General features: G+C 42.3%; 3 protein-coding genes across 3 annotated transcripts; all 3 read right to left on the bottom strand.

The window, feature by feature from the left end:
* Window positions 1-19,106: 19,106 nt before the first annotated feature.
* LOC117047357 (mast cell carboxypeptidase A-like) lies at window positions 19,107-37,511 on the bottom strand. Its single transcript, XM_033150410.1, has 12 exons — window positions 37,012-37,511; window positions 33,294-33,479; window positions 32,918-32,993; window positions 28,645-28,769; window positions 26,823-26,919; window positions 26,092-26,193; window positions 25,393-25,494; window positions 24,265-24,375; window positions 22,315-22,405; window positions 21,675-21,877; window positions 20,919-21,003; window positions 19,107-19,363 (listed from the first exon to the last, which is right to left on the bottom strand). The coding sequence occupies exons 2-12, from the start codon at window positions 33,362-33,364 to the stop codon at window positions 19,176-19,178; spliced, it is 1,251 nt and encodes a 416-aa protein (XP_033006301.1). The 5' UTR covers window positions 33,365-33,479; window positions 37,012-37,511; the 3' UTR covers window positions 19,107-19,175.
* A 3,271-nt stretch (window positions 37,512-40,782) lies between these two features.
* Window positions 40,783-55,123, bottom strand: LOC117047356 (mast cell carboxypeptidase A-like). The gene is made up of 11 exons (XM_033150409.1): window positions 55,050-55,123; window positions 54,287-54,362; window positions 53,290-53,414; window positions 51,464-51,566; window positions 50,682-50,783; window positions 49,761-49,862; window positions 48,701-48,811; window positions 47,444-47,534; window positions 46,014-46,216; window positions 43,981-44,065; window positions 40,783-42,610 (listed from the first exon to the last, which is right to left on the bottom strand). Exons 1-11 carry the CDS (start codon window positions 55,121-55,123, stop codon window positions 42,423-42,425), a joined length of 1,260 nt encoding a protein of 419 aa, XP_033006300.1. The 3' UTR covers window positions 40,783-42,422.
* Window positions 55,124-57,818: 2,695 nt separating this feature from the next.
* Window positions 57,819-85,175, bottom strand: LOC117047355 (carboxypeptidase B-like). Its single transcript, XM_033150406.1, has 11 exons — window positions 85,037-85,175; window positions 84,868-84,943; window positions 77,564-77,688; window positions 75,726-75,825; window positions 74,770-74,871; window positions 73,423-73,524; window positions 70,505-70,615; window positions 70,317-70,407; window positions 68,855-69,057; window positions 59,975-60,059; window positions 57,819-58,049 (listed from the first exon to the last, which is right to left on the bottom strand). Exons 1-11 carry the CDS (start codon window positions 85,117-85,119, stop codon window positions 57,862-57,864), a joined length of 1,266 nt encoding a protein of 421 aa, XP_033006297.1. The 5' UTR covers window positions 85,120-85,175; the 3' UTR covers window positions 57,819-57,861.
* Between the last annotated feature and the right edge of the window lie 30,645 nt (window positions 85,176-115,820).

Genomic DNA, 115,820 nt, shown 5'->3' with positions numbered 1-115,820 from the left:
ACCATCTGCAGTGATCATGGAACCCAAGAAAGTGAAATCTCTCACTGCCTCCATTTCTTCCCCTTCTATTTGCCAGGAGGTGATGGGACCAGTGGCCATGATCTTAGTTTTTTTTATGTTGAGCTTCAGACCATATTTTGCGCTCTCTTCTTTCACCCTCATTAAAAGGTTCTTCAATTCTTCCTCACTTTCTGCCATCAAGGTAGTATCATCAGCATATCTGAGGTTGTTGATATTTTTTTCCGGCAATCTTAATTCCGGTTGGGGATTCATCCAGTCCAGCCTTTCGCATGATGTATTCTGCATATAAGTTAAATAAGCAGGGAGACAATATACAGCCTTGTCGTACTCCTTTCCCAATTTTGAACCAATCAGTTGTTCCATATCCAGTTCTAACTGTAGCTTCTTGTCCCACATAGAGATTTCTCAGGAGGCAAATGAGGTGATCCGGCACTCCCATTTCTTTAAGAACTTGCCATAGTTTGCTGTGGTCGACACAGTCAAATGCTTTTGCATAATCAATGAAGCAGAAGTAGATGTTTTTCTGGAACTCTCTGGCTTTCTCCATAATCCAGCGCATGTTTGCAATTTGGTCTCTGGTTCCTCTGCCCCTTCGAAATCCAGCTTGCACTTCTGGGAGTTCTCGGTCCACATACTGCTTAAGCCTGCCACACAATAGTAGAGGATTATTGGACCAACGACTTCCCATTCAGGACAATGGCTTCTGTTATTACATTGCTGATTAGATATGGGAAATCAGCCACATATTCAGGGATTTGGCCTCAATTTCCCCCCTCATTACTATGGGCTGGTAGCCCAGACTGGACCTACTGGCTATTCTGGCCTGTGTGAAATGCACCAATTCTCCCAGTGTTGTGTGGAACAAAAGCAAGGAAGTTTCAGATCTCTGCTCAGCCATGAAGCTCACTGAGTATCATTCAGCCTACCCCACCACATAAGGTTGTTATGATGATAAAAGGGCAGAAAGAATAATGCATGCCACCTCGGCGGCTGCCCCCACTTTGGAACTCCCTCCCCAGAGAAGCTGGACTGGCAGCAGACACCTTCTGCTAGAGGGTGAAGACTGTTTTGTTCCAACAGGCTTTTGGAACTGTTTTCTCATGGAGAAGGCTTTTAATCCTGCCCTGGTGTTTTTAACTCTCTGTATTTTAATAGATTTGTGTTTTTTTGTTTTGTTTTAATTCTGTTTAATTCTGTTATTCTGTTAAATTGCTTTTTAATTGTCTTTTGTATGCTTTCTGTATTTTATCCTTGTTTTAATTTGTGTAAAAGCCACTTTGAGTCCTGGTCTGGGGAAAAGGTGGGACATAAATAAACGTACTGTAAAGACAATATTACTACTACTACTACTACTACTAAAATAATAAATCAATACCATTGCCACTTTTTAATGAAAACAGCCTCCTCTCAGTTTGTCATGGCCAGAGGTGGTGATGGGGAAGCAACTATTGCATGAGAAGCAGAACTCCCTTGGGTGCATAGAATTAGTTGCATGGACCTTTGGATTATGGCCAATGCTCATTGGCTCCAAGGATTCATCGTTCCAGTGCATAGGCTAATGCATTGATCTCATCCGATGTAAAGAGCCTGACAAGGACACACCCAGAATTTGAAATCGAGAATTTGAATTCCATTAAGATGAGTTTAATGGAATGTACGTTCTCCTTGCTGGTCTGCCAGAAGAACTCAGGCAGTGTGTGGGAAACTATCTTGTTTTGTATGCGATATTAATGGAGTTTCCAGAGGATTAATCTGTGTTGCAGCAAATACAACAATAGGTCTTGTGGCACTTTAAACACCCAACACATTTGTATGGCATAAGCTGCTGTGGATAATATTCTGATGCATAGAGTTTTTATAGTCCAGGGGTAGAGCATTTGCTTTGCATGCAGAAGGTCAATCCTAAATTCAATCCCTGGCATCTTCATGTAGGACTGAGAGAGACCCCTGTCTGAAATCCTGGAGAGCTACTGCCACTCAGGGTAGGTAATACTAAGACAGATGGACCAATAGTCTGAGTATAAGGCAGCTTCTGTGTAGGTGTAAGCACATGGAACTGTTAGCAATGAGGGCAGATGAAAATGAAGTGCCAAAAGCACAGTCAGCGACAATTGAATTTGTTCTAACTGTTTCTAATATCAAATTATAAATTGCTGCAATCCACCTTGGGTCTGATGGTGAAGGGTGGGGCATTAAACTGAAGTAACAACAGCAGCAACCTGAATGTATGTAGAATCTGCATGGCAACCCTTCACAAAAGCAGAGATTGCCGCCAACACGATCAGTTTAGGAATACTGAATTGATAAACATCTGTGGTGGTGGGGCAGGAAACTACTTTCTGTGTTCAGGCTCAAACGGATAGAATTGAACTTGCTGATTAGTTGTAATCCATCAGTTTCAAATCGGAGTCTCCCTATGAAATTCCTTTGTTCCAGGTGGCTTTGTACGAGAGAGACGGAAATGAAGCAACTGAGTAGATTGAAATGGGAGAAGGTTCTCAAAAGCAGAGGGAAAGCGACCCAATACTATAGTTTCTGTGGGTTCATCTAGTATGCTGAGTCACGCAATGAGAAGTATATATGAAGTGATCCCTCCTGGAGACAGCCTACAGGATAGCTCAGCCAGAAGAGCATGAGAGACTCTTAATCTCAGGGCTGTGGGTTCAAGCCCCATATTGGGCCAAAACATTCCTGCATTGCAGGGGGTTGGACTAGATGACCCTTGGGGATCCAACCATATGATTCTAGGATACAATGAACACATTTTTCTCTGGGTCACACAGTAAATGTAGCTCAGCTCATTTCCCTTTTTGATTCCTTAAAAGATATGTGGGCTGATCCTTCACTCTGTCTGCTGCTTCTGTTACTTATGAAAAGAGATAATTGAATACATGCTTAAGTTGAGTTCTGCACAGAATAGGCTTGTGTGAGGGCAGCTGTTAATCATAGTCCATGACTGGGAAGCAGAGGAATCTTTGTTGTCACCACTGCAGCCCTGGCGTAGTAGCATAAATGAGAGCCTGTTACACAACCTGGTTTTATATTCTGTCTGACATAAACCTTCCCAGTGTTCTGAGTTTATGATCTAAAAGTAAACACAACACTGAAAAACATATGGGAGGTGGAGGTGGCCGCAGAGGGAAGATATAGGGAAGGAAAGGTTTCTTTCCTAAATCAGATTGGTGACTTGAATTGGAATTCTACAGCTTCTGCAATTTCTGTTTTTGGACTCTATTGGAAGCAACTTCCTAGCATATTAATTTTTACAGCTTTCAGACAGCAATGCTAAATATTTTCAGTATTGTGTCTTCCTCACTGTAAATAACCCTTTCCATTATTGTCCATATTTTTTTCTTTATAATTTTAAAAGGCTTGAATTCCCACCTCGCCTCTGTCTCAAACACTAGTTCTTTCAGCATACAAATGCTCATGATCCATATCTAGATCCCTTTGGGAATTATGCAAAGACTTTCAAAAAGTGTGAATTAAGTTAAGAAACACACAATTGTTTCTGAAATGCCCCCCCCCCTAAGAATCATCATCATGGGCCAGATATACTGCCAAGGATTTGCAAACAGCATTTAGAGTGTTGTTGTTGTTTTTACTTTGCACAAAGACATGAGAATTATTACAACTTTTCATAGTGCCCACTTTGCTGCATTTTACAGCTGCTCACATTTAAACTTGCAGCATTTGAGGTCCCCAAATATGGGCTGACAACTCATGCGATGAAGAGCTTGTCAGCTAAGCAGGTTTGAGCCTGTTTTGAGTCTGGTCATTGCCTTGGTGGATAGCCATCTGGAAGTTACATGTCTGCTGCCCTGGGTTCCATGGTGGAAAAGAGGCAGGTACTTAATGGAAGGAAGGAAACTAATTCAGCACTTCAGATTTTTCACTTCTTATTTCACAGCTAAGCTATACAAAATGCTGGACAGCACTGCAGTTCTCTTCCCCTACACCCTGCCCCAACGCCATTTTGCCAATAAAAATTGTAGCCCTTGTTGCTGTTTGCCCCATTAAAGAAAACATTGTAGCTGGTGTGATGCCAGTTCTAAGATCTGCAGTGATGTACATATACAAGGTCTGCATGTGATTCTTTCCCTACATTAACCACTAGCTTCTTTCATGCTACAACAACATCTTTGAGGATACTTGAGGAGCCCTATCCAGGCACTGAGCAGATGCAAATCTGCTTAGTTTCATCAAGGCTGTTGCATCAAACACCTCCATACCATAAAATAAAAAATTTCTTCCAGTAGCACCTTAGAGACCAACTAAGTTTGTTCTTGGTATGAGCTTTCGTGTGCATGCACACTTCTTCAGATACTTCTTCAGATGGTGTGGGATAACTATTGATAAAAGTTATTGCTTTGCAAACCAAGTGGAATGAAGACCCAATAAATAGCTATCTTTAGCCATCTCACCCCTTGCCTTTCCCTGTAAGACCAATTGCAGTCGTTAACAGTCGTCAACAGGTTTTCCACACCTATCAGCTGATCACCCATTCCCACCACCCTTCTGAGTAATGCCCCTCCCCACTCCCTCACTATATTTAAGGGTCTGGTGTCTTCCGTTTCAGTGTATCTGAAGAGGTGTGCATGCACACGAAAGCTCATACCAAGAACAAACTCAGTTGGTCTCTAAGGTGCTACTGGAAGGAATTTTTTATTTTATTTTGTTTTGACTATGGCAGACCAACACGGCTACCTACCTGTAACCTCCATACCATGTTAGCTCACCTGCAAGTAGTTGGGTTCTTTTCAGGAAAAGGTAGGTCTTAATTTAAATCACAGCTTAGGCATAAGGCCTGGTTTTGATGCATGAACGCTGTGGATATTAATTTCAGCAGAAAGTGCCTGTGTTTTAAATCTTCAGTTCTGATTCCCCACCCCCCACCCCCAACACGAAAGCAGCATTCAGAGGTCACTCCTCTGCTCACACAAATGCAACACAGAAAACTGAAAATTATAGTGGCAGATTCCTCCCTGCTGCAAGCTAATATCGTGAAAGATAGGAACCTCCATCTTAGTAATAACAGGTAATATTATTATCAAGGAGTCGGGAGGCCAGATGCAAGAGGCAGCTGGGCTCCTGCACCTTTAAAAATTGTGTAGAGGGGGGAATTTTAACAGCTGCAGATTGTATGACAAGCCACACCTGCTCAAATACATGCTACACAACTATTAAAGGTGCTGGAGTTTTGCATTTGGCCACCCTATAAGAGAACAGGAGGTGACATGATAGAGACATCAGTTGCATGCTCAAATCCTATTAGCTCCGTTGAGGCTTTTCAAGTTTTTATATTGTTTCAAAAGTCAGAGATGGCCGAGTTTGACAGTGGGTTACAGAAATGATACCTCTGTCATGAGTCACAACAGCTTCAATTCCCTTTAACGTGGTTGCCTGTCTTCAGGCTTAAGCACATATAATCTTTCTAAGTGAGCAAATCCCCTGTATTGATGATGTTTGCAAAGGTTTCCATAGAACCTTGGACCAGCCTTGCTTGCAAGGTAGACAAACAAAGCCAATGTGATACTATATCTTGAAGTCGTGGGCTTTCTTAGGAAATCCTGGACTTTAATGCTTTTGTTGTGCTGTGTGTGTGTGTGTGTGTGTGTGTGTGTGGTGTTTCTATACTGTCTAATGACTGGATAATGTCTATATATCTAGTGTAGTTTGAAAAGCAAGATAGCAAACACTTAAAGATAATGTTAAAATTGCTTCATGAAATGTTAATGAATGTAATAGACCTGTTAAGAGAGCATAGATTCCAGCCTATATTGTATTAAGCACTTAATGCCGATATGGCTTATATTCAGGAAGGCCATTTGGGTAGGTAGAACTACCCCAGAGCATTGCTTACGGGACCATCGGGGAGGGGAGCTTTTTGCTCTTTGAAGAGAAAACAGGGAGGAGAGACTCATTCAGCAATGCAAATAACTGTTCTGAAGAAGAAGGTCTCTTTATTTTGGTGCAAGCTATTGCACAGCTTTGCTGAAATGTACTAATATTTATCACACTAGTATTCTACCCTTTCTCCAAAATAACTAAGAATGGTACTGTACACACAAGATTATCCCAATTCTATCCTCACAACAAGTTTATGAAGAAGGTCAGCCTCAGGGCTCATCATGGCTAAGATAGGATTTGAAGCAAAGGCTTCCCAGTCAATCATGGGTAGGGAATCTTAGGTCCAGGAGCCAGATGTGCAGTGGCGGACTTTGGGTGGTTCAGTGCCCCCCTCCTGCCTCTCACCTTCCATTGTTCATCATTGTTGTGGCACCCTATCAGCTCAGCGCCCAGAGCAGCCACTCTCCAAATCTGCCTCTGAGATGTGGCCCTCAAAATTTCTCTGTCTGGCCCTCAGGACTGTCTGAAAGCCACAGCCTTCTCTGGGGAGCTACACTTGTTACTGATCCTGATTCACACCCACCTTGAGTGTTTTGCCTGGGCGGCATGTCTCCTGAAACTCTGATAATGCCTTTAGCTTGCCTGGATGGGGAATAGAGCAGTGTGTGGAGAACATATCCTATTGTACAAAGGTAAAATTTACATTTGTGGCTCAACTCACTTTTGCCACTGGGCTCGACCAGTACTGGCATGTGGTCCCAGAAAATTGCCAAGGAGGGAATGTGGCCCTTGGGGCTAAAAATCCCTCACATACCCTGAACCCTGCACATATTCAAAGTAGTGCAGCTGTACCTTGGATCTCAAATGCCTTGGCTCCTGAACAAATTGGCTCTCGAATGATTGAAATCCGGAAGTGAGTGTTCGGTTTTCAAATGATTTTCGGAAGCTGAACATCTGGCACGGCTTCTGATTGGCTGCAGGAGCTTCCTGTAGCCAATCAGAAGCTGTGCTTTGGTTTCCAAAAATTTTGGAAATCAAACGGACTTCCGGAACAGATTCTGTTTGACTTCCAAGTTACAACAGTATTCAGGACAAATGTAAACTGGCCTTACGTTGAAACTCAGCTGTGATACCCCCTCCCCCATTCAAGCTTGTTTCAAGATCTGTGGAATGTATAGCTGTCTTGAGCCACACTCACTGCCGGGAAGAGGCACCCTCTCTCCCAGCTGAATTCTATCAGGTTGAGCCAAGAATTTGGAAAGCAGCCCTCTTGGTATCACCCTTAATGTCAAAACACTCACATATGCCTGATTCTTTCCCTAAATCAGCCAATTGCTACACCTCATTCTGTTGAATTGGACAAAGGGTAATGATTGTTGTTAAGAGAGCAAGAACCTAAATGGTACCACTGGTGTTCACTGACAATTTATTATGCTACATTGTAACTTGTTGGCAACCCGCCCCCCGTGCTAAGGATTGAGGGGTCTTGACGACAGCGAAGGCTCACTCATGAGGCAAAGCGAGGTGAGTGCTTCAGGCAGAAAAATCCACAGGGGAAGCAGATCCTGATGTAGATCTTTACGCACCCTCTTCTCCCTGGTGGGGAGCAGGGTGCCATTTTGTGGTTCACCTCAGATACCACAGCCTGTTAGATGTCCTTAGTTCGCACTGAAATCAATGGGATTTAAATTAAGATGTTACTAACATGTCCCATTGATTTCAGTGGAAACTAAATCCAACTAACTTAGTCTAAATCCAGCCCTGTATATTTTGTATTTATTTGCGCCGTCCAGGCATTTCCCTCTCCTCACCAGTAACACTGTGCAATACTCTTAGCCTCATTCTACCTTTGAATCCCATGCCAGCTCTGCCCCCATGTTGTCTACATATTAGGGAAATGTCTGAACCGGGGAAGCCTAGTGAAGACACATGGGTTGTCCCCATGAGCTGTAACGATGCATGATCAGCGTTGTGGCTCTGAACTTCCCAACGCATGTGAGGATCATGCTTGAGTGAAGAGAGGCCACATGCTTGCAGTCTGATGCCCCAAAACTCTGTTCAGAAATTGTGGAGATCTGGGTATGACCACGAAGAACGACCCCATCCTCACCATGTGTGCCTAGGACTGTGTGAAAAACACCGTAACTGAAAGTAGCCTAAATACAATTCTCAATTTGCCTGACAGCAATTCCAGCTTTGTCTTGTCATCAAATCCTGAAACCAGATGGAAGTCGTTCTGTCACTTTCTATGTGTGCCCAGAAGTATCAAGACTTGCTGATGTTCCAAATATACCCCCACATGCATAGAATTTCCATCAGCTGAAAAAGGCCAGCAGTCCTGACACACAAGGAGGATTCATGCGTAGAAAATGTGAAAACGATGCATATAAATCATTCATGTGGGGTGCAAATTCTTCATGCAGCATAAGGGAGAAGGCATCTGCTATTGGCTGAAGGGTGGAGCAATGAGGCAAGCCATGTTCTTCCCAAGAGGTTAACTCAGTGCCTCTCTGTCCTTTTAGAAAAAACATATAAAAATAAGTAGATATTTTTTACTTGAATAATGTTTTTCTTGGAGGGATTAAAGATGTCATTGATGCAGCATTTACAGTGTGTATACTTGCAGAGTTTATAGAAAGCAATTCTTGGGTTGTGACAGTTTGCTGGTGCCAATTTTTATTTTTATGAAGATATTTATATTTCCTTTGTGACTTGCTGTTTATAGCCGAACAGGGAATTATACGCAAGGCGAATTTGGGTTTTGTGGGTGAAAATGTATTCATGACCTCACTGATCTTCACAAATATGTCTTCTTACACAGATACGTCTTCTTATATGCTAGACAGAATGAATAGAGCTTGTGCTAGAGTAACAGCCTACATTTGGGTAGTGGGCGCACGTGAATGTACAGTTTCAAAGTGGATAACATGTTGTTTTCAGGCACAGTAAATGAATTGCGTACTTTCTCATTAAATATACCCCAACCTGGAGGCGTCTCCTGCTTTTCTACTTTTGTCCAGGAGAAACCCTGCTGCAGTTCCGCATTAAAAACCCTGCCCGGCAGTAACATAGAACCCCTCTTATAAATCTGAGATAATGACACACCTCTGTGCATAGCTGTCAACTTTTCCCTTTTCTTGTGAGGAATCCTATTCAGAATAAGGGAATTTCCCTTTAAAAAAAAGGAAAAAATTGACAGCTATGCCTCTGTGGAGCCTGAATCACTACTTGGAGAGAACAGGCATGTTGCTGGATTTACACTGGTTGTGGGTATGCCAGAGATGTTGAAAATAATTTTTAGTGCTTTGGCTGCTCACACTGGACTTGTGTCTGTGTGTGTGTGTGTGTGTGTGTGTGTGTGTGAGAATTGTGGGTGTTTTATAAAAATGTTAATGTTTTGTGTGAATTTTCTCTATTGTATAATGTATTTCTATTTATGTTTTTGTAAATGTAAGTAACTTGGAGATAGTTATTCTTACTCTTATTCACTATTTATTAAAATTATATACTGCACTTCATTAAAAGATCTCAGGGCGGTTCACATTTGAGGTTCATAGCTGAGGTAAAGGTAAAGGTAAAGGGACCCCTGACCATTAGGTCCAGTCGTGTCCGACTCTGGGGTTGCGGCGCTCATCTCGCGTTACTGGCCGAGGGAGCCGGCGTACAGCTTCCGGGTCATGTGGCCAGCATGACTAAGCCACTTCTGGCAAACCAGAGCAGTGCACGGAAACGCCGTTTACCTTCCCGTTGGAGCGGTCCCTATTTATCTACTTGCACTTTGACGTGCTTTCGAACTGCTAGGTGGGCAGGAGCAGGGACCGAGCAACGGGAGCTCACCCCGCCGTGGGGATTCGAACTGCCGACCTTCTGATCAGCAAGTCCTAGGCTCTGTGGTTTAACCCACAGCACCACCCGCGTCCCTCATAGCTGAGGTAACAAGCGACTAATAAGTCAAACAACAACAACTTTGTTAGCTTTCCTTTTACCGTCACTGTGACCAATTTGTGTCCAGTTCATTATCCTCTTCTCAGGTCTGATCAGTCAAAGTAATCTACAGTTCATGGAAGGATGGTTTGACAAAATGAACCCGCAAATGATGCATTAGATATTTGTCCTTATGTTCACCAAGGTGAGCATGTTCACATTGGTTGGGATTGAGAGGTTACATGCAAACTTGTGCTGAGGGGCATTTATCCTCTTGACTGCTAGTATACATGCAGCACTATGTCTTGTGGGGTTAGCTTTGCTGCAGGAAAAAACAACTGGGTTACACAAAGCCATTGCCTGCTTGCCACCTTAAGCCCCCCCCCCCCTCAGGGGCGTAGCAAGGTAAATTGGTACCCGGGGACAGAAATTTTTTTGTCACACCCCCTCCGGCATGGGAAGGTCAGGTGATACCTGGTGTGGAAAATTTCTTGTCAACCCCCTCATTGATTCCCCTCCACGGCAAAAATGGTTTTACCTAATTTCATATTTTCTTACAAAGGAATAATAACAAGTAATAATAATAAAAAACTTTTATTTATATCCCACCCTCCCCGGCCGAAGTCGGGCTCATGGTGGCTAACATCAGATACATAACATTGGTATAAAATCAAACAATATTTAAATTACCTCCTAAAAACATTTCAAAATCCAATTAAAGTCTAATTAGATGGCTTTCCACAGGGTTAGGGTTGGGAACAGTAAGTGTTCTCTGAACTGACATTTCATCCTTCATGACATAGGAAAACAGCCAAGTGAACAGCTATTTTGGTGGAGGAGGGTCAAGATATTAACCGATATGCATGAAATTTCATATATAGCTATATAATCCCTAGTATAGTAAGAGAAGACCTTCGGAGCAGGCATTTTCAAAAAAATTTTTTTTTTAATTGTTGCTTCCTAATTTGTCACCCCCTCCATTATTGAACCCGGGGCGTCCTGCCGTTCTGCCCCCTTGCTACGCCCCCTGTCCCCCCGCATACATAAGAATTCCAAGTGAAAGGAATACTTTGAAGTGGCAGGGGCTTTGCAGCAAGGAGAATAGATGGCCATGCTGGTATTTGAAAAATATTTACAGTTTGAACACTGTGAAATTGCAATTTCCCCACAACCCATAACACAATCTCAGTCCTGCAATGACTATCTAACAGGTGCACATTTATCTTCCATAGACATAAATAACCCAGTTTCCAAGGTTCTGTCTAGCACCAACAAGAAATGGGAAGTGGAATAAGGCCATGCAAACAGAAGAGGAAGAGTCTGCTGCTGAGAAGAGTAGACCTGGCTCCCATTTAGTTCTTTGTGACAGTTATTGTGCTGCAACCACAGATACTGTATAAATTATACGGGGGGGGGGGAAATATATTTGTCATCTCAAATAATGATGGGTGTTTTGCTGGGTGTGCAATGCAGGCATCATCTGGTGAGATGCTCAGTTTAGTCTCCGTGGCAGAACTGGCATCAGCACCTGGTATCTTTGGGCAGTTGCCAGCCAGCGCCCACAGCTGGGGCCTGCCTTGCCCCCCCCGTTAAATATTCCTTCTGTCCCTGCATTCTGAGTTAGCCAGCAAGATCATACTTTCAATTTCTCAGAGACCCTCTCTACTGCTATGGGGAATTGTGAGGAATTAAAACAGCGGCAGCTGCAGCCACTTGGAACTGCTCAGAATGCTGCCACTGCAACCAGATTTCCAGGGCATGCAGAAAAAGGAGGGGGCCTGCCGGAAGACGCTTTTGCCCAGGACCTCTGCAAAAGGGAAGCCAGCCCTAATCTGTATAATGGGGACAAAAACATCCCACCTTATGGAGGCACTTTGAGCACAAACTCAATAAACACCGCAAGGGGCAGTTGTTGTTTTGAAAGTGCTATCCAAATGCTAAGCAAGCTGTCCATTTACTCTGCGGGCAGCTTTCGAAACTGAAGGATCCAGATCTAACTAGCAGCACACAATTTGTTTCTGCAAACTATCTGACATGTTTGCAGGGCGCGCCAGGCCCAGTACTCTGAGCGGGCAGCAGGGAAAACCAACAACAGCCACAGAGGTTTTCCAATAACTTGTTTGCATATCCTAAATCATGGTTCCAGCCCCTTCGACAATGTGCCTCTGTAGTTCTACGTGTGGTTTGAAGGAGCTGGCAGTTGAGAGCTTGTTCCTTGGAAGGGTAGCAGGTTCTACAACAGCGCTTCAAACCTCAGCTCGGTCTTCCTCTCGCCATTGGTTAATTACCTCCACCCACATCTCCCAGTCAGCTCTGCAGCAGTGTGTTAGGCTTCTCTCTGAGAGGCCTCTGTCTTGGATCATGGCAGCCCCTGGACAGTCCTTGAATCCCCATGCCTTTCCCATTTCTAAATAAAACTATGTGTGTCTGCACACTGTTGCTCTTGTGGAATGGATTCAAGCATATATGGGAAAATTGGTTTTGCACAATTCAAGTGGATTAAATTGCCCTGTCACCCCAGTTCAACAAATCCCCTTTACAAAACAACAATGGAAGTTTTGTGATTAGCAAAGCGACAGGGTGATGCATTGAAAAGTATGGGATGGTCAAATGACGAATCGGAAGATGTATAAACAGGCAACAATCAAGTCAGAACAAATGTTCCTTGTCTCATAACCACCTCTCAAACAAATCAGAATGGATGCTCAAAAAAGACCTGACATTGTCAAACCTTCACGTAAGCTTTGTATAAGCAAATCAGGAAAAAAGATGCTGAACGACATGGGTTGTCTGAAGGAGCCCTGCCTGCATCATTTGAAGAGGTGCAGTTTAAGCATTTTTATCCATACAGTTTGCTTTTCCACAAGCCTTCTTCCATGATTTCTGAATCATGAGCCTTCAGCACAGTCATTCCTTTTGTCATATCCTGGAGCCAAATTACTTTTGTGTAATCCGAGTCTTCAGTACAGAACGTGCCACATACTGAAATTAATTAATACAGTGGTGATATCTGGTTTTCAACATTGTGATATATCACCGGCTAAACCTTGCGATATAATGATATATCACAATCTCTGAAATAAGGATGGAGGATTTGGCTGGCTTCATAGTTTCCCCCACATTGTGATTTTTGCATAGCACACACACACCATGGTTCACAATATATTGCCGGGTCAAAAATTATGAAACCAATATCATGATATGCACTTGAAACCAGTTTTGGACAACATATATCAATCGCCCAGTCCTAACATTCATCATGATTCACGATATATTGCCAGGTCAAAAACTATATAACCGATATCATGATACACACTTCATTGATATATTGTCCAGCCCTAGAATACAGTACATACTGTTACATGTTTCCATTAAGATTTCTGTGAGAAGTGGCAAAGCTCTGATGCAATACCTGTGTTAATAGGTATTGGCAAAAGAGTGTTAATAGCCTAGAAATGTGTTTCCATAGGAACTTAGATGATCCAAAAATGAATAAAGGAGGACCAGAGGAGATATATGGGCTCAGACCCAACCATGATGTCTACCTTATTCCTATATTGCACATTTCTTGCTGAGCTACACTACGGGTTGGTTCAGCTGAGCTTTTTAATAACTCTCTCCTTCCCACCACTTCCTGACTACAAGCTCAGATTAGATTTCATCCACTTCACCCAGCAACTCATAGTGGATGAATAGAGGTCATTCTCAAAAGGAACTGAGGATTGCTTCAGGACTGTTTGGGACAAAAGTGCTCTTATTCCAGTTAAAGCTGCCCATGGGTGTGTTTGCGCTTTTTTGGAAAGTCATCCATGCAGAGCAGCCATGAGTGAGAGAAACAGCAATCCTGGCAGCACACGAATCTTCATATCCTACGGCTCCAAACCTGAGTGTCTAGGTTTCGTCCATCTCATTTGTAGCAACATTATGAGGATCAATAAATCCTTTTGACAAATGGACTTTGGTCTTGGGTTTCTGGAAGCTTATGATTAAAGGAGCAGGCTTCTTTTAAGATTTTCCACACTGTTACGAGCAGTGGAAGTTGAGTCTGTTTCATTTCATTTCCATGTGGAGAGAAATGGGATTTATTCCCAAATGGAAGCTTTCAGCGTTGAGGCGCCAAACAGTTTTGCACAAAAGTGTCTATCCTTCCCTGAAGACTCAGGGCAGGTAACAGTTTATTAAACCACACCTTGAAAGAGTAAAAATTTAACAGGTGTGCAGTGTTTACTTGGAAGTAAACCTCTTATGGTTTACACCCAGGTAAGTGGGATGGGAGGCAGTCTAAAATTTAACAAAGATTAAGCTGTTTTCTAATACCAGTTTAGCCCTCACCATGAGAAGCCACTGCTATTTTTCTAGAAAAAGAGGTGCCAGAACTCACCATGACTGCCTCCCTTGTTCACTTATAATTGCAACGCACCCACCTGAGAGGTCCCGGAAGTGAGTTCTGGTGAGTTCCAGCTGAAAAAGGCCCTGTGAGAAGCCATATGTTTTTACCTGAAAAGTCTCCAAAGAGATTTCAATAGCTGAGCAGCAGCCACCAAGAATACCTTGGTAGGTGACTTTAGGTTTGTAATTAGGTGCAGAGACAGCAAAATGTGGGCTATTGTGAACTGCATGGTTGCATTGCAGGTCAAAATCTAGCAAATGGAAGTTTCGCAAATGCTTTATTTCTTATGGGAAAAGCTTCACCACAGGTGTGTGTGTGTGTGTGTGTGTGTGTGTAGCTGCAACTTCAAATGGCAATCTCATCTAGCCAACCTGAACACACTGTGGGGGGGAAAAGATAACCACAGAAAAGAAGGACCCAGATTCTACGGCCCAGTTCCAGACCCGGAAATTGATTCCGGGGCTTAAGCTCATACACATCTTAGATACTGAAACTATTCTTCCAGCTTTGTAAGTGATCTTCCTGAATAAAACAAGAAAAGGGATACTCTGCATTCCCCCTGACATTGGCAGAAGCTTCTGGGAAGCATCTATGGCTCAAAATTTAAATCCAGGCTGAAGGATCATGTGTACCTGGAAGATGCTGAAGTATGAGAATGTGTGAATGCTCCTGTAGTTGTGGCCACCACCCCTTGAACAATATCGCACACACCTTAGATAAACCCCAAATTAATATGGATGCATTATTTTGAATAATATACACTTCCATCGATCTCCACAAAGTTGCTGAAAATTATGGCAATGCTGTGCAAAGTTGTTTTGCTTTTAAGTATCTGCGAGCTTTCAGGAGTCTTGTCTCCTGGTAGCCACAATTCTGGAGTCATGCAATTGTTGGAGAAAGCTGTTCAGTCATTCTGGAGACAGACCATCAGGCTATATGCTAAGTGGCATCCATTCCTTGCATCTACTGATGGGAACTGGACTTAGTCCAGTAGTTTATACAATATAGTTTGGAACAGATAGTTTTGTCGGAAGTCTGAAGAGGAATTGCCATCCTTTAGAGAAGGAATGGCCAACCTCTGTATTCTCAGAAGCTACTCAATAATCTCCTTAGGGAGTGGTTTGTGGAAGTGTGTTTTGCCACATAAATTGATCCCTCCAAATTGCTGTCACACAACAGAAAGTGATCCAGAGACATGGTGTGCTTCAAGATGATTTGTTTTTTTAGCATTCATCCTGATTTGTTTTTAGGGGAGGCTAGACAGCATTGTGTACAAGCAAGTGTTATCCTAGACTAGTTTCCTGTGCATTTCACCATCACTTAATGCAAAAAGTCAGATCTTTTGGGTTGCTCTGCATGACCTCCCAACTCAGTATATTAGCACAGTGCCAATTTGCTGGGGTGGGATTGCATCGCACCTGACAGTGTGGAAGCGCCCATACTCTCAGAAATAGTTAAAGCAAGGATGGGGAATCTGTAGCCCTAGATGCTGTTGGACTTCCATCTACTCTAGCCAGTGGGGTTAAGGGTCCAGAATTATGGTAGCTGGAATCCAGCAACACATAGAGGGCCATAGATCCCTCATCCTTGGGTAAGAGCTTTATAAAATATGGCAAAATAAAGATTTACCAGGGGATATTCATGTTCGTTTGTTGCTGCAAAAATTAGAGATTTGTGACACCTTAATTTTTTTATTATGGTATGGCTTTTGTGGACTAGAGCTCATTTCATCATATGCATGGTTATCCAAAGTTGCAATATCACGTGTTTGTATGGTAGTGGGGGCAAGATTAAAAGCAGTGAGGTCACAGGGGAATAAAATAGAGATAGATAGATAGATAGATAGATATAGATGATAGATAAATAAATAATCCTGACTGTGATAATTATGTTAAAGGTTAAATGCATGTAAAAAAAATTTTTTTTAAGTGGCATTCACATTCCAAAAGTAGTATCACAAACACCCAGGCATTGAGAGTCTATATGCAGTGTGATAAAAGGATCTTATCGTGATTGAGGTCGCAGATGATAGAACTGAACTTTATACCTTATTACTGAGTCATTTCAAGCTGGAGTCTCTCTTTGAAGTTCCCTTGTTCAAGAACGGCCACCTTAAGATCAGCAGCAGTCTTCAGAGGCTGAAATGTTATCCCATTGATTTAGAAGATTAGAAGAAGAAGTTTGGATTTGATATCCCACTTTATCACTACCCTAAGGAGTCTCAAAGTGGCTAACAATCTCCTTTCCCTTCCTCCCCCACAACAAACACTCTGTGGGGTGAGTGGGGCTGAGATACTTCAGAGAAGTGTGACTAGCCCAAAGTCACCCAGCAGCTGCATGTGGAGGAGTGGGGACGCGAACCCGGTTCACCAGATTACGAGTCTACCACTCTTAACCACTACACCACATTGGTGGTGTGTTTAATCTTTTGTGTGGAGACTGACCTGTTTGTCCTATGTATAATGTGGAAGGGCATAGCTGGTGGATGATAAAACATCTTGCAGATAGTGGAAGATGAGCTGGTGAAGGAATCCTTGGTGTTGGGGCTGACATTACTAGTTCCTCTAATAGTGTTGCCTAGTAGATATGGGGACAGAGTTGGCATCTGGGTTTGTTGCAGAAAGAGTCTGCCTTTGTGCCACTATTAGGTGACCAGCTGTTGCTACCAAGTAGGTGTCTGTAAGCAAAGACAGGCCTACCACTCAAAGCCTATGAGAGGGAAGTAGCATACCATTGTCCAGGATGGGCTGTGGATTATTGATAATATAACGGAGTGCTTTTTCTCTTCTAGGTCTACTCTGTAGTGTTGTAAATAACTCCTGGGTACCAGTCTCACCTTGTTGATCTGCTTTATCACTTCATTGGATGGTAATGGTTTTTGTTGTCTAGTCATTTAGTCATGTCCGACTCTTCGTGACCCCATGGACCAGAGCACGCCAGGCACTCCTGTCTTCCACTGCCTCCTGCAGTTTGGTCAGACTCATGTTCGTAGCTTAGAGAACACTGTCCAACCATCTAGTCCTCTGATGTCCCCTTCTCCTTGTGCCCTCAATCTTTCCCAACATCAGGGTCTTTTCCAGGGAGTCTTCTCTCCTCACGAGGTGGCCAAAGTGTTGCAGCCTCAACTTCAGGATCTGTCCTTCCAGTGAGCACTCAGGGCTGATTTCCTTAAGAATGCATAGGTTTGATCTTGCAGTCCATGGGACTCTCGAGTCTCCTCCAGCACCATGGGAATGGTATTATAGTCTAAGAAATGCCTGGTGTAAATTCTTAAGTTGCAAGTATCTGTTGAACATATCAGAATAGACTCTGCACCACACCCTGCCTGCCTTACTTCTAGTATCAGACATGGGCCCAGAGAAAACTTTTTTTTTACAACAGTGGAGTTTATTGAGGTTTGATTTGAAAGTCTTTCCTCTGTCTTTTTCAGAAAAAGAAAGGATCTCTCTCTCTCTCTCTCTCTCTCTCTCTCTCTCTCTCTCTGAATTTGATGCAGCTCACATTTAAAGACAAACATACCTAATCCACACTTTCTGAAAAGGCCATTCTGCATATCCTGATGCTTAGCCATAGACAGCTTGCCATGAGATTAATGCTCCCCCCCCCCCCGATATTTTTTTTCCTAGTCAGAGCATCACTCTGATGTGTTAATGCCCTCTGCTGGTTTAATGTGAAATGCTAGCATTCTGACTGAGTACTTTGATAAATCAAGACTTTGTCTTCTATGGGATTGAGATCCTCAGAGGGTGGAAGGATATTTAAGAGGCAGCTCTAGTTCTTTGAGGAAGGGTTAAATGGTTTGGAGAAGAGAAGAGTTAAATTACTGATGGACTGAATGTTTGGAAATACAAGTTTGTTTGTTTTTTTTTTAAAAAAAATTATACTATTCATTTTTTAAAAAAATGTGAATTAACAAAAACAGGATTTCAATAGACCTCTAATATAATTTCATGCAATGAAAATGGATAAATCCTAAACTCTTATTTATCTTTACAAGATTCTATGATACAATAGTTTGGTGAGATTCCAATCTAAGGAATCTTAACTTGCAACACCCGCAAAGCTATTGAGCTTTTTAACCCAAATTGTTAAAATAGTGATGTTAAAGCTGCTGTTTCCGAAAACCAGGACATGTCGGGAATTTTCCTGATGTATGGCAAGTCTAACTCAATGGGTCTGAGATTACCTGCATGCCATTTGAGACACTAAGTGAGCAAACCCATAGTCAGGAAACATATACATCAGGGATCCCAGTTTTCATTTCATGCATGGATCCCTAAGGTTAGGATCCCATGTTTATGGTGGGGTTGCATATCTATCTATCTATCTATCTATCTATCTATCTATCTATCTATCTATCTATCTACTATTGCAGATTGCCATGGAATCCATTTTTGATGAAGAGTAATATATACATACTGTATTTTGATGAAAGCAAATAAGTAGGTACATTGGTTCAACGAGCGCAGTATTGCCTTCACTGGCTGGCAGCAGCTGTCCAGGATTTCAGGCAGAGAGTCTCTCCTGCCTGGAGATATCAAGGAATGAACCGGGGACCTTCTGCATGCAAAACAATTGCTTTACTATCAAGTGATGGCTGTTCCGCAAGCAAACATTTGTATTTATAGAGGAATACTTGAATCTTTCTGATGTGACTCTGAAGGTGGATGACACTACACATTTTCACTGTCTCAGGAACATGATGCACATGAGGACATTTCCGCTGCCCTCCTTTGCCAGCCAAATTGTTCCCTAAATTTGTAGGAGTGGAAGGCCGATTGTGGGATTTACTAGTGGGTTTCTAAGAAGCTGCTGCTATGCTTGAACCTGGAAGAGGCCTAGTTACTGGTAGATAGTTTGCTGTCCCCAGCCCAGGGACCCCTGGTCTCCTATTCAATGCTAATAATGACACCCTGAATCCTTTGTCTGTAAACGTGCTGATTTATTACTTTCCAAAGCTCTGCAATACGCCATAAAGCAGTAGTCCTCATTACATTGTCCGGCTGAGGATATGACTGGCCATCAACTTGACTGCCAGCATAATCTCTTGGCAAGTTGGCTTGATCTCAGATTCAGGAAGGAAGAACCCATATTTGCCCTTATCACGAAGCTCAAAGGTGAAGGAATATTTGATACCCTGATTGTAAGCCCAGTCATCAGAACAACCAGAGGAAGGATCTGCAAAACAGGACAACAAAATTAATTGCCGCTAGTCTGCTACAGAGAACACGGCAAGAAAAAATAAATAGAGGAAAATGTTATTGCTGCTTGTTTATTATTTCATCTTGTTTCTTAGGACTTCTCAATGGCATTCAAAATAGGTTTAGAGGATGACCTCTGGTGAGCGCAGAATCAAATTAAGCCTTGACCAAAGGTCCATTCACACATGCATGCTCAACACTTGATGACTGCAACACATAAAGCCTTTATATTGCACATTTTTGCATGCTATTTTCACAAGTATTGCAATTTTATTCACACTTTGCCTTAACAGACACTTCTTTTTTGGGGGTCAACATTACTTGGTTGAAGAACTGTCTTGCAAAATCTGGAAAAGTGCAAATTGTGAAGGATAGTGAATTCGGTAGTTTCACATTAAAATGCAAATGGAATTGATTTTCTATTCCACCTCTACTTCATAACCCAACATGTCAGTCAGGGGTAGAGCTTAGAATACTCCATTTATACGCATCCTTTCTTCACACAGTCTAAAAGGGCCTCTAGGCCTCCCCTCCTTGGCTGCCTGGGATCAGGGCAACTTATTTATTTGTGAGGAGCAAAATTTCAGTATAACAGAATCATCCCTCAGCTGGTTTAGCCAGGATCTTATTAGGAACAGAGAAGCCCAGAACTGAATTGATAGGTGGAAGCCTTTTCTACACTGATGTTGTTAGGAGAACACAACCTTGTGTGGTGGTGGGGCTCCTATGGTGCATGACAGGAAGGAATTCTGTAGGTGGCACTTTTTCCAGCACTACATCTGCATGCCACAGTTTCTATTTTTCTTTCACATGTGTAGTGAAGGAAGCCCTTGCAGTCCTAAACACAACGATTCCAAATGCTTGTGTATGCAATCAAATGCCAACAGTGCCCTTCAGCTCTCTATATTGGACAAAAAGGCCAAACCCTATGCCAAAGGATAAATGGACATAAATCTGATATCAGGAATCACAAGACAGAGAAACCAGTAGGAGAACACTTCAATATCCCAGGACATTCTATACAAGATCTCAAAGTAGCTGTCTTAATACAAAGGAATTTCAGAAATAGACTAGAAAGAGAAGTGGCTGAATTGCAACTAATCACCAAACCACGGAGAAACCTGGTCTGAACAAAGACATTGGATTCTTATCACATTATACATGACAAAGCTATCTTTAGCCATCTCACCCCTTGCCTTTCCCTGTAAGACCAATTTCAGCCATTAAGAGTCGTCAACAGGTTTTCCACACCTATCAGCCAATCACCCATTCCCACCACCCTTCCGAGTAATAGCCCTCCTCACCCTCTCACTATATATAAGGGTCTGGTGACTTCTGTTTCAGTGTATCTGAAGAAGTGTGCATGCACATGAAAGCTCATACCAAGAACAAACTTAGTTGGTCTCTACGGTGCTACTGGAAGGATTTTTTGATTTTTTGGATTTTATATTTTGTTTTGATTCCAAATGTGTTATGTTTACAGAGAGATGCAGTGACATCTTCATGAGTGCATTTCAAATACCGGTACTTACAGATTGTCAGCGCTGATGTCCCATACTTGTATTTTTTACCATACAGGCTGGCTATAACTTGGGAAGCGTTCTTTGCGAGTTCATTCTGGTTTAAAACAAAACAAAACAAAACAAAACAAGCCATTTGTGGTGGTGGAATATTCTGACAAAAATGGAAATGGGGGCAGAAATTGATGTTTTCTTACTTTTCCCATATGAACCCATAAAACTGCAAAGTGAATGTGGTTTACAGTATGTCTTCAAATCTGATGGAAGCCGGTTTGATGGAATGCACATCAAACAGCAGCATTTCTCAAGGAACTACAGAATATATAGGAAATGCGGGGCTAATGTCATGTTCACACAGCTTCAAACACCAGCTGTGGGAGCACACTAGACTCAGAGTTAATGGTAATTCTATCAAGATGGAACATGGGAGGATCAACCATTGTGTGTTCTCTCCCCCCAACAGCCTTAGGTTCAATCCAAAAGATACAGTATACCTAACTGAACCATATTCAAAAGTTTCCTCCTTCCCCCCACCCCCAACTTGCTTCGGTTACAATCTAAATAAATAGTTGCGGAGAACTCAGAAGCTTGAACATTATTTTGTTACATATTTGGTTGGCCTAATGCAGGTATTGTTCTAATATGGACCCCCCCCCCACCCCCCAGCCTGGTGTCTTTTAGATATTTTTGAACTATAATTCCCATCAACTCAGTCATACTAAGGCTGTCCAAAACTTCTGGAGAGTGCCAGGTTAGAGAAGATATTACCAGTTCTTCATGGTTGGGTGCCTTGTTGAAAGTATAGCCATAAGGGAACAATATCATCTGAGAGTAGGAATGAATCGACAGATAGGCTTTGATTGAAGAAAGATGGCTGCGGATGAATGCTGCAACTGCTTTCGTTTCTGGTTCTGACTCTGCTGACGGTCCACAAAAATTTTCAGTACATGGATCTTTGGAAGCATCCACAGCTGTTGGTGACAAGAACACTTACTTTCAATTAGCTACAGAAGGTCAATATAGGTTTTCCTGAAAATGTTTGAATTGAAAATTTTCCTCCAGTCCAAAATGGATGAAGAATTGATGTAGCATGTTCATTTGATTTAACAAAACTAATTTAACAAAGCTAAGAAGGATGTCATGTTAATTTATATTTGCTGTACAAAATATGCCCCCCTGCCAATGCCAAGATGTCTTAGAAACCAAAATATTAAATTGAGAGGGGAGGAAGTAATGTCCACACATAGTGTGGCTTCAGAGTTATATTAAATTGTGCCTGTCATAGTGTCTTAAAACAAGTTTTCTTAATAAAATCTGCAATGGTTGCAAAAAAGAAAAAGAAAATTCAAAGCTTTAGTTGCAAGTGTGTGTGTGTGTGTGTGTGTGTTAAAAAAGAAAGAATACTTACTACCCCATGCAGCATCAAAGTTTCTGTTGAGGTCAACACCAATGCATTTATTGCTGGTTACATTAGAGCGATTCTTTCTCCAACAGCGATCCTGGCCAACAAAACAATTTAGGGACTTCAGACTGATATATGGATCCCCCCCAACCCATTAACAAATGATCAACAGATTAAATTGATTTTGAGCACAAAGCCCCCATACGAAGGCTTTCATATTTAAAACTAGGAAGACAGTGCAATCAAAAATAACGCAATAAATGAATTTGTGTTTGACATTATGATCCTCTCATTGTACATTCCGTCTCTCAGGCTTCTCGTGTGAACATGTGCTGCTCCAATTGTTATGAATTCCCTACAAAGAAGGCATTTTAGTGTAGGTAAACCACAGCATGAAGGAGAGGTGTACATCATTTCATGTGACAATCACACATCATCAAGCAAATAAGATGCATATGCTAGGAAGAAGCAACTTCAGAGTCTGGTTGGTACTGTTGTGATATTATTACAAGCCGAGCTGCAAGAAGCCTCAGCAGCGAGGTCACATGACTATGAGTCATGTTTTCATCCTGTGGGAAAGCCACTGGTCATACCAGCTTTTCCACACATGTGATGTTTTTACTGTACTGTTGTACTTTTTACTTTCAGTTCTGGCTCAAGAGATGCTGGACGTATTTTGCACAGCTCTGACTCTCTGAGCTGGCATGCAGAGACATACTCTGCAATTTATCTACAATAAAGTAGTTTTAGCCTTAATGGCTTTTGTGTGTTGTTCTTGAAGCTGGGAACAATCACATATTACTAATGTGCCCCTGGACTCCTGTAGACAGGAGTGCACAGAGGCTTCGTCCCACCCTGGGGGTCAGTCTCACAACTTGCTCCCCCGGGATGTTTCATAACAGGTACATGGTAAATGGAGTCAACTGAGGTACATGCAGAGAAACAGACCCAGGTTTGGCTGATCTCTGTATGGAATTCATAATATCTGAAGCAGAGTGGAGGAAAGAGTCAGGAGAGTTCCCTGTTTAACCCTTAGTACTTCTATGTTCTGGTTCCTTCTTCATTAATGTCTGTCTGGCTTCCTGATTTGCTCAAAATCTGCTAACTGGTAGCCACCTGGAGCTCATGAGCAGTAAACTGACCTTGAAAAGGAGCTACAGATCTTTGTGCCCTGAGGGGGCCCATCTGCACTATACAGAATTACGAGAACTATAGTTTGGGAGCTGGGACAACCTCCCCAGGTGGTATAACAATCCTGTTTCTTACCAGAGCTCTGTTGGAATTGCAACTAAGTGAGGGAAATCAGAGTCTCCTGACAACTCTCAGCCCCCTTAACAAACTACAGTTCCTTTGATTCAAGGTGGTGTGATATTGCTTTGAGTGTCTAGTGCACATGGGGTCAGAATTAGGACAGTCACTCTTGAGCAGGTATGGACTTCATTATATCTTGTTTGCCCTCCTCAAACTGTCTTCACTGTACCAACCCATAAAGGTAAAGGTAAAGGGATCCCTGACCATTAGGTCCAGTCGTGTCTGACTCTGGGGTTGTGGTGCTCATCTCACATTACTGGCTGAGGGAGCCGGCGTACAGCTTCCGGGTCATGTGGCCAGCATGACAAAGCCGCTTCTGGCGAATCAGAGAAGCGCACGGAAATGCCATTTACCTTCCCGCCGGAGCGGTACCTATTCATCTACTTGCACTTTGACGTGCTTTTGAACTGCTAGGTGGGCAGGAGCTGGGACCGAGCAACGGGAGCTCACCCCGTCACAGGGATTTGAACCGCCAACCTTCTGATCAGCAAGCCCTAGGCTCTGTGGGTTAACCCACAGCGCCACCAGCGTCCCGTACCAACCCATAAGAGCACACAAATATCCCCGTTTCATTGTACATCAATCCAGAGTGAAGATTTAAGTTGCTAAAAGTAGCTTTTGCAAGCAGGAAGATGTGTACAGTACCGAAGTCCAACTCCAGATATAGCCATCTATGTTGAGTACTGGAAGGATGTAGAATTTCATGTTGTCCAGCAGATTTGTCATAGTCTTGTCCTTTCCGTAAGTCCTGATGGCCTGGTGATACATTCAAAGGCTTAGAAGTCAGTTTGACTCAATGCAATTCTATGTGTACTTACTCAGGAGTAAGTCTCACTCTCCACAGTGGGCCTAAGTCCCAGATAAGTGTGCATAGGATTGTCATTGCAGCTCTTCGTACTGCATTACAACAGATTCTCTGCAGAATCTTATCTACATCCTAATCATCGCGGATCACTTTTCTAGAACAACCCCAAAAGCAAAGTGTTAACTTCATATCTACGATTGTTTCCAGATCACTTGTTTATTGAGCATTCATCCTGATTTGTTTGCACAAAGGTCTGGAAAGAATATGCAATATTTGCTATTTATTGGGTCTTCATTCCACTTGGTTTGCAAAGCAATAACTTTTAGCAATAGTTATCCCACACTTTGCAATGCAGTCTTCCCATCACTATACTTACTATAAAAAGTCTGATTTTGCAGGGGTTGGGGGTTTGTTGCCAAATCCACTTTAATTGCACAGCCTAAACTTGCTGATACAGTGGTACCTTAGTTTACAAACAGCGTGGTTTGCATACGTTTTGGATTACAAACATGTCAAACCCGGAAATATGTGTCCCGGTTTGCAAACTTTTTTTGGATTACAACCCCCCCTCTTTTTTGGATTATGAACATTTTTTTTTTGAGGCCCTATTGGTGAAAGCGTGCCTTGGGTTACAACCTGTTTTGGTTTACAAATGGACCTCTGGAACGGATTATGGTTGTAAACCAAGGTACCACTGTATGTGATTGAATCTCACCTGCAAAATAGTGACAGTCTGGAAGTGGCCTATGCCATGTTTTGTTAAACCAGACTGGAGCACATTCACAATTTGTTTGCTGGCAGAAAGGAGCCTTTGATTTCCCCCCCCCACCTGTGTCTCCCGCTGTGACATTGATAAGGCTGGAACTGATTATCGCTGTTGGGAGGTGTTGCATACTAAAGGAAACTTTCTGAGGTTCAGCCGCTAAGACATTGCAGGTACCGGTAAATAGGACTGATTGTTAACTAACCTCTTTCACAAACCACTGGCAAAATGCAGGTGAAATCCACTCTCTTGCATGAATTCCACAGTCCATGAAGATGGCCTTTTTGCTGCCGTTTTGTTTCCCAACCTGCTTTTGAAACAGTTCCCATGGTTAGGAGCAATTTGTAAGCTGCTGGTACATATATACAGTATGTATGTATGTATGTATGTATGTATGTATGTATGTATGTTTCTTTGTGTGTGTGTGTGTGTGTGTGTGTGTGTGTGTGTGTGTTTAACTACACAGATGTGTCAGTTCCTTTCCAAGAACCTTTCAGAAATGGATTTTCGCTTTTAAACAATGCTGCAACTGTGTAGCAAACCTTTATAGCTTCCAGGGATACAATCTTACGAACACTTCCTCTTCCTCAAAAAATAAGCCCAGCTGAGCCCTGTAAAACCTACGATGGGGAGACTTGCATAGGATTTGGATGCAAGTCTTTTAGTTTTTCTCATTGAAGTAATAGGATATCCTGGAGGAAGGCTGGGGAACCTTTGTCCCTCCAGATGTTGTTGGACTACAAGTCCCATCAGCCTTGACTATTCACCATGCTGGCTGGGGTGGGGGGTGGGGCGGCGGATAGGACATGTAGTCCAGAAACACTTGGAGGGCTGAAGATTCCCCACCCCTGCTCCTGAGTATCTTTCCCATTCTTTGAATATTGGTCTGGAAAGAGCTTCATACCTGAAGGATGTACATGGGCCGATTTTCAAAAGTTTTTCCAATCTGAAGGCGGGAAATCAACTTTGGCTTCTTTTCTGCAATTCTGGCAGTCCAAGCAGAAATCTGAATAAAATAAAATAAAAATTGTTCAGCTAGCAGCAGATTAAATGATAGTGATGCACAGATGATTCCTTTTTAATTGGAACTGAAGTTTGTGACACCAGATGACTAAAATATGGACGGACAGTAGCAGTGGTCTCATACTTTCCAGCACAGGGGTGTCTGAACCCCAGGTCCTTTATGAGTTACTTGTTCATCAATGCTCTGTTAATTTTTAGTTGTTGTTTTATATTTTGTATTTGATATACAGTGTGTTTTTAATTGCTGTTTTTATGTAACCTGCCTTGAGATCACATGATGAATAGCAGGCTATACTTGGAATAATGATGATGATGCTAATACCCAAGTGCAACACAAAGTAAGACCAGGGGTGCAGCTAAATACAGAAAAAAACACTATAAATAAGTCAGAAATTAAATCATTGTAACAAAATAAAAAAAAACCCGCTATGTAAAATTGCAAAGAATTGTTTTTGCTCTCCAGCACCATCTGGTGTTGCATGTTTATAATGCATTCAAAGTGCTGCGTTTTTTGTTTTTTATTTATTTATTTATTTATTTTACTAATGTAGTTGTGTCCCCAGTCCTTGCTACAGAATACTTCCCTTTGAGGTCATCAAATGCATCCTGTACCTTGTGCCATTCATTATATTTCGTGTAACTGTAGCTGTCGAGAGAATTCCTTTCAAGTTGCTTGTCAATCTCTTCTTGTAGGTTTTGAAATAAAATCCTGCATGATGCAAAACACCACAAGCAAAATCATGTACTGTCATGCACAGGATCAATTCAATATGTAAGTTTTATACATTGGTCATGACTCCCATTCCATTGAGAGTGTTGTGTGACAAACTTTCTACATTGGCTTCAATGTCATTTTAGTCACAACTGACTTTATCTGGAGCAGTTCTGTTAAAGCACATGGTTCATCCAATATGATTCAGAGAACACATGGTATATCTCAGTGATGTCCAACTGGTAGATGATCTACTGGTAGATTGCGCTGTGCCTGTGTTAGATCGCGGTAGATTGCTGGACCCTCACCCTCCCTACGAAGCCCCACAACTTTGAACTTTGATTTCCTAAAAAAATGCTCAACAACTTTGGCAGATCACTGCCAGTTTTTTTTTAATAGTGGGAGTAGATCTCAGTCTCTTGAAAGTTGGACATGCCTGGTTTATCTGATACAAGCAGCAGTGAAGCTTTTCTAACAGCAGAACAAAACTAAGAACATCTGCTGTCTTGGGGCTATGATTCATTAACTAATTAAGGAAGAAGAAGAAGAAAAATAATAATGTGTTGCCTCACCTGTAGGTCAAATTCTACTCAGAAATGAGAACTCCAAGGGCATATTAGGACAACTGCATACTTATACTTTTCGTCTAGCGAGGCATTCGTCTAGTGGGGCACCACTGTATACCATATTTTTCGCTCCATACGGCGCACTGGACCATAGGGCACACCTCGTTTTTAGAGGAGGAAACAAGAAAAAAAAATATTTTTCTGGTTTTCCTCCTCTAAAAGTCTTGTTTTTTTGAGGATCAGCTAAAAGTTTTGCAGATTTTTTTGCAAAGGAAAAAGCCCTGGCTTTTTTGAGGATCAGCTAAAAGTTTTGCAGCTTTTTTTGCAAAGGGAAAAGCCCTGGTTTTTTTGAAGATCAGCTAAAAGTTTTGCAGCTTTTTTTTGCAAAGGGAAAAACCCTGTTTTTTTGAGGATCAGCTAAAAGTTTTGCAGTTTTTTGCAATGGGGAAAGCAAAGAGGAAAAGCTCTGTTTTTATGGGGTTCAACTCACATTTCTGCAGCTTCTAAAGGAAAGGAAGCCTTTTCTACAGTTTCCAGACAGATAATCTAATCAGCCAGTCACATGTAGCTGGGGAAACAAACAACCTCCCTCTGCAGCACATTCAACAAAGGAGGGCGGGGCTGAAAGGGAGCCGGGGACTCTTATCTCTCTCCTGATCTCTTGCTGATCAGCTGCTGAGCGGGGTCCTTTCAACACCCCCTTTTCTCTTTGTAAAATAAAAAGCATGATCCTCTTTTGGCCCCTGGGCAATTCAGCTCCAGGGACCACCATTCGCTCCATAAGACACACAGATATTTTCCCTTACTTTTTAGGAGGAAAAAAGTGCGTCTTATGGAGCGAAAAATACGGTAACTTAAATGTCACTTTAATTGACAAAAAAACCCTGGGAATTGTGACTTGGTGAAGATTCCCCAGTACCTTGGGTGTCAGGGATCCCCTGAGAATGACCATTAAACCAGTTTAAGTGTGCAGTGTGGATATGTACACAGATAATCCTGCCATTATCTTTGCATTGATAAGACTACTATTGACTTCCATAGATATTTGTGCCATAGATACTCCATTGGCTCTTAAGAACATAAGAGCTTGCTAGATTCTACACAGTTTTCCAAGTGGCTAGCAACCAGATATGACAAATATTTAAGTATCACCTACTCATAATGTAGGCCGTTTTGCTCCAGGAGAGTCTTGGCAGTATCGGACTGTTCAGCACGGACAAGGAAATTCACTTCCATTTGGTTGACTATATGTGATGCCGAGTCTGGATACCAAAAGTCGATCTGCACAGGAAGAAATGTCAAGGAGTCAAGACGGAAGTCAACATGGATGTAGTTTTTGAAGAAATCTATAGCTTTACAAAGTAAAATGCCCCAGCATCTTAAAACTGGCCATATTAAGCTTGTTTGATGGACCTGAAAGATCAGTAATCTTTTATTTGCAGCCAAATCATAGAATAACTTTAAATTTTCTAATTTGGATTACTGTTATTGTTGCAGGAATACCTTCTTTTCCTGGGTCCATCCATTACCACATTACCAAAGGGTTTGGACCAGGGGTTGGCAAACTTACCTGGCTTTGGGCCGGTTCCTCCGGCACCGATTGTGTGACGGGCCAGAGGGCGGGGGAGTGCATAACCATACACACGCACGCTCGCTTTTCCAGTGCACTTCTGGCACGGCGCAGCACCGGAAATAGCTTGTGCACATGCGCAAGCGTCATTTCCGGTGCACTTCTGGAGCGGCGCGGTGCCGGAAATAGCTTGTGCGCATGCGCATGGGCATCCACAGACCTGGAAGTGCACCGGAAATGACACTTGCACATGTGCACAAGCTATTTCTGGTGCCGCGCCAGAAGTGCACCGGAAATGATGCTTGCGCATGTGCATAAACTATTTCTGGTGCCGCACCGACCTGGAGATGGGCAGCCACGCCACGCCGCAACAGTAATAGAGTGCGGTGGTGGTGGGCAGCGGGGGTCGGATAATTGGCTCGCATTGGCCATACCCGGCCCGTGGGCCTTAGTTTGAGGACCCCTGGTTTGGACAGTGATTCCCTCTGAAGCTGGAGTTTAATGGTTTCTCCTATCTGCTGCAGAGGAGAAGTGCCATTATGTTCCCAAAGGAAAGTACTATCCTACAAAGGAACAGTGTCTGGAAAAAGCACAGGCTGCAGCTAAAAGATTTGTTTTGCATTTACAAGGAAGACACATCAAAATAGATTTATATGCCAACCTGTGTTTTCTTGGAATGAAAAACTAGTATTGAAAACTTGTGTGCTAGGGCTGAGCCATGCCTCAAAATAATCCCTTGGTAGGGAAGGGATGGAGGGAAATGTCACCTAGTGATGAGGTTAGACTAGGGTAGTGATGTTAAATTCTCGAGAATGATCTCGATTAATGAGGTGTGTACATTTAAAGCAGCTGTGTAGATGACATAGCATTTATAGTTTGTGGAGAATATTCTCCAGAGAATTTTCTAGCAGAGAATATTCTCTGAGAATATTCTCACCTCACATCACTAGACTAGGGTAACTAAAGAAGTGTGTATCTGAAGAAGTGTGCATGCACACGAAAGCTCATACCAAGAACAAACTCAGTTGGTCTCTAAGGTGCTACTGGAAAGAATTTTCTATTTTGTTTCGACTATGGCAGACCAACACGGCTACCCACCTGTAACTAGACTAGGGTAATTATGTTTTGGGTGTTTTTCCGTTCTTATTTGGTTCACAACTAGCAAAGCATGTTTAAAGGCCTTCACTTGCAAGGGAACAAAAAACATTGAAATCATACAACGTTTTTGAAGAAAGTCCTATTAAAATGTCAAAGCTTTTAAGACATGTTTACATTTGTCTAGCAAAGCACTTTGGCCAGAGGTAAGGCGAGTGCAGCAAATTGGCCTAAAGTCAACAAACAGCTATTTTACCACTATATGTGTCGAATGGCTTTGCAAGTGTGGGCCATTTCTCCCCTGTGGTCTCCACGGAGATATGCTGGGCTCTGAATCTCTTTTGAGAAATTTTTGTATGAAAAGATAATGCCTTCAAAATGGCGTGTTATGGCCTTTGCGGTAAATGAATGCCTTTTTTGAGATTGACAACATTCTTCTTTACCCTTTCAAGAGGAATGAAGAGAAGAGAACCAGATCCCTAGCCACTTGTTTTCAGTGTCTGCACCGGGGGTCAGCAACCTTTTTCAGCCGTGGGCCGGTTCACCATCCCTCAGACCTTGTGGGGGGCCGGAATATATTTTGAAATAAAAAATGAACGAATTCCTATGCCCCACAAATAACCCAAAGATGCATTTTAAATAAAAGCACACATTCTACTCATGCAAAAACACGCTGATTCCTGGACCGTCTGCAGGCCGGATTGAGAAGGCGATTGGGCCGCATCTGGCCCACGGACCTTAGGTTGCTTATCCCTGGTCTGCACCAAATGTGCATGTGTGTATTTGAGCAGGGCCAGGTGTGAGGTTCCACTACTCTGCTGTTTTCCACATACTTGGCTGATGGCAGTTCCCTATGCATGTAGAAGTGTAAGCTTTGTTCACATGTCTGAGGGCTGTAGCTTTTGCAGGATTCCTGAAAGTTTGATCAGGATCCTAGGATCATGCAGGTGTATATGGGGAGAGCTCTATGTACAGTAGGGATGAATCTGTCAGTTTGGGGCTCTCTCGATTTCTAATTTTTCAATCTTAAATTCATTTTGCCACATTTTTGCATCACTTTGCATTTAAAAAAACAAACAAAAACAAATCATCACCGTTTGGGCATTTCTTCTAATATACAGTTTTTTTGTATACAATTCTTGCCTAATATAATCCATTTTGCATGTTATTTTCACCAATAGATGCATATATACGCACACTTTCTTTAATATATTTAGTACACAGTTTTTGTTGGTGAACAGCACTGCAAAACTGGGAGACATGGAAATTTCAAAGGATACCCAGGTTTCGGTTCTGCATATTGTTTTGTTCACGTTAAAATGCAAACTGAACTGAATTGCTCCCCAATCCCTAATGCACAGGCCTTTTGAGGAATTTCATGCTATGCCATGTGAGTGTTTGGCGGCCTCTCTTGTCTTCTTCACAAGACACACCCAGCCAGACGTCTCCCTGGTGCAACCCCAGAGACTTTACCACACCGCAACAAAAATCTGGAAAAGTTGCAAAGAAGAGCAACCAAAATGATCAAGGGGGTTGGAGCAATTCTCCTATCAAGAAAGACTACAAGGTTTGGGGCTTGCAAAAAGGTGAGCAAGGAGGGGTGTGTAAAATTAAGTGTATAGGGAGAATAGCTTCTCCCTCTCTCATAATACTAGAATCTGGAGTCATCTAATGAAGCTGGATGGTAGGTGTTATGTATTGAAGTTCTCACCCTAGGCCACTAGGGGTGTGTGTATATAGTTCATTCTGCTGCAGTTTTCACTCAGGTCCGCATATGCAAAAGAAGGATTGTAAAGTGACGTTCAGGGATTGGTTAACTGCGGAAAGTTGTTACTGTTGCTTTGTAGCTGAGTTCTATATAAGCAGGTTGCTGAGCCCTTCAAGCTCAATTCTGTTCCAGCCTGAGAATAAACAAGAGCTGCTTGGAAATCACTGTATCGTCTGCTGTGTCCACCCACAACTTAACAGTAGGAGATTTTCGACCAACAACAGGAAGTACCAAACTGTTGGAGTAACCTGCTCCAACAATTCCAGAAGGTGGTGAGGTTTTGGAGAGATGGTAGGAGGTTCAGGGCTGAAGAAGCGAAAGGCAGTTAAAGCAGCAAGGGCGGCCGAAGCAGCAGAAGGTGGCCGAAAATAAAAGGACTGCAGTCTGAAGCTTGCAGTGCACTCAATGGTAGCGAGTGAGCTCTCCCTTCCTCTCATGGAGGCAGGGGCTATTTATTAACAATTTGTGCAATAACGTAAGCATAACAACAACCAATAACCTTTAAGCATAACAAGCCCTTCCGGGCGGGAAACAGCTCAAGGGACCGTTATTCAGAGGGCTTCCTGGCGCGCTTTTCCTGGAGCGGAGGGAACTTAACTCCAGCTCCGTGATCCCAGCCGGATCTTCTTTCTCTCCTCCGTGCGCGGCAGCACAAGATCGGGAAGATAGCGGCTGCACGCGGGAGGTGTCGGAGCATATTCCCACACCAAACAGTGCATAGCTAAGCCACAGACTTTGCTTCTTCAGCAATTGGAATAGATTTGGGGAGCGCATGGGGCACATGCAGGAAGAGCAGAGGAGGAAGGAAATCCCATTGCACAAGTGGAAATCAGTGAACTGAAAAGGATGCATTATTTGAATTCCACTCGAGGTTGATTTCCCTTTTCTTAACAACAACAACAACAACAACAACGTCTTGCTCATTCTTACAGGATATTCAACAACCCAACACTAAACACAAAGGGGGCGGGGATCCAAGCTGTAAAAATATCTTACCTGTATTTTGCTTGCCAAGGATTTCAAGAAGCTCACTTGCTTTTCATTCTGAGGCTTCACACGGAACACCTTTGCACTGCAGGATATACAAGTCAAGGAGTGAGGAGCATGTCAGGATTAATTGAAAGAACTTCTGCTTTCGTCCAGGCATGTAGAATGTTGACATGTCCTTTAATCTGGTTTTAGATTCTGATTGATTTTATTTCTTGAAAGTGTCAAATAGATGTTTTAAAGTTTTTTTTTTAAATGATGTCATTATTTTATTTTGCATTTTTGTAAACCACTTTCAGGTTGTTGTTGGGTTTTTTTTTTTTTTTGCTTTTTGCAATCAAGCCGTTTATAAATTGAATGATATAAATAAATAAATGATAAATACCTGTCAAAACGCCGAGGACAAGTGATAGCAAAAGCAGTGGCAATCAAGCCCAAAGCCAACAGGGACTTCATGTTTCCTTTCCTCTGCAGCAATCAATGCCTGTCATATTTATTCCTCTGCTTGGTGAGATCAGCTGACTTCCTCAGGGGGCATTCATGGGATGATAAGAGGTTTCTGTTGTTATGCCTATGTTTGTAATTAATGCAAGCACAACTCCTGTTAGTGCCTTCAAATTCATTGTTGGAGTGACCCTCCCAGAAACCGCTGTGGTGAACATGAGATGCTACATCCAACTGTGATGTTTCTGTACATAATTTGAATGGGGGGAAAAACCTAATGTGGAATTCAGGGGTATACAGTGATACCTCAGGTTACATACGCTTCAGGTTACATACGCTTCAGGTTACATACTCCGCTAACCCAGAAATAACGCTTCAGGTTAAGAACTTTGCTTCAGGATAAGAACAGAAATTGTGCTCTGGTGGTGCAGTGGCAGTGGGAGGTCCCATTAGCTAAAGTGGTGCTTCAGGTTAAGAACAGTTTCAGCTTAAGAACAGACCTCCAGAACGAATTAAGTTCTTAACCTGAGGCACCACTGTAGTTTAATTCAATTGGCCTCGATATGGGTTTATGATACTTAGGAGAAGCCCTACTGACATTTGAGAGTCTTCTCACTCAGTCCACTAAGGAATGCCTATAGGCCTACTTACATCAACCTGGGCCTATTTCAGGCCTATCTCCTGGATGGCAACCAGAAAGAGGGTTTTATTCAGTGGTAGCTGGTGTCCATTGACACTGGAAGGATGGAAGGCTGGGAGACCAACAGTAGGTGGAGTCATAGCCAATGACAGACAGAGCCAAATAATGCTGAGTTCTAAGGGAAAGATTGAGATGAAAGAGAGGAAGCTGACAGGCAGCACTAGCTAGTACAGTGGTACCTTGGTTCTCAAACGCCTTGGTACTCAAACAACTTGGAACCCAAACACGGCAAACCCGGAAGTAAGCGTTCCAGTTTGCGAACTTTTTTCGGAAGCCGAACGTGCTCTGTTTTGAGTGTTGAGCTTCTGATTTGAGTGTTACACTGAGGTCTGTCTGTCTTTGCTGTTTATTTTGCGTTTTTGTTTATTTGGCTCTTTTTGTTTTGTTTTTGTGACTGTGTGGAACCCAGTTCAGCTACTGACTGATTGATTGTGCGACTGCAGTACATTGTTTATTGCTTTCATTTTATGCCTCAGTGGTCTTGTTAGATAGTGAAATTCATGCTAAATTGCTGTTTTAGGGGTTGTTTTCAAAAGTCTGGAACGGATTAATCCATTTTGCATTACTTTCTATAGGAAAGCGAACCTTGGTTTTGGAACGCTTTGGTTTTGGAACGGACTTCCGAAACAGATTAAGTTTGAGAACCAAGGTATCACACTAGTGTGCACAGCCCCCTTATCTGCCCTTTGGCCCTGATCTGAGGAGCCACTTCTCAGATCAACCTTCCCTGGGTCAACCTAGGTTCCACCAACCCAGCCCTGGATTATTTTGGGAGCACACCTAATGTTTAATTACAGGGTTGTTGTTTTTTTTTTTTTAAAAAAAATCAAACAAATGGCGGGGAGGGCAGGAGGATATCACATCTCCTTCCTCTTCAATGAAGAGCAGACAGGTGGTCAAATTCTGCAAGGTGCAGCTTTGCTGCACTTCCAGCTCTGAGCATTGGAGGGGATGGACAGAAAAGCATGCTTGTCTTTCCTGAGGACATATCCCAAGCCTGGTTTTATGCTTAAAACTTTGTCAAATGCATGTGAGAAGCCATCCTTTGCTTGCCCACACCCCCGGTGCCAAGAGAAGCCCAGTCTTCATGAATCCCTATTTCATTGCCTCTTTCCTGCTTCCCATGATAACCCCTGGGCCCCCATTCACTTTGGATTTTAATGGTACCTTCCTCGAGAATGCAATATTTTTAGGACACAAGAAAAGCAAGCAATTCTTCTTTGCTGTTTTGCCTTTTGCTCATTGGGAGGCAGCCTCCAGGCATGTCTTGACCCTATGGTGAGCTTTTCATTTTAGGTACATTCAAGATTAGGTTTTATCTTTAGTCTCATTTCCTTTCTTTTCCACATAATCAAATATCTCCCTATCTGTTCCTTCATTTTTTTTGCTGTTGTTATCAGCCCGCTTACCAATATATTTTCTAACCGACACTTTCTCCGAACGGTTTGTGGTTACTGCAGAAACTACCCTTCTTTCATCTATTACAACTTTCCCCTTCAAAGGGCTCCACCAAGTTCATGTGGTCCCTTGTCCTACTTTAAAGAGGGGTGTCTTCTATTTGAAAGGCTGCCTGGTCCAAGTCTGGTTAACACTTGGATAGCATGCTGAGCAGGCAAACAGGGCACCCTCTTACAACCTTCCTCACTATTTCTATATAAATGATAATATTTATTTCTAAATGTGTGTCTATACATATGCATTAGCAAACTTATGGTTTTTTTTTTTAGGGCTGCCATACATGTGGGAATCACTCAGCAAAATGGGGTCTGGGTGGATTTTCACTGAATTGGCAAAGTGTCCGGGAAAACCCAGAGATATGGCATATAGGAATATTCGGGAAAAATCAAAGGAAAGCCAGAAAGTAGCAACCCTGGATTGTTTTTTAAAAAATGCTCTTTTGATTATGCATTTTCTATTTTTGGGGGGTGAAGGTGCACCCATCTGTTGTTCTAAATGAATTTAAATGAATTGTGTTTTTTTTAAAAGTAAGAACTGCCCCTAAATGGCCTGAATAATAATTTAATAATAATAATTTATTATTTGTACCCCGCCCATCTGGCTGGGTCTCCCCAGCCATGACTGAATGCAGTCATGTAACAGCAATGAGGTGGCTCAGGAAGGATCTAATAGATTCCAGGCCAGCTCAGGGCTTTCCTTTGGGGGCACTTTCAGTTGGGGGAAAGGGAAGCTCTGCACTTGCAGAATGGCACAGGTGTGTGTGTGTGTTTTAAAAAATGACATTGACTTAAAAAATAATACAAAACATTTTTTAAGACCTTCCCTGGCTACTGGTGAGCTCTTTTAAAGATTCATTCAAAGATTTATTTTATTAACCAACTCTATTGACCGCTCCATGACATAAAGCCATTGGAAATGGTATTCACAGTAAAAACGGAACAAAAGGCAGCAACACAAGCTCCAAGAACAACAAAATAAAATGAAGAATGCTCTAAAACAACAAAGCCATCTATACAAACTCTAAAAGCAGTAAAACCATGTCCTCAAATATAAACGGAACTTCCACAGATGTCTTGAATTACACCTCAGGGAAAGCCTTCCTAAACCAAAATGGCTTCAATAGGTGCCTAAACATCACCAGGTGCCTAAACACCATCAGGCTAGGCACGTGTCTGATTTCGGATAGTAATTGAGAGCTGAATCTGCAATTCTAAAAGTCTGGTTTCTAGGGCAGGCTGAGTGAACCTCAGGATCAAAAGCTACTCTCAGCAGTGCCCCATCTGAAGAGCACAGCTGCTTGGCAGTGATATTGCGGGCAAGGCAATCCCTTAGATACCTTGGTCTCAAGTTGTTTAGGGCCTTGAAGTGTGCCTGGTAGCCATATTGGATTAGTGGATCAAGAGGTTTTAACAATCACTTAATCTAACCAATCAAACAACTAAGGATTTGTAGCCATACTCTCAGTATCCAACGCCCACCTAAAATAGGCATGTTTACTTACATTTACCACAGTTTTGCTATGATGATGTGATAAAGATGATGTCTGGCTGCATCCTATGAGAATGAGGATGGTGATGAGTACAGGTTCAAATCCCTTGCATATATTTTCTGTCTTTCTCTTTTCTCTTCCTACTTCTGTTGCTTTCCTTCAGTCATTAGGCATAGGCTCAACCCTATCAGTTAAACATCCTGCAAAGAGGGAACCTTTTTGTGGATCTGAGCAGATGCCCTGTGGCTCTCTTATCTCACGTTTCTCCTCTTTAGGTATCTTCACAAAGAATGTAGTTGAAACCAATCTCCCAGGAAGTCAAGATAAGAATGAGAGGAACTGTGCAGCCCAAGAACCCTCATGCTTTGTTCTGAGTTGTCTCCATCCCAGCCTGAGATATGTTAAATCCCATCAGGAAATTAATTCCGTTTGGATTTTTAATGTGAAAGTTTTTGGTCTGTGCAGGAAGAATGTAAAAAGGCAATTTCTCTTTAAATTGGTACACATATACTTGGGTGTCATAGCAACCAAGGAATGCCTAAGCAACATTCTAAGTGATCATCCATTGCTAATCCTCAAGAAGCTCCAACAGCTAGCGGAATATAGATGGACAGTAATTTATCAAGTGAGCAAAACCATTTTGTAGGCTTGTGGTCTGTATCACCAGCCAAATTGGTGAGGAAAATCCCACCGCACTTCCACAGTAAATCAGAAACCTGGGGAAGTATTTGCCAGGAAGTTACAAAATGACCACCTTATCAAGTGGCTATGTAGTTGCCAATATCATTTGGCAAATAGTCACTTGCATCTATTCAGCTCTCCCCCTGGCTGCCATTGGATTCAGCTACATTAGTAAAGAAAAAGCACTTTATATGTGTTATAACACTATGACATATCTATCTATCTATACACACACACATACCTGAAGGATCTTCTCCACCCCCATCGTTCAATGAGGTCCAGCTCTGAAGGCATCCTGGTGGTTCCCTCACTGCGAGAAGTGAGGTTACAGGGAACCAGGGTGAGGGCCTTCTTGGTAGTGGTGCCTGCCCTGTGGAATGCCCTCCCAACAGATGTCAAGGAAATAAACAACTATCTGACTTTTAGAAGACATCTGAAGGCAGCCCTGTTTAGGAAAGTTTTTAATGTTTGATGTTTTATCGTGTTTTTAATATTCTGTTGGGAGCCACCCAGAGTGGCTGGGGAAACCCAGCCAGATGGACGGGGTACAAATAATAAATTGTTGTTGTTGTTGTTTGTTATGATGATGATGACACCAGATGGCACTGTGGAGTCCCGTCTTTCGCCAACGTGATTTCCCATTATGAAGTTTACAACACGTTTTTCTGAAACGCTTTTTCGATGTGTCTAGATCCAGCCATTCTTTGTACAAATTGTACAGTATCTGCAAGAGGTTACCAGAAACACAGACTTTTTGAGGACTTTCAGACATTTTAAATTTCATGGAGAGCAGAAGCGGCCATAGTGGTGAAAATTAGATCCATATGCTTGAATTAACTGGGGACGCAATACATATCTACACAGATATACAACCTGAGTATAGGGGCTCACAGCATTAACACTCCAACAGATCTTGCTTCCTCATTAGTGTTCCAGGTTCCCCACCTATTGTTTTCTAAGGATGATGTCGCATCCAGTCAGGTGAAGTGGGAAAAGGCCCACCCATTTGTCTCTATGTAGCTCATGTAATCTCAAGTACATGACAGTGTTTCACTGGCCAACCAATATCACCACCTTAACAAAGGAAGTGGTTGGGCAGGTTTCCTCTCATATATTCTAACGTCAAACACAGAGGACCACAGGTTTGGGCAGACTGACCTCACCAAAATCATGGCTTGGGACACACCCATGCAACAGCTCCCTTCACTGCTGGTTCAGTATAAAAGCCATACGTCACCAGAAGCTATAACACCCCAGGCTGTGTTTTGAACCTCCAGGTACCCAGCAGCAACTCTCTGGAGCCTTATGTTCCATACTGCCAGCATTCTGGTATCCTTCTGAAGGTCAGACAGACTAGGTCTTAGAGATCAAGGCTGCACTTTTTAGCCTTTGTTTTCACACTGTAATTTGACTGTACAAGCCAATCAGCACACCCTAAGCCCTATAAAATCCTCAAGGACAAACTAGTTTATTAGTCCAAGCAATTTTTGTGTGTGCTAAGAGTTGCCTTGCTCTGCTGCTGATTACCAGCCCAACTTTGACTATCTTTTTGTACTTTGCTCTTCTGATTCTTACCTACCCTTGACCATCTGCTTCTGGTTCTTTCACCTTTGGTGCTTGTGACAGAAACAGACTTTACTCCAGCTGTGGCATGTCCCAGCGCAGAATCAGTCCTCATAGAAATTGGCTAACACTGGGTTAGACCATTGGTCTATTTAGGCCATTAGACTGACTGTGACTGGTAGTGACAGGGCCAACCCACCCATGAGGCAAGATGAGGCAACCGCCTCAGCCAGCAGGATCCAGAGGGGCAGCAGATCTGGCCTCCAATGATTGCATTGCCAGCTGCCGCCGCTATAGTAACAGTGATGGTTGTGGCACACTCCTTGAGATCTGCCATCTCCTTGGCAGCCCTCTCCAATGCCACCTCTACAGTGGCCTCTCAGGGAAGAGGAGGTTGCTGCTGGTTTCCTCCCACCCCCAGGGAGGAAATGGCAGGGGCTGCCTTCTGGAGTCACCTGGGATCTGCCCACCATGGTGGCCTTTGATTCCCACTTCAGCGGTCTGGTAAGGTTGTTTTGATTCCCCCTCCCCTTGTTCTGGATGTTGATCTCCACTCCACCCTTGTTCCCAGTGTAGATCTTTATCCCCCCCCCCATTGTGCCTTCTTCCCTGGTTGAGGGAGCACCATTTTGTGGATCACCTCAGGTGCCAAAAAGTATTGGTCGGCCCTGGGAGTAGATCTCCAGGATTTCAGATATGATTCTTTCTTAACCCAATCTGGAGATCCCTGGGAGTGAACCTAGGACAGGGGTCAGCAACCTTTTTCAGCCGTGGACCGGTCCACTGTCCCTCAGACCATGTGGTGGGCTGGACTATATTTTTTGGGGGGGTGGGGGGTGGGGGGAAATGAACGAATTCCTATGCCCCACAAATAACCCAGAGCTGCATTTTAAATAAAAGGACACATTCTACTCATGTAAAAACACACTGATTCCCAGACTGTCCGTGGGCTGGATTGAGAAGGCGATTGGGCCACATCTGGCCCATGGGCCTTAGGTTGCCTACCCCTGACCTACATTTTCCATGCAAAACATGAGGTCTACTGCCCTTCCCTATGTAGTGTAACCAGATGTGCTGGAAAACATATAATGTGCTGAAGGGAGGATTTGAGAAGCAGATTATATCATCAGTAAATCGCTGTGAGATGACAAGCAGAACCTGCCAACATTCCCTCTCAATGATAAGTGTTTTTTATTTGCTACTGCTTTGTGTGAATTTAATGTACTCCATTGCAATCTCTTCACAATAATTCTGTTATAGTAGGGCACTATTTATTTCCCCCATTTAACTGATGGGGAGGGGATGAAGTTCAAGAGATAGTAATATAGTCATATAGTAAGTTCATAACTGAGCTTCAATTTGAACCAAGTTCATGCTTGACTATACAGGTAGCAATAATTTTGTCCCAGTCCATACAATAGCTTTCAGATGTCTTTCTGAAGCAGTTATAGCTGCTAATTAATATTAAGGATGAGCAAAACATACCAGTTTGATTTAGGTGCATTCTGTTCAAAACATTTCAGAATAAACATTTGGAATGATGCAAAGGTTTTATTAAGAAATATGCTGGTTAGTAAGCAATATAAAATAGCAGAGTTCCTTTCAAAAACTATCTATTTATGTGATGTTCTGAGAGATAGATGGGAAAGGCATAACCATAACCAGGAAAAGAAAAATACAATATGTGTCCAATTATTTTTTTCCTGCTAACTATTTGAAGTGGGTTAAAATAGGATTGCAAATGTCTTCAGTACGGTAGAGAGCACCCCCCCCTACTTCCACCAATATGGATCTAATTCATTGTTTTACTCGACTGATAAATTTATATTGACATAAACCATGTTACAGTTCAGTTGATGCTGCAGTATCCTTCAAGTTGTAGATCTACTTTCTTACAATGCTTCTGAAACTCAGTTGGCAGCAGCGAATTAAATGGGCCTGAATACTAAAAGCTGATCTTAGAGCACCTCAGAGACTTCTAGGGCAGGATCACAAGGCCAAACGGACATACACCAAGCTGCGTTTGGGCCATATCCTCACAATGTGATCCCATGCAGCTTCATATCATATCAAATCGGTGAGGCCAATCGCTTTGGTCTTCCCCACACTGGTGGGAAGGAAGGTGGGAAAGATCTGATCAGTTCTGTTTACACAGTTGTGATATTCACCCACATCCATTGCAGCCACATGAAATAACACGACACAGAAATAGCTCCATTGTGGTTCTCTCCCTCACACCAGATGAATACCCAGGAATGAAGTAAAAAAAGGGCATGGGAAGTGAAATTGGAGGACAGGCACCCAGAGCTCCCAGAGTCAAAGTTCTGCTGTTTTATTTTGCAGGGACAGCTACGAGGCTGTGAATTGAAAGGCTAGGCTAACCATATTATAGCCAAACCCTGAAATGCAGCAGAGACAGAAAGCAGAGGGAAGCCGGTACATTGCAGCCAACAATGCAGGTTCTATATTCAGATGTTGATGATGGCAAATGCAAAACCCAGCTGTAGTCTAAATTGTGTGAGAATGGTCTCAGGAGCTTTTTACACAGCACAGTTGTATGCCCTACATTGGTAACTGAATTGTGATCCCTCTGAGCCTAGAATGCATTTCTTGTTTCAAAAATGGCTCCTTATTTCTGTTTTACATTAATGACATTACGTATGCATACAAATAATGCATAAGGGATCCTAAAAAGTGCTCAGTGGGCATGGTGGGGAGCTGTCACTATCCCAAACGGATCATGCAAATCAACCTGGTTTCAGGAGATACTCAGCAGATGTCTGATTGATGCTTGCATAAAATAATAATAATATTCCAGTAGAACCCATCCCTAAAATATCTGATTCAAATGACTGAAATGGAACGATTGGGTTGGATTCAAACTTAGAGGAGTCCTACTGATTTAAGCTTCTTTGATTTCAGTGGCTTTCCACTAACCATGACTAGGTCTGCCTCCAACCCAATTGACACTCTGCAATAAAGAGGAGAGACCACAAGCCTGATGAAGTATTGGTGGCATAGAAAGGCAAGAGAAGATGGTGTATCTTTACAAAAGCATTCACAGAATAATAAGCAATAGAGAAGAATCTGTAGGGACTATTTCTAAGAGGGAGAAAAGGGGAGGGGACTGATAGGCAAGGAGGAGCCAATTCCATTCATAAGTAAACATGAAGACAGCTTCATGGAGCAGAGGTGAGAATATAATTGGCGATGTGTTTGACTGCCAGCATCGTCTCCTTACAGGTTGGTCTTATCTGCGATTCAGGGAGGATAAAGCCATGTTGCCCACGGTCACGAAGCTCAAAAGTGAATGCATTCTTAATACCCTCATCGTAAGCCCAGTCAGAAGAGGAACCTGAACAAGGATCTGAAAAACAGGGAGACCAGAAGGCAGTATTAAAGACAACCCTGGCATGAAGGATGCAATAAAATAGGAAGGCTTCTTCTGACAGCAATAGCAGACCATGTAGTGAGGCAGAGATGCAGAGAGCCCTCTTGAAACCAGCATTGCTGCAGATTACCTGGATAGGGAGAGACCAGGGCTTTGCAGGCAGAATGCAGGGACCCTGGGCAGCCCTGACCTTGCAGCTGCCCTGCCCTGAGGAATAGACTTTCAGCTTCTTATTCAGTCCCCCAAATTTCTGTATTTTTAAAATAAAATGCTCACGAAAATTTGCCAAAGATCACAAGACAACCTGGCTGGTAGCCAGATTCTGTGCCCAGATTTGTAGGCACAGATCATCCTCTAGAATAAAATAGCTTACTAGGGAAAAGCTGAAGTCCCTTTTTGGGTAGCCAATTTTTATGGTAGCCCAAATCTCAGTCGTCTGGCTGTATGTATATATTTCAATTTTAACTCATGAGCTATTGCTGCAATCTATTCTAATTGTATATTTTATCTTTATGAATGCTGTCACTATTGTGTTATGCAAGCTGGTCTTTGGCCGTAATAAATTATTACTTACTTAGCCAGTATTTTAGTGTGCATTTCTCCTAAAAAATATAATTTTGTATGCTTTGGATCGCGCTACGTAACATGGGTGTTCTTAACACGAATGCCCCCCCCCAAAGAAAAAACCCAGAAGTAGCGCGATTTGAGCGCTTCTGCGCATGCGCGAAGTGTGCAGAAGCGTTCTGCGCATCCGGGGATTGTGCGCACTCTGGAAATGCTTCTGGGTTGCGGGTGTTCTTAACTTGAATGTCTGCAACCCAGGGTGTGTGTAACCTGGGGTATGACTGTATCTATATACAATTAATGTACAAATTCCCCACTATCCATGGTTTCCTACACATTAGTTGGGTTGAGAACCACATTGCAAAATTCAGAGAAATGTGAATTTTGAAGGGGGGGCTGTGTTTCATTTCACGTGTTGTTTTAAAAATAAGTAGGTTCATCTTTAAATGCACACAGAAGTGAATATCTCCCTCATTCCTACCCCCCCACCATTCAGATAAACTGCAGTGATGTCAGTGCAACAATGCTCTATCCAATGACCCAATAGGGTCTGATAGGCTGGGCTAGAAGGCAGATTATCAGCATGCTGTCCCCCATCTGTTGAGATGACCCTTTGTGAAGCTGAGTAGCATAGGAAGGCTACATAGTGGTCAGGCAAAACCGAACCATACGCTACATTGTTGTTTTTTGTTTTTGTTTCAAAATATTTGCTTTAATTAATTTAGTTTGCAAAAGTTATTGTTGTGTGTACACATCCATAGAAAATAGAAGCAAATACTTACAAATTGTAGAGGCAGTTGGTCCATAGGTATAGTTTGTACCATAGAGACTAGATAAAGCATCTACTGCTTCCTTAGCTACCTTGTTCTGTATTTAAAAGAGGGGGGGGGGAAATTAGATTCTTCATTGAAAAATTATTGGGATAGCCTAGAGTAGTAAACAAGGAGGTGTTGCACATGAGCCTAGACCCAAGGCAGCTGATTAGGATTCCGGTCATTATAGAAAGATGGACAGACTGAGGTTTGCTACTTTCACAAGGAGTTTAGGCTTTATTCCTCTGAATGAGAACAGCTTGCTTTGTTTTGTGCTTTTGAGACTTGTTTATATTCAGTTGCTCCCCTTCTCGCGGGCACTGGCTAATAGGACATTTCTGAATATTTACAGGTAAACAACTGTGTATGCCTCTCCCCAGTCTCCTCCAGCCTGACACCTTCCATTTACTGCAACACGTAAAGTCATCTCGTATTGAGGACCAGAGTTGTACAAGACGGTTATTCCTGGCATTCTGTTTGGTACTACTTTGCAGTGTGTGGTTCTGATCATCGTTGGGCTGCCTGCCTGCCTCCAGTTATATAAGGAAGCCATTTCTCAATCTGTGCTTTTCATAGCTTCTCACCCACACATTCCTAATGTTCGCATCTGGTTCTACTAGACAGGAGAACCACACAAAATTGTCACTACAAGGAAAGTATCCCAATTTAAATGTAAGATGCGAGATGACTGCCAAAGTACAGACAACTTTAAAAGTTAAAGTTGTATCAGTATGCACTTTGCCGGGAAGTTGAAGTGAGTCTCTTGGTACTGCTTCATCTTCTCTTTGTTATCTCTTTCTGTTTATCTGTCCTCTTTTAGTAGGGAAAAGGGGCAGAAACCTCCATATTAAGTTAACATGAGGAGACCCCTGCTGAATCAGTCCAAAGGTCCATTTAGACCCGCAACCTGTTTTCGCAGTGACCACCTGGATGCCTGTGGGAAGCTTGCAAGCAGGAGTGCAACCTCTCCAAGCAGGCCTGTAGAAATGTCAAGCAAATGGACAGCTTTAGCTATGGTGGAAATGAGAAGAGCAGGTAGGTATGCGTGTGTCTACTGAAGGCATCCCATAGATAGATAAATAAAGGAAAATTGATGAGGGCTTTTCAAAACATGGAACTGGAAAGAGACCTTTCAAATATCAGATTTTATGGTTTAAAGTAAAGCAGGTTTTTTTTAAAAAAAGAAAGAAATGAAAACAGCAATTAATAGTGAGGACATGAGCACAAATTTAGGTTTCTCTGTTATAAGACACAAGAGGGCAGCATTGGTGTATCTACATTTCTATCACAAGCGTCTATGAAATTAGGAATGCTGGTTTTCCTGCACAGACTCATTTCCTGTGAGATGCTGGCAGATGTCCAATTCTCTTTAGGAAACAAAACAACTACTAGAAATTACTAAGTTGTTTAGAACATGGGGGGGGGACGGGGGGACGTCTCTGTCTATGGTACCTTTTCCATTGTTCTCATCAATATGGTTTCATATGCACCCTTGGGGCGGGGGGAAGCAATAAACTGGATCAAGCTGACCTCTGCTGCAGTTGAATGTAATGGGGACCATAGCTAAGATCTCGACCGGGGTAGTCAACCTTTTTATACTTAACGCCCACTAATGCATCTTTCTTGAAGGTAAAATTTCCTCCCACCAGTGCTCAATGGAAGGAGGATTCAGCTTGTGTCGTAGAACCGCCCACCTAGAATCCTGAAACGTCCACTAGTGGGTGGTAGGGGACAGGTTGACAACCCCTGATCTAGACAGTTGAGGTTGTCTGTTTCTTGGATCAAACCTTGCACTGAATTATTGGAAAAGACTGAGTTTATACTAAAACACTCAGATATTTGCACCCAACTCCCCAGAGCTGATGCTAGCTACCTTTGAATACTCTTCTGATACACTTTGGGTCATATCTCACTGCCTCTGCTTAGCAATGCCTCAACGTATTTGTTTACACCCAATGGCTTTGTGAATGATAAGAAGACGACCATAATGTTTTTCTACATACCAGTTTATCATTATTGGGTGCTGGTTTGTCCTTATAGGCATATGGAAACATCAGTATCTGAGAATAGGAATGGAAGCTTATGTATCCTTTGATGGAGGAAAGGTGGTCTCGGATGAAGCTTGTAACTGCTTTGGTTTCTGGCTCAGATTCTGCCGAGGTACCGCAGTAAATCTGAGAACAAGGTTTATGCGATATACCTATGGCTGCAAGAAAAAGTTTTCAGATGAAGTATTTATATATTGGTGCCATTTATAGACTGCTTACTTGCTCGAAGAATACTGAAGAAGATTGCATTTCTTTCCAAATCAGGAAGGGATCTCACAATTTGCTTTTTGTGTCATGATTGCTTTGAAGTCAGTGCAGTCTGGTAATTCCCTCCATCCACAGCCTTCACCGAGATGGTGCCCTCTAGATGTTTGGGACTACAGCTCTCATTTGCCCTAGCCAGCACATCCTTCTTGTGTGCTGATGATGTTCCTTTGATGACATAAGGATAATCATTTGAAGAAAGAGCTTTCTATTGGTATGGGGAAACTTTGGTCCTCCAGATATTGGCGTATGTCAACTCCCAACTAGTGTTAGAAACTGAGATATGAAAGCTAGGAGCTAAATGGCACATTAAACCTAGGTTATGGGTGTAACAACAGAATGTCTAGTCAGGGGCGTACGACGTGGGGGGCGGAGAGGGTGGTCCACCCCGGGTGCCACTCTGGGTGTGCGTGTGACAAGATGGCCCCTGCCTTCCCCCAGCTGTATAGCAGCCGAGGGCGCACTCAGCCCGTATGGGCTGCCACTCTCGCGCACAGTCCATATGGGCGTCTGTACGGGCTACCACTCACACGGCGACTGTACGGGCTGCTGCGCATGCACACTCTGTACGGTATGCCACACATGCGCAGTCCGTACGGACATCACATGTGCGTCAGCAGGCGGTTTGCCCCGCCCCTCAGCGCTCCGCCCCAGGTGCCGGAGAGGATTCCTCTGCCATTGTGTCTAGGCACACTTTTTAAATAAATAGAATACAAAGGTGAAAATGAATGAACTGCAGCTAAAATATTATATTCATTTTTTTTACATGGTCTAGTCCTCATCTGAAGACTGCAGAAAACAAAGCCTGACTTTCCCTGCCTGCCCCCCTAATATTATTAGGAGGCTATCTTCTCTAGTCTTCAGAGAGTGGCAGAGGCAGAAAAAGGTCCTCCTTTCCTTCCACTCTGCAGTTTCAATCAGAAATTTAATTGGAATCTGCCCCCTCCCACCCTTGCTTGGCTACACTCATGACAGAAATGATTGCTAAACTTGTGCTACATTCCACCATATTTCTGGAAGTGACTTTTACATTGTGGGAAAGTTCAAATAGAATGTGGAAATTAGCAGTTAGAGAAATGTTGAGTTTCAGTTTCTGTCGCTCCTTGGCATATTATACTTACTGCCCCATTCAGCTTTGAAATTCCTGTTCAAGTCAACACCAGGACAATCACTGTTAGAGGTATTCACACGATTCTTTCTCCACATGCGATTCTGTGAGACAAAATGATGGAGATTCTTGTTCCTTTGGGGAACATTTTTTTTTTGTATAGTGCATCAGAAGGATTGGGCCCATATACCCTGCCTTTGGGCCTCACTTTCTTCCTCATGGCCAGCTCGTGGTCCTACCTTATGTTATAACATGTTATAGACATAACATACAGGTGATCTGCATGCGCAGTGGACTGATCACATTTCGTTTTATCCCTTGATTTTGCCAGGTAATGATTACTGACCTTTTGGACCTACATCTATTGGTGAAATGTGTATATACACTGCTAACACATTACACTCAAATGTGAAAAAGAGGACAGGAGAGGAACAATTCTACTGCTTGTTAAAATTTACAAATGTATGTATGTACAGTATCTATCTATCATATTTTTTACCTGCCTTTCACTGTGAGGTCCCCAAGTGACAATAATATAATGTTACAAAGGATGACAAAGGAATCTCTAGGCTGCCAAGGCTCACGTCACAATTAGCTAGTTCATGCAAGGAGTCAGCGCTAACTGAGAATGAGCGAACCTTTAACTTCTTGATTCCAGCCATGGCAGCTGCCTTAGTAAGTCCAAGGAGTCAGTAGGCTCATGGACCAACCGCTTGCTTAGCAATCTCAATATCTTTTCCTTCCCTCTCCTTCCTCACAATTGTTGCAACACAGCTGATTTCCAAAGGTAAAGAAAGCACAGACTGTGGGTGAAGGGAAGGCACCTGCCATAGGCATTCAGGGGTGTGGACAGGAGCTGTGATTGAGGGCATCAAGGGGATACAACAAAATAGGACAAATATTGAAGGCTGTTCACCAACACTTTCAATATATGATAACATAGCTCCTTTGACAGCATAGGCATTGGAGGCATGAACACTCGTGTTTGGACTCCCCATGAATAACCTACAACACAGTCCTATACATTAATTCAAGGCAAGTCCCATTGAGCTCAATGGGACTTGTGTCTAGGTGAGTTGCTATGGGATTGTAGCCATTACATAAAATATTATGTTCCACCTTATGGGCTAGCCCCCTCCCCTCCTTTTCGGTGTCACCTTAATAAATAATTTATTTACAAATTTATTAATGCAGTAATAATGGGTAGAAATAATAACATTCAATTCAGCAAACTACTAAAGAGGGGGGGGGGGGGAAATGCAGCCATTACTTCAGTCCATGTCCAGACGTAGCCGTCAATGTTGAATACGGGAAGGATGTAGAAGTTCAAATCGTTCAAGAGCTTGAACATGACCTTGTCCGTTTCATAGGTTCTGACCGCCTGCAAGAAAAAAAGCCCAACATTATGTGCAATTATACAAATGCACTATTCAGTTGTCAACAATCTGAGAAGGTTAGAATCCTTCAGAATTTTATTTTTTTATTTTTAAAGCAGATTTTTAAAGTGATTCTTCACCTTTAGGATTTCAGAGCTTAAGGGTAAAATAAAATAAAATAAAATAAAATAAAATAAAATAAACAACAGAACTACTTAAAAACTAAATCACCTCTTCTCCCCACTAGAGCTGCAATCCTATGCTCAGATGCCATGAAGTTCGCTCCACTGAAGTCACTGGGAGTTACTTAGAGACATATAGGATTGCACTATGAGGCTGCAATTTTAAATTCCTGCTTTTGATGACTGGAGATGTGGGTTAGGGTGTAGTACAGACCCCTCTCTCTTACCTTTGTTTGAGAAAATTCTTTCCAGTAGCACCTTAGAGACCAACTGAGTTTGTTCTTGGTATGAGCTTTCGTGTGCATGCACACTTCTTCAGATACAGTATGTGAAGAAGTGTGCATGCACACGAAAGCTCATACCAAGAACAAACTCAGTTGGTCTCTAAGGTGCTACTGGAAAGAATTTTCTATTTTGTTTCGACTATGGCAGACCAACACGGCTACCCACTTGTAACTTTGCTTGAGAAGTGCCACCAATGGGTGCAGAGTTCTGCTGTGATGGATACTCAACCTCTGGCCAGACAGCTGGTAGCCAGCAAAACAGGGCGTTTTTGTTTGGCTGCTGGAAGCATTGTATCTACAGCACCGCTCAGCCATGAAACTCACTGGGCGACCTTGGGCCAGTCACCTTCTCTTAGCTTAACCTTCCTCACAGGTTTGTTGTGAAGATGTAATGGGGAGCAGGGGACCCACGTACACCACTTTCAGCTCAATGGAAGATAAAAGTAGTCTATAAATGCAATAAATAAATAAAGTACTGTTTAGCCAACCTGCTTCACAAACCATTGGCAGAAAGCAGGTGAGATCCACTCGCGTGCGTGAATGCCACAGTCCATAAAGATGGCCTTCTTTTTTCCACTCTCCTTCCCAACCTGTTAACCAGGAAATATTAATATATGAAACATCTTTGTCATCTGTACTATGTGCAAAATCCGCAGTCCTAGCATTCAGTTCAGTGGGAGGGTGCACCCCACGGGAAATATGGTTTGGAGAGGAAAAAATAAGTGGATCTACAGGGAACAGAACTCGGTTACCCATGGACATCATAAAACTGTTCCATGGTCCAACAGAGCAAGTGCAAATAACTTTTAACAACTAATCCAGAGTGCGGCAGCTAGATTTGATTTGTGACTGGGAGTGGCCACCGAGACAATATAACACCGGTCCTGAAAGACCTACATTGGCTCCCAGTACGTTTCTGAGCCCAATTCAAAGTGTTGGTGCTGACCTTTAAAGCCCTAAATGGTCTCAGCCCAGTATAGCTGAAGGAGAGTCTCCACCCCCATCGTTCAGCCCGGACACTGAGGTCCAGCTCTGAGGGCTTTCTGGCGGTTCCCTCCCTGTGAGAAGTGAGGTTACAGGGAACCAGGCAGAGGGCCTCCTCAGTAATGGTGCCCGCCCTGTGGAATGCCCTCCCATCAGCTGTCAAGGAAGTCAATAACTATCTGACTTTTAGAAGACATCTGAAGGCAGCCCACTTTACAGAAATTTTTAATGTCTGATGTTTTATTGTATTTTTTATATTTTGTTGGAAGCTGCCCAGAGTGGCTGGGGAAACCCAGCCAGATTGGTTGGATATCTGGGCCATAGCTTCCTCAATTTGGCAATGTTCATTTTCCTATAGTCACTTTCTCAACTCTAGTTGTAAATCTAAACTCTTTCTAGCACTTGAGTCAGAACAAGACTCTCACCTTAAGCAGGTACATGGGACGATCCTCATAAGTCTTTCCAATCTGGACCCGCGAGACCAGTTTGGGGTAGTTTTTAGCCATTCTTTCAGTCCATGCAACAATCTAAGAAAACACGGTTGTTATAAAACACTGGCATATGTGTGATTAAAATGTCATGGAGGTGAAATATGATCTACTTATCGTCCTGATTATATATGTAGCTTAAGGGAGAGGAGTCACCCCTCAGAACATGGTACCTTTTGTGTGGCCAGGCAGAGTCCCCCAAACCCCATGCAGCCCCTGAGCAGAATAATGACACACAAGACAACGTGCTGTGGGATTAAAATTGGCCACAACTTTACTAAGATTTAGATGTAGGAAGACCTTGGCTTCAGGCATTGGGCGTTTATCCTTCCCAGCCCCCCAGCCGGGGGTCTGGGTAACTTCAGGGTTATCCAACATGTGTGGGGATTGGGCTAAGTCTGGAGAACATGTGTTCAAGCAGATAGCCCACCCCCCGTTTGCTGCCGCTGGAGGAGGAGGGCAATGACAATCTCTGGGCGTATGGCCAATGCCTCCCCCAAGCCCCTTTAACGGGAACCCTGTTATCGCCGCTGCACTGGGGGCGTGGAATCACCGCCCCATGCACCCCCCATTTAGGAAGATGACTAAAGGATTCTGCCCAAGGCCTGCAGCCGCTGGCATATGTGAATAACATGTCATGGAGGTGAAATATGATCTACTTATCATCCCGATTATATATGTAGTTTAAGGGAGAGGAGCCACCCCTCAGAACATGGTACCTTTTCCCATTCATTGTATCTTGTGTAGCTGTGCTTCTCACGGAAATGTCTCCCACCATCAAATTGTTTTTCAATCTCTTCTTGTAGATTATGGAATAAAATTCTGTGGTGGGAAAAAGGACACCAACACATTTAGTTCACGCACATACCCCCTCCCTCCCCAGGACTCTCCTTCTCTGTGGCTCCTCTGGTTTAATGCCCCTGTCCACATCCTGAAATTAAACAAAGCTTACACATATGTCAGTGCATGTAACAAGGCAGCTAGAAGCAAACAGTTACTTCCCTTGGAAGAATTCAACTCCATTGAATTCAGTCCGGATTACTTCTGAACAGATTGTGCAGTAAATAACCAACTAAATGCATAAATAAAACTGCCACATACTCATGAAGCTGTGCCACTTCTGACAGTAATGGGTTTTAAAATGTTGTTGTTGTTTATTGAATTTATATACCGCCCTATACCCGGAGGTCTCAGGGTGGTTTGCAGAACAAAATCAAAATATAAAACCACAAAATATATAATCAAAATAAAAACTACAACCCAATAACCCATTCCCCCCCGGAAAAAAAAACACATTTTAAAAGGGCACCAGTTGTAGGCTATTTATGCTAAAGGTATTTTATTCAACTCAGCATTGTGAGGTGAGAAAGTAAAGTGTGTTTAATTGCTTAATGACTTCCCACCTTTCCAATATCCACTGGGGGGCACTCAATGAATATAAGCTATGTTTTGATGAAATCAGTGGCAAACGTCTATGTCCCTAGATTTTGCCCAGCGTTAAGGTTTGCAGTTTTTGCAATACTACTTCCCAAAAGACAATTCAACTCTATACTATAAATCTATGCTGGCAATCCACTTGAAAAAGTATTAGTGGAAGGAAGATATGGATTAAAGCCCAGAAGATTACATATGAGAACTGTACACTTATGGTGGCAGAGAAGATAAAACTCAAAAGCTCATCTTACTAAAATAATAATAATAATAATAATAATAATAATAATAATAATAATAATAATAATGAATGGGACCCCCGAAAGAGACAGTAAGACTTTCATTTAATAGCACTCACAACCAGCAGTTTGACAAACATGCATCAGACAATAATGGAAGCTGGACTTTAATGTAATATATGCATTTCTATATATAAATACTTTGATCTGATTATACAATGGGCATTTTTTGTCTATTTAAAAGTTGTTCTTTCTTGATTTACTGGAGAATTCTCTTCTAAAGGAATTTAATTCTGTTTTGATTACCTTCACATCTTTAGTTAAATTGTTGCTACAATTTCATAAGTAGATAGCTCCCTTCAAATAACAGTCAGAGCTGTGGGACAGGGATGGCTGTGAGGTAGAGGGAAGTGGTTTACATTATCCATCCTCCCAGCCCCAAGGTTGATGATGGTAGCAATGAGTAGCAGTCAGTGGTTTCCTGGTCACATCAGTAGAAGCAATCAGAAATCTCACGACGAGTGGAAACTCAGATATTGTGAGAGTAAAGGAAGATGGAAAAGTGTAAGATGCAGAATTTCACGTAACATTTGAATTAAAGACTTGGGTGAGGTCTCGTCCCATGTGGCTTAGCGTCAGCTGAGCAGCCAGTCCAGTTCCTTCAGTGAATATGAGTTTGGAAAAAGAGAAGACCTCTGTGCTTTCCTCCCCATGTTTTCTGATTTAAGCATAATTTCTCAGTGTCAGTAAATATTGAATGAAATTGTGACCTGGTTAATTTCCAAGTTTGGTGACTACCTCTTTCTTGTTGATTGCAACATTATATGATAGACATAATCTAATCATCACAAACTAGCATTATGTAATATACATACCCGTATTGTATTCCATTCTGCTCCAGCTTTGTCTGGACAAAGCTTGTCTGATCTGAACCAACGCGGAAATCCACATCTGTTCCAGCAACAACGTGATGGATTGAACTAGGATGCCAAATGTCAAGCTGTGTAGGAAAAATTCAGTAAACTTTGTCTTTAAGAAAGTGTACATTCTCAGGTATATGGGTTGCTAAAGGCTTTTCCAGACATTGGATGGAAATAAAATCTTCTTTTCCCTCCTTCGCATATGTTTTAATTGTCTCTATGACAGCATAGACATGGAAGAGTAGGAAATGAACACATTTATTAAGAAGCAAGGTTCTTTGGGCAAAATAAAAATAAAAATAAAAATCCCATTGAAAGATCAGATGGCTACCAAAAAGGAAGATTCAGGTAATGGGAAGGGCAATTCCTTCATGTATTTTTTTTTGTCCATTCTAAATGTTAGTGCATGGATATAATAATGTTTCCATATATTCTTTTTTTTTTAAAGTCCATATGTTCTTCTCAAAAATCTTCCCTGCAACTGTTATTGCCAAAGATTCACCAAATGGCAGTCAGCCTGAATATTTGATACCTATAACTGACATCCAATGATACTTGCTTTCAATATTTGATATTTTAAATAGTTGATGCATTTGAGTGTATCGGAGGGCTGATAGGCAATTCTATTTATTAAGCGTTTTATAACTGTATGGCTATGATGCTTCTTATTTGATACCTACCAATATGAAAACAATAAAGAGCTGCCATTGAGACTAATGCACTCGTGTTTTTGAATTCTGAGATAGAAATTCATGTTTCAGAATTTCACACTCAAAATGGGTGAATGTTGAGTATTTTGCTTAAGCAAAGGAGATTTTGTAAGCTATGGGGCATTGTCTCTTAATTTGTTCCCTGATCTTGCATTGACAAAGAATATGTGAGATGAAAACCCATTGCTAAAACCTGTGGAGAAAAATATAAAAATGAAAAACATGTGGAAGGAGAATCTCACCTGAACTGTGGAGGCCAGGTCCTTTAGAAAATCCACTTGGTTTTCATTCTGAAGTTTCACCCGAAATACTTTCTCACTTCAATAAGAATGAAACATATTTCTAGTGGAAAAATCGCCATTAAACTAAGCCACATCCTGCCTCCCCCCCCCCATATTTGGTTCTTTGAGGCTAGAGACTATTTCGTGTGTGGCTGCACAGCACACATTCATTTCAACTGGACTTAAAAACAATGTGCTGGATTGTGTGCTCTCCAATTGCTGCAACCAGTAAGGGAGCAAGCCAATTCACAATAAGCTGCCTTAAAGCATGGAAGTTAAATTAAATTAAACCGGAATAAAGTTATACCAGGTCCAAGCCCCCCTCAGAAGTCCTGCTCTTTCTGCTCTGCCTAAGCCTGGTAGAGAGAAAACAAGCCCTAAAATAGTGTTCCATGCTGGGTTGTCATGTGACTGAGGTGAACAGGATCCAGCCTAAGTCCCCACCACCCTGGCCCTTCCATGCCCCTTTCTGGGAACTTACAACTGCCCCAGCTGACCACTGGTTGAGCCAGAATGAGCAAATTATGTTGGCATATATTTGGCTGAGCTGGTGTTGGAACTTCATGCTGACTGAGCCAGGAATTAGCCAGCTGAGGTGGGGGATCTGCTGCATCCTAAGCTATTCATCCTGGTGGATCTCGCCCCCCCTTAAGTCAACTAAGCAAAGAAACCAACTTATGGCAACTTTTCCTTTTGGAGAGTTACCACAATGAGAAACTTCTACCTGTCAAAGCGACGAATGAGAACAACAGCCCGAGGTGCCACGAGGAGACCTAAGAATAGAAGGATGAACCTCATGATTCTGCTTTGGCCACAATCTCTCATTCCTGCATGTTATACATATATAAAGCAGGTGACTTCCTCTGATGCTGTGATTGGGTTATTTTTTAAAAGCTTATTCATATTTTTTTTAAAAAAACAGCATAGTTTTGTCTTACAAGGAAACTCAGATTTTGACATCTGAGAGATGAAGATAAGATTGTGTGTGTGTGTGTTTAGTAATGTGTCGTGAAATTAACAGCGCCCTAGGGTTCTTCAGTGCACACAAGTCTGTACATGTTTGCTCAAAATTAGTGGTTGGAGAGTTGGCTGGATCGATTGACAGGTGTCTTTTGTACAGGTACTGTAATGAGCTGAAATTGCAGGTAGTTTGGGAAGCCCTGGTCTAAGGGGTGGTTTTAAACCAAGCTTTGCTCAGGGCAGACCTGTTGAAATTAATGGCCTTAACTTTGTCATGTTCATTCACTTCAGTGGGTCAGGTCTGAGCAAAACTTAAATGAATACCTCTCCCTTACAGCAGGTGCTTCTAATCTCAGCTCGTTACATACAGTGAAGATACCAGGTAGCCTGACATCTGGCTGGTTGATAGGGGATCAAATACTTCTTTCACTCGTTATAATGCACATCAATCTCTGACTTTTGTCTTCTGGGTTTCTGGGGTTTTTCCTGTTGTTATTCTGTCTCTCATAGCTACAATAAACCTACCATTAAAATTATGGACTGGTCATTTCTTTGTCAGGGGGCAAATGGGCAAATTTAGCAGGGGATGAAATACCCCCCCCCCCGTACACTTTTGTATGCAATTTTGCCTTATACACACATTTGTTTTTAAAGAAATTTCTCTTAAGGTAATGTATTTTTCTATGTTATTTTCACAAATGTATGCATTAAATACACTTTGCCCTGATATAGGCACGTTTGTACACATTACTTGGGTGGAGGGTTGTATTGCGAAACTTGGAGGTGTGTGGATTTGAAAAGGATGGCTATGTTTCAATTCACATCTCATTTTGGGAAGTGTGAATGAGGCAGGCTCACCTTTTAATGTGAACTGAATTGAATTCCCTTCACATCCCTGTTTAACAGTATTAACTGATCATGCCACAAACCTTCATAGAGTAGAGCCCACTTCATCAGATGCATCAAGTGTTGCCTGAGTTTCTGTTGAGCATGGTTGGTTTGGGGTGGGAGAAAGCCATTTCCCGTTCCTGGGGAAATGACATTGCAGGCTGGGAGAAGCCCTACCCATGCGCACGGGGCAGGATAGCCCCTGTGCCATTGGGGGGTCCTCAGCTGCGTCATCCCTGGCCGAATAATCTGGACGGTCCGGGGGTGTGGTGTGGGCCATTTAAACTGCCTGCGGCTGAGGACTCGCCCCCTTTAGGCATTGGAGTATTTGGCTGAAGGGGAGGGGAGGTAGTGGCCATCACCTACCCCTCCTAATTCAAGGGTATTCCGTTAAAGGAATCCGAGGGGTGTGGTCTCTGTCCAAAGCCCCAGACGGGGGGCTAGGGCCATGGCACGACCCCTAGCGGTGACCCTGGGGGAGTTCCTAGTTGATGTGCATCAACAGGGCTCCCCCTACTGGTGGTTAACCCTTCCAAGTCTTCCTGAAGACGGGCAGGAGTCAGATATAGCCTAAGCCAATACCACTCACATTCTGTTACCAATAAAGTTGTGGCCTTTCCCACCCAATAACCCAAAATACTGTTTCATGTGTCTTTATTCCAACATCCCGGAGGGTTTGGGACCTTGCCACACAATGGGCTGATGCTGATGGTAAGCAGTAAGGTCAGAGGGACATGCATTGCAAAAAGTACAGAGAGCAACAAATGCAATACTAATAGTAACCATTCACAAAGCAGTGTTGATGATAACACAAGCATCCTGACAATTGTAAGCCCATTATTTTGCTTAGAGACTAGCCTGTTTGTCCTTAAGTGGAATAGAGAAGGGTATTGCTAGCCATTGGCATCAAAGTGGAAGGAAAACTTAATATTAATATTAAGGGTCCTGTGATAGTGTTGCCTGAGAAGATATGGGAAGGCATCTGAATTTGTTGCAGTGCCTGGTTCATCTACTATGTGGGCTTTTGTTGCTGGTGAGTAGCTATGTTAGGCTAGGGGATCGCGGTACGTACTTGCTTACCGACTTGTTTTCAGGAACTATTAGCTAAATTGTTGTGGTTGCAAATTTGTTCATTAGCCAGTTTTTGTGAGTTTATGTAAAGCACAGTCTCCACAGCTCACTAACCCCTTGCCTGTTGAGCAATTCTATCAACTACAATGCACAACCCATTTCTCTAAAATAGTCCTAACTACAGTGGGATATTTTGGAGTAAATAGATTACACATTGCTGTTGGAGAAACCACTGTTACACCAGCTGTGGTGGCCTCCTATCCCCAGCAAATGGGAACAAAACATTTCTATTCAGCGATACTAGGCAAACCCCTGTGATGAAATAAAAGTGTGTCAGTTTGCATTGAGCTGCCTTCCTGCACTGTAGCTGCATAAGCCCTTACGGTACTGCATGAGGGTAACAGATGGGGTCTGAAAGCTATTGACTCCCTGTGTTCCATTCTTGCTATCGATATTTCATTTTGTGATACTCATGCACGGAAACGGGAGCAAAGGATTTCAATGGTCCATTAACAAAGCGTGGGGAAGGCTTTCCGAATCTTTGTTGGACCCAAAATAACCCACAGCAGAAAAATAATGATGAATCAAGCTTTCTTTAATGGTTCTGGAATGCTATTTTAGTACAGGTGCTCAAGGACATACATGGCAATATGTTTAACAGCAATCACAGTTTCTTCACAAGTTGGCTTTATCTGAGATTCAGGAAGAGCAAAGCCATATCGGCCTGTGTCCCGAAGTTCAAAAGTGAAGGAATACTTGACGCCTTCATCATAAGCCCAGTCATCAGAACCACCAGCAGCAGGGTCTGCAAGGATGAAGAAGGAAAAAATGGTGAGCTAGAGCATAGGCAAATGCAGCTGAATTTCATGAGTTTAAAACACTATGCCCTGGTATGCACCCATGGTTTAGCACAAATGTGAGAGCCTGCGGTCTCCTGGAGAGTAGATTGCACTCACTTTGCTCTTCCCCCAGTTCGGCTACTGCTGCGAGCTAAGCCATGGTTTGGCTTAGTGTGTTGTCTAGACCTGGGCTCATGGATTATTATATTCTAGACAAAGCATGAGCTGCAGGAGAGGTTTGTTCTTAATTTGCAGCTCATGATTTACCATGAGGACCCAAACCATGAGCCCAGGTTCTGATGATATGCTAAGCCATGGATGGGGAAGGGTTCTGAGTATAGTAGGAATGCCAGAGAATTCTGTTGGAAACAGGAGCATCAATCCTTGCAGTTCACACATTCACCTGAGGCCAGGAATGTAAATCACATAAGTGAATACACTAGTGGCCAAAATTGTGGAAACCTTTTGGGAAAAGTGTATTTCCGAGGTTTGATGGCTCATAACACCTGGTTGGCTCTCAAACACTCATGGTCATTGGTTACATTCAAATGAAGGAAAGCTATTGCATAAGCAAGTTGTGCTTCCTTTTTCTGGTTATTTGGCTATAACAAACTTTGTTGCATTACATTCTTGATTAAATTATCTTTCCACTGATATATAGTTTTATGGCATTGCTCCAAAAAAGTGGTGTTATGAGCCACCAGACCTCAGAAATACACTTTCCCCAAAAGATTTCCACAATTTTGGCCACTAGTGTACAAGCAGTATTCACTATCGGGTTTCTTGGTCCACAAACATTACATAAATAAATGCATTGTTTTTTGCATTGTTTTCCAAGATTGCCTTCTACAGAAATGCACTAAAATTACTTAATTACACACGTAGGTTCTACCCATATGTAACCCAAGCTGAACCCAGGATGGCATGGAAATTGCTGCCTCCTTACATCCCTAGGCTAGAGTAAAAAAGCGGGTTGGAGTTGGTTGCAAAAGTATAAACATCTGGTTGGCCACTGTGAGAACAGGCTGTTGGGCTAGATGGGCCTGTGGCCTCATCCAGCAGGACTCTTTGAAGTGGGTGATGCAACAGATAGGACTTATTTTTGTACAGTAGTGTACCACCCACAACATTTTCATTTCAGAAACCGGGACTCATGTCTTCCGGGATGTGCTCCTTGGCGATTCATGTGACCCACATGTGATCTTGCCCTGAAAAAGCACTTTTGGGAGGATGAGAGTGTGGTGCATGAGTGTGTGAGATCACGGCATCCAAAATGGCTCCCACAATCTCACGTGAAGAAACGGGATGTCCTGTTTTTTTCTGGGACACTTGGCCGGTATAAAATAGACTTCTTCAGTCACCCAAAAGTCATAGGTTTCTATGCATACACATATTTCCCTGTCCTTCATCCACTCAAACAAGAGAAAGTTATCACAGTTAAAGGACACATTCTGGCCAAGCAAAAGCGGTCAAGGTGAGTGAGAATTATGCCGGTGAGGAACATGGCCCCAGGAGACAGTCCCCAGGGTCAGGGAGAAAGAGAAGGGCCTTTGCCTCTCAGGCCTGAGGTGTCTCTCCCCCACGGCCCAACTGTATACACTCATTTAGCGCATTTGAAACCTGAAAACAAAATGGTGCCTCAGCAGTACAGCTGGGGAGAAATTGATGGATGAGCACAACATGCCCTGGAAAAAAAGAGCAATATTGCTTTAGGGAACTCGACATGATACCATGACATCATCCTCATTTGTTTATTGAAAACTCTCTGCTTAGTGCTAAAGCACTCTCTTGGGAAGGTGGGAAGAAACACATCCGCAATAAGAACAATTTATGGACTTCAATGTATTATTATATTATAACTGAGTGATATTATCGTTAGATCAGTACTTACAGATAGTGGAAGCTCCTGGCCCATATGTGTATTCTGTGCCATGCAACGTAGCCAGCTCTTTAACAGTTTCTTTAGCAAGGCGATTCTATGGAGAGAAAGTAGGTATTCAGGAGCTTTACTCCAAAATCTCAGCCCAGTTGCTCTTTTATAAAACTTTTGCTTTAAGTAACTCAAAATTGTGTGTCCCTTTTGCATGCGGACACATTAAACACTGTCCCTAAATACGTTATCTCCAGCATAACTTTAATAGTCTTGAACAGAGCAACATGGTGGAATGTGATAAGAAATCTTACGTTATTATGACACATCTCTCCATATTTATCTTTTGTTGGCTTAGCAGTCATAATTAGTAAACTGCTTGCTCTCCACTGTGATCATAAAAATGGCAAAGCAGTCTGTGTAGTTGTGTGCTCTGACACATGGACATGCAAGTTTGTGTAAAAAGGAACCCATAAATTCCAACAAGTTACCGGTAAGTGGCAATCTAGATTCCCAGTTCTGAGTCAACAGCTACATGCTTTGTTTACTCCTAAATCTGTATACTTATGAGGTTTTAAAATAAACAAATCTAGAAGTTTGTATACTTATTAGGATTTTTTTAATTGCTAGGACTTTGCATGCTCCTTGAAGATATTTGTGTTTCATAGTAGGTTTCCAAACAATTCAAAACAAATTTTGGGCCTAATACTGCATTTACATTCATTCATGCATTGCTTTCTCTTTCAAATCCATACTGTTTAACCTCAGATTTGCAGATAGTAGATGTAAGATATGTGCTGCTATTTACCGTTGCCCTTACCACATCTTGAAGTTTTCACTTACAACATAAGGAAGCAGAGGTCTCATGCCTTTTGACAGTTAATAGATTAGAGGGAATAGTTCCCTCAGTGTTGCCCATATCACAACAGCTTCATCATTGCTGCCTAAATTACTGCCTTAGTTAGAAAGCAACTGCTGGTTTGAACTTGCCAAGGGAGCTGATTTAGATCTGCCAGAAGTTGATTGAGTTAAACAATCAGTGTTAGATCTAGAACATGAACCTTCATGATGAAGAAAAACGATGCAACGCAACTATCTACCAGGAATTTAAGAAGTGACTTAGCAATCAAGATCAAATTTCTATCTAGTTCAGCCTTCTCCAGCCTGGGGTCTTTGGATGTTGCTGTATTAAAATCCCCATCATGTCCAGGCAGCATAGACAATGTTCAGGTATGTAGACAATGTTCAGGGATGTTTTGTCTAACAACATCTGGGGAACCAAGGCTGGTGAAGGCTGGAGTGCTAGCAATATGCCCCTCTGATCTCTCATGGAGTTCAGGCAGCTGCAGCTGTTTTTCTTTAGCATCTCAAAAGTAAAGATATGCTACCTGTGTAAATGGGATGAACCATGTCAGCCACCATTAATTTATTAATCACATTTATGCCCCACCTTTCCATAAAACAGCTGAAGGCAGCTAATGACAATAAAATAGGCAAGCCTAACAGGCAGACTTAAAATATACCTATCATGACAGTAACAAAGATTGAGGGTGTGTGTGGATTTATCATACTTGGATAAATCTTCTCAAATGATACCAATATAAATATGACTGGGATTGCCAACTATGAATAGAATAATCTATTCCTGAAAAGGAAGAGAAAACACCTAACATTACATGCTAGAAAGTGGGTAATATCTATTAACAGGGGAGGAAGGAATGAGCAAGACATTGATGCAGCTAGAACAAAGAAGTTAGGTCTCTGAGGTCTCAAAATGACTTCATCAGGACTGCCGGGTTTTCTGCAGAAATCTCATACTTTCTTTTTTTCTTTTTTCTGTAGTCATTTGACATTTACAACCAGGTACCATTCTACAAGTTTCTAAGCGTTAGCACAAATAAGGGTTGAACAAGTTGGATTTGTTTCTGCTGGAACAGATGGGACCATCTGATGATCTAACTAAGAGCCTAGGCCAAAATATGACCACATTCAAAATAAAGCTTGAAATGTTTGTGAGAAAAATGGATTAAATATACATAGACTTTTACTAGCTCAATATAAATATTAAGAGAGAACTCAAGGGAAGCCTGACTCCAAGAACAGGGAGTTGATCCTTCTGGGAAGAGAGGTTGGTTTGGTCCTTTCAACTAAGCAACACAGTTTTTGAACATCATTTATGGTGTGCATTTGTGTGTGTGCATGAATGCATGCATGTGTACATGTAGAAGTGTCAGGGGTGCCATAAAATTAACTGTGGAAGAAGTTGTGAAACTAGGGAGTGTACTTTTTGCCAATGACACATTTCTTCCAAGAAACTACCATGAGGCTATATTGTGTAACTTCTGTGATAATTCTAGAATGGACCTAGCTTCTCCTGCCTTAGGGAGAGAGTAGTCTCTTTATAGAGGAAATATGTCTGAAACATTTTTTTCCAATGTATAAGGATGTGTGTTTACTGGAAGGACCCAGTCGCTGATTCGTGGTTCTTTAGAGTGCATCTGAAAATTGTCTGGGTATATCTGCGTTTTTTTCTGGCTACCTTCATTCTGCAAGCAGCTGGCAATTAGGCAGGCCTCAGTGAAATGTAGACTACTCTAAGAGTTACTCTTAACTCACAGTCAACAAGGACAGCTCCAAAAGAACCAGGTAGCTCTACTTTTCCGCAGAAGAAAATGTTTGGTTAGCTGTATTTTGATAGCAGAATTTTGTCTTCATGTGCTTTTGATAAGACATAAGAAACTGACAAAACAACTCCAGGGCCTTATGCAGTTGCATAAAAGGAGGACCTACACAGAGGAGACCCATTAAAATTAGTGGGCTTAAATTAGTCATCTCCATTAATTTCAATGGGTCCACTCTGTGTATGATTAACAATGGATACAACCCATAGCTACATTCTGCCCTTTCATAGAAAACCATCAAAGTGGCTTACAATCGTACATAAAACCATACAATAAAACCCATATAAAACCATAGGGTAAAAACAAAATAAAACCAGACATCAATTGTTGAAAGAACCTTTATGTTCTGGGTCTGCTGGAACTTTGTCACAAATTGGATGTTTTATGTTTGACTGCTATAGAAACTATCCCAGACAACAAGAGTCCATTTGCTTTGATAGGATGGCAAACCAAGAACTCGTTGTTGCTGTTTTTGTCCAAATTGTGACTCAGTGACAACTGTTTTGTGCCAAGGCAGCCCATAGGTTTATAAAAATACAGTGTAACCTCAGCTGTCAAATGTAATCTATTCCGGATTGACTTCCGAAATATTTGACAACCGAGGCACAAAGGGTTGTCGCCAATTTCCATTGAGAAAATGGAAAAACACGCAGCGTAAGCCACTCGACTTCCGAGGCACGTTTGAAAATGGAAGGAATTACTTCCAGGTTTTCTACCTTTGGGTTCCAAAACGTTCAGCTTCCAAGATGCTCAGAAACAGTATCCAAGCAGTTGAAAGGAATAGTATGGCACACTGGGCACAAACAACTGCAAAAAATAAATGCCCCAGTGGATGTTCATCCAGATGCCTCTTTTAAAAAATCACCACAGGAAAGAAATTCCAGGAAGGCATCATCCTCTTAATACCATTGCCCTTTTCAGAGAGTCATCAAACACATGAAACAGAGGGAGAATTGGATCACACCCATTGCCCCATTTCTGACCTCCATGCATTTACAAGATATACATGCATACTTAGGCTGTTTTCCTGTGATCCAGAACCATGCAAAATAGGAATGGACCAACTGTGGCTCTTGGGGTAAACTGTTGGACCATTACTCCCCAAATCTATAACCATTGGCTATGCTGGCTGGGGCTCATGGGAGCTGGAATTCCAACAACATATGGAAGGCCACATGTCCCCCATCCCTCCTGCAAAACAGTCATGTGAACAGAGCCAACATGAGTATGAGTTGTGTAGATTTTGGCTTCCAATGAACACGTGGAGATGGTTGGCAGGGACAACAGCTGCAAGCCTAATTCTCTCCCATGCACTCAGTGATTATTCGGAAAGGTCTTGTGCCTTCAGATGTATGATGACACTTCTAAAATAGATGGGTGTGGAAAGAGATGTTAAGTATGATAAACAGGCATGTATGTCAAAGATTGTTGTTTGACCACACATCTTATCACACGTGGAAAAAGATAAAATGGGCAATGCACATTTTTCTTTAACGTATTAGATGTTGAAATGAAAATAAGCACCCAAGATAAGATAACACTTTGATAAATCTTTCTTCTTCACTTCTGGGATGATTTATAAGCACTTTGTTCCACCAGAGACACTCACATAAAAGCTACAAATGCTATCCTTAGGCCCTCCTAATAATTCCTTTTCCAGGCAGAACTCAGAGCTCTCCTCCTGTGCATATTTACTTGGAAAATAAATTCTATTTTGTTCAATTGGCACGGCTCCCTAGTTATAGAGCTGGTTATACAGCTGCTTTCCCTATGCACACTTTCTTGAGTCTGCATAAACAAGAGTGACTAACTTCTGAATAAACATGCAAGCACTTTGCCTATAAGACATATTTACTATATACAATATTATACTATGTTACATTAAACAGCATCTTTTTGTTTATCAGACTAAAGACAAATCACACTTTCACCCTACAGAATCCATACCGGCTGGAACTAGTTCCCATTAATTCATTGGAATAAATCAGGAATATAGTTACATTTTGCTATTATATTTTATATAATTAGGTTAGGTGAACAAATTATTTCAATATTTAACTGTCTGGCTTTTAAATGAACAATCATTTAAATGCCAATCTAGTTACACCTTGCAAAATCTCACTGAATCAATATCTTTTCAAGCTCTTGGAAGAATAGGAGAAAAAAAGATTCTCCTAAGTGCTGAGCAAATCACACTGTCAAACTATTCACTGGTTTTGGATACAGACCAGAAAGAATGTTCGTGTTTACATTTCTTCTCCTTTTTTTTTAAAAAAATAACAATTTTGTAAAGACAGAAGCCGCGCTTTTAAAAGGTTTCCTTGTGGCGGCTATAAAGAATAAACAGCCACAGACCAAGATATCCCAGGAGCAACATATTGGGTCACATTTGAATATGATCCAGGAAACTGTACAAAAGAACATTAAGGAATCCTCAACCTGAAATAAATGAGGCCTGTGGCCTTCCTTTGGCTGGGATACAGTTCCAAGAATTGTGTAACTGGTTCCATGTACCCAAGGAGACTTTGGGCTTGTGTTTATTGAATGTCCAGCTTTGGAAACTCTAGGGGCTTTCAAATAAAGTTTGTAATATGGCATGGGAATCTGGTGCTTCAAAGTGCGTGTGTGCGCAGGGCGAGGGGAGGGTGGGGAAAGGAAAAATCCCCATTGGTCATGCTTGAATCTTTGACTATGCCAAAAGTAGCTTGTTGGATCCCAGCCTAAGAATCAGAATCAGAAGAATCTTTATTTGCACCAGCCACTAGCCATAGCAATAAAATAAAATAAAATGAACTGAACTGAAGATAGAGGTAAAAACTTAACTATGCAAAATACATTCTGGAGGTTTACATCAATACTCAAATAATAGATCTTATTCTGATTACCCCTGCTAATTTTTATTTTTATTTTTTGCAGTTTTTGCTGTCATCTGATTATCTTTATCTGCTAGAAGAAAGGACACAGTAGCAATGGTTGAGCGACCTGGTATGGATAGCAGTAGACGGGTAATAACCCCACTCCTCAAATCTTTATAAAGAGTGCAAGCTAGAAGCACATGAACAACTGATACGATACTGCCATCTCCACATGGACATAATCGTTTTTCCAGCGGATTTTTTTTGAAATCGACACTCAAGTACAGCTGAAGGCAGTGTACTTAATCTTGTGTAAGTGAAAACACGTCTGTATTTGGGAATTGTTAAATTTTGCAACTAGGTTGCCAATGTGTCAAAACGACTAGGCAGAAAATAATCATACCATGGACAAGATTTCCTTATTGTGGCCAAATTATTCATTCTGTCACTCTACACAATATGTCTCATTAAATTATTTGCTTTACTGAAGCCCAGTGTTAATAACTGTTGTGGTGATAAACCACAAAAGTAAAAACAATTTTAATCCAAATGCTCTCATGACAACCTTGCAATACTAAGGGTAGTAGACTGGTGCGGTATAAATTTAGCCAAAGCTAATAATTAAATAAAGGACCCAGGTGGCACTGTGGGTTAAACCACAGAGTCTAGAGCTTGCTGATCAGAAGGTCGGCGGTTTGAATCCCTGCCACGGGGTGAGCTCCCGTTGCTCAGTCCAGCTCCTGCCCACCTAGCAGTTCGAAAGCACCTCAAAGTGCAAGTAGATAAATAGGGACCGCTCCAGAGGGAAGGTAAACGGCGTTTCTGTGCACTGCTTTGGTTCGCCAGAAGCGGCTTTGTCATGCTGGCCACATGACCCAGAAGCTGTCTGCGGACAAACGCTGGCTCCCTCGGCCTATACAGCGAGATGAGCACCGCAACCCCAGAGTCGGACACGGCTGGACCTGATGGTCAGGAGCCCCTTTACCTTTACCTTTAATAATTAAATGTCCTACACCAAGTCTGTAATCCAACAGAGGGGAGATTAGCCGCCAAGTGCAATGAAGCATTTGGAACACAGGATGAAACAGGGGGGGGGGAAATGCCGTAGGAACTTAGATTGAACAGCTTCTGTAGATCCAAGGTGAGCACCTGTCTAAATCGGAGCCCCATATAATAACTGTGCTAGGGGTTTAGCAATGCTAATGGTATGTGATTGCTACCTTTTGTATGGAAAAAGCGTGTCAGAATTTTGGCGCTTTGAGACGCTTTATCTGTTGCATATTTCTGATGTGCTCCCTAAGACCCTGTTGACTGAAAAATAAGGCTGAGGTATTTAAAGACTTTAACTTGTTTGATCAACTGATTATCCATATACCATCTATGGGCCCTACGTATTGTTTCTTTTAATTCACAGCCAGCTTTTCTCTTTGGCAGTATCCTGATAATGCCCTCATCAATATTTTTAGGTCCACTTTTGTTCGAGACAGAAGTACCTAAGTTTCTCTTTTGCTTTAGACCAAACAACGTGTGAAGTTAGAAACATATTTGTCAGAAACAAAGGCAAACTGAACGAGGGAGAAACGACTTAGGTTCTACAGAATAACAACTTTGTGTCTTGAGGAAAAACATAATCTGGCATAACACACAAAAACAAAATCCCTTTTTAATGGAAAAAGAAAGAGGGTTGCAGTGCCAGATGTCCAGGGTAAAACCATTAATCTGTCGATTCTCTCTGTTTCTGCCTCAAAATTCTGATGTTTCCACTTGGGAGACATTGTAAATCTGTCAGGATTCTACCACTGCAGAGGGCCAGCTTTTTGCTTTGGCTTTGGACTTTTGGCTGATGAGCAAGAGAATTTTTTTTTTTAAGCCCTCCCTTTTGTTTGTCATATATTGTGTTTTCTGCCAGCGACATCAACTCATAACTATTTCACAGTACTGAAGTAATTTTCTTCTGGAAATGCTGTTGCTCTTTTGAAGGAAAAAACAAACAACAACAGGGGACCATCAACAAAGAACAAAGTACATTTATCATCTGGTCTACTATGAGTGTAACCGACACTGGATATCACTCTTCATGTTCCTAGGCTTCGAATGTTGCAAAATAATGGGTTGCATCCAGTTAAGGCTTTCCATGAATATAAGGGCTTCCAGTTGCGCAACGAAACTTTCCATCCCTCTCCCCTTCCCATGTGCAGCTGATCACCCCCCCCCCCAGATCTGCTCTGAAGGGTTGCAGAAACGCTCAAAACAGATTTGAGATGTGTCGGGTGGGGGAAGAAGAAGGGAGGATGCTCCAATATGCAAATGGGAGTCCTTGTGCAGACAGGACAACTTTGATGGCTACAACCCCACTGGTCTTCAGCATGTCTTAGTTGGGAATTGATGCCAATTGCTATTGCTGTGCATCAGCCAAGACAGAGAAGGAATGCCAGTTCTCACGGTGTCCCTTTATATTAAATGACTGATGGAAGCTTGGATGGAACAATTGGTGATGAAGCTGTTGTTTTCCTGAATCACTGTATACTTTCCACACAGTTTTTGGCTCTCAGGGCTTGTGCAGTGCCTAGAAAGCATGGGTTGGTGCAGTTTTCTGCTTGTCTCGTGCCTTCTAGGCATGAGTCCAAGTGGTTTTCTGTTTGTCCTTCTACATCCCCTGGGAAAACTCGCTCTTTAGTGCCAAATCAGAACAAACGTTAATCTGCAGAAAACCTGATTGATGTTGCTGCAATTCAGCAGTAAAGATTAGGTTTTCCCAGGGGAAAGGAACAGGACAAGTGGAAGTGTGGATGAACCCTCAGTTGGAGCTAACTCACAGAACCTTAGAAGCTCAGGGCTGCAATACCTCAAGGACTGCCTCTCCCCCTATGAACCGACCCAGACATTGTGATCATCATCTGAGGTCCATTTTCATGTGGCTCCTCCAGGAGAGATTCAGAGGAGGGCAGCACGAGAACAGGCCTTTTCTGTGGTGGGGGGTCAGGGCAGTGTAAGCACACTGGTGGAGCCAAACCAACCCATGTACCAGCTGACTTCACTGCTGCCCTGCCCCAGTAAGTGGATGCAATACCGCTGCTGGGAGGCCAGCTCTGCCCCATTGCCTCTTCCCAGCGGCTGCTCCTGCTGCGTTTTAGCCTAGGCTGCCTTTTACAGGGTTGTTGCGCAGACAAAATGGGATCAAGGAGAAACCACGTGTGCTGCTTTCCTTACTGGAGGAAAGACAGGATATAAAAGTACTAAAGCAATCAATAAGAGGGAAATCCAAGCATCATAAAAAACCATAGCCCAAATGGTAACCAAGGGGATATGTTCACCACAACCATTTAAACTTCAGAGTAGTTGTCAGCGATTTTGTTTCTACTTACCAACTCCACGTTGTTCTTTGCTACCTCATATGAATAAGAATATGGATACAGCAGCAGTTGGGAATAGGAATGAATGGTCAAATAAGCCCTGATGGTCGAGAGGTTTTGACGAATGAAATCAGCCAAGGCTTTGGTCTCTTTCTCTGATTCGGGGGCACTGCCGCAATATGTCTCATCACATGGCCTCTTTGAAGCCCCAAGAGCTGTGTGCAGCAGAACGGAGAAAACATGAATGCATGGAATGAAGCAAACCATGATAAGGTTCTAGATCAGGTGTGGCCTTCCAAATGTTGCTAAACTGAAACTGCCATCATGCCTGATCACTGGCCATGCTTGCCGGGGCTGATGGGAGTTGTAGTTCAGCAGCACCTGAAGGGCCACTCCTGCTCTACAGTGTTGTCCTAAATAGTTGTCCACTCCAGGGAAGATTGAGAATCGATGCTTCAAAATCCTTACTATGTCCTGTGGACTATGGGAGGAATTCAGTGTCATGCCAAAACAAATGTTCCAGCAGTGTAGGCATTTCTGCTTCCCCAGGAGGTTGACCTGTTCTGAGGTTCTCCTGACCTCCCACTGATGATTGGGGGCATGATGGAGAGAATGAGAAAGCCCTGTTGTGATAGTGGGAACCCGTGTGCTGGCTCCTGCTAGTGGAAATATTTGGTTGAATCCAGCCCTATGTTTCTCTTTCCTTCCCCACAACTGCTATGTATACGAAAGCAGGAAAGACCATTATTCCCTGGCAACCATAATGCCTTATAATGTTACCTATATATTACAGCTCAGAGCCTGTAGCTCATTAAGCACATGCCTTTGCACACACAAGGTCTCAGTTTCTATCCCTATCATCTCCACTAGGAAAGCCTGGAGTTGCAATCACCAGGAAAGATCTCTCCCAGAGTCCTTGGAGAGGTGTTGTTGCTCCCCGGGGTAGATCATACTGGGCTATGAAGACTGATGAAATAAGTCAGTCTCTCGTGCTGTTTTTGAAATGGTATATTTAACAATTCATTAATCTATGTCAGGGTATGAGTCTGTGAATCTACTGAATGTTATTTTGACACATCTCAAAATGCAAAATGCTTGACATGAACCAAGACTTTTTAAGGTCTGAGGTAACTCAGCAAAATTGAGTAAAAACACTGAGCAGTTTCTATAAATCTGTTAAGTCCCATTGTGCTCCTTGAAATAAGTTCCATTGTGTTCCTTGGTAAATGGACATAGGATTGCAGCCTTAATCTCACACTAAAAATAAATGCTCAGGAATTCAGCTTCTCTCAACAAGAGAACGTGACCCTCTCTAGGTAATATCCTCACCCTCTGAATCCTCACACATTATGGAAGCTTTAGAACTTGAGAGGTTGTGCCAGGAACTGTGAACCTAACTAGAACTGGTACTCCTACACTTGGAGAATGAGCCAGTTAGAATTGGGCAATATATTTATTCTCAGGATGTACTTACTGCACCACCTGGCGTCAAAGTTTCTGTTAGGATCAGTACCAATGCAACTACTGCCAGGATTTAGAGAACGAGTCTTCCTCCACATGCGAGACTGAAATGCAGTATATTTGTGAATGTCAGTTTTGCAGGACTACATATTCATAAACGAGTGTTGAGCTTCATATTCAGAAAACAGGTGTGTTATTCACCTTAGTCCAAGTGTAGACGTAGCCATCAATATTCAAGACAGGCAGCACATAGAAATCCAAGTTGTCCAGAATCTGAGTCATGATAGTTTCCTTCCCATAGGTGCGAACAGCCTAAGTATAGACAAAAGAGATAATAAATTAGGGTAAATCCAAATGACTCAGGACTCAGCTACATTACAGTATAACAGGGGTAGGAAATCACAGGCACAAAACGTGGCCCTCCAAGCCTCTCTGTTTGGCCCTTGGGATTCTACAAAGGCCACACAACCCTCACAAAAGTTACACTTTTCATTGCCTGTCTGGAACATGTCCTTGAACTGTGACAATGCCTCTCGCTTGATGGAAAGGAGGAAAGACATGTGGTGTGTGCATTCTTGTGAATAGACTTTTGTGTGGCTGGAATGTAACCTGCAATAAAGAGGTAGGATTCACAGCCATTTCTGTGCCTACATTTGCACCTGGCCCTGCCCACCACTGTCATGCTGTCCATGAGGGAATGTTCCTCGCCCCTAGTAACTCATTTAAGAAACTGAAGCACGGTTAAAGCACAGTTTAAAACTAGAAGGCCCAGATGAGAAGCCCTAAGTTGCTTAATAGGTGTGTGTCTGTGTCTGTGTCTGTGTATGTGTATGTGTGTGAATAGAGAGGTCTTCAACAGGTGCCATCTCAGACCTTCCAAGTGTCCCTATTTTCCAGGGAAAAGTCCTGAATTTCCGTAAGCTGTCCTGGTTTCTGATTTGATACTGGAATGTCCCACTTTTCCTTAGGGTGCCCCAATTTTCATCAGAGAAGTATTGGAGAGCATGGAGTTATGTAACCCCCAAGCCAAGAAGACACTAAGTCTACAACCTTTAGAAGACATCTGAAGGCTGCCCTGTATAGGGAAGTTTTTTAAAAAAATGTTTAATGTTTTATTATGTTTTTAAATATGTTGGAAGTCACCCAGAGTGGCTGGGGCAATCCAGTCAGATGGGCAGGGTATAAATAATAAAAATTATTATTATTATTATTATTATTATTATTATTATTATTATTATTATTATTAAGATGCCCCTATTTTCATTGGAGAAATGTTGGAGAGTATGCCATCTTGATGAGGTTAAATTATGAGCTTTCTGCTCTGAAGGGTAAGACTGATAGTTGTAGTAACCCAAACTGCTAAATGAGGTGGCATTTCATCCTCTGCTGCATTAACTGGGAGATATAAGGGGAGAGCATTCCCAAAGAGATGTCTGGGGTGTCACTTTCAATTTCCAGGCCTGGCTCTGCACATATATCTGAGCGGACATGAGGGGAAGGCTTGTCACCACTTGGGTGCCTTGCCAACACTCTCAGGTCAACTATTTCAGCTTACTTGATATGGACCGTAAAGCACTTGCTTCTGCAATGACTTCTGTTTTTACATTTTGTGTGCGTGTAGGAACCTTTGCTAAATATGTGTATCGAAACAGCTGGAAGTTGTATTTTAGGATTGTTCCGTCAAAAACAAACACAGTCGAGCCTCACAGATGCAAAAAATCACAGGCTTCTTCATAATAGAGTGGTACCTCAGGTTACATACGCTTCAGGTTGCATACTCCGCTAACCCAGAAATAATGCTTCAGGTTAAGAACTTTGCTTCAGGATAATAACAGAAATTGTGCTCTGGTGGCGCAGCGGCAGCGGGAGGCCCTATGAGCTAAAGTGGTGCTTCAGGTTAAGAATAGTTTCAGGTTAAGAACGGACCTCCAGAACGAATTAAGTTCTTAACTCGAGGTACCACTGTACACTGAAAGCTCTCCCTTTCGCCAGTGGTTATTGGCCAGCTGTGCTATTTCAGAAGCATAAGAATAATAGAAAATAATTGTAGGGATACTTTGAATTGGCTCAGGATCACTAAGGTGGGGAAGGGTTTTTGTTGTGTGTTTTCAGCAAGGGCACTAGGGACTATGATAACTTCAGACTGGAGAAAAGTGGGTTAATACTACACAGAGCTCTCTAGCATCCTGCCAGGCCCTCTTGGGACCATGTGGGATTATCTCCCCTGCTGATCTCTTTCTAATGGCAAACTCTGGTACCAAGTGCCAAAAAATAAAATAAAAAATAAGCATGCTTGGTGGAACCCCGTGGTGTGCAAAAAGGCACCTAAAGGAGTATTGATTCAAATACTAGGATCCAGAACAGAATAGTAACCTAGACTTCTTAACAACTTTAATGAGATTAATTGATGAGACCTTGGAGAAGTTGCAATTAAAAATAATACCTTACTTTAGAATTGTGTATTCATTATTAGATAAGCTTCATATGTAACAGGCTGATCATTATATTCTAATGATATGCTTTTAAGAGGTCTTCATACATTATTCCATTTGTTCTAGTACTTTTTTCTTTAGAGGGCATACCTCTCTTTTGTGTAATAATTGTATCATAATTACCTTCCTCTAGATTCTCAGACAGGCACATAAAGCTGCATAATATCCTTTTGAAAATGGGGCAACACCATTTTCATGTTGCAAATTCTGAGGATTTAGCTCTGTGTGCTTACACCCTGTATTAACATGGTTTTGTTATCACCAAGTATTTTAAGGTGAAAAAATTTGATTCAGAATTTGTTTTGTATTTTATGATTTTATAACCTTAGGGTGTTATTGGATATTTTCCCTATGAGTTGATGATTCATAAATATTCAAACAAACAAACAAACAAAAAAGCAAATATCAGTAATGGAAGGATATATTTTAAAAATGAGTAATAACCAAATAATAATATTTATGGAGCCTTAGAGGAAAAAGGGGGACCTGTAGACCTGAAAGAAAACATTAGGAAACTGAGAAAAAGGACCTGCCAATACGTTAATTTTTATGACAAATCATTCCTGCTTCTAAGTGTGTCAGTGGTCTTGGTTACTGATTTAGTGACAACATATTTTGCCCACTAACCTCTCTCACGAACCACTGGCAGAATGCAGGTGAGATCCATTCTCTAGCATGGAAGCCACAATCCATAAAGATGGCTTTTTTATTCACACCGGGCTTCCCCAACTGTAAACATAAAAATAAAACAAGGCAGAATTAGTAATTTACATTGAATACTAATAGGTAATGTTCTCTATTCAGACGGCAGCCTCAGGCCTCGCTTGAGATGAGCAGGGAGTTGCATTGCTGGAAGTGAAACTTAACTCTGGGTGGATTTTCTCACCTCTGGTGTTCTGGATCCATATTTTATCCCAGCTGATAACTGTATATTTTTAGAGTTCAGTTAGCTGTGTGACATGGCTTATACATCTATCTACACCTTTTATATAAATAGTAATGCATAGGGTGACTAAAAGTGGATGGAACACCCTTATCATTATAGTTGTCGTGTAAAAGAGGGATGTCTGCCTTACAGAACTGAGACAGGCTCCATATGCTGAGATTTCTTCCACATTCACACCTATATAGTAGATAACGGATATGGGGGAAGTGTTCTGAGAAAAGGAAGCCATCTTTCTCCTTAAGAAAGTCACCATTCATAAAAACTGCCCAGCCTGGGCTGCTCCCACATTGTCTGCTGTCAGCTGGGATAGCTGAGTCGGTAGAGCAGGAGACACTTAATCTCAGGCTCATGGGTTCGAGCCCCACATTGGGGAAAATATTCCCACATTGCAGGTTGGACCATCGTGGACCTTCTAGCTCTACAAATTCTATGGCTCTATGATTATCATGTGGGGGAGGGAGGGAGGACCTTGCATTTACTCAAGCATAAAAAAACTTGGACTGTAAAAGTGTGACATTCCGAAACATCGACCTGATACTCAAAATAAGAACACATTGAAACTGGTTTCTTTTGTTTGCTTGAGCTGTATGATGGAAACGACTCAAGAAAGGAAATGCTGATTAGCTGTTTTCCTCCTGTTGCCAGAAAAAAAAGAACAACGAGAGGGAAAAGGGGCTGAAGTTTATAGATGACTTTATAGCAAATAGGTTTACAAACAACAGATGGAGCACACAATTATACAAAGGTAGATTACCATTTACCTTGCTTACAGGAACACGGTTAAATTTATATGTGCAAACTGTCAAAAGACTTTTATTACGGTCTGGGCTGTTTAGGACGCCTTTACTATCAATCAAAAAGGATAAAAATGTCACCATAAAAGAACTTCACAAAAATCTGCTTTGGTTTCCTGAAGCATTTATTGAAAAATACAAATCTGGAGCATGCGAGGGCTTAATAAATATTGTTGTTTCATATGTGCCAAGAGAAGAGTGAGCAGACTGGATGAAGAAATGAAAAGCAAATACCTTCAGGAGGTGCATTGGGCGTCCCTCATAGGTTGTTCCTATCTGTGACCGGGAGACAAGATCTGGGTTCTCCTTTGCAATATTTTCGGTCCAAGCCTCTATCTGTTGAGTTTTTTTTAAAAAAGCAAATAAGCGTATTTAATAGCAAAAGGAACCACCTAAATATTGAGTCAGACTACTAACAGTATCTGTAGGCCAGTAATATATATTTGTTGATTTGATAGTGCTCTCTCCCACCTTTTCCACCTCTGCTGCTAAGCAGCATTTAAACTAGCAATAGCACCAAAACTTGAAATTAGCTGGCACAGAGGTTGAATCTAGTAGGTTTGTAATTCTCACACTTTGACATTTTAATAATTCAAACCATAATGGACTATATACCTGTATATTAATGTGTTATACATTTGATGTTAGCCGCTCTGAGCCCAGTCTTGGCTGGGGAGGGCGGGATATAAATAACAATTATTATTATTATTATTTCCATTTATATTTATTTCACCTGCATGATTGGCATGATTCCTACATATGGCACGGCTGATCAGTCAAAACCTGCCATCTTTCCTCACGCTCAGTCATTTCCCCCCCTCCTGTAGTGCTTTAATTTCCAAAGGAAATTAAAATATACTGTTTGCAAGGCACACTCATGCATGATTATTTTACTCAAACCCTTTAGTTTCTCACTTGGCATTGTTACCAACATGCCAAGTCGTGCAATGAACAGGCATTTTTTTGGTCACTTTGCCTTTGCCTGTGGCTTCCACTCCATACAGTTGTAGGGGAGAGCAATTGCCCTCATGTTCTGCATTTGGGCTTCCCATAGGTATCTCCTTGGCCATTGTGGAAAACCAGACGTTGAACCAATTTTGGCTTTGGGTGTGATCCAGCACTGCTCTCTTTTATGTTCTTAGGTTCATAGCAAAACTATGATGATATTCAAACGTGAACATTTTTTTTACCGTTTCCCAATTGTTGTATTTTTCATAATGATGTCCAGTAGCCCGGATATGACTGTCAAACTGCCCATCAAGTACGGCCTGAAGGTTGTCGATCAAAACTCTGCAACAAAGCAATAATATGGACCAAGTCAAATGGGGGACATTTCATTTTCTACTGCTGCTGTGTCTCTATTTCTGCTTAACACCCCCGTTATTACTGTCTGTATGTTTACCACCACTTCTTCCCCTTCTGCCTGCAAACACTATCTTCATGCAACGAAGCTTCCCAGGTTGGGGAGAGACAAGAGTTGGAGGAAGTATGGAGGAGAGATCCCTGCTGCTGCCTTCTTTATCCTCAAGTCAGGCTTGCCTCCAGAAAAAAAATTGAGTTTTTATTTGTTTTGTTCCAAAAAATCAGAAAAAGGTTATTTGACCAGAGGTTGCAACAGGTAGAAGAAATAATCTCTTTCAAACTATTTTAGGATCTGTTAAAGACATGGTCTCCAGCCCTTGATCCACTGATCTTCCAGCACTTCTGCAGAATTGTCTGTATGCATGTTGGCTGGCAGCAAAGACCCTTGTTCTCTTCCTAGCCTGAATAAAATGGTATAGGCTAAAGAAATGTGCAAGCTCAGTGCCCTTGATCACGGCGATCTGGATTAGAAGAGTGGGAGAGGGCAGTTTGCAGTGCACTCCCAGCCTTCATAATGAACACATTGACATGATGTCAGGGCACTGTGGCTCCACATCAAAGGCTTGCGTCTCCTCTAGCTGTAGCAAGGACACTTCACTGAAGTCTGTCAGGGACAATCTCTTTGGTGCAGGAAACTGGGTACATTCATTATTAGCAGAGGAAGTGTTTCAGCAGAGTAACTCTTCTGCTTCCCTAAGGAGTACAGAAAGTTACTGCTAGGTTACTAACTGTATTCAGAAAATGGCAACATATCTGGCCAGGGCTTAAACACATAAGAGAAGGTTTAACTTTTCCCCTGACAGCACACTTCTGAAGAAAAGCTCATACCAAGAACAAACTTAGTTGGTCTCTAAGGTGCTACTGGAAGGATTTTTGTTTGTTTGTTTGTTTGTTTCAACTATGGCAGACCAACACAGATAACTACCTGTGCTAAATCAAGTTTAGCATCACTTTTATTGTTAACTGTCCAGAGGACCTTGCATCTTGGATGGTATACAGATGATGTAAATAAACAAACATATAACACGAATTGGCTCTTTGTTGCACAAAGTACAATTGTGCGTGGTTTGTGGATTCTGTTCAATGCTCTTCGTCTTTCATGTTTCAACTTGGCACTCCTTTCCCTTTTTTGTTTTTTTGATCCAACTATCTTGATACCTACTTCTCTCCACAAATACCTTACCTGCTCGGATTGCTTCTTGGAACTAAAGCCACTTCCTTTTCAAAGTCTTCTGTTTTGTCTGACAGATACTTTGTCCTCACCCGCTAGTATGAAAAAGCTCAACCCTATAGAAATTCAGGCCTCCTCTTTCTATCAGTGCAGGGTCCCAACTTCATAGTCACAAGACAGGTGCACAACACCTCTTTAGTGCATGGAATACACTGGTGTTTTATCAGACACCCAATGAACCTGAATGTTGGAAGATTCAGGACAGACAAAAGAAAGCACTTCTTCAAATAGTTATTGTTATGCAAAACAATCTGTACCTCATCTGGTTCCTGTCTAAAGACCATCTTACCATGGCTTCATTTAAGACACATAGTTAGACATACTCAGAGTAGACTCATGGGGGGGAGGGGAATAAACACGTAACACTAATTGTAGAGATGTCCATTGTTTAACCCACTAATATTAATGGAGCAAATGCTACAACCAAAAGCATACTTGTAGTCCAGTGCGCTCAGCTGAAGGAGGCTCTCGACTTCAGAACATTTGTCTGCTTCAACTCGGAAGTCAACTGTTGTTTCTGTTTTCACTTGGTCAACAGAGTCTGGGCGCCAGAAATCAACCTGAACAGAACCAAACAAATGGTATATGGGGGAAAAAGATACACATAGTTTCATCCTAGATCTGTCAGCGTGTTTGGATTTCGCTGCATAATGTTGTGTTCTCACCTCATGCAATAATAGCAGTGTTGTTATGAATCAAAGCAGACGACCAAATGCATAGAATCATAGAATTGTAGAGTTGGAAGGGACCACAAGGATCATCTATAGTCCAACCTGCTGCAGTGCAGGAATCTTTTGCCCAACATGGGGCTTGAACCCACCACAACCCTGAGTCTAAGAGTCTCATGCTCTACCGACTGAGCTATCCCCCAGGTAAATGTAAACACAAAGTCTCTTACATGTGACTCAGTGATAGTTTACAGTTGATGACTTATTAAAATCAATTGCTCCTAAGGCAGCAAACTAGTCCATAGTCCTAAATTAAATTGTCCTAATCTGGCAAGGGATTAGGTCGTGTGGTTGGTTCTTCCTTGCTTTGGCAAGTAAATGAGGTGATACAGAGGTTTTCAAGTTTGATTTTGACAAATCAGCATAGAGAAAGTCAGTGAATGAGGAAAACGGGGGTTCCTAGCAGTTTAAATAGTAATCATTCTATGCATGACTGAGTGAATTTCTAATTAAAAGGTGGCTTAGTGTGTTTTACAAATTAAACTTAAGTAGGCACAACTGAGTTCCATGGAGCTTACACCTAGGAAACCATGCATAGTTTCACAATTATGCTGGCCCTAATAAACTAGTTATACACTATATGCACTGTACTTCAATGTGTATGTATAATAATCGATCAACAACATGATTGCATGCATATTTTTATGGTCCTTGGGGGTGTGGTTACATATTCTCTTTTGGGCTGCCACAGTGAGTTCCTGCACTCACTAGATAGCGATATTATCAGTGGTGGTTATTGTGGTGGGGCAAAGCTAATTTCCTGACACCAGCATCTCTGCAGGATAAGGCTGGGGTGGAGCAAGGTGGCAGCAAGGTTGGGCTGCATGGGCACACCAGTGCAAGCAGTGGATTGGGCCCAGTGGTGCATCTATGCAGCCCTGACCTTGAAAACCTACCCTAGTAGCAATGCTGCTGTCAAGAAGGTGGGTCTGTCCCCAAACACCAGCCACTGAGTGTAATAAAACACGCATGGACACAAGACAAATCAGAGCTAAAAGAGACACCAGATCATTCACAGCTAAAATGCCAGGAAGATTTAGAACCTTAGCAGGCCCAATGACTGCAGAAAGAGTGAATGGTCTCAGCTCATTGATGGAAGACCAACAGAGAGGGTGCAAAAGGCAGTAGCTCAACGGTAGAGTATCTACTTTACAAGGCAAAGGTCCCAGTTTCAATCACCTGCCTGAAACTCTGGAGAGTTTTTGCCAGTTAGGGTAGACACTATTCAGATAGATGGACCAATGGTCCAACCCAATATAAGGCAGCTCCCCACGTTTCTAAGGTAGGTCCCACTGCGGAAGCAATTTCCAAAGATTGGGCGCCACTACAGAGAAGAGCCTCTTGTAGCCAAAAACAATTCAGATGTTGGCAGGGCACAGAAGGGAGACCTGCCATAAGATCTTACTAAATGGCCAGGTCCATATAGGAGAAGATGGCTATTTAGTTATCCTCATGTTCGCCCGTTCAAGCCCCTATTATCTAGAAAGATGCCCATTGCAATGGCGATCTCTGCATTTGTTCCAAAACCTTATCGCAATTGCTTTGCAAAGCCTCAACTCCCTTGTTGACTAGTAGCTTAAATCTCCCAGCAGCTGGAGAACAGGTGTGATTTGGCCAGTCTTCAGATGTGCCTCACAATCAGGAATAAAGTTCAGAGGCCTGTTAGCACTGTCGCCCATGAGAAAGAAATGACTTGCGAATTTATGACCTCAAGGCTGACATTTGCTTGTCTTTCAGAGTTAGGAATTTGTGGCCTCGTTTCATTTGGATGGGCTGAATGGATCTGTAGTGACTTTTCCTGGATGAAGCCTATCTAAAAGGTGCCTATTGCTTTGGTATCTAAGCAGTGAACAAAATATTATTACCGTAGGGATTATAACCCTATAAACAAGGAAGGCTATCATCTAAATATACTGCGATAAATATGAATTCTGTCCTTAGCTCATATATAACTGCCTTTGCTTAGCAATTAAAAATAACTTTGCCTCCTTCCCTGTTTTTGTTGTGGCCTTGATTTATTTACTTAAGCTTTTCTTTTTTACTTCACACACACTTGTATCATACCATTCCTTAAATGGGTGCCATTTATGATGCACTTTCAGCAAAAGCCTCAGTCGCAAGGATAGCACAAAGCACATTTTCTATATTGAGGATTAATAGAAGAGGTTTTGGAAAGCAAAGTTGAGGAATTCAGATTCAATTGCACATGAGGTCTATTTCATTGTGAGATATTCCATTATAGCATCGACTAATGGTACTCCCCCACCCCACCCCAGTGGATCACTTGAAAATTGCTGACTGCCTTGATGCACCATCTAGTAATTACACACACACACACACACACACACACACACACACACACACACGAAACTCGAAAAATTAGAATATTGTGGAAAGGTTCGTTTCTTTCAGTAATTCAACTTAAAAGGTGAAACTAATATATGAGATAGACTCATGACATGCAAAGTGAGATATGCCAAGCCTTTATTTGTTATAATTGTGATGATTATGGCGTACAGCTGATGAAAACCCCAAATTAACAATCTCAACTTTGGGGTTTTCATCAGCTGTATGCTATAATCATCACATTTATAACAAATAAAGGCTTGACATATCTCGCTTTGCATGTCATGAGTCTATCTCATATATTAAACTCCAGTAGCTAATGAAAACAATTGCTTACATAAATGGACTTTTCCACGATCTTCTAATTTTTCTAGTTTCACCTGTATATATATATATATATATATATATATATATATATATATATATATATTCATATTCTGTTCTACAAATAAAAGCACATCCACGTTTTATATTTTTAATAACGGTAGTCTTGCCTTTCTATAACATGATAGATCTGTCTGATTTTGTGAGCAAGGTTATGTGAAGCCAATTTCCCATCATCAGGAAAAAAAAATTAACCCAGTGCAAGGCCATGTACAGATATTCTTAATTGTTATGCAACTTTTCCATGGACCATCAGTGGCTTGCACAGTTTGAGAACCTTTGACATAAATAATGACTAAGGACTGTGTACACACTAGACCTTTACAGCACATTCAAAGCACATTCTTTCTCTCAAAGTATTTTTGGCACTGTAATTTACCACCCACCGACTTAAAATTCCCAGCAACCCTTCACAAACTACAGTGCCCAAAATTATTTAAGGGAATGTGATCCAAATGTGCTTTAAAAGTATAGTGTGTACACAGCCCAAGAGCTGAATTCTATTCATGTTTACTTAGAAGTAAGACCCAAAGTTTAATACTCCCTAGAAAAGACCCTGATGTTGGGAAAGATGGAGGGCACAAGGAGAAGGGGACAACAGAGGATGAGATGGTTTGACAGTGTTCTTGAAGCGACTAGCGTGAGTTTGGCCAAACTGTGGGAGGCAGTGAAAGATAGGCGTGCCTGGTGTGCTCTGGTCCATGGGGTCACGAAGAGTCGGACACGGCTGAACGACTGAACAACAATACCCAAGTAAGTGTGGTGTAGGATTCTGCCAACCTAGCAGTTTGAAAGCATACCAGTGCAAGTAGCTAAATAGGTACCACTGTGGCAGGAAGGTAAATGGCATTTTTGTGCGTTCTGGTTTCCATCATGGTGTTCCATTGCGCCAGAAGCGGTTTAGTCATGCTGGAAGCCTGACCTGGAAAGCTGTCTGTGGACAAATGCTGGCTCCCTTGGCCTGAAAGCGAGATGAGCTCCGGAACCCCATAGTCGCCTTGGACTAGACTTAATCATCCAGGGGTCCTTTACCTTTTTTTATATGTAGGATTGCAGCCTGTGTCTCCTTTGTGTTGGTTACGATTATGAGATTGCATAATATCCATTTCCCTGGGAGTAAGCCCCACTGTACTCAGCGGGATTTGCACCAGAATCCTAACCATGTCTACTGAGAAGTAAGTTATGCTGAATTCAATGGGACTTACTCCCAGGTAAGCGGGGTTAAGATTGCAACATTACCGCTGAGGAGACAGTTATATAATCATACTTTAGCTACAGGCGAAACACACAGCTACTCAATACATCTGTGTGTACAGGGGTGTAGCGAGGGGGGGGCGTGCCACCCCGGGCAGCGCCCTGGGATGGGGTGACACTTGGGGTGGGGGGCACCTCCCCCCACGATCGGTGCCACCGAAAGCATCGCTCGGCACGTGGTGGCTGGCTTGCTGGCCGGCGCCTGCTTTCCTTTTTAAAATTATTATTAAAGGGCTTTTCTCCCCGCTGCCAGGGTGGCCAGCGAGGAGGAAGAGTGTCACAAGGGTGACACCCCCCATCCTCGCTGGCCCCCCTCGCCCCTGCGGGCGGCTCCGCCCGGCAGCGAGGAGAAAAGCCCTTTAAAAAAAAGAAAAGCCAAGGCTTTTTCCCCGCTGCCAGGGCGGAGCTGCAGTGACGTCACGATGCCCCGCCCCCAGGGGTGGCTCTGGTCGCTGCCCCGGGTACTGAGGAGGCTTCCTCCACCCCTGTGTGTATATGCTATTGTTGTGTGCATTCAGACAATTTCATGAGCCCTGTTTGATTGAGAACATGTTACATACATAGTGTAATTCCTAGACTGTTGCCATCTTCTTCCATTCCTGTTCTCTCAAAACTTTAAAGGGAGGCATCAGAAATTTTACTCAGCTTATTGCTTCTTTTGCTATGAAGCCTGAGAGATGGTGACTGAGGGAATTGGGGCAGATTTCCAGGTTTAGATTCAGCTAAAAAACATTGTGATGGAATCAATATGTACATATAAATGGACACACTTGTGCAATTTAATAAATGGGAGCGGGGAGAGAATAATACTGTAGTAAAACATTCTATCTACAGGGAGTTTCTGATGTGTGGGAACCTTCAAACTTGAGATCCTCCCACCTTTCAAGCTGTACAGACTTGGACCCTTCCAAGGCTTTTATTTCATTATTGTACACTGTGGTTGGTTCTACATATTGCAAGCAGGTCATAAATATACAAGTTTTCTCTCGCTGTGTAACACGTTAGTTTCCACCCATTTCCTTTTCTTTCAGTCGGGAATGTTCATTGCTATTCCATTACTTGCTGCCCACACTAGTGGTCAGAGGATTATGGGATGTATCTAGGTTGCATCCCCCCCCGCCCTTCTCTCAATCATAAAGTCCTTTGACCTCCACTGTTTGCCATTCTGGGCACATGCAGAGGTATATATGTACCTGTCATTGGCCTGATCCAGCAGGCCCTTCTTATGTTCTTATCATTCCACCATGCATGCTGCCAATATCTAATGTTGCTGGACATACAAGGCAATAGTGGGACTTACAGCTGAGCTGCTTCCATTCTTTAGCATCTATCATTAAGGATGAAAACAGTATGATCGAACATTTTCCTGAAATGGCTGTGACCTGTCTCGTTCTTTCTTACAACTGTTTCCAAAGTTGTGCTTGGGAATAACCTTTGAATTTTGCATTGTGCACGTATGAAATTCTCTTAGACTAAATCAGTCTGTGGCTCCATTTAAGTAGACAGCATTCCAAGCTCACAAGCAAAGGTCACTTTCTCACACCTGCTACCTGATCCTTTAACTGGAGAACTGCATCTGCTGGGACCTTGGGTATGCAAAATGCATGATCTCCACTGAGCTGCTGTGTCTGCACGTGGAGCAGGGTGGAGCAGCTGGTGGTCTTGCCTTGCAGTAGAAGTAGGAATAAAGGGTGTTTGATCCTTTCCAGATCCCTGGTTCAAAATGCAAAGCCAAGCCATTGTGCTTAGCAAAAACTGATAGCTTCTTTGTAAAACTTGCTTAGAATTCAATTTAACACCTGGCTGAACCCCTGGTTTCAAATAAGTGCATATCAAAACTCCCATGGCATTTAAGACATAATGAAGAGCAGAACTAGGCGAGAGAGAGAGCCTGACAATGGCCTGTGGTCAATGAAAAGTCCCTCTACATCTGTATATCATTGTAAATGCCACATCTCACGGTGCAGATTACAGTGTTTCCCTCCTCTCTTCTGCAGCTATTTCTCAACATCAAAGCTCTACACAAATATTGAAAACAGATCTGCTATCTTTGGTTGTTTTTTCTCATGCCACAATATATCTACATCAAGGTCACAAAACACAAACTTGGAACGGACGAGAGGTTTAGAGAACATTCAAGGAAGAGACGACAACAAGGCAGGAAATAAAAAAGCGTATTATGTTGACTAGGAGTCTAAACCAGACATCTCTAAACTAAGGCCCACACAAGCCAATTGTGCGGCCCCCACCGCCCGCTCTTACCAGCATGGCGCAGTGCGGTTGCCCATCTCTGGGTCGGCGCAGCGCCGGAAATAGCTTGTGCACATGCACAAGCATCATTTCCGGCACACTTGCGGGTCTGCGGAGGCCCGTGCGCACGTGCACAAGCTATTTGGGGACCCCTGGTCTAAACTTTTAGAAAGCAGCCTCTTATAGTACAGCCTCTTAGTACCATTGTTTCTATAGTTTTTTGCATTGGAAAGTCTAATCAGAATACACACAGGCTGATTTTTATAACCAAGCTTATTTGTTGTACATCTGCAAACCTTGGGGTTCCTTGGAGCATACTGATACCTCCCCTCTTGTTCTCAGTGGCCCTGTTTTTGCTGTATTCCTGTTGATACTCAACTTCTGAGCTTGCTACTAGAGGGAGTGATAATGTTAGAAGGGGCTTCACAAAACCTAGTTTAACAGTATGTAATGTCAGAATCTTGCATTTTAAGCTACATAGTCTTCTTAAGATTCTGCCAGGGACACCCCAGGATGACTCCAACAGCGCAGTCCTATGTGTATTTATTCCGCTGCAAGTCCCATGGTGTTTAATAAGTCATAAGTACTCCTAATTAAGTGAGTATGGTGTTGCAATGTTTTGCTTCATTGCTCAAACTTTCTGGAAAAGAAAGTCAGCTTCCTTGCAACTTGTGCTCTCTGTGCTCCACAATTCTCCCTCCCCCCAAACCTTTTAATAAAACGGACTCTCAAAATTGAGAAGTATAATTAATTTCATGCTCCCACGCCTGAAATTACCTGCATATTGTCGGCCAGGTAATGGAGGACTTCGACCTGTTCTTCATTGTGAGGTGTTACGCGAAAAACCTTATCCCTAAGAAAGAAAGGCAGAGGTAAATCATTTGTACCAGAAAAGGTCATTTGTAATTTCAAGAATGTGAAAGTCAAGTATATTAAATATCCTTACTCATGAAATTTGTGAACTGAAGCTTCCGGAAAAGCAGAGGCAACAGCTACAAGAAGCAACAAGACCCACATATTTGCTGCCATTTGAGATAATGGGGGAGTCGGTTATTCTCTCACTTGCTTTTATAATCAACTGTTCCTTATCTTTGACAGGCTAAACTGTAAACCCAGCCTACATGTTCCCTGATTGATCACTCTCTTGGCCTCGTCTTGTTTACAGACTACTTATCTTCTATGTGTAGTATGGGCTCACCTGTGAAAATAGAAAATAAAATCTCATGGGTTGCTAATGTATTAAAAGATTGGAGTTGGTAAACAGTTTTATTTCCATTCTTGGTGGATTATTTCACATCCTTCCCACTTTTAGTGACTCAAGTAGGATTTAATACCAAATTGTGACTTGACCATTGGTAGTTGTCATGGACTGGTTGGACAGAGGAACAGTGGGAGGAACCAGCTGGGGGACCACCAAGAGGAGTGGTGATGGGACACCAATGAGTGGTCACAGGAAGAAGTGGGAGAAGACTGAGAAGAGGAGGTATCAGAAGCTGAGGAGGTAACAGGGCTTACTGAGCTGGGAGAGTCTGTGGCAGAGAGAAGTCCAGAATCAGAGGGAGAAGCTGAAGCTGGACAATAGGAGAGCGGCTAAGAGGCAGAGACGAGTCATGGGTGACCTCCCCTCATGATGCAATAAGCTCCCCTTGCTCCTTGTCTTCTAGAACTAGAAGAAGCATGAAAAGTGTGGAGGAGAGATTGGTGATGTGCAGAAGCAGTCTCTGATTGCTTTTGGGAGGGGGACCTGGAAAGGTGGGGGCTTAGGCAGCTGTGAGGAGACAGGGACCTTCAGTCTCAGCAACTGCTTCATAGAGGCAAGACCTACCGGAGATGAGCTGTTGTGTTCCATTAGGCCTGAAATTCATGAGCAAAATGTATTTTGACTAATACTGTAAAGAGTTAACTTCAACTTGCATGGTGTGATTTACCTTTGTCACGCTCCTGACAGTAGTACCCCTGCAAACTTACAGGCTTCCTATCATTTCTCTCACATGTGCGTTCTGTTCTCCTTTCCCAGCTTATGCTAACCATAGTTTACTGTGTCATATGAATTGGCAAACTATGTTTTGTGCTTTTAGAAAGCAGGATTTGATGTGTGCTTGCCAACTATGGCTTGAAATTTAAAGTCGACCACAGCTTGCCAATTCAGACAGCATTGTTTGACATTATGTCTCAAGCCATTGTTGCTGCCAGGTGGGACATTTTTATGGATCAAAAAGTTATAAAAGACAGTTTCATTGAGTCATATGCAAAAACATGCAAGCTGGCCTTTGTCATCTTTATGGATAGAGTGTCACAGAGATGTGGAAAATGATTCTTCTTCCTGGTTAGCTTGGACCTTGAGTAGGAGTTTAAAACAGAAATAAATAAAAAGAATGGTTGATACAAATTAAACAACTTTAAGGACTTTGTGAGTGGCATTCCACATGCACAATGGGACTTCCATGCTGCCTCCTCTCTCCATGCCCCTACAATATGCTCCATAGGATGCCCAGCCCTCCAGAGCTGATTTTGAGAGTACATGGGGGCTTATGAGATCTGTTCAACAAACACACTTCTGCAGTCATGAAGAAATATGATTGGGCAGTAGTGTCCAGCCACCTGAAGCTCTGATGAAAAAAAATGCAGCAAGTAGCTTCTTAAATGGTAACATTAAACACAAAATCCTTATCGTTTCGTAGTCATCTTGCCCAAATACACCTGAACTCAGTCTACAATTAATTTGACCTAATTCTGTAGCACAGCAGACGTTTTCCTGGATGTCTCTTGCTTGGAGTCAGGTCTGCTAAGTCTGGTGCCTGCAGGAGCTATCACAAGCTGCCAAAATAGCAGCCTTAAGTCTTAAGAACTTTCAAACTGAAGATGGTGAAATCCACAAAATTTCAGTACAATTGTAGCAGCCTCACAAACATGACAAAGGCAATAATGCAGAGTGATCAAGCTCAGGACTTGCCATAAATAAATGATCAAAAGGACTAATCAAACAAATTGTAGATGCCATCATTTCCCGTTGAGTGGCAGGAAGATATTCAGAAATAGAAGTCGGACAGATTTCCCTGCAGCATGGGGTTCTTGGTGCTTTCCCCCCCAAGCAGTCGGAGACCATTTTTGAAACGCAGTCTATAATGCATCATCAGCCACTTGTAACTTCCGAGCTGCCAAGGAATATGGAATATTGATTTATTTTATTTTTTAAAATGAAAGCCACCATTCCATCAAATATTAGGTGGGAAACGCTTGGTGACATAGAATTCCATTGAAGTGGTTTGTTCTGTATCCAAGGAATGGTGGCAATTTGTCTCATTATCTCACAAAGTCGCTCTAAAGTTTGTAGGATCTGCTTTTTTAGATAAAACTCCAAGGCCTGCTTACTCGGGGGGGAGGGGGTGACTTTGTGCTGAGTTATCAATGCAAACAAACAAACAAACAAACAAACAAACAAACAAACAAACTGCACACTGTATCCTTTGAACGGGGATGTAGATCTGTACATACAAATCTATAGACTGGAGAGTTTAAGGGTGGCAGTCTTGCTTTGTCTATTGTGTTTTCTTTAACTTAACAAGGCTGCTCAAGGCCAGCCATGTCATCAGGCAGAGTGAGGTAACCACCTCAGGTGGCAAATACTGGGGGGGGGGGCAGTCAGTAGCTCCCCAATAGCTCCTCATGGGCCCCTTGGCTTTGCAGAAGAACAGAGGTGTTGTCAGCGGTGGAGCAAGGGGATGGGGGGGCCCGCCCCAGGTAGAGCCCTGGGGGGTGACACTTGAGGTGGGTCCCCACCCCCACGATTGGCGCCTCCAGCCAGCGGCGAAAAAAGCCGCTGAAAGGGGGCGGGAAAGGAAGACAAAGCAGTCGCTTTTAAGCGCCTGCTGTTTTTTCCTCCCCTCCCCCTTCAGTGGCTTTTTTCGCCGCTGGGCTCCCTGAGCGGAGCCGGGGCATGGAGAGGGGTGGGCCAGCGAGGAGGGGCATCACGCCAGCCACAAGCGTGATGCCCCTCCTCGCTGGCCCGGGCGAAGGCGTCGCTCCGTTTGCATGCGTCATGACGTCATGCGCACGGAGCGACGCCCCGCCCCCAGGGGTGCCGCTTGGCTTGCTGCCCCTGGCAGCCAAGCAGCTCGCTACGCCCCTGGTTGTTGTCCCATGTGGCCAGCTGCCCCAGGAGTAGCAGAGGATATTATCCTGTTACCAGTGTTGAAGCAATTACCGGTACTGTCAGCTTCTTTATGGGCCTGTGTATTTGCCCTGTTCCTCAAGTTGATGAGGCTCATTTGACATCAACATGAAACTGAGCCTTCAGTGTCATAGGCCTACTGCTCATGCAGTAGAGATTCAGCAGGAACCTTCTGTACTAAATTTCAAGCATTTGCTGGGAACTTTTCTTTGATGCCAGGCTTATTCAGACAATTAAGAAAAGCATTTTCATTATTTAATTTGTGTGTGCTTCTTATTGCATTATAATTGTTGTCAATGGCTTTGATGTCTTTTAAAAATGAATTTGCAGCATATATTTAAAAATAAAAAATAAATATAAATATAAAACTTGTCCTTTCAACCCAGGCAGCAAAATATCTTGGGTCAGCCTTGTGCCTGCTCATCACTCAGGCAGCAGATACTTGGGGTGTATGTGTCGGGGAAACAGCCTGGCTGGTGTTTCCTCATTCCCCAGTCAGCTGCACGGTGGCTCTTGCCTCTACTCCCCTGCACAGCTGCAGATTTGGATGGGGGAGAGGTAGGCATGAGGTATTGAGGTAAGGCACACAGCAGGGGCTGTTTGCAGTGGAGGACAAGTGAGCAACAAATAATTGCATGTGCTGCACCTTTGTCTTTGTGCCCAATGCCTTTGCTAATGGCTTAAACACACTAAGCTCCACTGAAGTTTTCAGAAGCAGAGAGATGCCTGCAGGGCATGGGGTGGGAGTTCCTGAGAGGTGCCGTAACACAAACTAGATTGTGCCTTTGCCCTCCAGTTCTTTGATCTTCATTCTTTTGATGCAAATCAGTGCTAACTGTGGTTTTATCACTTCAGAATTGCAAGTTGTGAAAGGCTTACATTAACTGAAAAGCTGAGCCTTGTGTAAATTGTCTCAATACCAGGTCTCTTGGTTGACCAGCCAGCAGCAAGTCTATCTCTACAGGTGAAACTTGAAAAATTAGAATATTGTGGAAAGGTTAGTTTCTTTCAGTAATTCAACTTAAAAGGTGAAACTAATATATGAGATAGACTCATGACATGCAAAGCGAGATATGTCAAACCTTTATTTGTTATAATTGTGATATTATGGCGTACAGCTGATGAGAACACCAAATTAACTCAACTTTGGGGTTTTCATCAGCTGTACGCCATAATCATCACAATTATAACAAATAAAGGCTTGACATAACTCACTTTGCCTGTCATGAGTCTAGCTCATATATTAAACTCCAGTAGCTAATGAAAACAATTGCTTACATAAATGGACTTTTCCACGATATTCAAATTTTTCAAGTTCCACCTGTATATCCATAATCTTGGCCACCCTTCCAATGGATCCTTGTTAAAGGAGAATGATGATGATTCCTCAGCTTTTTTCCTGAAGGGCTCAAGGTGGCTTATAGATAAATTTATAGTGTACTTATTCCAGCTGCAGGGCCATGAAAGAGCCCTATTTTGGACTTCCGGCGAGGATGCCATCGCGGGTGGTCGTGGGTCGCTTCGGCAGCGAAGCGACTCAGACCGGCCCGGGGGTAGGAGCCCCGCTACCGCAAAGCGGGGCTCCGCTAAACCGCGGGTAGAGCATCCCGCGGCATGGGCTCTCCGGCGAGCCCGCTATGGCTCTGAACCCTTCCCCCGTTCCCCCTGTAAAGGGGGAGTGGGGGTGAAGGGACCACGGAGCCGGGCTGTGGAGGCATGCCCCAACTGGACCGGCGAAGCGGCGGCCGCCGCTCGCGATGAGCGAGATCGTTCTACCTGGCAGAAGCAAAACAAAAGAAGCCCGTTGGCCGTGAGTACGAGAACAACTGAATTTATCTTTGACATTTGGCGCTCCGGGAGATACGATGGAAAGGAAGCCCGTTTTTCTCCCTTTGGTGGAAAGAAAGTAACTGTTCTGAGGGCGACTGCTGTTGCAGTGATGGATATAATGTTTCAAATTTGACAAGTGAGACTGATTGAATCCCTTTCGGGGGACTTAAGTTGGTGGGAATATTTCTTCTTGAAGTGGACAGAATGTGGTCTTTTCGCCCTGACTTCAGGGAAAATGGCTGCGGAGTTTTGTGACTGAGATGGAAAAGTACTGTGACTAAGATGGAAAAATACTGAAACCTGATACCCTTTGCCCACTTCTACCATGTTGGGTTTGATTTCAAGCTGGTTTTAGACTCTGGACTGACTCACAAACAAAGGATTATTTTTTTGAAATTAGAATTGTTGAACCAGAAACTAACTTTGCTGAACCAGGATGTCGTAAGACAGTTATATCCCACAAAACAGACCCTTTTGAACATGGCTAAAATGGAAGAGAACCTTGGCAGGGAGCTTAAGGGAATTATTGAAGTACAAAGTATAATGTTTTTGCAACTCCGAGAAGGTGAAAGGTCCTGTGGGGGTGAGAGACCCAGGATCGGAAGAAAATTTATATCCAATTTCTGGGGTGAGAGCCCAGGAATGATGGGGAAAAGATTTATTTATCTACAATCAAAAGATGAACGGAACTTTGAAGCGGAGATGCTTGAATGTGATGATTCGTGTACCCTGATGCTCCCTGCAAGGACTGTTGTAGACTACGTCTGGAACTGTGGACTTATAAGAAAAGAGGACATTCTGAAAAATGGTTTTGGTGTAAGATGGAGGAATGCCTGGGGGGAAACCCCGAGATGGCGAGAGAAAATGGTTAGAAAAGGGATAGGGTGAAATACATTAAGGATAAAATTAGGATGGTTTATTATGGTACCCTGAAGCCGGTGTGTTAAGATTTTAAGTTTTTTGAACTAGAGAAGAGATATTTGATTTTTTTTTTTTATTAGCAGCAGTCTGAGTGAAAGAAGATGCTTGATATGATTTGATACAAGAAGTAATATGTTGTGTTATGAAGCTGTATTATTAATTATTATGAAGTAATATTTGGAATAGATTTGATAAGATAAGATAAGAAGTAATAGATTATTTTGGAGTAAAAATTAGATTTTAAGAAGTATGTTTAGTTTTGTTTTTTGAATGATTTAATTTTAGAGATGAGAAGTTATTAAAGTAAGATTAGAATTGGAACCAAAGGAGAGAAAACGGGGGAAGTCACCGAGTATTGATTCGAACAAGAAAAGTTTTTTTGTGCAAACAAGAAAAAGAATTATTGGTGTGATTTGTTTTATTATGGTTTAATTGTGGGGTTTGTGTTTGGGTTTGTGTTGATGTGTTATGTGTTATGTTGTTCTTTGTTTTGTAAAAACCAATAAACTCTTTATATAAAAAAAAGAAAGAGCCCCATTTTGTTAATTTATATCATTACCTACCCAGGTTTACGTAGGTGATTTGAGTCTCTGCTGTTGGTCTTGGATGCGGCAACCTGTTACTCAGGCTTATTCTCCGGAATCCAACTCTGATTCCTCTTTACCCATAGTCATCATGGCAGGCCCAGAAAATACCACTGAACATTGTTGGGGCAGACATTGAAATGCTTTCAGTGGGGGCTGGTGCTCATTGGCACTGGTGGGATAAAAGGAAGGCAGGCCGGCAGTAGGGGGAGCCAAAGCAGGTGGAGGGGAGAGAGACTTTGTGCTGGCTACCAGACAATAGGGGCGGAGAAAGGGGTGTGTGGTAGGTGCGGGCCACCCCTGGTGTCATGACTGAGAGGGGTGACAAAATGCTGGCTGGCACTCACCGCGACGCCTGGAGCGTGCCCGAGCCACATGTCTCTCCTGGAAGAGAAGCAGTGGCTTGTGTGTGCGCAGGCTCCATGCTGCCCAAATGGTCCGCCCACTGCCTCCCCAGCTGTAGGGTGGCTGAGTGGGAAGAGGCAGGTAGACTCTGGAGCTCCCGGGGTGCGCCCCGTCCCTATTGGCGGTGCACCCTGCTCCTGGGCGTGCTGCCCCAGGTGCCTGAGCCGCTTCCTCCACTGCTGCCAGGCAATGGCTTTTTCCACCTGTCTTGCCCCACCCTCCAGCCCTAGGAGCCCTACAGCCATGACTTTAGGAACAACACAAACAGCTGGGAAGAAAGAGGAGTTCAGGGATATATTTTTAAAATAATTTTATAAGTTGTGTGTCTTTGGCTTTCTCTTTGACCCTCTTACATGACTTTGTACATATTGTGAAATTTTATGCTGTGACTTGCTGTTATTTTTATGGATTATAGTTTAGTCTTTCTTTGCTGGTAATTAATAAGAGTGAATTTCTGTTTAATGATTATTTGTTGATATTTATTTTTATTGTGTACTATTATATTCTGATGGATTATTGGATATTGCTTTATTTGATATAAGTTGTTTATTTTAAAGGTTTTTTTTTTAATTGTGACTTTTTCTGCCACTCTATTTTCTGAAAGTGACTGTTTAATTGCTCGGCTGTATGGTTTCTTAGATGAGAACTTTACAGGCCCAACTTAGCAAGCAGATCACATAACTCTGAATGGTGAGAAGCCAGTCCAGGAAACTTGTTCAAATAGAGTACCATCCCCATGCTAATTTAGATTAATAATTGCAGGGAGAACATTCAGTTTTCATCTCTCCAAGGTCAGCCTGCTAAGGAATTTCAAAATTCCCTAAGTGCATTCAGGATACTTAAGGATGTGTAAAGGTGAATAGGCAGTAATAATAATAATAATAATAATAATAATAATAATAATAATAATAATTTATTATTTGTACCCCGCCCATCTGGCTGGGTCTCCCCAGCCACTCTGGGCGGCTTCCACCAAACATTAAAATACATTTAAAATATCACAGTTTAAAAACTTCCCTAAACAGGGCTGCCTTCAGGTATTTTCTGAATGTCAGGTAGTTGTTTATTCCCTTGATTTCTGATGGGAGGGCGTTCCACAGGGCGGGCGCCACTACCGAGAAGGCCCTCTGCCTGGTTCCCTGTAGTTTTGCTTCTCGCAGTGAGGGACCGACAGAAGGCCCTCGGCGCTGGATCTCAGTGTCCGGGCTGAATGATGGGGGTGGAGACGCTCCTTCAGGTATACAGGACCGAGGCCGTTTAGGGCTTTAAAGGTCAGCACCAACACTTTGAATTGTGCTCGGAAATGTACTGGGAGCCAATGTAGATCTCTCATTAATAGCATAAACAAAAATGGGAATTAGGGGAGAACTATGTGATGCTTTCTAGGCACCCAATAGACAATATGCATAACAGTTAGGAGTGAAAACAAAATAAAAAATAAAAAAATTCTGTTTCAGTGTATCTGAAGAAGTGTGCAGGCAAACGAAAGCTCATACCAAGAACAAACATAGTTGGTCTCTAAGGTGCTACTGGAAGCAATTTTTTATTTATTTATTTTGTTTTGACTATGGCAGACCAACACGGCTACCTACCTGTAGTTAGGAGTCATTAAGCTTTGCTGTTTTCAGGATCTCTCAGAAAGAAGTCTGAGCATAGTCAAATAGGAATGTCTTTGTCAAGGAAACTCGGGATCATCATAGATGGCCACTCAGGAAATGTTTTAACTTTAGAACAGCCAACATCCATCATCCCAGGATAGATACAGAATGTGAAGCAGACAGATGGAGGCAGCTGTTCTGGAGGAGAAGTTTGTTGTTACTTTTCGCCATCTGGAATTTGTCAGGCAGTGTTATTGGTTGGTTCATTAAAACTTTCTCCGCTTTTCATGCAATGCTGATATACATGTCAAAGGGCCCTGTTCTGCTATTTGAAAATTATACCTGGTCGGCAACCAATTTTTAACAGGGAGAGGTTTGTGGGAGGGGGTATTCGGATCAGACTAATTTGCTTCTAGTTGATTATCTCTAATATAGATCACTAGAATGCTTAGGTTCTCCTTCATGGGGCCTATAACTTAGGGGTACGACACCACTTAATGGTTGCATGCTTCAAACCTCAGCATTTCCAGGTAGAGTTGGCAAAGACCTTGGAGAGCTTCTGTCAGTCAGTGTAGATAATAATGACTCTGTGTGTGGTAGCTTCTGACACCCTATGTAACTCTCAGTGAAGTGAGGCTGGAATAGATTGATTTCCATTCCACCAAAGCATGCAACTGAATTGTGGTATCCATGAACATGACAAAACAACACAAGAAGAACACTGCTGAATCAGATGAAAGGCCCATGCAGTCTTAGCATTCTGTTTTCACAATGGGAAGCCCACAATGCAATAGCACTTGTGCTCCCTATTATGATCTGCTAATCTTTATTTTGTTTTTAGGAATGAACCAGAGATGGATTTGGCTAAGGCAAAGGGTGCTGAGAAATGGCCCTCCTGCCTTGACTTTATGCATAATTTTGCCATTGACTTCTCTATGGTTGACCCTCTTACTACCAGTAAGGCTGGAAGAAGAAGAAGAAGAAGAAGAAGAAGAGGAGTTTGGATTTGATATCCCGCTTTTCACTACCCGAAGGAGTCTCAAAGTGGATAACATTCTCCTTTCCCTTCCTCCCCCACAACAAACACTCTGTGAAGTGAGTGGGGCTGAGAGACTTCAAAGAAGTGTGACTAGCCCAAGGTCACCCAGCAGCTGCATGTGGAGGAGTGGAGACACGAACCCGGTTCCCCAGATTAGGAGTCTACCGCTCTTAACCACTACACCACACTGTAAGGACCCAGGACATTAATTTGACTCACCAAAAAGCTCAGTTGCTATAATGGTACTAAGGTAAAATGATTGGCAAACAAAAGGTCACCAGGTGCAGTTTTCTGCATCTAAGAGCCCCTGCATCAAGCGCTGGAGACTAGACCAGAGCTTGCTTGCCACTTGATCTTGCCACTGTCTGGCCCAGTGCATCCCAATGAGCACAGTGCCGCCACTGCTAGGAGGATGCCACTGCCCCCACCTCCTCTCTCAAGCCACCACTGAGTGACAGCTTTGTGATGATATAGTGCTGTGTTGTTCCTCTTTAATACTATCATTTACTACCGGTACTTCTGTGGCATTGAGAGGTTGCCCATAATGTTGGCATCAAGCCTACTATTGAAAAGGAAGGGTTAACAAATTAAGAGCTGAGCTGTGTGGGGCTTGATTATAGATAGTATTTTCTGCTGGTTTTTTTTCCATTGGGGAGCCTGGGAATAGTCAAAGGTGGACATGTAATATTCTGTACTTGCAAAATTTAATTAATGTTGGCTGTGACTGCAGTGCAGTTCAACAGCTTCTGGGAAAGAAACTAGACAAATAGTGTGTAACAATAAGGAAACAGATTCTAAGAAACCACAAGGACAGAGGTGGGGGTGAGCATTTTAGGCATTTCTTCTTTCTCTCTTTTCCTGGATATACAATAAGTCTGAAATTACCTCTGAATAAAAACAAGAAGACTTTCCATGACTGAGAAATGCTGTGCAAAATGCTGTTAAAACATTTGGTGCAATGCATTTCCATGTTGCTACTCACTACCTCTAGTCTTTCTGTGAGAAATAAATTACATATATACCTTATATATTTACAACCCTGCTAATCCTACCCAAATCTCAACTGTTGCCTTTGCGCGTCTGTTTAATTTAAAGCCATCTAGAGGTCTGTTTATCTTTAGAATAACTCTTCTCCAACGGTGCAAGACTGATATTCGGGGTGCTTCCAGAGTGCTGTTGTTTTTGGGCGCAATTCAACCTCATACTGGCAAATCCAGGTTGTGCAATTAAATGAGACTTCTTGCGATGGGAAAAGTGATGGGAAAATGCACTGGGGAATGTGGCCTAACATTTGCTAGATGCGATGTCACCTAACATCTCTGCACACAATTAAAAATGGATGCTCAATAAATAGCCAGTGCTGTCTCACCTCACCACAAACTTTGTTCAAGCAAATCAGAATGGGAGGTCAATAAACAGGTCATCTGGAAACCTAGACTCTTGGTGAGGAGACTAAATCAGGAGATCCAGTGAAGTGGGAGTAGTAGAGGTTGGCACAAATCCAGCCTCCTGAATGTACCACAATCTGGCCCACTGATGGTCTACCAAAACTTCAAATATTACTAGAGATGGGTGGATGACCAGCATCCATGGCAATGGGAAATGGCAGCAGGTCATTTTGGGGCAGTGAAGCATGAGAATTTGGTCAGCCATTTCCTCTTATCATGGCAAAGTGGTCTTTGAATTGACCCAGTTGGTGACTAGGCAGCTAGACAGTAGTCTTAGTAGGTGTGGGAAACCCAGGTTGAAACCTGTGCTGCTCACCATTGGGCTTTGGGAAATCACTATCTCTCTATTGGGTTGTTGAGAAGATAAAGCAACATTTTGAACTCCTTGGAGGAAGAGCAAGTTAGTAATTAATCAATATACAGGCATCAAATAGTTCAGGTTGCCACATTCTCCATGCTCTGCTCCTGCGCCTTCATCAGTAGCCTGACACACAGACAGGGAGCAAGTGAAGCTTTCCATGTCAGGAAAAATGTTACCTGCTCACATTTCCTTCTGTCTGGCTCCCGTTAAAGGTGCAGAAGCAGGACCAGGGTGGGGAGAAAGCTAGGAACTTCTCTGAGTACAAAAATTCATTGATTACTGGGCAGCTGAGGACTACGCTATGGTATCCTGCTTCTTCTGCTAGACCAAACCTTCCTGGCAACTGAAGACAAGGCATATCAGTTAGAAGCAAGCTGGAATTATTATTATTATTATTATTATTATTATTATTATTATTATTATTAATACTGACCTTCATATGAAGATCACAGGGCAGTTTACAGTATAAAAACACAAACATACAAAAATAACAAACAAAACCAATAACTGCTCCACAGTTTAGAAGGCCATTGATTGTTTAATTAGCCAAAGGCTTGGGAGAATGCCCCAGGCACTGTTAGAGCACGCTCTGCTGCTACTTCCATGTGACAGCCCTTTAGATACATATCTACTCTCAGTCTCCTCTTATCCAGGCTAAACAACAAACATGTATTTGTGCAGCTGATTATTCTTGCCTAAGTGCGGAACCTTACATTTGTCTCTATTGAAATTCATTTTGTTTGTTGGGGCCCAGTTCTCCAATCTGTTAAGTTCATCTTGAATCCCAGTTCTATCCTAGATACCCCTCCCAGTTTGGGATCATCTTTCATGACCGCAAATTTCATCCTTCATGACCGCAAATTTCATCTTTCATGACCACAAATTTCATTTTTCATAACCACAAATTTCATGACCGTCCCCTAAATTCCTTCATCCAAGGTGTTTATAAAGACGTTGAACAACAAAGGCAGAACCTTGCGACACCCCACTTGTCACTTTTTCCCAGCATAATGAGGAACCATATTGAACACTCATTGGGTTCAGTCAGTCAACCAGCCACAAATCCACCTAACAGTTTTAGTTTGGCAAAGGTTGGGAGTTTGCCTCATCTTCCTAACATGCTCTTGTCAACAAAATTCTCCTAATTCTAGGGATATAAAGGCTTATAAAGGTTCCCCACGCAGCAGTAATGAGAGTTTTGCTCAGAGCAGAGAAATGGAAGATTGCTCTTTCTATCTAAGGATGAAATTTCTCCATCTGGTTCACAGTAAATTACAGTTCTGTTGTTCTTTTCATGCATTGGCCTTCGTGGGTGATGTAAATCATGAAAGTTCCCTTCTTCTCTATCTGTTGTTTGTGATCAGTCGGCATGATAAAGTTTAAAGCGAGAGGGATACCTTCAACTCCGGATACTTTTCACATGTGGCGGGTGACCTTTTGTTGGAAGAAATTCTCTAGCTGGATCAAGCATTGAATCAGCCAGTGTCAGGGGCTGCTGGTGAGGGAGTTTTCTACCAGCTTTAAAGTGTTACCTGGTGAAGTGAAAGAATAGACACAATCCACAAGAACGTTTTCTTGTTGACGGCTTGAAATTCCATTGAAAAGGATGGGAGTCGATCAAGAAATGATCAAGGCTTGCACAGGTGAATTTCTACCAGGAACATTGGGCACAAAGAATTCCCCTGGATTTATTCCATAAATAATCAAGTAACTGCACTGAACAGAACAGAACTCTGTATTTTATATGCTATTACATGTTATTTATTTTGTACAGTCAAACCTCTGTTCTTGAATGGCTCCATTTTTGAACGTTTCGGCTCCTGAATGCCGAAAACCCGGAAGTAAATGCTCTGGTTTTTGAATGTTTTTTCGGAAGTCAAACGTCCGATGTGGCTTCCTCTTGAGTGCAAGAAGCTTTTGCAACCAATCAGAAGCCGTACCTTGGTTGTTGAATGTTTCAGAAGTCAAACAGTCTTCCGGAATGGATTACGTTTGACAACCTATAGCAGCGGTGGCAAACCTATGGCACATCAGCCAGACTTGACACGCAGAGCCCACACTGCTAGCATGTGCACCATCGACCCATCCACACTGTTGTTTCCCCCCCATTTGTTCTCCCACTCCCCCCCCCCCCGCCACGCTACAGCTTGCGTCTGCTGTTAAAACCCAGAACCTTTCTTTCTCCCCCCCCTTTTCCTTTATCCTTTTTTTTTTTTTTTAAGCCGGAGATTGTGTTTGGCAATTGGTCTGTTTTTCAATTTGCTGCATCAGTGGCTGTTTCTGATTGGGCATAACAGCGTTCATTTTTTAACCCTTATTGTGTTGGTTTTTTTGGCGCTTTGGCAGACGATGATGTCGGTGCTGCACGCTAGTTCCAGTGAAGGTATTATTCATCATTTATTTCTGTTCTCTCTCCCCCTCAGTAGCTTTGGGGCACCCCACAAAAGCAAAGCAACTTTTGTGTGACCCCCCCAAAAGTTCTAAAACTTTGGTCAGCCGTGCCCCCAAAAAGCTCAACAACTTTGCACAGCCCCCCTCCCCAAAAAAACCTCAACGAAAAGCTCAACAACTCTGGGCACTTTGCGATAAATAAGTGGGTTTTGGTTTGCAGTTTGGGCACTCAGTTTCTAAAAGGTTCGCCACCACTGACCTGTAGCCATAGGATGGAACAGAAGTAAATACAAAAGAGAGTTAATGCTGCATCTGAACAATAGCTACATCAAGAATAAAAACAGGAACACATTTTTATCATGATAACTACTTTCCAATTAGTACAAATACTTTAATAATCTGAGATATCATTAGAGAACTATACATTTACTTTTATAAGCTATATAATGCATGAGTTATGCCTAAAATGTGAAAAGTCTGACTAACCTAGATAAATTATAGGACCAAACTGAAATGTCCTTCAAAAACTATCCCAAAGGCAAATTTATAAATTAACTAAGTGAAATAAAGTTACCAAATATGCTATCCATAAATACACTAATCTAATTACAGCATGTTCAACTGCAAACTGTTTCCTTAACTACTATGATGTCCTTGGCTAATGATATGGGCTTCCTTCCCAGAAGTGCACCTCAAACAAAAGAAACAGAGCTGCACAGAGTACCTTCCCTAGGATGGACCTCATTTCTTTGGTGAGTATCATGAGAAATTTCCAGAGCTGGAGAGCACCTACCTGACATTTGCTTGTATATACCTACTGTATTCCAACTTGGGGGAAACAGTTACAATCTTAAGAGAATGCTTATCTCAGTAACTTCATCCTGAAGCAGAATATTCTCTCAAGTCATATTTCTCAAGCTCTCAATATTCTCTACTGTTTAGTTGCTAAATTATTGCACTACATAGCTGTGACTTTTCCTTTTCTCCTGAGGAACTGAGAGCTGCTTCTTAAGTGCTTCTCTACCCTGTGAAGAACAACAGCAGCAAATACAGATGCATGTTGGGTAATGGCTGCATAATATTTTCTTAACTTTTACCAAAGTCCAAGCTTCTGGAAGTTGTATAGGATTTTCATGTTTGCTTTGGGCTACTTTCCAATACTCTGTTGGGAAATCCTGTCCTAAAGAATTAAAACATATTTGCTCCACTTTACTAGACTAACATCAAAGAATCTTGCTGATTCTCCTGAACAATTAATACCAGTTCTTTACTATGGTCCAGGACTTAACATTTTCCTGCCTCACTTCCTTAGATGCACACATTTTTCATTTGCTTGTTCTCCAAGACAACCTAACTACATGTCTGTTTTGTCCATCATGGCTTGCTACAGGAATACAGGAAAAGGTTGTGGTTATAGTTAATGGGTTGAATATTTTATTATGTTGAGGCTTTGAACAAAAGGGGTGCACAGTGTTTAGAACAGGAGTGGGGATTTAGATCTGGTTGGCAGGACAGATCCTTATCTCCCCTACTTCCTGATGGCCAACTTTGACATGTGGACTGGGATGCCCGCCTGTCAATCCTCTCATGGCACAATGATGTCAGGTGATCCATTTTCCTTTGCTTGTACAGTCTGAAATCAAACATTACTGGGGAAAGGCAGTGTGCTTTGAAAGTGCCAATAATAAGCTGATGCCTCCTTGGCCACAACAGGGAATACCCAATGGGCCACAGGTTCCCCACAGCTGGTTTAGAAAGTTAAGAGGAAGCCTGATCAGTCTCAAACAAACAAAAACAACTTCACTGTATGATAATGAACAGGACTCAAATTCATTAAAACGCACACATTAAAAACGGACTTGTGGGAAATCATCAAATAAAATGTATTATGGCTAAAATGTCATAGGTCATTTCCTTTTTCTCTAAACATGCTTCTTTCTTCTAAATTGGTCCCAGTTGGTTCAGCTGTTTCAAGCATACTGTTTCAGAGCCATATTGGTGTGATAAATGACTAGCAGCTGTTACAGAAGAATGGACACTGACCATTGCAATTGACAAGGGACAGCTTCTAAGGGCATTTCCTGGTTACGGGTTGCATTCAGTTGTGTCTCACTGCTCACAGAAGGCTCTTCAACGTAGTGGAGGCTCCCATGAAGAGAAGGAGTGATTCCCATCCCCCACCCCTCAATTCTCTGTGCACGTCCCTGAACCCCCTTTGGGAATAGCATGTATTTCTATATTGTGATACACATCCCTGAGTGGTGAGTTAGCACTGCTGGTTGTCAGGGACTGGGTAGATAAGGAAGAATGGTGGAGACCACTACCTCAGGTGTTGCCTAGGGAGGAGAAAGCATAGGCCTCCAGGAGTGGTTTGGCACAGGGCATACTTCAGAGGGAGATTAGGGCAAAAGTTGGGAAATAATGGGAGAGGAGTAGAAGGAAGTGGATAGCATTCAGCAGGCACAGCCTGAGCAGCAGTTGAATGAGACGCTGTCCCTAGAGAGTATCCCAGAACCTCTACCCTCCCCCCAAAACAGGCGTTCACTGAGAATAGCAGAACAGAGAGCTCAGAGGCAACTTTCACATACCAGCCACCATTGGAGGCAGGAAGATGAATAGGGGAGTAATGGAGAAGGGGGGGGGTGGAGCTTCACTCAGGGCAACGTTAGGCATTACGGTGCATCTTGAATTTGCCTCTGTAAATTGTATTAATAAACAGAACTGGAAAAGCTTCTTGTTCCCCTATCTCACTGCCTTCCTGGGAATCGGCCGCAGCTGTCAACGGCACCCTGACACTGGGCTTAATTCGGTGGGAGAAGCATGTGACATATTTGTAATATTTGCTCCATTTGTAAATATACAAGCAGAGCCTTTTGGAAGCAGGTAGGCGCCCAACAATAACATCATGCCAGAGGGAGCAGTGGAACAGTAAAAAAAAGGGACACTTAATTTTAGAAGAAGCTTGGAAGCAGCCCACTACCCTAATTATTTTTAAATTATAAATTGGTCTCTATTTCTTTCTCTCTCTCCCCACCCCCAAAAGCATACAGCATTTATTGTCTCGCGGTGCAAGAGAAGCATAAAAACACTAGCTACATTAAGAGATTGCTGGTACGTCATGAACCAATCTACTATCATACCATTCTTCAGGTCATAGAAATAAACTTTGTAAAGATATAAGTAGGCTATACAGAGAGATGCACTAGCACTTTGCCATGTTTGCTAACCGTACAATACTTAACTATATATCATGTAACTTCCAGCTTCGCTGCTGATACCTTGCACTGAGCATGGTCCTGCCAACTGCTACTGAATCCAGCCTTGGCTTTATACCCACCACGGGACATACACACATTCCTTAGTCCTCAGACCCTGGCAGGTAGATAGCCCTTTCAGAAAGACAAAACAAAACACAGCAAAACAACTATTAGCTGATCTAACTAGCTAACATGTTTTGGGACTCCAGCTCCCATCAGCCCCAGCCAGCATGGTTAAATTGGTCATGAATAATGGGAGTCATAGTCCAGCAACATCTGCAGAGCTAAGTTTTTCCCACCCCTGATGGAAAGAATGTGGACAAACATGAATCTTGCAAAATAAACTGTTTCATTTGCTTCTGTGATCCACAAAGAGAGACACAGATTAGTTTGTTTACTGGCTCATCCTGGTAGTTTTTTTTTTTTTTAAATCCATCCCATTTCTTCAACTTTGCCTTTGTAATTAAATACTTCCTCCTACTGCCACGAGCTCAAAGTAACATTTGGTTGGCCAAATGAAGCCACATCCTTTACTATTTCTCAAGGGAATAATGACTTCCCCTCTTCTCTCCAATCACATTTTGAAAAGCTTGTTTTTCAAATGCCACATTCTTGACCTTAAAATGGGGGGGGGGGGAAGCAAAGCACAGGTCATTTAACTGGTAGTTAAAATGTTCTGATTTTGTATTTAAATCTATAGGGATTAATTTTGCTAAATATGTATCCCCCTTATGCCTCTTTAGGCTGACTTTTGGTAAGAAGAGTTCAGCTTTTCTCTGTAATTTGAAATAAGATGAAGTGGTATCTGACCTACTTCTTCTTTTCCTGGGACTTCAGCTAAAGAGCTAACACTGCAGGAGAAATATCTCTACAGAAGGGTACTTTCTATTGTTATCTTCCCACAACCATGTTTTAGATAAAGCTACACTGAGACATCCTAGTCCAATAATTGGGAAGTCCCCAGCTGGCAAGGACTTCTCCATTTCAAAGCTTCATGAAGTCAAAAGGATGTGCAGGCAGTGCCTCTCCATTTGCGGTGAATGGGGAAGCCATTTTGTGTAGGGAGCTCTGAAAATGCATATACATTGGAGAGCACACAAAGGGCTCTGTGTTGAAATGTGAGGCCATGGTCCTGAAACATAGCCTCACACTAACAAGTGGGTTTCTCTCACTGTTGGCGATGGTAGGGAAATGCACCCTTGGGCTGTGAATATAGGGTTTCAAGTGCATTTGTGGGACTCTAGCAATCAACAACACTGTTCGTGTGACCCAGAAATAAGCAAATCCCTGTTGTGTTGTAGGGACCGTACCAGACTTGAATATATTTACCTTAACAACAGCTCATCCCAACATACTGTTGATTGAATTGTAAGGTAGTTCTCAGGTTTATTCACACCATTGGGCTGTAAGTCTGAATGAAGCCTTGTGTTTAGGAGATGAGATAGTGCACACATTCTGATTGACAAACTATGGAGGGAATATAGCTAGCCAGACTCTGATGTAAGTTGCACATGTTCAAATCCCAGTTTGTTGGGGATGCTGATGAGAGCAGAGTTGGCTTATCAAATAAAAAGAAAAGAAAAGAACTCTTACATGAATTCAAGTAAAACAGATGTGACTCCAGAGACGGGCGGACGTGCAACTGTTTGAATTCTGTGTTCTCGTACCAGAGCATCTGGTTTTGCTTTATCCACATAAGAAATACTGAGCATTTCTCCCTGACTCACAGTTTCTATCTTGTCTCGTAGTGGAGAGTTGCAGCTCTACGTGAAGAGCTTTGAAAGGAAGTCCACTTGAACTCAATGGGACTTCCTTCCAAATACGCTTGTTTGGGCTGGGACTGTAAATAAGAAAAGACTGCAATAGTACTTTATGTACTGAATAAAATAACATTTAAAATGTAATATTCTCATTCTTTGGTGATCACTCATAGCTGAGTAAGATTGTCTTCCATGAACACAGTTTTAACAGTGAGTCTGTAAGTGACTGTGGAGACCATTTCTGGATACACACATCCTTCCACAGTAGGGACACAGGTTTCTGGGCGGGAGTTGATCACGGTGAGGGTTTGCCAAGTGTGCCTTCCTCTTAGCACATTTCTCCCTTTCATCCTGAGTTTGAGTGTCTTCAAAGCCCATGACACCTTTGGTAAAGGCTGTTCTCCAATTGCAGCACTCGCAGGCTAGTGTTTCCCAATTGTTGGTGTTTAAAGATTTGCCTTGAGAGTGTCTTTAAACCTCTTTTGTTGACCACCAGCATTACGCTTTCCATTTCACCTAGCAGCAAATTTGCTGCTAATTGTTTACTTCAACACAAAACTCCAGATAAAAGTAAAATATTCTGTAATATGTTTGGGGTTGGACTAAATGGCTTTGGGGCAGAGGGCAATAAGAAGCGATTTCTACAGAAGAGTAAAATGGTTAAGCCAGTAATTTTTTTTCTAACTAGACAGGTCTGCTAAGTATCTGCTTTGTCATGTAAGGAAGTGGCTCTATGTCAGAGGACAAATGGGTGGGCTCCCCCTCCTTCAACTGGCTGGTAGTTAGAAGAACAAATGCCTGAGTTGAGGTGTGTGTGAGCTAGAAGCTAGAAGCAGGTGGAAGCCAGAGAGAGTGAACCATGCTTGAATGAAGCTATGGGAGAAGCAATACATTCTTGGGGTATGCTGTGAGCCCCTTGATCATAGGCTCAGGTTGTAGAGTATATATGTGTAAATAAACCATATATCCTAAAGACACCACAGTCTGCGCTGTCCCCCATTCTGAGGAAACTGAACCATGGCTTGCACCGCTCAGAGATTGGGTTGGCATGCAACAATGGCTTCCTCTTCTATCCCTGGCTGGAGATGATGCCACCAAGTTCTGGGTGTGAGAGGGAGTATCGGGAAAGGAACTGAAGAGATAGGCTTGATGTGTTCTCCATGAGAATTAGTGGCCCCCTGCCTCTTCAAAAAATGGCTCAGGGTGGGGGATCAGGAGAACCCCTAATACAGGAGGGAGGGAGATCATTCCACCTGGCAAGCTGAAAAGCTTGTGATGATGGAAGGATTGCCATAGTGCTATGCTGAATTTCTGCCATAAATTTCTGATCCAGGCATCCATGTATTATTCTATTGCCACTTAACTCACTGCTAACTGGCATGATGGTGGTGTCTGTTCATTTCTTATAATTGGACCAGGACTGCGGTTTCCAATCCAACAATGTCCTGAGAGTTGGATAAACATAGGAGCACCAATTTACCTGCCAGGTTTCTAATTTGGTATGGGGTATTCCTTGATCAATTGGGTGGCACACAAACTTATTAAGATGGTCAGAATGAGAGAAATTTCCCATTCCTGCTGTGGAAGTTAGATTAGCCCAAGGTGTACAGAATACCAACAGTGCATTAATTGTTTCAATTCCGGCTGTTTGACTATCAAAGTTGAATATGAAAAACAATTCTATAATTGCAATGCAGAATACAACTACAGCATCCCTGACTGATGACTGACAAATCTCTGCTTAAATGTCTCCAGTAGGACCTTTCTAGTGACGTCAACACATGGTGAGTAGCTACTGCTTTTTATCTTCAGTTCTGTGCTCCTGTTGCTACTAGTTGGTTTTTGCTAATTTTCTTTTAGGGGGTTAGTTTATTGCTGCTGTTTGTTATTTTTGCTCTTTATTTCCCCCTTTTTAAAAAAATGTTTTGTTATGATTTTAAATAATTTACCTCTTTGCCTCATTGAATTCTGGTCAAAAGAAAAGTGAGATTTAAAAAATAAAAATAAAAAAGGGAAGAAATAAAAAATGCATAGGGTGAAGGACACCTTATACGCTGAACTTCATATATTGCACATGCAACCTTTGTTCTCACATAATAATGCATCTTTGAGTAATTTTACATTGACAAATACTTGCTGCACTAATTATCCATATTAGCTTGCGTGCCTTCTTCAGTTCAGCATCCTACTCTTGTATCATATAAATTTGTCTCTCAGCATAACAGAAAGATAATGAAGTACTCAAAATCCATAATTTTCTCCAGATCAGTTCCGTGGGGCTGCAGGCACTGGCATGTCCATTCTCATTTTGCAGCTGTGCATTCACTGCATGATGGCAACCCATTATCAAAAGAGCTTAAAATCATAGTATTAAAACATAGTATTGCTATGTTTTTTTTTTGTTTTTTTTTCATAGAGTACAATGTTTTTGTATGCAGGACTAAATTCATCAAATTACAGATGCCACCCATGGTCCATTACACCCAGTGACAAATCTCCTATTGGTTTTAGCGACTGCTTTAAGGATTGTACCTTAAGGCAGCCACAGGCAAACTCGGCCCTCCAGATGTTTTGGGACTACAACTCCCATGATCCCTAGCTAACGGGACCAGTGGTCAGGGATGATGGGAATTGTAGTCCCAAAAATATCTGGAGGGCAAGTTTGCCTATGCCTGCCTTAAGGGGACAATCACATGGCACATTTGGGCAACAAGACAGGTGTTCCTGCAACTCAGCTGGCTTTCTGCTGACAGACAGCACTGAGGCAGCATGTGGAAAATGGGTACCTTACTTCCCCAAAACCATTTTACCTGGTTCTGCACTGCAAAAAAAAAGAAAAAAAGAGAGATTGCTTATGCAATTTCTCACCATTGCCAAGAATTGCCATTACCGAGTTGTGTATCATGGAGAACCTGACTGTAGTTGTGTGAGGTCTACAGTATTTAGAAATAAAACTTTTGGTTTGCCCTTATCTATGACCTCCACCGGGTAAACGGCATGATCAAGGGCAAAAATGGCAAAGCAGCTGCTCTCTAGACTCATAGTAAATGCTTTAATTAGGTTCTTTGCCACCAACCTTTCTCAAGATGGACTTTCACTGCCGTCATCTATCTTCTCCCAGTAAAGCTTTTTCTCCTAAACAATTTCAATAAAAATGCAGTCAAAATGTTTACTGTGTGTGTACCACTGCCACACAGATCTCTTTTTTACCCTTCAGTTTTTTCTTTTAATTCAGTGACAGCTCACTCACTGTCTGCTATACAATCTGCTGTTTGTACCATAGAGTATGCCGAAATTTTCTCAGGTGTCCCATTTGTGACTCTTCTTCTGACACTCTGAGTTTTCCTCTGCTTGTGTGTTCAGCTCTTCTAAGTATCAAAATTCCTTTGTAGTGCTTCCTTTGTGATCCTAAACATGCAAAAAGAACTAAACTTTCAGTATAAAAGTATACAGTGGTACCTCTGGTTATGAACTTAATTCGTTCCGGAGGTCCGTTCTTAACCTGAAACCGTTCTTAACCTGAGGTACCACTTTAGCTAATGGGGCCTCCCGCTGCTGCTGCACCACTGGCGCACGATTTCCGTTCTCATCCTGAGGTAAAGTTCTTAACCCAAGGTACTACTTCCGAGTTAGAGGAGTCTGTAACCCAAAGTGTTTGTAACCTGAGGTGTTTGTAACCGGAGGTACCACTATCATATTTTGCTGCCTCGTTATTTGGACTCCAGTTAATTGCCTACCCTCACTTGCTGGATCATCACCTTGTCATGGTGAGTGGGCTTGCACGTTCCTATGACCCTTGTGAGCGAAGCTGTTGGGAGTCTCATACTCCCAGCAGGGTCACCTAATGCGGTAAGGTCAAAGGGGAGGAGTTGGACAAAGAATGATCCAAGAAGTCCTCAACAGCAGAACAGGCGGATGATAACAAGGCGGCTGAAGGCTGCACCATATAAGAATCTGCCGGTCGTCGTGATAGTCATGCCATCAGAATAGAGTCTTACTGCGAAGACTGTGTGTTGGTCAACGTGCACTGATCTACACACATAAAACAAATTCACGCACAGGGGTCTTCCAAAAACAGATCCCAAAGAAAGCACGATTGGCAAACCCTCACCATGATCAACTCCCACCTGGAAACCTATGTCCCCACTGTGGAAGGATGTGTGGATTCAGAATTGGCCTCCACACAGTCACTTACAGACCCACTGTTAAAACTGGGTTTATGGAAGACAATCTTACTCAGCTACGAGTGATGGCCAAAGAAGAAGAAAAAGAATATACATGGAGCCCCTTCTCAGGCATGATGAACATATGTTGAATGGTGGCACGGCTAATCCACATGACCCTCTGATACCCCCACCCCACACATGTTCTCTGAAGGTTTTTGGAGTGGTTGTATGAACTCCCTTGTGCAAAGTTTGTAATCTCCCAGAGTTCTCTAAAATTTGCATTAATTTCAACCGGGCAAATGATATGGGCTTCAACCTCTATGTGCAATTCATTTCTATAATGAAAAATGATTGTAGATCAGGAGCAATGGAATCTGCAGATAACCACAAAAAAATGCGAAACAGACTGTGATTCTACTGCCCTTTGCCTTCATATTTTTCTCTTTGTCATAATTTCCTTTGGCTTTAGTTAATAAAAATTGTTTCACATCTGCTGCCCCTTATAATCGTTTCCCTATAATTGGGTTATATGTTTGCCACCTTTTGTGACATAATACCAGCGCCGAGTCGTAAAGTGCATGTTATTACTTCAAAGAAGCCTTCCTTGCTGACAAGAATTAATTAGAATTCTAAATTGTTACGTAAGTCTTCTGTTCTGCAGTGGGAGCTTTAGTGAAATGATGGCAATGGATAATTAGCAGCCACTATTCTGTCTCTTCATTTTGGATAGTCCATAAAAGATTTGATGCTTCCTTTCCCTGAAATAAACAAAAACAGCTTCTGAACTGTCAGAAAACAACAGCAGCTCTTGAAGGCTAATCATTAGCGGGCTTTGTCATGGACTTGTAATTGTTTCATGAATTCTGCTTCAATCAGGGAAAAATATGCTTAAGTGCCAATAAAAAAAAAAGTTTTTAAGCTATTATGATCAACCTCTCTCTTTCTCTACTTTAAAAAAAGTTTCCAGGCAGTCTCTGTCTATCTGTGCCTGTGACCAATGGGAGCAGCTACAAAAGGTGTGCCTCTGGGAGGAATGTATTTTCAGGCTAGAAAGGCCCCAGGGAGGTCCTTCTGCAAAAAGGGCTTGAGTATTTGTTAGACTCCTGCCTGTCATGGGAGGAGCAGGCCCTTGACATGAGTGCTCACTTTCCTGTCTGAAAAACAAAGATTCCCGCAGCCTCCAGCACTCCCAGCTTCATAACTTTGAGGATGAACTACCTCGAGGCCTGCAGTAAGGAATTGTGTGTTGCATTCTAAGGAGAACACACAGCAAAAGAAATAATGGATTTTTTAAAAAAAACCCAGCATGAAGAGCTGCCAAATGATTACAGAAATAAGCTCCCTTTTGCCATGTTTCATTTTAGAAATTGCTCACACCAAGGAACCAGAGCAAACCACCACTTGAACCCTGAATTTCCCCCATTTTCCCCAAACTCTGTGTTCTCAAGGAATGTCCGCAATGTAGGGGATGCCACTGTGGTGCCCACGGGTTACATGTGCCCATAAAGGCCTTAACTGCCATCTGCAAGTGTCCCCCCCTTCCACCTCATGGAAATGCGGCTTGGAAGAAGCATTCTCTTGTAGCCCACAGGGTAAGTGGCAGTTGCGGTTTGTTTATTGCCTACAACAGTTTACCTGGGCCCGTAATGGTTGACAGTCCCTGTTTTAAGAAATCCTTAACAGTTGAAATAGGAGATGGTGAACCTGTTACTGGATTCCAACACCCATCAGTTTGGCTAGCAGCCAGGGGGTCTGTAGTTCAACAAGATCTGGAGGACCACAGGTTTCACACCCGGCCACATATGTAGGAGTCCTTAGGCTTGACCCCAACATTCTCCAAATGAGACATTTCCTGAAGCAGAGCTGGGAATGTCTTCTGCACAATACCAATACACTCTGTTCAAGATGTGTCATTGGAATCGTAAGCAGCTGGTTGTGTCTAAGTACCATTCTCAGGGAGACAATAGGAAGGATATGGAGAAAGAGATAGAGATATAAATGTATGCAGATTCTTTGTTCATGCAAATCATAGTATTCAGGCATATAGCCACCCCACTGGGGTGTGTGTGTGTGTGTGTGTGTGTGTGTGTAAAATCCAGACAAAAGGATGCTATTTTGACTTTTTGCAACTGACTTGAACACTTCTAAGACCACCAATGGATAGAGCAGAGAAGATGCAGCAAAATGGCCTATCGTTTTGTAAATACTATGCACGATGCCACACTATTGGGTCCCTTATGGTTAACAGAAATAATAACAGTTCCTTTGACGAGACTTGCTCAGTTTCGAAATAAGCAGTGTTTATTTTGATAAAATTCACAATTCATATAAAAAGTATGAAATGATGCTCACACCATATCACTGAAGCAATGTCCATTCTCTCTCGGTCTGCTTACAGATCTGTAGTGGGAACAGATGGCTTTCATTGATGGTTTACATTTTCACAGTGAAGAGCTGCATTCTAGGAGTTTGAAAAATAAAGCGGCAATATACCCTGTACTGTAAAAATAATGGAAAAGCAGAGTGTTCGATTTAACTCTCTTATAGCTTTTGTTGTATAAGGAAAAAATCAACTAGTGCAGCAAACATATTCACTTTAGGAAAAGATTTGGGCCTTTTCAATCTTGGTTAATATTTCTCTACTTGTTCATTATGGCGTCACTCAACTGAAGATCAAGTCTCCACTAGCAGGATGGGGAGAGAAGCAATTTCCAGCAGTTTCCACTTTCTCACTGCAGTCCTCCTGCATGCTCCTCTACTCCAGAGACCCTCCATAGTAGTTGGGAGCCCAGGGGGCTGCAGGGCAAGGAGGAATAGCTGGAAATTTCTTACCTCCTCTGTTAGGAGGCATGTTGTCAGCTGCAAGATGCAGCTGGAAGAAACCCTGGGCTGTAAACTGAATATTTAAGGAGTACACTTGGATACCTGAAGCTCTGTGTAAAAATGAACTTCACCTATCCTTTTCATTTTGGGGGAATTCACTATAACAGAAAATATTTGCGCTTTGTCAGAAAGAAAGAGGACAGAGCTAAAAGAATGTGCCATAATATAGGGTCGCATCTGATGTTGCAGTGCATGAAACAGAACTTCCTCTCCCTCTTCTGTCCCTTCCAGACTTGGTGCACCCCCAAAATCAGCTCTAGGAGGTTGCGGGTAAGGATGGGCAAATTTGCTAATTGCAGGTTTGTTTGTTTTTTGGTTTTTTTTTAAAAAAATCAGTTTCTCATTTTTCCAATCATAAAAACAGAAAATGGGCCTGGTGGATCAGGCCAATGGCTCACCCAGTACAGCATCCCAGCATCCTGTTCTCACAGTGGCTGGCCACTTCAGTTCTCCTCATATACACATGATTTTGGGAATTTGTTGTTTTTTTTAAGATACAAGTCTCCATAAAAAAATCAGCAGCATTTTAGTGCAAATTTCTCCCAATAGGTACATTTTTGGATGCAATTTCCCCACAGATAATGCATTTTTAGATGCCAGTTTCACTAAAATATGCATTTTATACACACTTTACCCCAGTATATGAATTTTATGCACATTACCTGGTTGGAGAAATGCATTGCAAAATTCAGAGAAGTGTGCATTTCGGAGGATAGCTGTGTTTTGTTCCATGTATTGTTTCAGAAGTGCAAATTAGTTAAGTTTGCCTATAAATGTGAACTGTATCAAATTTCTCCCTGATTCCCAGCAGTTTGGGGACCTCTAGAACAGAATTTGGGGACTCCATTTGGCTTAGTAGAAGATGCCCATGAACCAAAATATGGATGGAAACTTTAATTGAAATCAGTTTTTAATTTCTTTCAATAGAGCTGCAACACTTAATCCTGGTATGGTGAACCTTTGGCCCTCCAGATGTTCCTGAACTATAACTCCCATCATCCCTGACCATTGCTAGAGCTGATGGGAGTTGTAGTTCAGGGACATCTGGAGGGCCAAAGGTTCCAAATCCTTTATCACTAGATTTGAGTTAGCAAGGAGTATACTTCAGAAGTTTTTAACTACTTTCTCCGTGTGAATTTGCTGATTCAAATGTGTTTGGGCAACCCCAGATTCTTTTTCACTGCACTTATTAATTCAATGATGAATAGGAACAAACTCAAGTAAACAAGGGACGTTCTAGAGACAAGAAAACAAAGTGATCCCTTATGTGCACAGTGACTCTGGCAGCTGCATAGAAGAGCTGTCCCATTCACTTTAGTAGAGGGCGTGCAGTAGAAATCCATGCCTCCACTGAAGTCAATGAGTAAGCCACTAAACAGAGAACATCCATTGAAGTGAACGTGGTTCCGTGAATCGGGTTTGCTCTTCTTTGTTGGGTTTCCGAAGAAGGATACTGTAGATCAGCGTAGACTAAACATTTGCAATTGTCCGCAAGTATCATGGAATTTTTGAGTAGCTTACTACTCTACATGTTCCATAATAGTACAGCTAGAAAAGCAGTCATGATTATGCTTTGAAATTTCAATACGTTACATGAACAATATATTTCACAGCTTGTATCAATATAGGGTGACATTCCATGTTAGTCACACTTACAGTAGACCCATTTAAATAAATGGGAGTTGAAGTCACCTAATAACATTGGTTTTAATGGGTGTACTCTGAATATGATTTAGTTGGCTTCTACTCATAAAATGTATATGATAGACAGTTTTGTAGTAACACTTTTTACACTAGATACAACAAAATAACACCACAAGATAAAAGAAACTACAGATGTTACCATTTTGGTGTCACCTTTATCAAACAGGAAATTTAACTTTGGGTTCATTGAACGACGACAGTTCCTATATACAAAATGTGTAGAGGAAGATATTAAAGTAAATGTAAAGCCCCCTTACACCTTTAGGCGATTACTAATTTCAATGTCTCCAAGCGATGTTGTGGAATCACTAGCACAATGTTAATAAATATATATATATATTCTTTTAGGCATAGTGTTTCCTGTACCACCAAGTGCTATCCTTTTGTAATTTAGTCTATTCTATGAATATATATTTATGATAAAGAACATTAGATCCAAGATTGGATAAAACAATGCTCCGAGTCAGATGAAGCTTTATTATACAATAAATAGAAATAAATACCTTTATTTACAACTTCAGCAAGCCATCATTTAAAAAGAATTCTGCCAGCAGAAAGGAAAAGCTTTATTTGGGTTGGATCCAGACCTGGCCTTCCATGAACCGAAGGACTCATTGCATTTTGGAAGGGACAGAGATCCAGCAGAGGAAAGGAATGAGGAGATATTTGCCAATCCCTTCTCCCCAGCACCATCTTCCATGTTGTCCTAGGGGAGGGGGTCACAGGCCTTCTAGAAGAGCTTTTCAGGTGACATAGTATCAGCAAAAGCCACCTCCTGCCTTCCTCCAATGGGAGAGTCTGGATCCAGCCCAGACTATGTACCTGTAGGTAGCATTGACTGGGGAAAAAACCTTTCCTGCATTCTTGGCAAATGAGCCATCCATTAACTCTGACGTGACGAGAACATGAAATTGAGAAGAAAAATTCTCATGAGCATTTGCCATTGTGGTGGTAGCTAATGAGCTATGCACATAGGACTACCCCTTTTATGCATTCACTGACTTATATAGCAGCCATTCTTGTGGTCAGTCACACTTTCCTTAAGAACTGTGATCGCAGAGATGGTTACCACCTCATGACATCTACTGCCCAGTTTGCACCAACCTCCTCTGCCTTCTAGTCCTGTGTACTAACTGCATGATGAAATTCAGTAGTGCTAACAAGGGCTGGCAATATTTCCACACCCCCACCCCAGGTTTCTGTTTTCCCCCCAGAAGCTTGGAAGTACTACACTCCCTCTGAAATTGAGTGGGCAGGGGACCATTTTGGGTTGAACTGGTTTGCTAGTTTAAGTGGGGGCAAGAGCATTTTCCCTAGTAGTGGGATGACTCTTTTTTTTTTTTTTTAAGCCATAAAACTCTGCAATACTGCTGCCTATGTTGGAGGTAGCCATGCTGGGCTTTCTCTCTTCTTTCCCCCATCCATATTCCCTCTAGTCCTTTAATTAAAGCAGCAGCAGTGACGGGGAAGTATTGTGGTAGCCACAGCAAGAGCTACTTAAAAGCACTAGAGTGGAGTGTGCATGGTTTTACGGCGAGGATGGCAATGGAATCTCACCACTGTTGCCACAATCACAGTTGGCTCTAAAAAAAGAGTGCTGCTGCCAATTGTAATGGTAAATGGTAAATGGTAAATGGTAAATGGCTCTCATGTCCTCCAAAATGGCTCAGCCTCCACTATTTAGCAAGGAGGGAATTGTTCACCCTGGGACCCTACATGCAGATTGTGCTGGTGAGATAGGGAAGGCGAGTTCATTGCCAATGAAGTGTGAACTGGCTTTGTGTTCCACTAAAATCAGTTGCTGTCCATCCTGACTGCTAAATGCAACCTTCATATTCTACCAAAGACTAAAGCAAGCTTTCCCAACCTGGTGTCCTACAGATGTTGTAGACCACAAGTTCTACCATCCCTGACTATAGGCTTTGCTGGTCAGGGCTGATGGAAGTTCTAGGTTAGAACTGGAGGGATAGGGAAAGGTGTACTGAAGGCTCAGCAGCAAGGCAAGGCTATCTCAATTTTGCTGTGATTGTGGTCTTCCCAACATCTGTTTGGTTGCCCAATGATGGAGACAGGCGGTCCAGCTGGAAGGATACTAATCTGTTGTGTCATAGACAGACAGCAAAGTTGCCTGTGATCCAGAGCATATTTAACCTTTTTTTTTTAAAGTAAGACTGATAATGGGACATATGCATTATTTTCTTTGGATTGCACACAATATGTCTGTTTTACATATTTAAAACAATGCAAAGTATATGCACACATAAACAGCAATAAAGAGCATTGAAGACTTGTAACAGCTGCTGATAAGATATAAAGTAGATGCGTAGTTTGCAATCAGTAAAATAAATCCACCTGATTTCAGTAGACATTGAACCTAACAAACCACATTTCTTTCTTTCCATGAACTCCAACATCAGTTGCATTGGGGGGGGGATCCTGAAGTCATAGTGCAATCTGCTGTACTGCTTAAGGATGCATCAAGCCCAGGCACACCTCCTAACTTCCTTGCAGTGCCCACGTTGTATGTTTCATGAGCATAATGAAACATTTCAGGCAGTTGGCTGTGCTATAACACAACAAATTTACATGAGTCTAAAAAGTGAATGGAAGATTCGGGGGGGGGGAGCTCCCGGGGGGGGGGGAGCTCCCTCCTGCCTTCCGTTGTTGTTGTTGCTGTTGTTGTAAAAATAGATCAGCATGTGCAAAAACCAGAGAAAAGAAATAGCAATGGTGAAATCTCAATCAGTCAAAGCTGTAGATGAAGGCCAAATCAGATTTTTAAAAATTATGCATATCTGCAGTGATGGTGAAGGGGTATGCCAATGACATCAGCAAAACTTTGGTTTAATTGTGGTGAGGATAATACCAGTTTGGGGGTGGACCAACATTTGCAAAAAAGAAAGAAAGAAAGAAAGAAAGAGAATGCACCTAAGTACAAATTAAGCATAGGATCCACTACAGGGGTCTGTGCATTCTACTTATAGGATATATTCTGACCAATCAACTAAAATCTAGACAGTGCAGGCATGCCCAAACTGTTCCTATTGCCTGAGTTTATGAGGACCCAAATTCACATGTGAATAAACTGTTTATGCATATTCACTGATTTGTCCTCAGTCTAAATCAGCAGCACTTTCTGGTTCACACACTTGACAATTTAACAAAAAATCAACCAGGAATTGCCCTGGGAGGAGATCCTGTTCCTGAAACAT

The sequence above is a fragment of the Lacerta agilis genome, chromosome 5 (assembly GCF_009819535.1).
Source record: "Lacerta agilis isolate rLacAgi1 chromosome 5, rLacAgi1.pri, whole genome shotgun sequence".
In the NCBI taxonomy this organism is placed as follows: domain Eukaryota; kingdom Metazoa; phylum Chordata; class Lepidosauria; order Squamata; family Lacertidae; genus Lacerta; species Lacerta agilis.
Note: the sequence above shows the minus strand (reverse complement) of the source record. Positions and strands in the feature narration are given on the sequence as shown.

Coding starts and splice junctions, on each gene's coding strand:
- LOC117047357 (XM_033150410.1), bottom strand. CDS start 33,364: ATGAAGTCCCTGTTGGCTTTGGGCTTGATTGCCACTGCTTTTGCTATC. Junction 32,994..33,293: donor TGTCCTCGGCGTTTTGACAG/GTATTTATCATT, acceptor TATATCCTGCAG/TGCAAAGGTGTTCCGTGTGA. Junction 21,004..21,674: donor CACCCAACCATGAAGAACTG/GTAATATCTTCT, acceptor GTTTTAAACCAG/AATGAACTCGCAAAGAACGC.
- LOC117047356 (XM_033150409.1), bottom strand. CDS start 55,123: ATGAGGTTCATCCTTCTATTCTTAGGTCTCCTCGTGGCACCTCGGGCT. Junction 48,812..49,760: donor GCCAATGGTTTGTGAAGCAG/GTTGGCTAAACA, acceptor TTTTTCTTGCAG/GCGGTCAGAACCTATGAAAC. Junction 47,535..48,700: donor ACGTCTGGACATGGACTGAA/GTAATGGCTGCA, acceptor TTTGTCTCACAG/AATCGCATGTGGAGAAAGAA.
- LOC117047355 (XM_033150406.1), bottom strand. CDS start 85,119: ATGGCAGCAAATATGTGGGTCTTGTTGCTTCTTGTAGCTGTTGCCTCT. Junction 73,525..74,769: donor GCCCAATGCACCTCCTGAAG/GTATTTGCTTTT, acceptor TTATGTTTACAG/TTGGGGAAGCCCGGTGTGAA. Junction 60,060..68,854: donor CAAAGAACAACGTGGAGTTG/GTAAGTAGAAAC, acceptor TTCTCTCCATAG/AATCGCCTTGCTAAAGAAAC.